The sequence below is a fragment of the Myodes glareolus genome, chromosome 5 (assembly GCF_982192425.1).
Source record: "Myodes glareolus chromosome 5, mMyoGla1.1, whole genome shotgun sequence".
NCBI lineage: Eukaryota > Metazoa > Chordata > Mammalia > Rodentia > Cricetidae > Myodes > Myodes glareolus.
This window is the reverse complement of record NC_142030.1, coordinates 75,204,570-75,348,748: the sequence shown is the minus strand read 5'-3', so window position 1 is coordinate 75,348,748 and position 144,179 is coordinate 75,204,570. Positions and strand designations below refer to the sequence as shown.

The window sequence follows — 144,179 nt, the reverse complement described above, 5'->3', positions numbered from 1 at the left end:
ATCCTAGATAAATGCCTCAGGCTTATCTCCAAGGGAAAGTATCCATTTTGAAAATACCCAGAGAATTTCTTATATCATACACCTAATATTCATTGAAAATGAGTATACTAAGGCCCATCTGACTTACTGAAGGTCAGTTGAAAACTTCATAAACTCTAGCTTTTGAATTTTACCTAGAAATGAATATTACTGTGTCTTCAGATGGTCAAGCACAAGAACAGAAATAATACAGAGATTTGAAAATATTTAATTGGAACTTTATAAACTAAATTGATCGATAACTGATAATGAGAAAAACAGAATATACAGGATAGCTGGGATAATTCAAATTGGTGTGGACACACATACACTTGTGGAAGAACAAAAGGAATAAAGAAGTCAAAAAATGTTAAAAGTGACAATGGCCAAGATTTTCTGAAATCAAATTCAGACATTCAATCACAAATGTAGGACTGGTAGACTAGAACATCAAACAGAATATATAACAAAATTTGTCTAAATATTTTCAATGTTAATAAGGCAGAAAACACACTAGACTGTCCTCAAAGAAGCACAGTTGAGGATAAGGAGTAAATGAGAGGATGAACATAGGTACCATGCTTATTTAGGATAAAGATTATCAATGATTTCAGGGAGAATTACATAGTAACGCAAATATTAATTCTATAAGAGAATATAATAGTCTTTAACATGGATAATACCAACAACAAATGATCAAATCAAAGAAAGCAAAAATGACAGTGTAGAAAAAATGGATATGATCTATATTACAGGAAGACTTCAGTACCTCTTGATACATCAAGCAGGAAAAAAAGAAACAACAGCAAACCAGTGTATAAAAATCACGTTACCAGTGAGCATCTAAACAAACCAGGCTCCCACAAAGTCAGTCCATGCAGTAGAATCAAAACCCATTGTCCTTGACTTCTCAGTCAGCGCTCATTGACAGCCACATTCAGAGGGTCTAGTTTGATCACATGCTCCATCACTCCCAGTCCAGCTGGCCTCGAGGCAGGGAACCCTGACTGCTCTTAGGACTAGAGAGAGAAGGGGAGGTGAGGAGGGAGAGGGAAAAGGGAGGCTGGAAGGAGGTGGAAATTTTTAATAAATAAATAAATAAACAAAAATTTAAAAAAATGCATCATGATCATGTAGGCTACATCCCAGAGATGCAGAACTGGTTTAACATATAAAATTCTATCAATGTAATTCATCATATAAATTTAACTGAAAAAATTATGATCATTTCATTTGGTTTTATTCATTTTTATGTCGAAAAAGTATTTGACAAAATTCAACACCCCTTCATGATAAAGGTCTTGGAGAGATTAGAGATACAAGGATCATATCTAAATATCATAAAAGCAATATACAGCAAGCCAACACCTAACATCAAATTAAATGGAGAGAAACTCAAAACAATTCCCCTAAATTCAGGAACAAGACAAGGCTGTCCACTCTTTACATATCTCTTGAACATAGTCCTTAAAGTTTAGCAACAGCAATAAGACAACATAAGGAGAGTAAACAGGCTGGCCTTGAAATCATAGATCTGCCTGCCTTTGCCTCCGAAATTCTGGGATACCGAACAGCACAGTGATTCTATCAAAGAGTACTATTTCTGGTTAAACTTATCTCTACTTTCTTTCATATATATTGATGTTTAGTGATTAACATTATTTTCCTTAATACCCCAGGTCATGTAATGTCTTCTATGGTCTATGTAAAAATTGTGAAAGTATTTTTATCTTAAATATCAGTCATCAACTACTGCTGCCATTGGAATGAGGTTATTTCCAAAATCAGAATATAAAACATTTATTTTCTTGTAATATGTTTAAGGAAAAACTGTTTTGAGATATTTGATTATACTGTGTGTAGATATGTCACTGTGATTGGTTTAATAAGAAACTAAATTGAAAATTTAGCTATGTAAGAGGTCTAGTCTGAATTTCCAGGCAGGGAGATGACTGGGAAGAAGAAAGTCTGAGCTGCCACAGACACAAAGGAAGTAGGACATGCAGGAGAAGAGATAAAAGTGAAGGGACCCATGTGGCAGCATGTAGATTAATAGAAACTGGCTAATTTACTTTATAAAGAGTTAGTTAGAAACAAAACTAAGCTAAGGCTGGGTTTTCATAATTAGTACAACTCTCTGACATTATTAGAGAGCTGGCTGGAAGGACAAAAAAAGAATCTTTACAACAGAGGATACCAAGAAAATTCTTTTGTTTAGAGTCAATGATTCCTTTCATACTTACACACATAAGGAGGCACATTATGAGTGGGGAATCACAGAAATTTAAAATTTAAAGAGAAAGGTATTATACAGCACTGTTTCTTTGGTCTCTAAGCTTGGAAGAGTTATATACTGATCTCAGTTGTACTTCTGCAATCTTCTACAGCTTCCACTGTATGTTCTGGTACTGAAACCAACCTATAACTGCAATAGATAAATACCACAATGACATCCATTGGGCAACTGCAATTATATTCTTTCCTGTTACGGTAAAAAGAAATTCTAAAACATAAAATAAATAAATCAGAGACCCTAAGTGAATTCCTTAGTGGAAGTTAGTGATATAGTCATTCTTATTTTATTAAGTTTAATTTTGGATATAAAAAAATGAACATCTCTGCTTAGTTTCGGAAGAACATGACGCTGACAGAAAACTTGCCCTGTGTTCTCAGCAGGAATTTCTGCATGACTGTTCTCCTGTCTTGTATTTCCCTGACACCCTTTCGGAAAAGTAAGATAACTTTCACCTCTTTATTTCTCTTGTCAACTATTCTGGGTAAACATGGGTTTTGTACATTTAGGTATTGAATTTTAGAAAGTAACATTGCAAATAAAGAATAATACTTATACTTTAGGAATGTATTTAGAAAATATAAAACATATAAAGCACTGGAGCTTTAGAATATACATACATGTATACATATGCATATATTTCACAGAACTAGTCTTTCTCTTTATTTACATTTTCCTACTGTCAATTACTTACAGCTTGTGCTGCAAAAAATAAATTGCTATTTTTAGTAGTTTCAGTTTATATGAACCAAACTGAAAGTAAAATCTGTTATGATTATGCAGCACCACAAACATATTTCAAATAAAATAGGCAGTCCGCTTCGGGGCTTTCTTACACTGCTAAATCCAGTACAACCAAATTACACATCTTGATTTTCTTATGTTGTAATTGCAATATTTCTTATGAGGATAGATAAAAAGGGTCACATCTCATATTGACTGCACTGAGTCTGTAGCTACAGAGCTACAAAAGACAGTTACCAGAAAAAAATCTTAATTTTATGATCCATACCCAGTTTTCTAATATGCATGCGAAATTGTCTACAACCTTGCAGTTTCTTCTCTTGTTTATCAATGGAAGGGTAACAATGCAGGTTTTCCCAAGGACAAATACTGCCTTGGGAAGCTTTTTGCTATCATGAGCTTCAGAGTTAGTTTATGAACTATCTGTAGAATTTCCATTTCCAAAGGTACATTACACAAATCTCCAAGGTTCTGTGCTCTCCAAGGCACATTAGTAAATATCTGCAAGGTTTCCATTTTCTTGACAGAAACAATTACAAATGCCATGCAAGAATAATTTCACACGGAGAATCAAGGCAGCCATCAGAATTCTCTTAGGTAGCAGTTGCAAATGTTTATGCTAATATTATTTGGCTTTTCACGTTTCACTTTAGAAACCCGGTTACTCATTTCAGTCTGTTTCTTTTGTTGTCAGTGTAGCTCTGAAGTGGGGATAGCATTTTACCAAAGTTGGAGCAAGCTTGTTCTTGCTATAAAACTATATGTTTTAAAACAGAATACCTCAGCCTCCTCTCTCCAGGGAACTCACGCATTTACTATTTCCTCTTAGTAATGAAGAGAACAGTTGCCATCTGGCCACTCTAAATGTGTGGCTTTTCTACTTCTAGATAGAAATGACAGCATATGGAAAGGGAGGTTTGTCTATTGAATGGATATTCTGAGAAATGCTCAGAGAATTGAATCCTCTGCCTGATTCAATATGTTCCTTGTAACCCCCAAATATATGAGTAAATGTAGAAAGTTCTCTTTTGTCTTTTGAAAAATATTCCTTAGTAGGACAAGGGTATACACATTTGTTTATTTGACACTTTCTTTAAAAAAGCAATCCACCGACTGTATTTGGTGGTATCTTCCTGTAATCCCTGAATTTGTGAGACCAAGGTTGAGGATTAAGTTTTAGATTAGTCTGGGCTATTTAAACTTAGATCTTGTCTAAAATATTGCAAAAGCCCATTTATCATTTTACCTTCTCTTACCTTAAGTTTAGTGCTCCTGAATTGGAAAGTAAATGTGTTAAAACAGAAGCTAGAAATAAAATTGTGGACAGACTTCAGCAGAGTATCCAACACAAAATTATAAAAAGAGAAGGGGAAAGTGATTTAAAAACAAAGGGAGTTATAATTATAATCCACATTGAAAACAAGACAGGAAGAGAAAATCCCACCCTCATTATAAGTCTTAATACTTCCATCATCCCTAAAAAGAATGAGCAGAATACACCATGGCAATGTTTTTAAGGACAAGAGACAATGAACTTTTAAATTCCCAAGTTGATGCTTGCGTGTAGATTTGATAGTGTAGGCTGGTTTTCTAGAAACCAAGACCTGAGAGAAAGAATTGGAAGTCTGTATGGTCACATGTCAGGTTCCATCATATATGTATAGGATCTCTATTCTGTCTGTTTGGTCATGGAAGCTACCTCATTTGAAAAAAAAAGCACTTAACCAGTTGATGGTGGCACATGCTTTTAATCCCAACACTTAGCAGGCAGATGCAAGCAGACCTCTGTGCGATCAAGACAAACCAGGTCTACAAGAGCTAGATCCAGGGCAGGCTTCAAAGCTACAGAAAAACTCTGTCTCAAAATACAAAAACAAAACGTTCTTAATAGATTACCTGGAAAAAACAAACAAACAAAAAAACAAAAGCCCTCTCCAACCCCAACTAAAGAACAAATATCCAACAAGAGATTTTGAGAGGCTTTTAACATTCAAACCACAACCAAATCTATTAAAATGAAATTGCATTTGTAGAATACTTCCAGTCTCACAGAGTGAATATAAAAGAGGGATACAGACTGTCTGGTTATATGCTTTTTCAAGAAAACATATTTCATTAGACTTAGTTTGTCTTGGTGTAGTAGTGCTCATGGGTTAGCCGATGTGTGGAGATCAGCGGGTAACTTGGAAAAGTGAGTTCTTCATTCAGAGTTTGACTCACAGGGACAAAACCTAGGTCATCACTAGTGGCAGCCAGCACCCTTAGGAGCTGAGCTATCTCTTTGTCTTAAGATTGGTTACACTTTAAATATCAAAATAATACAATTACCAAGCTAAAGACACTTGAATTTGATTGAAAAGAAATAAAAAATGTTAACAAAAATTTTAATAAAGCCTTCAAGAAGAAAGGCAATATTAACTTCCTGGTGTCATTTGTTAACTATCACAGATCAGTGTTTATTTTAAGAAATAATCTATTTTTTAAATGAAACACTAAGAAACACACTACAAATGTCAACCAAATGGCTGTTGTATGTCTTGATTATCTGCCCACAAACGTTACTTACCTCTAAGATTGCAGCATCTGTCTCAGTTACCGGATTCGTTGTCATCAAACTGAAGTGTGTTTGTTAGAATAACTTATATTTTTCTTAACAACAACACAAAATATCCCCAAAGGCAAGGATTAGTAATATAATTGGGGAAGAAGAAGCCCTTAAGTGATCCTTCATGTGAAAAGATGCAAGTTCTTGACTTGATAAAATGTAATATACTGTGGGTATGGAAATATAGAACAAGAACAAATCTGTCTATGAAGTTGTGAAGGAAATGAAATTTGTCCTAGGTTTACTGATGCACTTCAAACAGAAAAAGTTAAACCTGAACTGTATAGTCAGGACTATGTAAAGATGCAAAAACATTAAATTTTGTGTGTGTTTATTTATAGGAAGCAAGCATCACATTGAGTTTGATTAAAAAATATCTCAGGTTTGAAGTATTTCTTAGAGATCTTGTAATACACTAACCACTGACAATGGAACACTACTGTAGCATGTGATTGCTCCCCATTCAAATTATAAGTGGAAGAATAAGAATTAAGCCTTATGTTGGTGAGCACATTACATGTGTATGCTTAGCTATTAGACAGCTATGTATTTTATAATATAAATGAACAAATTACAAAATGGCCCTTGGTATATTTTTTCTTCATCCTCTTAGATTTTTTGAAATAGTGAAGTATAATTAAAATAAGTTAAAATATTTACAGAGGATCTATAATTTATGGAAGCAATGAAGTCAATATGGTAAAATAGACTTGCTTCAATGGTTGTTTCTAGGCCAGATATTGTTGTCAGGTAAAGAATAATTGAGGAGCAAGTATATACATGACATATTCAATATAAAATAGAGATAAAAATTCAATCACCTATTGTTTACTATTCTATAGGTAGTGGGACCTGGGAGAATGGAGGTGATAAATGAGGCAAACTAGAGTCTCATGCAATAACCAACATTGTTCAGAGCATCATGCAATGTATAATCTGAGGATTAAGCAGTGGGGTGTCACATGAGTACAGCCTACAATCAAAAAGGAAAGACATATGTGGCTGACAAGCTGTGTGTGCTAGACAAGCTGCTCTTGGCAAAAACATGTATCCCATAGAGTCAAATAACTAATAGCAATTGTAAGTTGTAGTGAATAATCGTAAGTAAACTCACTCTTATCAACTACAGCTAGGAGGAATACAAAAACATATTCCAGAACAATTTCATGATTTTGTAGAAACTGAAGTCACAAAACTCTTATCTTAACTTCTTGGAGTTTTCTCACAAGCATTCGGAAATATCTATGCATGAATTCATTTTTGGACTGTGTTCTGACATCATAGCATATTGATGTTACTATTTATTATTTTTTACCTCTTGTGTGATAGAGGTCCTGTACATGGCAGGACTTGCATATACCGGTCAGAAGAGAACTTTCCAGAACAAGTTTGTCAATCTCAGGTCACCAGGCTCAAACAAGGAGCATCTTTAACCACTGATCCTTTAAAGATATGCAGGTATATGTTTTCAGGACTGAAAACTTTGTATCTGATAACTAGTTGGTGGGCTCTTCCCTGGGGAAGACAATTTTTCCTGCACTCAACTTTCCTTAGTGACCTGTAGTTGTTTGTCTAAGGTTGAGGTTTCTGAGTTTTATGAGTGGGAGAGTATATGAGAGCATTTGGAGGGGGGAAATAAATGGGAAAAATAGTATCATCATATTGCAACCTTGAAAGTATAATTATATAAAAATGTATGAACAAATACTATTGGCAAACCCTGAGTTATTACTAAAGAAATCACACTGGTGTTGGGAAGCAATTCACATAAGTGATAGCTGATCTAAATATATGAAGAGGAATAGAAAACATTCATGTTATAAATAATAGATATGATCAGTAAGAAATCTATGGAGAAATAAGAGAGGAAAATAGATTGGCATATTCCAGTGCAGTATATACTGCATACTTGCATGAAAGTTTAAAAATTTAATAAAAATTTACAAAAGGATTTTGTATTTTATTATAGATAGATGAAGTATAATGCTTAAGTATGATATCATATGCTATAATGAGTAATATTTGGCTTCATATGTCTGGAAAATTACATTCAAAGAAAGTACTTATTGTAAATTATATCAAATTATTTCCAGTTAACATAGTTTTGCTTATTTTACTGAGAAGTCTGAATTTTATCCTCTAATTAAAATGAAATTGGAATTAATAAAGTATTTAAAACTGAGACATGACTTAGTTTGAATTATTATCAGCTCTCAAATCACGGTGTGTGTACACACTCTCAATGTGATGCAGAAGGAACACCCAGACTAGTAGGGAGACAATGGCCAAATTGCAAGCAGAAAGAGAACTGCTGTGCTCACTGGGATGAAGCATTTGGGGACCCACCTAGGGGAACTTTAATGGGAAGTGGTGTTTGGTTAAGAAGGATTTAAATATCACAACAATATGGTAAGTCATTGGAAGGTGAGGTCGCTATTTCAAAAAGAAAGAGACAACAGTTGAGTTTTTTACACTTAAATAAAAGGTGATAGAAATAATTTATAGAAATTTCCATTTGATAATTAAATATTATTCATTTATATATGTAGTTGCAATATTAAGCATTTTAATGGCTAGTTAAAATGAGATTATTTATGATTCCAGTAAGTTGACTTCGAACTAGAACATAACTTTTAGGATAGAGTATGGTAAATAAAATATGAGGGATATGTAGTATGAAAATCCAGTGATTTCTTAGGAAGATATTGAGTCCAAACCTTGGAACAATGTCTAGTTCAAAAAGAGAGATAAGCTTGGGCACAAACTTATTAGTTGAGTCTGGCTAGGACACTTCTTTTAATATTTTGGCATACTATTGACAGGACAAGGCACAGATTCCCAGAAGTCAATAAAGTGTTTATTCAGTTTGTGACCTCTTAAGCTATTTTTATCTAAAAATATAAGGAAAATGAGAGTTAGTAAACATTTATACTTCTAATATTTCCTAATAATAATAAGATTAATGTTATAAACTTTCCAAATCTCCAGATCTATTCAGCATATGCATAATTTACAAACTGTGAATAATGTATCTCACACAGAAATACACATTTAAAAACTAAGTATGTATGCACACACATCCATGAGAAGAAATTTCTATATGTAATAACTACATTTTACATTTCTATAACCTTTAATACTTACCATTTATATATTTATTTAATTACAAGCCATGGAAGCATAGCATTTTAATAATAATTATATTTCTGAAATATATAGCAATTTTCCCATTCTTATTAACTCCTTTTTATATTATTCTTATTTATTTAATATATTTCAAAAGCAAATTATGGAAACGGTATTTTTCAACAACTGTTTCTTATAATCAGCTCATGTGAATATGGATAATATGAGAGATTTAATTAGAAAAATAAATAAAGACAAAGATTGAGGTAGTAACTATGTATGGATTAAAAATATTGTTTATTAAAAGTCATCTGCTTATGTCTCAAAAGTTTTTCAAAAGTATACTTAGCAACTCAAGTTAAATTTCCATTCCTGTTTTGCCTGAGGAATGTAAGTGCAACTACTTTCATTTTAGTGTTGGTCTTCTGTCCTGTGTTAATTCTCAAAAGTAAATAAGTGAATACAGGTTCACCTCAATAGCTTAACTTGAGGTCATCAGGAGATACATAAACTAGGTAAGAATAATGTTTTGGTCTCTTGGGGTACATTTTTTTCTCTTGGATTTCCAAGTTTTCAACATCCCATATATTTTGAAAAAAAAAATCTACCTAAAAAGGTTTTCAAAGAAGAGTGGTGTTAGATGTCTTTACTGAAAGTTTAAATGAGTTTAATGTTGTTAGACCTTATATTGAACCACACATCTTCTCATTTTTTGGTTTTCTGATACCCAGTGCTGTGACCTTGAGTCAACTTTTCAAGGTATCTGCTCTAAATTCTCAATATAGCAAAAAATAGCTACAACCTGAATAGCTGTCTCTACCATGATGAAAGTTTATATTGTTATCTCAAGAGGTAAAATTAAAAATAATAAAATTTCAATGTTTTTTAGAAAGGAAAATAGATTTATTCTCCCGTGGTGTCCTGCAGAACATGTTTAAATCAATGCATTTGTAATACGGAGTAAAGCTTCATCTGTGTTCTGCATAACTGCATCTCGGTTTTAGATGAATGCACTCTGGGACGTGAGAAGGAATTCTGAAATGAGCAGTCTGTCTCCCGCAGATAAGTTTATGTGCCCTTTTATCAGGAAGAAAAGAAGTTAAAATAATAGCACTCTTATAAACAGAATACAAATTTCAATCCCACTTTTGCTTCCAGTGTCTTTCCTTCATGGTTCAGGATTGAAACACTGCTGTGTTTAATTTGATGTCATAATAACTTTAGATAAATCTCTTGAAAATGTTTTATTAGTGTCATCAGTATCAGTGTCTTTCCAAATATTTTTGTAACCTATAGATGTACATGTTGACATTTAATGGTGCCAATATAGACAAAGTTCTGTAGAGCTCTCAAAACAATGAAGTTCAAAATATTAGTCATGTAACTGAGTACAAAGTATTTTCATGTCATAGAGTTCTTCCAATTGAGTTATGCTACTTGGTTACATTTAACAAATGTGAAAATGTAGAAGGTGTGTGTGTGTGTGTGTGTGTGTGTGTGTGGTGTTTACTTGGAAACCATAACAGAAAACAATCAGACTTCACCCTAGTTCTGCCTCCACTGTATTCAGCTTGTTCACCCAACCGCCTTTTTCTATACTCAGTTCTAAGTAGGAATATCAAGCCCTTACTAAAAGAGTAAATAAGAAGGTACTGGGGTGGAGAATTCTATCAACAGGGCAGCCTTCTAAGTAGGTACCACATAGTAGGTTCTCATTGAGATTCCTTCTTGCCAGGCATTCTGCCATATGCTGCCCTCAGAAAGTCTTTGACTTTTGAAATTCCTGACTTCCCGAGCTCTGGCTTCACTGGAGATAGAGTGCAACCCTTAATTTCCAGATGAGAAAATATGAAATTAGAATTACTTCTGTTTTACTTCTATAATACTTGTTTATCTTCATTTTTATTTCCAGGTTGATGTCTCCTTTATCATGAGACTGTGGGTATTCTAAAAATATATTTTGGTAGTAATTGTTCTATGTAGTAAGCCATATATTTTACATAAAACATTCTGAAACAATATTCAAAGCCTGGGCCATATTTTCAGAAGTGATTCATCCCTTTTTAGAGCAAATTTTTTATTATTAAATCATCTAATATTGTATAATATAGATTGATAAGAAATGTGGTTAAACACATCTTAGGAGTTATTATACAGTCATGCTAATTTGTAATTTGGAATGCACATGGAACATAACCATAGCTAGAATGTTTTAATTTTTAACATTCTGAGAACCTCAACAAACATTGCATTGTAGAGGAATCGAGGAGCAGAATATGGAAAAGCATTTCCTGGAATAAAGCCTATTTGTTAAGAACTATTGGTCAGAGGTCATAATATTTGGCAAAATATGAAATTCTGACCTTCTCAAACAAAACCTTCTGATACTTTCTATGGGCCAAGATAGAGTTTTATAAATCATCCTTGGTGAATAGAATTTTAAAAGCATACTTTTTCTTCAGTTGGTGAATATACATATATATATATACATATATATATGTATATATATATGTATACACACATACTTATAATCAGCATTTCACAGCTAAATCTATCAACATCAGACATTGATATTTACCCTTGCTTGTGACATGTGAAATACGAGTAGGGTGTCTAATCCAGTTATCAAATACAAACATCAGTGATATAGAACTAAAAGTAGTGGGTATAGGAAAACCCACAGGATAGTGGCCAGGCCAGGAAGAAAAATTGAACATGTCAGTCCCACCATACTTTATAACTGTCTTTGGTATCTAAGTTAAACAACCCAAAGGAGTAGGGTTGAGGATCTAATTCAGAATATATGTCATTTATCTAGCTTAGTCTTGTGCCAATTTATCTGTTTATACTGGCATTTCTTTGGTATATCTCATAATAGCTTTCCATTTCACCTTGAATAAAAGAGAAGATTTTTAACATAACCTAAAGAATTTATATTAACTATCTCTTTTACTTCACTGTGTACTAATCATCCCACACTGATTCTACCCTAACCCTCCTATCTATATTTTTATTAAATGACAAACTTTCAATAAAACCAATTCTGGAATTTCTCTTTAAAATCCCAAGATCCCTTAAGAGTTCTGTACCAGTTAGGTTTCTGAAGTAAAGCTGAACTAATAGGAAGAATAAACGGAGACATGCAAAGAAGCTTCTTCAGAGACTTGGGTACAAAAATTGTGAAGGTTGAGAGGTCCACATAGTCTAATAAGGTAGTTCAACCAAAGTTCTCCACAAGTTTGAATAGTGGGAGGCAAGGAAACATTGTCACTATTCTTTATCTCAGACCGAAAGTCTAAGAGTCAAGGGCATCCATTTAAACCCACAGTCAAAAATCCTTAAATAACTAAATCTTTAGTGTCTGTCAGCAAGATATTTACAAACCAAAGTGTTTTATATGGGGAAAAGTCAGGCAAAGAGTCTGAAGAAGTGGCATGTAGTTTCTTTAGTTCACATACAATGACATATCCTATTAATTATCTTCACCATTCCTCTAGCCTCAAAATAAAAGCTTTGTAAAATAAGAAAAAAATATGCACTTTATTCCTCAATATTGTGACAATGAGAAATATGTATTTCAGAATTGAAGCTCTATAAATATTTGCCATCATTGACAACACCGTTTTGCTAGCTATATTGTTTACTGTTCTTTCATCAACATAGTTACTGCTGCAAGAGAAAATTGACACTATCAGGTTGTAAACATGTATAACCAATTTTATCTTTTTAAAAAATAGAAGTTGGTGACTTAGACATAGTCATCAGAGAAATGAGCAAAGAAAAACAGATGCAAAAATACTGGACCAAGCCTTGGAAAACTGATTTAGCAGTTCTGTGCACTACAATAGCAGTGGATTTTGCTTATATCATTGAGCCATGTAAACTGGCTCACATAAAAATAAATAACATAAGTTGTCCAAGAAAAATAAGGAAAAGACAAATAATGAGAAATAATGAACATTTAAGGTAGCAAAAAATTAAGATTATATACATCAAAGATAATTCTTCTAAACACAAAAACCACATGAAAAGGAAAAAATCCAATTGATGATCATACATTGTTCTTCAGTATCTATATATTTAGAGAAAATAGGTCCATGCATAAAATCTGTTAAGAAGAGAGAATAAAGGTTTAGTACCACCTAAAGAAGTCCAGGAGAGATTCTAGGAGACATGTTATATTAGCATGAAACAATTTAAGCACTCTTAGTTCTCTCTCTCTCTCTCTCTCTCTCTCTCTCTCTCTCTGACTGAATCACTCTCAATAAACCTTATCAGTTTAAATCAAAACATATTTACTAGGGCTTTCTTCAGTGCTAAAAAGTATGATTTACATTTGGGCTCTGAGAATTTCTCTTTCCTGAATGCTAAAATGTTTTATATTGGAAACCACATAAAATGTTCTGGTTATTTAGAAGCAGCCCTGGGATGTGCAGTGTCTTAAAGAAATAACAGTTGACACTTACCAAATAATTAATGATTATCACAAATAGCTCTGTAGCCATTTAGTAAATTCTTCCTTGATAGTGATATATTAAAATAAGTTAGAATCTAGTTCATATAGAGGAACTATCACCTTTTGGGGAAATCCATTAAAATTGTGCACGTTCATGTCATCCTGAATTGCTGTCAGGACAGCCAGGACTTGCAGAGCCTCATCTGAGGACGTGGTATTTTAAAACCCCCATGGCTAAAGGGTCAAAGAAGAGACAGTATATATCTATCATGAGGCACTTTATCTGCTTGGAAACAGATCACTTGATAATTCACAGCAGCATTTAAAAGGATAGTTTTAAAAATTAATTATCTGGAGATCCTTGTTGTTGAGATAGTATAATAGGTTTTGATTAAACTTTACAAGAGCAGTAAAAGGAATTCTCCAAAGTGCTTGTTTCTCTAGAATGACTTGAAGCAGAGACTGGCTACCTATTTATCAAAGTCATTTTCTTTTTCTCTTTCTGGAAAGGGAATACACAGCTAGACTATATTCCCATTACTCTCTTGCAGATAAGTGTGGTAATGTGATTGGGTTATAGCTGGCAGAATGAACAGGATGAAGTGGCCCTAAACCTATGGAACTATTCTACACGATGCACTTCCCCCATCTCCTGTTTCTGAAAAGATACAAAAGAACCAAAATATAACATTGGTCTGTAGTCCCTGAAAGAACTACAACTTGGAATGACACGGGAGACCCAATCTTTGCATGGCAGTTCACAGACCAAAACAGAGTGCTGTATAACTCAAAATAAGTTTATGTTTTAATAGACCTGAAAACTTTTCTCAGTTGGCGTAAAAATTAAGTGAACATTTAAGAAGATATCCTATTCCTATAGCTCAACTCATCTCCCAAACTTAAATTATGCAAAGTTAAATAGTTTATTTTAGATGAACATGTACTCTGATAGATTTAAAAAGAACTGATATACATGAATAAAACGGCAAAGATGAAATAGAAAAAACCTAGAATTATTTTAAATTGTTGTAAAGAAGGATTAAGTGAATTCTATCAAGTGATTGAAAGGGTCTGAAACTTTTTTTGTACAGTAGCTTGGAAAGAGAGTCCCCCATTCTTGTTGAAACACTAGTTGTAAGAAGTATGTGCTAATAGGGGACAAAACAATCCAAAAGGGTGTTTAGAAATATACTGATTGATGCAGTAACTTTTAACACAGACAAGGTAAGACATCTTGAATTGCTGGTCAAAAAGTAAAATTATCTCCATTATAAAATTATTTGTTGCCATGGGGTGGGGGCAACTGTGGCCATGGAATTTGATGATTCACCTTGCAAAAAATTTAACAGGGAGTGCTTCACTCACTAGATGATGTAGGGGACAGGACCACTTGCGATGGACTTTAATTTGAAGTATTGCCTCTGTATGACTGAGAGCTCTAAATATACGGTCAAATTTGTGACGTGGGATGTCCTTCTGTATATGTGTTTTTTCTATTGGTTGATGAATAAAGTTGTTTCAGCCAATGGCTTAGTAGAGTAAAACCAAGTGGGAAATCTGAACAGAGAGAAATACAGAGAGAATAGGCAGAGTCAAGCAGATATCAGTCAGGCACCAAGGAACCAAGGCATGTAGAAAATGAGATAATGCTATGGCCACATGGCAATACATAGACAAATAGAAAGTGTAAGTTGTAAGGCATAAAAATATGTCTGAACCATCAGTCAAACATTGTTGTAATTAGCATAGTTTCTGTGTAATTATTTAGGTCTGAATAGCTACAAAACCAAAGTACAGTTTCTGTTTTCAAGTTTGTGACCCCATATCACAAATGTCTCAAAAGACTATGCACAATTTTCCAAGAGAGAACAGAAATATTATCTACAGGAAAATCTACAGGCTTGTATTTGAGTTTAGCCAAGACTACCCTGATATAATGGCCTCTTGCCTTGTTTGTCCACCCAGCCTTCAGCTACCTTTTTACAGTTGTCATGTCACTCTGAGTATCTTCCTTCCATTTCCACAGAGGACAACATACAGATATCACATCTCTCCTCTATGTCTTCCTAGGGGTAGACTGACATGAGCAGAACTTTAGACATTTTACTCCTAACACAAAAGCTTTAAATGACTAAACGACTAGATTTCTAGTATCTCTAGCAATATATATGTAATGGGAGTTCTAGTCTGTCCATCCATTTTCAGGTAACTCTTGCATCTATCCATTTCTGAGCCCATTTGTTCAGTCTTTTGTCCATGCTATAAAAACTTAAGAGCTTTGGGATTGTTTTTTTCTTATCAGTCGCTTTATTTTAAAGGTAGTTTCTGCTGTTTATATGTTAGACCTTGACTGAAAAAATTAGTCAGAACAGCAGTGAGTCAAAGTAATTGCCTCCTCCTCACTTAAGCTATTTCTGTCAGGTTATTTTAGTCATTGGTATAATAGCTGACTAACACACTATTCTAGATTGTGGCTTTTTCGTGTTTTCTCAGAAATCCCTTTGGTATATTAAACTATAATTTCTATAGAAGACTTGTCCAAAGTGTTTAGTTTATCATTGCTTCTTTGAAAATATATGAGAGCTGCTGTGGAACAATGGTCTTTTATCCTGTTACTTGTATTATTTTTAATAAAATGCTGATTGGTCAGTAGCCAGGCAGGATGTATAGGTGGGACTACCAGACAGGAAGGAGAGGCAGGGCAGCAAAAATGCTGGGAAGAGGAAGCATAGTCTGTAGTCATGACCCAGCGTCAGAGGAAGCAAGATGTGACTGCCTCTCCAAAAATGGTACCAAGCCATGTAGCTAACACAGACAAGAATTATGGACTAATATAAGTTATAAGAGTTAATAAAATACCTGAGATACTAGCCCAATCAGTTTGTAATTAATGTAGACCTCTGTTTGTTCCTTTGGGACTGAAGGATAGAAGAACCAGGTGAGACAGAAACCTCAGTCAACATGTGAGCCATTTTTATTTTGCTTGTTTATTGAAGGCAATGTTAGATTTACACAAAACTGAGCAAGAACTATAATTCCTCTATTTATACTTTCTTCAAGCAGTTAAACTTTTTGTACCTCCCTCTGTTAGGACATACTGTTAAAGTAGTTGAACACTAACTTTTGAAATATTGAATAATGCATGTAGTTATTTTGCATTTTATTTGTATTGTAGAGGTCTATAGATTGTGAGAATGTATCATGGAGTCAATAGTACATCGTTGTATAGGATAATATACCTGGTCCCCTGAACAACACATAGTTAGTCCTGCCTAACCAATACTTGGAAAACTCTAACCAAAGTTTTTCTATAAGCACTGTTTGTACTTTCAAGAATGCTGTGGAAGTGGAATAATGTGGTATCTTGAATTTGTTTTCTATTATTATTATTATTATAAAGCATCATGATTAAGATCAGCTAGGGGAGGAAAGGCTTTATGTCATATTATACTTCTAAGTAACAGTCCAAAACTAAGAGAAATCAAGGCTGGAACTTAAGTCAGGAACCTGGAGGCAGGAGTGCTGAAGATGCCATGGAATAGTTCTGCTTACTGGATTACTACTAATGGCTTCCATAGTTTATTTGTTTCATAACCCAGTGACAAGTACAGGGCTGGCACCTCTCACAGTGAGCGGCCCCTGCATTTCAAAATTAATCAAGCAATGCCCAAAGCCAATTCGATGGGGGCATTTTCTCAAAAGATGTTTCCTCTTCTCAAATAAATCTAGCTTGTACTAATAAATTAATCAAAGCATAAGGTACTAATGCCATTTAGAAAGGACTTTTTGGGTTTTGTTTTGGTTTTGGTTGTATTGCAGCAGGCCTTCACTAAGAATACAAGTCTTACCTGGAACTCGCCAGCCAAATCTGGCCTTAAAATTCAAACTTTTCTTGCTTCAACTTCGGGACTGGAATTATGGGTATAAGCAAATATTAGATGTATAGTAGGCTTTCTTTAGAAGTAAGATTTAAGCTACTTACAGTAAATGTGTAGGATTCCAACCACTACAGTGAGATGTTTAGCATTGTAAGATGCTATTTTTCTATTTTCTTATGAAAAATGAATGATAGTTTCTGTTGCTCAAAGTTCTATGTGTGCTTGGAATCACTATAGCTTAATAGGTTTATGGAGTGGACCATTTTACTCTGATTTATAAATTCCCAAAGATAAAAGCATATTTTCGTATAATTGTGTACTTTTTGTATGTTCTTTGAGTAGGTGTATATTTAGGCTTTCTACCCATTTGACTGTATTTGCTTGTTTTTTATGTTGAGTTTTAAAGATGTCCATGTATTTTATATTTTACCAAACAACATTTAGCAAAATATACATTTTGCAAACATTTATTCAGTCGCTGAATTTATTTTTTATTCTATTGCAATGACTTCCATATAGCAGTAGTTTTGAATTGTAATGTTAAGCTTATAAGTTCTTTAGTCTTATACAGAGTATGTATTTTATATTATTTCTAAGTCAGGAGTAAAGTCTACATCACCTAGATTACCTCTTTTATTATCTTCTAGATCTTCTGGAGTTTTCTGTTGAATAATTCTAACCTATAGCACTTCATGAGTTAATTTTGTAAAATGTGTAAAGTGTACATGTAAATTCAAATTTATCCACTTGCATTTGTAGTTGAAAATACTGTTCTCCAATAAATCCTGCTTGTTTATTTTGTGAATTATATTATTACATGTATGTGGATATAATGTGTCTCTCTGTTGTTTCTTATTCTGTTTTCTGTGATGCCTAGTTTTATATAAACTTGATACAAGCTAAGTATCTTTGGGAAGACAGACTCTCAACTAAGAAAATATCGCTACTTATCTGTGTGCAAACCCATAGTGTACATTTCTTAATTAGTTCTTACTTGGAAGGACACAATCCACAAAAACTGTGGGGTTTTGCCAATGGTAGGATGTGGTCCTGGCTAGTATATTAAAGCAGGCTGAGTACCAAGGAAAGCAATTCAGTAAGTAGTACTTCTCCACTGCTTCTTCAGTTCCTGCACTGACTTTCTTTGATAATGTATCTTGACGTTGAATTATAAGCTGAAATAGACTCATTTATATCTAAGTTGATTTTAGTTATGGTATTCTATTACACAAATAGAAATCTAATGAAGACAATGTCTCTTTAACCTTTAATTTGATATGATAATCATTTGTTAGCAGTAGTTTTGTGTTTTCCATGAAACTGTATTGATGTCAATCATCAGGCATTTTCTTTTTAACGCTGTTCATGTTATTGTGTCAATTTTACTATTCACAAAAATTGAATTATTTTCAATACAAAACTGACCTGTTTCTGTACTCATACTCATACAGGATTAAGGATGAAGAATACTGCTCCCAGTGTGTTATTTGGGTGTCCCGGACACAAACTTAGTTCCTCAGACCTACAAAAAAAAATTATTTTACCAACTGAACAACTCCAAACCCTAGTCAAAAATATTTTAGCATTTTTCTTATATAGAAATACATACATACAGATACATATATACATTCACACACACATACATACATACATACATACATACACACACACACACACATATATATATATATATATATATATATATATATATATATATATATATATATATATTGGTTCATGTATTTATATCTTTTGGTTTAAAGTCCTACTTGAATGATTTATGAATTCATTTGATTTGTTTTTAGTCCCTTTCTCAGGTACTCTGTAGTTGCATTTCTTATCTCAGAACTTTATTTATCACCAAAGATTATCATTCTATCTTTGGCTTCTCATAGCATCAGGAAGTTTCATCTTTAGCTTTGTGTGACTGACTGACATTTAAGTCTGTGACTATGATGTATGAAGAATAATAGGATTCTAATCCTCTAAGCACATTTGAGTTTATACACGCTCTGCCTTGGGTTCTGTCAGAGTCAGTGCAATACAGTATAACTAGATACTTCAGCAAGCATTTCTGTCACCAAGCTCTGTGGTATCCTTGCATTTGCACTTGAGTTCATGATAGTAAAGATACAAAGGCATTTGCCAAAAAAGCTAATGTTTTCTAAGGTAATAGAGAAAGTTATACAATAAGCAACATTCAAATACTTTATAAGAAGAAAATATTTTTCCTGATGTAAAATAGCATAACTATTAAATAAATATCAATACATAAATGTATTTTTCACAATTTTTTATTTTAATTTATTTATTTATTAAAAATTTCCACCTCCTCTGCTCCACCCATTTCCCTCCTCTTCCCCCTACTTCCCCTCCGGCTCCCACTCTAGTCCTAAGAGAAGTCAGGGTGCCCTACTCTGTGGGAAGTCCAAGGACCTTCCCCCTCTATCCAGGTCTAGGAAGGTGTGCATCCAAACAGACTAGGCTCCCAAAAAACCAGTACATGCAGTAGAATCAAAACCCAGTGCCAATATCGTTGACTTCTCAGTCAGCCATCATTGTCAGCCACATTCAGAGAGTCCAGTCTGATCACATACTCGTTCAGTCCCAGTCCTGTTGGCCTTGGTGAGGTCCCATTAGATCAATCACACCATCTCAGTGGATGAACGCGCCCCTCGCAGTCCTGACTTCCTTGCTTATGTTCTCCCTCCTTCTACTCTTCACCTCCACCTTGGGAGCTCAGTCCAGTGCTCCAGTGTGGGTCTCTGTCCCTATGTCCATCCATCACCAGATGAAGGTTCTGTGGTGATATACTAAATATTCATCAGTGTGGCTAACGGATAAAGCTAGTTCAGGCACCCTCTCCTCTGCTGCCCAAGGACCTAGCTGGGGACATCTCCTTGGACACCTGGAGCTCCTCTAGAGCCAAGCCTCTTGTCAACCCTAAAATGGCTCCTTTAATTAAGATATCTTCTTCCCTGCTCCCATATTCACCCTTCCTTCATCTCAACCATCCCATTCCCCCAAGCTCTCCCCAATCCTCCCCTTCTCCCTTCTCTCTCCCTATCTCCACTTCCCCCCCTCCTTACCCCCACCCCCGTGCTTCCAACTTTTGCCCAGTGATCTTTTAAAACCTAAAATTTAGCATATGAATTTATATTATGGTATATTTAAAAATAAAAATGCATGCCTTTTATTCTGATAAGTGATTACTTCTTCCTATATAATTTCTAGCATAGCATAATGGTTGTTTTTAATCAAAGGAAGATTCAATTTACTTTACTAGTATAGTATTATACAATGTCATGGCACGTCATCATTATAATAGTTTCAAAGGACAATTTTAATTCTGTGAATCAACATTTAGATCCAAATCATCTTAAAAAATATATGTAATTTTATTACTATTGTAGATTCTGCATCTTTATATGCTCATTTTTTCTCCTATATTGAAATACACTACACTGTAGGTTCTTTGTTAAGCCTGTAATTAAGGTCACTAAATTACAGTTATCTGAACAATGGCCTTATCTACAATCCTCTTTTGTCATACATACTATTTTGGCATATTATAATAATATTTACTTTAGTCATACTTTTTCATGGTAGTCACCCATAAATATTCCAACCCATAAATACTGACAAGAAGGTATTATTAATTACAAAAGCTTGGCTTTAGTTCAGGTTCTTTTATGCTTGTTCTTATGACTTAAGTAAACCTGTCTCATTTAAACTACGTTTTTCCACATTGCTTGGTTTCCTCTGTTCTGTTTAACTTTTTTAGTGTCACCCTGATGTCTCCATAGTGCCCATCCTGTTTCCTGTGAATCTGGCATGTACCTCTGATTTCTTTTTCTGAGCATTCTCCCCCTAACCAGAAGTTCTGACTATCTCTCCTGCTTAGCTTTTGAATGGTCAACTTTTTATTACAGCAAGCTCTGCAATATATCTACACACAATGTACTAATATCCCACAACGATTTACCTTATACAATATTTAGTAGTGTAGTGTGTGCTACTACTATTTATCCCAAAATATTTGAAAAAAACTCATAAAAGAAGTTCTATACTATAATATTTCTGACTATTTTTAATCTAAACATTAACTCAGAAGGTTCAGTTAGTCTTTAGAGATATTTAATAAGGTGGTAATTAAGGAACTCCTATACATAAAGACAGAGAAAAGGATATTTTATTTAATTTCTGTAGTCTCACATTTGATTATTCTTCGTCCTTTGGGCTTAGAACTACCATGATTCTGAATAATTAAAATACTAGCTTCCTAAATCATATGCAGGTGTGAAGATTGTTTCCCACTGTTTAAACAGAAATCTCACAAATTAAACCTATAAATAATAAAATAAAATGATCACATAGTAAGATGTCTATTTTTAAGTCTTTGGTGTAGACTTTTATTTCTTGAATTTTACATTAACAGCAGAGAACACAACAACAGTTGTTTGTAATTTAAGATGGCTATGGTCAAAGAGGAGATGAAGACAACCTACAATAAAATGACACGGTAACAAATTCATACAGTGTTTCAGATATTTTTCTTTAACTCCTCAGATTCTGCACTGGTGCTGTAGCACTGTGGCTGATTTTGAGAATATTAAAAGACACCATATACGTCAGGTATTTTCCCAGGAATGTGATGTGTGCTTCAGAGTACATGTTTTGGGTTAAATGCCAGTGTATGCTCTGTTTGGGTTTCTGCATTTAATTTCATAATCTTTGAGCTGTGCTGCACACTATTTGTAGTGAACACAATCAAAGATGGAACAAAAATGACTAAATCTAATTCATATTATAGCAAGTTATCGTTTATTGAAATCTTCAAGTTTTACTTTATAAAAATTAGTCTTTAATATTTGGCAGTATTGTTCATTTTTGCATATTTACTTCTGCAACTATAACCTGACTGTGAAAATGACATATTTGGGTCAATTTTTGTAACACCTAGATAAATCCTACTTGGTTGAATTAAGTCATGTTTCCTTAATATTTTAATATTAAAACCTTCGGTGTTTTCTTGATATTTGAGTTTAAAAGCCAGTATTTATTGTATTTGTGTATTTGTACTCCTTTACTGATCTGAATGCAGCATAAGCATTTACTATGATTTTTTTGTGGTAGGTTCCATAGATTTTCCTCTTAAATGGCTACAGATATCAGGGATCATCCTCTATATTAGGCCTTGTTTCCTGGAAGCAGACTTTAGTAAGAGAAGGAATTCTGTAGGAGTTCATTTTTTGTTTAGTAGAAGAATATCTGAAAGCCAGCTTTACAGTTTTCAGAAGATAGAATGTAGATTTTTGTTGACCTGTTTATGTGAGTTAACTATTACCTCTTATTATCACAAGTCTGCTATAAAAGCTTCCATAATTTAGAGATGTAGACCTTAATAAAATTACTGAAGCTACTGAAAACTTTGTATATATGTCTTTATTGTCAATCTTAGGGCAGTAAATTTTAGCTTGGTTTTTGTTTGCTTTCCTGGAAGAAATATATCAATTTAATAATGTACTTTGGTGTTTGATTTACATGTTATGATACTTATAATTATCTTGCTATAGAAGTGACAGAGTATATGTGTGAAATACCTGCCACAATATCACAGAAGTACAGAGTACTAAAAATTGTCACTTGGTAAGGTTTTTTTTTTAATATGTTGCTAGAATTGAATAAGAGCAGCAGTTGTTCCTCCTACTCCTATTATACACATAAGTTTAATAAAATAGAGCAAAATAAAGACCTACATTCATGTGTACACCTCCACATGTACATATAATTAAAAAGAAAAAAGAATAACCAAATTTAAATGACTGTTTTGTCATTATAAATGTGTATCTCATTTATACTTCTCAAAACTACTTTAACCAAGTGTAAGAAATATTTTTGTTTTATGATTATCATATTTGTTGACAGAAAGATTTATTTTAACTGTGCAAAAATTACATTTCTACAGCTCATGTGTTCTAAATGCAGCTGCACTCTGTTGGGTGCAAAACTCAAATTTAATCCCAGATAGATTTTAAAGAGATTTCTTTTCACTTAGTAATTACGAAGTAATAAAATTGTCACATGTAATCTGTCGAGTGTTGAATATTTCCAAATATTGTATGTCATCTAAATTAACATTTATGCAGTGCTCTTTAGGAGACATAAAAAAATACCTTTAAAAAGCTAGCTCAAATTTAAGAAAAAATTCAGCAAACATTCTGGCCCTACACAGATGAAGATTCTACTCAGACCTACGTACTCCAGGCCTAGCCTGATGGTTTATATACACATTTTAATATTGGAAGACATAAGCAATGGTAGTATAACTGTCAATGCTATATAACCATATATTTATACAGAAAAGGCAAAACAGATTTACAGTACAAAATGTTCTGAAATAGAAATGAGAGAACATTAGCATGAATATGTGATTCAACTCCATAGTCTCAAGCCACACAAAATTTATGAAAAAACACTTGAATAACACACTATACTTATTGTATAAATTTTTATTTTATGAAGATTTTAATTTCTTAGTGATGTCCTTGATTTCTCTGGCTCATACAGTCCTTCCTCCCTGCCTTCATCTGTGACTCTCTGCACCTGATCCCGTTGCCTACTGAATGAAACCTCACTGATGACGACTGGGGCAGTAATCAAATAGTACAGCAGAATATTGTTAGGTATAATTATGTTGACTTTTTTTTCCAATCATGTTTAGTTCTATTTTAGTTCTTGGGGCCATCCAGCCTCTGAGTTCTGACAATCCTGGCAGTATCAGGAGTGGGCTCACTCTTTTGGCATGGTTCTCAACTAACTTGGGCTCATAGAAGCTCTCAGAGCCTGAGCCAACCATGTGACAGCAAATATGTTGCTTGATCTGCTTGTTTTACTCCTAACAGTGAGAACAGAGACTGTCTCTAAAGCAGCCTTCCCTTCAACAATACAAAAACCAAAAGAGAGAGAGAGAGAAAGGAGAAGAAGGAGGAAGAGGGTGAGAGAAGGAGGAGAAGGAGGAGGAGGAGAAGGATGAGAAGGAGAAAAGAAGAAGAAGAAGGAGGAGGAGAAGGTGGAGGAGGAGAAAAGAAGAAGTAGAAGAAGGAGGAGGAAGAGAAGGAGAAGAAGAATCTGGTCACCTTGTAGAAGCTGTAATGTAGCCTGTTGAGTCACATAGTTTATCATTTAGTCCATTAATATGTATTTGCAAGTGTTCATTGCCAGGAGTAATCGGTGTGACTCAAAGTCTTAGACTTTTGCTACACCACCAATAATGGACTCTGTTGTTGTCCTATGTCATGGAGATCCATCTGTTTTGGATTTGTAGGATTGTCCTCTTCACACATCCCAGTAGTTAATATATTCTAGGGATGTTTGAGTGGGCCAACTCATAGCTCTGGTTCAGGACCTGGGTGGTAGCTGAGTCGGTCAGCCAACCAGCTTTCCCTCATCATCACCACCCATCACTACTCTTCAGCGCTACCTTGGCTAGTTAACCCAAGGCAGCCTAAAGGAAGGAGTGGGACCAGTTCTCTTGCTCTCTTGTCCTCAGATCAAGGTCACCCATACTCACACCACCAATGCCAGCTCTACTGTTTTGATCAGGGGAAATGCAGAGCCCTGTCTTCAGATTGCTGAAGGGGACATATGAAGGGGCATAACAAGGTCAGTTCTTCTGTTCTCATTCCCTAAGGGCTGGCTTACCTGTGTGCATCCCCCCACACACACACAGTAGGATCATCTCTGTGTGCTGCCAAGAGATTGTACAGAGTCTGCTCTCCTGTGTAATGCAGTTGGTGAGGGGAAGGGCTAGTTTTCTAGCTCTCATTATCCGGGGCCCACTCTTGTTTGCTACAGGTAGCAACAGGCGAAGATGGGAGGGTATTTTTCCATCTCTCATACTACCACATGCAGCTTTCATACCCTAAGGGATGCTTATCTTTGTCTTAACTTCAGTGATCTCTAACTACCGGAAGAGAACACTTCTCTGATCATGACAGAGAGCAATCTGATCTAGAAGTATAGCAGAATGTTGTTAGGAGTCATTTATGTTTATGTTCTTTTAGCAAAGCTGTAGTATTTGGTTTTCACCTAGGTCCCTGTCCTATCTGGTTTCAGATTCTAGGTCACTCAAGCAGTGTTGAGAGGATTGGTTCCATCTCATGGAGTAGGCCTCAGTGTGTGTGTGTGTGTGTGTGTGTATCTCTAACTACAGCAAATATGCTGGAATCTACGAAGTGAAAGACCTTCTTTCACTAGCTTTTAGACTAGTGAAGAACACAGAAGAGACAAATGTCAGATAAATGTTTGACAGAGTCATTTTTGTGTTACTGTTTTTCTCCTTAATTTCCAGGGTCTTCCAATAGCTATACTTAGTTTTACATTATGGCTTGTTCAGGAATGCCTATGCTGGAGAGACTTTACAGTTTATTAAAGTGAACCTGATGATGTTCTAGCCAAGAGATGTCTCTTAAATATACTGGCATTGTGGCAAGTAAAGCACCCAGGTCAATATAAAAGCATCATCAGACTCAACACTTCGAAATTCTTCTCAAAAATCCTGTCCAGAGTGTTGATGTTCAAGAATTTTCAATCTTCCGGGCAGTTTATCTCAAAGAAGACATTTGCCTTCAAAGATTGAACCACCATTGTAATTCAGTTTTCAGGTCACAAGGCTCTACTATTTCACCCTGGACAATATTTTGATCTACTGAGTGCAAGACTATTGCCCATCATAATTGTCACTGTCAGAGTTTCCTCCTGTCATGTAAACTTGATATATCTGTCTGTTCTTCCTCTCTCAGTGACTGAAAGTTTCCATCAATATGGGTTTGGCTTTTATAAAGTAAGCAAGTTCATAATTTTGTACACCAGAAAGATGAGGAATATGAGTGATGATTTGATTTACCTGTTAAGTATATTTATATACTGCGTGTGCTGAAATCAAATTAAAATTTTTGTATTACTTTTAGTTATTGAACTAACACTAAAAAGTTCATCATATGAAAATAAGTAGCCAGAAAACAAAAGCAGAACTGAAGTTTTCATAATAAACAAAATAAAAATATTAATAAGATTTTTATAATTAAAAATAACATATATGGCACTGGGTTTTGATTCTACTGCATGTACTGGCTTTGTGGGAGCCTAGTCTGTTTGAATGCTCACCTTCCTAGACCTGGATGGTGGGGGAAGGACCTTGGACTTCCCACAGGGCAGGGAACCCTGACTGCTCTTAGGACTGGAGAGGGAGAGGGAGTGGGAGTGGGGAGAGGGGGAAGGAAATGGGAAGAGGGGGAGGAGGTGGAAATTTTTAATAAAAAAAGATATTAAAAAAGACATATATAAAGATTGAACATCATTTTGTTCAGGGTTTGTTAGTATTTTTCTTTTTTATTAAGCATTTTAATGCAGTCTTTCCTTATTTTACATAGTTATCCTTGTTCCCACTCCTTCCCATCCTCCCACTTCACACTTCCCTCCACCCCCACATCCACTCCTCAGAAAGGCTTCCCATGTGGAGTCAACAAAATCTGACACTTCACTTTGAAGCAATACTAAGACCTTTTCCTCTATATCTTGACTGAGCAAGGTGTCCCTCCGAAGAGAATGTGTTCTCAGATGCCAGTTCAAACACTAGGGATAAATCCTGGTCCCACTGCCAGTGACATTATAGATTGCTCAAGCCTCACAACTGTGCCCCATATTCAGTGGGCCTAGTATGGTCCCATACAGGTTCTCCCGCTATCAGTCCAGAGTCAGTGAGCTCTATTTTCAGAGAAAATATCTATAGTTCATTTCTTAGTATTTTATTTCACGTAGATTGCAATATAAATGAGTTATACACTAAGAATCTTAAACTTGGTCCACAGATGTTTAAGAGATTTAAAGGCTTTATTGATGATTAATGTTCTACTTCAATCATTTCTTATGTTTGATCTATCAGTTCTATTCATTTTTACTCTGTCACAGTACTCTTTCCAAACAAATGTTTGGTGCTGATTAATAAAAGGGCATTGGAGTTGATGGCAACCTGAGAAGTTAATTTCTAAGCAGACACCTATATTGAAACATTGAATTTTGAAAATAAAACCAACATTTTACAAAGTACATAGAATATTCTGAATTGCAAGCTGTGTTAACAATTATTCTAAATTATCTAATTTTTATCACATACATAATGTTCTTGTTTGAGTGCAAAATAAAAGTTTATACTCTGTTATCTAGGTTTTCATCACTTTTATGGCACATTTAATATTGCTACTCAGTCTATTTCAAACAGAAATCCTTTCATGTCAAATAAAGAGAACTGAATTGTTTTTGAAAGAAACTATGAATGTAAAGATCTTTCATAACTGCATGGAAAGTGCATAAAGGAAGTAAAGATATCATCTTTTGTCACCAATTGAAGTCTCCAATACCAGCGCTGAGCTGCATATATTTGAATTCCTGGTCAAAGATGTCCCATGACAATTCTCAAACAACCTAGGCTGTTAGTAAGACTGTAGGTTGTTTTAGGCAAACTAACAGAAAGACCCCATTGCTGAAGACAACACCCATGCAACTCATTGAACATGGAAATGTCAAACGGGTTCCCACATAGAACCTTCATCCCTATTTTCCAGCATTCAAGTTATAGAGAAGTACTGAGCCTGAGGGTGGTGTATGCCTTTAATCCCAGCACTCGGGAGGCAGAGGCAGGTGGATGTTTGCGAGTTCAAGGCCAGCTTCTTCTGCAGGAGCTAGTTCCATTACAGTCTCCAAAGCTACAGAGAAATCTTATCTTGAAGAAACAAAATGAACAACAACAAAAAAAACCAGACAAACAAACAAACAAACAAAAAAGTCATGAGAAAGGTACACACAAACTTTTTATCTACAGTATTGTCCTGCCTACATGATGTGCTAGGGAAACGGTGACACAAATGTTGTGAGAGGTACCAACCAGTAACTGATTTGGTTTAAGGCCTGCCCCTCAATGAGATGGGAGCCATACTCAACACTGTGTGGGTGAGCAAGAACCTGAAACTAAATAGCCCAGGATAGTACAAAATGATACTGGTCTACAAAAAACTTCAGTGATAAAATGACTCTTAATGATAGTCTGTTCTACTCAATCTTATTCAGTCACCATAAGGGAGACTTTTTTCTGCCACAGATGGAAACAGAAACACACAGTCCGACATTATGCTGAGAGTAAGAGACCTTGGAATGCTCAATCGTAATTGGGATTTCGCCATCAAATCCCTCCGCTCAGAGCTTAAGGAAATCTATGAAAGGGAGGTAAAGAATGTAAGAGGAAAAGAAAATGGAGGGCAATAAAGGAACAATGGCCTTTGAATCAACACGTGTAAAACTCATATGAACTCACAGAGACTGAAGCATCATGCACATGGCTGCTTTGGTCTGCAGCACGCCCTCAGGATTGGGAACCCTGGAGACAAACTCTAATTTATATTAAGTGTCATGCTCCTATCAACTGGATGAGTGCAAGCATAACCTATCTAAATGGCCAAAGCAATGACATAATTATCATGTGGGCATCAGGGAAAGAGCATTTTCAGGGAACTATGCCAAGGGTCATCCTTGAGATAAGCCAGACACCCATGACTAGAGGCATCATCCAAATAAGGTCAGAGAGAAAGCAGGAAACATCACTGGGGAGGGAGTCGATGAAGTTGCTGAGCTTGGAAAAAGCTGCCAGGAAGTGATAAACTGCAACCTCTTTTGAGCAGAATCTCCCAAAGAGTTTGTCTTTTATTATTATATTTTACTTAGTTAAATTTTAATAAATGAAAGGATGAATTAATGAATGAATTAAAACTTGGCAACAAGGGTAAAGGTTAACAATTGATTTGTCTTTTATACCTTCTTGGAGAGGGAAATTTGATTTTTTTTTTTCTACAGCAAGATACTGGGTACATCTTCCACCCCAGGACAGGCTTCATGTTCAACATTGGGTGACCAACATATAATTGAACTCCACAGTGTTTCGGTGTGCTTTTATTAAATTGTTTTTGTATGTTTGTTTGTTTTTGAAGGTGGTTTTGATTTCTTTGTTTTGTTTTATAGGGATTTTATTTATTTAAGAATAGTGTTTCTTAACTAAGGGAGAGGATCTGGAAGTATAAAATAAATAATAACAAAAGAAGTCAAAAAATAAAAATAAAGATTCGTTTTAAAACAGTCATAAGAAGTAGACTATCATTACTTATATTTATGTATGTAAGCAAATAGGTAAAGTATAGACAATATAAATTCTATTGAACACCATAAGCCAGATAAGAAAGTATAATAGTATTTCCAAGATACATTCTATTTACTATTTTAAACAAACTTTTATTAAGTTTCTGTGCATGGGTGTTTTACTTGAATATATGGCTGTTACTAGTGCCAAGGGGACTACAGAAGAGTGTCAGGTCACCTAGAATTGTAGCTCCTGAGCCACCTTGTGGATTTTCAGAATTGAACTCAGGTCCCCTGGAAACACAGAAAATGCTCTTAACCATGTAGTGACCCTTTCAAGCCATTTTCTTTCTTTGTTTTAAACAATTATTGTGTTGTGTGTACATGTATGTGTGTGCCTATGTGTGTGTGTGCATGTGTGTTTTGTGCAGGCATCCACAATCATGGTGCTCACTTGAAAGTCATAGGATAGTGTTTATAAGTAAGTTCTCCCCTATCCCCATGCGGCTTCTTCCTGTAGGCAAACTCAGGTCAATGGTATTGACAGCAAACGCCTTTACATTTTAAACCATTTCACTGATTCTCAGAAGAGCTTCTCTTCTGTGTAAATCAGAACTGAAGGAGCAGTCTATACAACCTTGTTAATAGTAAAATCAGTGTTACTACCTGATTAAATAGCTGTGTTTACCTTTAAACCTTTAATCATTAAATTCTGACTTGTTGGAAGTATTGTTAGTTCACTTTTCTGCATTTAGAAAAAAGTATGCAATAGAAATATGGAGGTTTAAAGAGAAATATCCTAACTCTCACATTTCTTCTTGCTGCTGTTCCTTAGAGCTCATTACCATCCCTTAATTATATGACTCTTTCCAGAGATTTATGTTCTTTACCTTTTATATTTTGAGAAGCTCTTTAGTAAAATTATGCAGCATCTTTAAAGTTTAATGTACTAAAATAAATAACTTTGAAGAAGCAACTCTCAGCACATGATGCAGAAATTATGTGTATTTGTGAATCCATTTGCAAACCCTTTCAACCATGACTATCATTAGACATTATATCACATATTTAAACTATTAAATAACAAAGATTTGGCAAATATACTTAGAAACCATGATGTTAAATGTTCCACAACAGTATAGTAGAAGCCCAAAAGATACTTTATTATAAAATATACTTTATCCAATAAACACTTCAACAAATATATTTAACAATGCATTTATTAAAGATAAAATATAAATCTTATATTTAAAAATGTCCTAATTTTTAGTTGGCATCTTCAAATGCAAATTGATTTCCAAATCACAATGTACTTAGATAGGCTATACGCATATAGAACATAAATAATCCATAAACACACCTTTATATACAAGCAGCACAAAATAAACTAAAATACATCAAGAAATTAGTCTAAATTCTAAATAAATAACAATAGCACAAGGATTAAAATGTACATTACATGGCCGGAAAGATGGATCAGTGCTAAACATACTTGCCACAAAGTCTGACATCCTGTATGAAGTTTCAAGATTCACATCATGGGATGAGAAATTCAGTTCCTTTGGTATCCACATTCACATCATGGCATGTGTATTTACACAGATATATGTGATCATACATAGATAAAATAATAAAATACTAAAATACATAAGATAATCAAAATTTAGGAACATGATATCTTGTAATTTGTTTAATCTGATACTAAATACTTTATTAATATTTCATTATTAGAAAGTTTAAAAAGAATGATCATTTTTAATAAAAATACATTAGACAGAAATTTGAGTAAAGAATAATATATAGAAATGTATTACATTTGCTGAGACACTAAGTGCTTTAGGAATAAATAGAATTAAAATTGCAAACAAACAAATTTATGCATATTATATTGTAATAAAGAATAAATTTGATATGTATTATTTTGAAAGAATATTCATTAGCAAACAAACATGTGAATTTCTTAAATTACTATGGTATTCATAGGATGTCTCAACTATTGAATCTTAAGTATTAATGTAAGTTGCTATACTTACATAAAATAATAATTATCAAATATATTTTTGTAGTATGACATAAAAACTTCACAGGTGCTCAATTCCCACTGAAAACTAGTTAAATTGACTTGCCATATTGCAAAAATCTGCACTGTTATCTAAATTTTAAAAATCAAGACAAGTAAATTGCTGCATTAAACTTTTGTAATCACAATTTAATTATTCTCCACATGCCAATTCACATTATGCAACATTTTCTCCTGAATTATTAAATTATTTTATTTAATTCCTCAAATGGTGTTCTAAATTCTAATTTTATAAGCAATTTAATATAACTTTATTTTTAATAAAACATTTAGGATGCTAGTATATGAGAGAATATATATATAGAGAGAGAGAGAGAGAGACAGAGACATACAGAGACAAAGACAAAGAGGGGGAAGGGAGAACCAAAACACTTAACAGAGTTGATAATAAATACATTATAATGTTTTATAATTTGGTTATAATGTATATAAACTTACTGATTTTCAGACAGCATTTTCTCAATTTGTTCTCTACAGTTGAATATTTTGCTACTGTCAACTATTTTATTAACTTCTTTGTAAATATTCTTATATTTCATCCTTTACAAGATTTTTAATTTCTTTAGCAGTACTGTTTTTGTTTGTTTTCTTCCTTATGCATGTACACTTGATTTATTCTAATCAATTGTTTCAATCCAACATTTCATTCAACAGATACTTCATGTCCTTAATTAACCATTTGTTCACTGAAACAATCTTCACTGCTAAGGTTAAATATAGTTTTACTGTGCATGCTTGTGGGTGGCCATGTCCGAGGAGCAGCAGAAGGCAATTGACTTCAGGGTCAATTGGCTACTAGGAGGCAAATCCCTGATGGATGAATCTTCCATTGGCGAGACTCTGAGAACACAGACTCCAGAGTGTCTTTTGATTCTGCTGTGCCTTTTCATGTTTGCTACTGCTACTTTTCTCTGGTATCTAGCATAGTGTGAATGACTGTACAACCCCCACTGCCTGTAATTTAGTGTGTTTATCTCATGGAAACATCTTGTTCTTCTTTGCATTTTTATTTATGAATGTCTATGAAGATAACTTCTCCTTAAGCTGCATTGTCTAATTGATAATAACAATGTTACCTTAAATAGGGTTTTCATAATTAAAAGTTTAAACAGGGAAGTGTCACACAGCTAAAACATATGAGTTTCTATTAAGGAGTCATATAGACTGTGGCTTAGGTTAATGATTAAAAAAATGAGTCCCATTAGCCCAGCTAGCCTAACTTTCTTTAATCTTAAAACTGGGAGTTGTGTTCACAGGTTTTGGAGGCATCAAAGATGAATCAAAGCTTTGAAAATATTAAAACTAAGATTTTTTTTAAAAGTAGCTTTGAGGTTAAACAAAACAAACAAGACAATCTAAAATTTTAGGAAGACACAGAGTTGAGTGGGAAACTCTTTATGGTCAGGGTACAAAACTTAAGCAGCCCACTTATCACTAGTTGTTGTGCCTTTTGTTCTAGGATTGGTTGATGACCAAAGGTGATGATTATTTCCTCTTTTCTTTAAAGATTTATTTATTTATTAAGCATACAGTGATCTGCCTGCATGTGTCCCTGCAGGCCAGAAGAGGGCACTATATTTTATTACAGATGTTTGTGAGCCACCAAATTAAACTTAGGTTGCTGGGAATTAAACTTAGGACCTTTGGAAGTGCAGCCAGTGCTCTTAACCTCTGAACCATATAATCATTTCTGCCTTTAATCCCCTAATATAAACAAGTGTTTATGAGTGGAAATGTACCCTAAAGATTTAAAGTAGACCTAACTGCTTGTTTTTTACCATTGTTATTACCATCAGTAATGTGGTAGAAAAAAAGATCAACTCAAAAAAAAAAAAAAGTCAGTGCTCCTCCTATATACAAACTGAAAATTGGCTGACAAAGAAATCAGGTAAACATCATCCTTTCCCACAGCTCAAAACAAAATAAAGTATCTTGGGATATAACACTAAATGGAGAAGTGAAAGACCTGTATAACAAGAACTTTAAGTCTTTGAAGTAGAAATCGAAAAAGATATCAAAAAATGGAAAGATCTCACATGCTCTTGGACAGGTAGGATCAATAATAAAAATGGCAGCCTACCCAAAGGAATCAACAGGTTCAATGGAATACACACCAAAATCCCTAAACAACACTTCACAGACTTTGAAAGAACAATTTTCAATTTGATATAGAAGATTAAAAAAAACAGGATAGCTAAAAAACATACTGTATAATAAAAGAACTTCCGAAGGCATCACCTACTCTGATATCAAGATCTATAGTTGCAGCAATGAAAACATATTGGAATTAGAATAAAAGCAGACATGAAGACCAATGGAGTCAAATCAAAGATCCAGATTATTAATTAACACACCTATGAACACCTAATTTTTGACAAAGGAGTTAAAATTATATAATGGAAAAACAAAAGCATCCTCAACAAATGGTGCTGACATAACTGGATGTCAACATGTAGAAGAATGCAAATAAATCCATAGCTGTATCTATGGAGAAAACTCAAGTCTAAATGGATCTAAAACCTCAAGATAAATCCAACTACACTGAACCTCATAGAAGAGAAAATGGGATGTAGCCTTCAATCCATGTGCACAAGAGACCGCCTCCTAGCATAGACACTGATAGCAGCAATAAATAAATGGGACTTGCTGAAACTAAGAAACTTCTGTAAGGCAAAGGACACAGTCAAAAAAGTAGAAAAGCAGGCAACTGAATGGGAAAAGATCTTCACCAACCTCACATCAGACAGAGGACTGATCTCCAAAATATATAAAGAACTCAGGAAACCAGACATCAAAATACCAAATAATCCAATTGAAAAAAATGGGACACAGATCTACAGAGAATTCTGAAATGAAGAACCTCAAGTGGTCAAAAGACACTTAAGGAATTGCTCAACATTCTTAGCCATCAAGGAAATACAACTCAAAATGACTAGAGATACCAGATTACACCAGTCAGAATGGGTAAGTTCAAAAACATAAGCTATAGCTTATGCTGGAGAGTTTGTGGAGTAAGTGGAAAACTCTTCCATTGCTGGTGGAAGTCCAAAAATTTACAACTACTTTGGAAATCAGTATGACAGCTTCTCAAAAAATTGGGAATCAATCTACTCAAAACCTGTCAATACCACTCTTGGGCATATACCTAGAGGATCCACACTCATATCACAATGACACTTGCCCAACTGTATTCATAGCAACATTATTTGCAATAGCCAGAACCTGTAAACAACCTAGATGCGCCTCAACTGAACAATGGATAAAAAATATGTGGTACATTTATACAATAATGTAATAGTAATAAAAAACAAAGACATCTTGAAAATTGCATATAAATAGATGGAACTAGAAAAAACACAACAACAATAACAACAACAACAACAAAGCATCCTGAGTGAGGTAAACCAGATCCAAAAAGACAAACATGGTGTGTTCTCGCTCATAAGTGGATATTAGACATAAAGCAAAGGATAACCACCCTATAGTTCTAGACCCCAGAGAAGCTAAGTAACAAAGAGAACCCTAAAAGAGACAAACATGAATCCCCCTGGGAAGAGGAAATAGGCAAGAACTCCTGAGAAAATTGGGAGTGTTGCCAGGGATGGAGTGAGGGAGGCTGAAAGGCCAGGGAAAGAGGTAATGGGAAGAGGAAAGAGAACATGAGACAATATTATGGATGGTCAAGTCAGTGGAAGAACAGAGAGGGAGAGATAAGAAAGTGATATCTTTATTGAGGGAGCCATTATTGAACTATCAAGAAACCTGACACTAGGGAAATACCCAGGAATCCAAAGGAATAATCCTAGCTAAGACTCTAAGCTTAGTGATAGTAATAGTGAAGAGGGTGCCTGAACTGGCCTTCCCCAATAATGAGATTGATGACCACCTAAATTGTCCTCATAAAACCTTCATCCAGCAACTGATGGAAGCATGTGCAGAGATCCACAGGTAAAGCACTGGACCAAGCTTTCAGAGTCCACTTGAAGAGAGGCAGAAGCAATAATATCAGCGAAGGAGTCAAGATCACCATGGGGATAACCACAGAGACAGCTGACCCAAGCTAATGGGAGTTCACTGACTTTGGACTGACAGTGGAGGAACCTGCACAGGACAAAACTAGGCTTTCTGAATGTGGGTGACAGTTGTGTGGCTGGGCAGTCTGTGGGACCACTGGCAGTGTGACCAGGATTTATCCCTAATGCTTGAACTGGCATTTGGAGCCCATTGTCTTTGGAGGGATATTTTGTTCAGCCTAGTCACAGGGGGAGGACTTCCATCTTGCCTCAAAGTGATGTGCCAGACTTTGCTGACTCCCCATGGTAAATGTTACCCTCTCGGTGGAGTGAATGGGGTACAGGCTTCATGGAAGTTGGGGGAGCACGAGATGTGGGTAGGAACTGTTACTTAGAATTGGTATGTAAAATGAGAAAATAATGCTTTAAAAATAAATAAAAACAGAAAAATTGTTTATCTGTTCTTGATTTAACTTGAGTGTATATATCAGAAAAATTCTCCCATTTCTTTTACATTTTCTGCAATTTTTTGGAGTATAGGCTTTTAAAGTATGTTATTTTGATTCTCTGGATCCCTTTTGTGTCTGTTGCTATGTTTACGCCTGTGCTTTTAAATTTCTTAATTTGGATCTTTTCTCTTTGTCTTTTAATTTATTTGGCTAAGGGTTTGCCAATCGTATTGATTTCCCCCAGATTTTTGTTTTTGAAACAATTTTTCATACCTTTCCACTACTGTGTATTCATAGATTTTAGTAATTGATTTATTCATATCTTCTTTAAGGTCTTTGAACATTTTCATGGTAGCTATTTTGAAGCCCTTGCATGCTGCTGCAGCGTCACTGCATTTCTGAGACCTACTTTAGTGGTTTGCGGGGTTCTAGTTGGACGTAATTGTCAAGCTTATAGTAATTGTATCTTTATGATGGTGTCTAGGCATCTGAGTTTGGGATAATTATAATTCTAAGTGCTATCTTCTCGTGTTTGCTGAATGTTCTTTACTGTTTTTATGTGCTGTTCCTTGGTTTCTGTTGTTCTCTCTGGTATTTAGGAAAGTCCAGTGACTTTCGGCTGCCTGATAGGAAATGCTCCTGGGATATTGCCAGATATGGTCTAAAGTGGAATGTGTTTCTAGGTATTGGAAACTGACAACAAGAAATGGAGGTGGGCTAGTAAGAAGGGACTGAAAGTGTCTATATATGGGGATAACACTATAAATTGCATAGATCCCTGTAAATTTGGGGTCAGAAAAGGAGGCAAAACCACAGTAGAATGTCTTCTATAAAGCTGGGTGTAAGGCTGGGGGATTGGAATTAGTAGAGTGGAGAGAACATGACGATTCCCTATGACTGGCCACTGTGACTTGCTAGCTATTCATTTCTGGACTAGAGTATGAGATTGTCTTCTATTAGGTGGACAGAAGAGATATTTCTACATTTTCTACCATGGTCTGTGCCCTCGCCAGTATTGAGTATTATCTGTATCATAATGTCAGAAATGTCAAGATGAAGAAAATGAGGGTCACAGAATATATCCAACTCAAGCTTTTACATAGAAAGAACACATTCAAAGAGGTGTGAAAATGCTAAAAAATGTGGCACCTTGGAAGGGTGTGCTCATGTGAAATAAACATCCCACCCCATCAAGCTGTGGTTATTTACAACAAGCATAGGTATTGTCTTCTCAACCTTCACACACCAAGTCATTTCAATAAGCTCATATCATTTTTGAGAGAAGTAATTACAACAAGAAATGATAGCAAAACCATATTCTCAAAGGACATTACTGTATGTAACCTAATGATGCAGATAGAATATCATTTAGCACATTTTAAAAAGAATTATGAAGAACATTGTCAATGACATTATGTTCTGTCCTTTAACATACAACACAATATTTTTAAAACAAAAGAACTACAATGTCTTTAAAGGGTTGAAAAAGGAAACCTAACTTTTCAAAATTTATATAACTCAGAAAAATAGTCTTCTTATGTGAGCCATAATTAATATAAACCCATTTCCACAAGACATTTATGTATTTTTATCAGCAAGAAGTGATATTTTGAAAATAGCATATAATCTTTTACCCATAACCACAAGCCAAAAATTGCATATTTAGTGTGGATTTTTAAAGTAAATTTTAAAGTAATTTTATATTAAAAAATTTTCTTAGTAAATATGTAAAAAATATAGACTCTTTCACTTATTTAATAAACATTTATTGATTTGAATATTAAATAAGCACTTCACTAAATGTTGAAGACAGTAAATTAAAAAAAGTAAAGCCCTTGCAACAATGACGAAACCTTTTAAGGTCTATACTATATAGATCGCATATTGTTGTACTGTTCAGTTGAAACAAAAGGTGCTGCCAACATGAGTTCCATCTGCACCAAAATTGTATTATGTACCTTCTCAATCCATTGTTTATTTCAAATTATAATTAAGAAAAACAAAATTTTAAGTATATATATAAATATAATATTTCAAATATGATTTAGTTTTACTTTATTATGTTTATTTAAAATAATTTAACCAGCAGTTCTTTAAAATAATAAAATCCCATCAATATGATCTATAAAAAATATTGTCCCAAGCATATATTTAGCAATTCCTGTGCATTAAATAGCTTAAATAAAGACAAAGAACTTACTACCTTAAGTTGGTTTTTGGTTTCTAGCCCACATCTGAACTAAGAGTAGGTCAGTTCCATCTGTTTACAGTTTGCTGGTCAAGCCTCATGGAATTGGTTTCCTAGTCAAGTTCACTTCTAACTAATTCAGGTTATATTAAAAGTTATTTTTTTTAAGTTAGAACTAATTGCAGTCATGGTGGTCTGAGAGGGTTGAACAATGGTTGTATCATGTTGGAAAACCAGTAGATCAGAATACATGCTAATTTTAAAGTTGGATTCTAAAGTAAAATCACAGAATTAACATTTGATAATTGCAATAGCATTTTGAAAAATCAAAATTTTCTTCTAAAAATATGCATCAGAGAGATTTTCTAATGTGTAAGAAGGTCCTCCCGCATATGTGTTGTTTTTATTGGTTAATGAATAAAAAAAAAACTGCCTTGACCTGTTGATAGGGCAGAGTAGAACTAGTCAGGAAAAACTATACTGAATGCTGGAAGAAAGAAGGCAGAGTCAAGAGACCCATGTAGCTGCCAGAGGGAATATATGCAAGCTGCAAGTACAACCTTGTTGGTAGTCCACAAACCTCATGGAAAAATATAAAATAAAAGAAATGGGTAAAATCTAGATGTAAGAGATAGCAAGCAATACACTGAAGTGATTGGCCAAATAGTATGGAAAATAATATAGTTTCTGAGTGATTATTTTGGGTCTGGGCAGCCGGAAATGAACAGGCGGTCTGCTACAACATAACTTAGATGCATAAGACAAGATAAAATTGTGATACCTATTCTGGTGTGTGAAGTTATTATATAAAAGAGACAATAAGGTAAATTTCTAGTCTCCTTTAATTATTATATTCATGACACAACTGGGAATATATTCTCCTCCAGTCATGGTTTACTTTTAAATGTTTTTCACAAATTTGGAACTATCTAATGTAGTAAAATATCCCCTGACTTCTCAGAAAATCATTATAGAATGTATATGTGTGTGTGTATGCATATAATTAAACAAATTATACATAGACATTGAACTTAGAAGTGATCATTAGACATTGTCTTCAAGTTAACCAAATTGTGTATGTAAATCTCAATGTGAGATTGTGAGTTTGTGTGTGTGTGTGTGTGTGTGTGTGTGTGTGTGCTGTGAGTGACATTACTGCATGTATTTTCCCCAAGCAAAGCATAGTCTATCGTTGAATTCAAGGAGTGGGGCTATTAAGCATAATATACTCTACATGGTGATATTGGTCACTACATGAGTTTAAATGATGCAGTCATTCATTCTTCATCTCCTTTCTCTGGACCGAACAACATGTGTTCCTGTCAGAAAGGCTTTAGTTGACAACTGTTTTGGAAAGAGTCAACCACTTGTTGTTTACACATACTTTAATATCACTGGGCTCATGTAACAACTCGAAACAACACCGAAAGACCTTTCCTCTTAAGAGCCACTCATAGTACTGGGTGAGCCTTAATGAAGCCTGCATCAATTTCATTTCTTGTTCTGGTTCACTTTTTCTCCATTTACTCTCCATGTTCCCTCCTCCTGTGGGGGAATGCAGAAGCACTCTTTAATAACCCCCCTCAGAATATTCTTTACCTGAGTCTGCTTCTCTAGAGTAATGTAGGGTTGTTTTTGGCTTAGGCTGCCAAGAACATCTGCTATATTTTGCTCCTTTAAGCCTGCCCTGCACAAGGCATGCTCATCATCTTTTGATGAACCTTTTTAAAGTCTTATACATTTGTTTATTTTAGAGAGTTGTTTTAAATAGACAGTTGATGACAAATATTATTCAACTTGCAATCCTAACATCACAGAATCAAAAAAAAATGTGTAAATCAAATGCCCATCTTTAAAACACTTCAGTAAAACCAGTCACATGGAGTGATTAAAAACAAATCAACTAGAGATTCATAGGACTCCTTTGAGATAATGGTACATTGTCCCGCGCTCGGCCTCGCCAGCAAGAACGATGCCGGGCACTTAGGATTCTTCTGCAGTAAAGCTTTAATGCGTCTTGAGAGGGAGAGCATCAGCTTACATTGCCGAGACCCAGAGTGAGGGGAACCCAGCCCTTATAAAGGAAACAGTCCTCGCTTCTGACGTGTCACTCTTGGATTGGTCCGCTGCCCATTATCCCAGATGATGCCTCGGAAGTAGGCAGGGACGCAGCAGTAGAGAGTTACCAAGCACACGCACTGGGATTAAAGGCCTGTGCTACATCACCTTGAACTCACAGAGATCTGCCTGTCTCTGCCTCCCAGGCATTGGGACCAAAGGCTTGTACTACCACGCCTTGAGGTCACAGAGGTCAATCTGCCTCTGCCTCCCAGGCATTGGGACCAAAGGCTTGTACTACCACGCCTTGAGGTCACAGAGGTCAATCTGCCTCTGCCTCCCAGGCATCAGGACTAAAGGCGTGTACCGCCACACCTTGAGGTCACAGAGGTCAATCTCTACCTTTGTTCCTTGAAGCAATGGAGAATGTGGTTGCGGCCCTCCACAGTACATTTCAAAATTGTAAGCACAGCAGGTCAATATCTTCAGGGCTTCAGGATTTTAAAAGAAACAGAAGACTATGTTGTTGGGATAGAATCACAACATGACTGTGCATTCCAACCCTGTAGTTAACTAAGTGACTCTACTTTCCCTGCTCATACTTTTATAGAACTGGATTGTCTACCTTAAAATGTATTTTCCAGTCTGAAACAACTTCAACAGAAACTTGAACATGGCATCATAATAGTCAACATGAAAACTCTCATTTCTCCATGACACAAATGAATGGCAAAGTTGTCATCCTGTTTTGACAGTACTCATCTATTAACTTTCTTAAGAAACAAGTTTTATCACTTGTATTTATATTGTTTATAAATTTAAATTTATATAAATATCAAATTTAATATAAATATTAAAAATTTATATTGTTTCAATTAATGTATAATTCTTTTTGTATAACACAGTCCACTCAATTGATGAAGGTCTTTTTCAGTAAAGATGGATTTGAATGATTCCAAGTTGCAAGAATGCTATGTTCTCCCAGAAGCACCATCTGGATTCTTGCCAGAATATTGGCAGCTAGAAACTCAGTCCTTAAATAAAATGGTTTCTTGAGCCTCTAATCTGGTTAATCCATTGAAATGTGTTGCATGAATAAAAGGATTCAATAGTCTGACTTTGTAGTCTTCTTTTTCTCGTGTGTTTAAGTAACTAACAAAATTTTATGATCCAATACATAGAATTCTGTCACTGATCATATATTGAAATAAAGTTGATTCCTTTAAATTTATATAGGAATATTATTGGAGTAAATATTATTAATTCATTAAACTTTATTCATTTCACAAAGCTTCAAAGACACAATAGCATATGAGGTCACTGAATTTTTCTCAACATTGTGATGCCTCCATCTAAAACACTGCCAGAACTTACAAAGCAGTCTATAAATATTCACAGATGTATGAAGTAAAAAAAAAATGAGTGAACGTGTTGACCTTGTGAATAAATTCATATAGTATCTCAGTGTTAAAATGGTTTTCTGTTTCCTATTCATTGATATATCTTACTTTATTGAATGTTTAATTTATATATTAAATTTTGGTATGCTGGATAGTGTTAGGTAAACTCGACTGAAGCTAAAGTCATGAGGGAAGATGTAACATCAGTTAAAATGTCTCCATAAGACTGCCCTGCAGGCAAGACTGTAGGGCATTTTCTTGATTTGTGACTAATGGGGGAGGGCCCAGTCCATAGTGAATGGTGTCATCCCTGGGCTCCGCATCCTGGGTTCTAAAAGAAAGTAGGCTGAATAAGCCATGGAGAGACAAGCCAATAGGCAGCACCTATCCATGACCTCTACACAAGTTTCTGCCTCCAGTTTCCTGCCGTGCTTTGGTTCCTGTCTTGACTTCCATCAATGATGACATCAATATAGAAGCCAAACAAAGCCTTTCCTCCCCAACTTGCTTTGTGGTCATCAACTTTCATCATAGAAATAGAAATCCCACCTAAGATACTTGGAAAATATAAATATTTGCTCATCAAGTGTGAACAAATGTTTTCACCTTACAAGTGACATGAATTGTTTTGGTGGAGCATATCACACATCCACACAACTTTAAGCTTGAAAGGCCTGGAAGGGACAAGTCTTTGTTTAATCACATGTAGAAAAAGTATGAGAAACCGTAACAAAGCCTTCTCTAAATTTAGCTAACAGCAGATGTAATCATCATTGGTAAAACAAAATGATAAATTAATAATAAATAAATAAATAGTAAGCTAAAGCTATTATTATGTAGGTGTTCTTCAAGAAAGGAGGTATCTCTAAGTGAGTAAATCTTCCTAGCTAGACATATCTTGGCAAACAAGTCTACACCATAAGTACACGAAAACAAGTTAAAATTCAGGAACCAAATTATGTAAAAGGAAAGGATCTACAGATCTGTGCCACGGACCATCTTCTAATTTTACACTGTCAAGACATAAACCTCATCAAGACCCAATTCACCCTTGGTCTTAGGCCCCTATGAAAATAGTCTAAAAAACCTCCGTTCTGAGGCCAGCATCAATATCAGAGTTCGAAAGCTTGTTCTCCAATTGTAGAAATTTATCATGCTTTTACAGATTTATTTTGAACAACTCAAAACAGGACTTACTAAGTATGTAAATCATAATAGCAGTCAATTATATTTCACTTATGTACATGCTAAGAATGCTAATTATATATATCAGACATATAGCATCCAAAGAAGAGCCAAAATAACAACTATTAAAGTGCTACTTTAGGAAGTACTGGTTTGTACCTTTGCTGGGAAAATAAATAGACCTTCTCGAGGCAGGGTGGATTTTTCAAGTGGACATTACTTTGGTCACTTGCCATTTGGCAAGGCATGGCTGCAAAAGTACTGCATCCTGACAATTTTACTGTTCCTTGTAAGAGTTTCTCCCGTTAGCATAGTCCTAGTTTTCAAATGTGTTGAGATAATTAATTGAAATTCATGGCTTGATAAGAATTATTATTGATTGTTATGAAAATCAAACACATTCAGGTACAAATTCTTTTGTTATAACTTATTTTGTTGCCTTTGTTTTAAATTCTAATCTTAGTTAATATTTTGAGATATTTTGAAGTGCTTCTCAATATATTCTTGACCTCATAAGGCCTCTACAGACTTACTATAACATATGTATTCTCGTACAGCAAAAATAGTGTGTATTTCACTTGTTTGACAAAATATATAATCACATTTCTGTAGATTTGTTCATATTTAAAGCATGGCTTTTGTAAATTTTGAACTTCCTCCAAAATTCCAGTAATACCATTAACTTCCTAGCAGCAGATAGATATCATTGGAATATTCTAGGAGTACAGTTTATTCCCTCATGGTGTCTGTCAATCAAAAGGTACATATAATTACTTCAATAGTTCTTCATTAAAATTTATATCACTTTAGTTATGTTTGCTTGTGTATATATGCATAGGCTAGACGTGTTAAATTCCCTTGGAGATGGTTTTATAGGTCACTGTGGGCCACCTGAAGAAGATGCTGTGAGTTGAACCAGGGCTTCCAAAAGAACAAAACATGGTCTTCTCCACTGAACTCTCTCCAGCCCAGTCCTTTAATTCATAGATCTGTGATTTTCTTCACCTCAGTATAATTTTAAACAATCCACATAAAATGTAAGTATATAAATAGCAAATAGTATATGATTCTGTGTATGTTGTATACCTGTGAATGAACATGTGTGTGCAGGAATATATGCTGAGGCATCTGACTGTGGAGGCCAGAGGCTGATATCAAATGCCCAGTGCGTGCCTCTATTATTCTCTACCTTAGCTTTTGAAACAGCAGCTCTCCCTGAACCTGAGGAGCACCTATTGTTCAGACTCTCTAGCCAGGAAGCACCTAGAATTTTCATATTTCTGAATTCCAGCTCAAAGATTACAGACTTCTGCCACTATACTTGGCTGTTTGTTTATTTTGTTTACTGTTTTTAGATGTTAATGGTATAAACTCAGGTCTCTGTTATTGTGCATCAGACACAATTCACTACACCCGTTTATTCATCTTCTCAGCCCCATATTTAACCATTCTAAATGGAAAATACAATGAATAAGAAAAGTCATTGTAATGAACTGTGACACATGACATTTGGGGACAATTGTAGTGTGTACAGCCCTAGGACTGCAGATAGAATAATCGCTGCAGTGGTGCTCTTCCTTTGGATGAATTTTCAGAGTGCATATACCCTTTGTCATCAAGTATTCTAGATTGTTTTATGTACTTTAACTTCTAGCATTTAAAGAAAACAATGGATACAAGTTTTGAATGAAAGATGAGATTAAATAAAACATAACTTTGAAAGTGAGGTTTATAGGTGTCAAGGTCTCTTCCCAGGTACGCAAATGCAAAGAAATCAATTCTACCCTTTCTTACAGAGGAAAACTAAATTGAATTTCTCCACTCTAAAAAGAACATGCAGCCTGTCCAAGAGACCTCTCAGTAACAGGCGACCAAATAAAACACCATAGGTGCAATTAAGATTGTTGAAATTTCAGCGGAACTGTGCAGATCTGTAAATAAACAAATAAATCAATGGTATTTATTTGGTGAGTCTGAAATGGTTCTAACTGAGCTGAAGTGATCTCAGATATCAGTAGAGCTTAACAGTGGGGTTCAAGTCATTGTATTTCTCTATTTCAAACTGAGCTACAGATCTACATAAAATCTTTTCATTATTTTTATAACAGACAACACAGTATGTGTCATACTTACTATTGAACTTCAAAAATATCATCAAGATTCTATTAAACCTCAGTGTAGAAGAGAAGGCCCCCAAGTACAGAAGCAGCACTGGCTGTGAAGATAATAAAACCCCAAGTGTGCTTACATTTTAAGACAACAACTAAATCATTAGCATTTATGCCATTGATAGTCCATAAATGGCTAACACTCTGAAAGCACTGGTATCAAGCAATCATCTCACACTCTGTTCAATAACATTTCACACTGGGCCTTTGATAGCTTGATGAACACTAATCTGCACATTTCTGGACTTTTCTGATATTACTTTCCTATTTTGCATTCTTAGAATTTCTATTCAGCCATGTTTTGTGCTAGACAAATTTATCAAAGGAAATATCTATTCAACTGTTTAAACACTCTTTTTAAATAATAAACTTTTGAAAAAATTTCATTTGAAGATATAAGTCTACTTAATATCATTATAAAATAGATTTATCTGTAGATGTGGAAGACTTAACCTCTTGTAATTCAAGATAACAGTCACTTTTTCACTTGATATTGATTTTCTGCAGAGCAAAAGAAAATGGAAGCTTGTAAAAAAAAAAGCCATTTAGGTAAGTTCCAGTAATACTGAAATTGAAGCAAGTTCAAATATATCTATTGGTGTGGAAAACTTTGTAAAGGATCTGGATGGAATCCTTGAAAGGTTAGACTGTTAACAACCATATGAAATGCAGACTAAAAGCATAAGGTGTTGGGAATTGAAAATTGTGATTAAATGCATTTAAATGTATAATGAAGCTAAGTTGCGGTAATGGCTTTATTTACACACATTGCATAACAGTCCTCTTCTACCTTTATATTAGTGTTCTGTATGCTTATGCCTTATTAAATTAATACTCTAAAAAATTGAAATTTTGTTTAATAAAAGACATCAACAAAGCACTCATATTCATTTCATAGGATATGGATTGGGAATTTCATGATAGTCTGTCAACTTATCTCACTGTTTTTCCCACAATAAGCACATTTCAGATATAATATTTCTTCTATATATATTTCGGTATAAAAACAAAAAGATATTATTCTCCATAGTCACAATTTTCCTAACCAACAAACTTAAAAATAATCTTTTCTTAGCTAGTTTGTTCTCTTTTCATATACATTTAAAGGCAACAAATTTAATTTATTCCACTTTTTCGCCTATTATTTTAAATTTATAGTCTGTCCCTCTTTTCCTCCACTTTTATATCTTACTGAAAGGATAAGCAAGACTTATAGTAGAGTAAACCACTTGGTGAACTTGATATACTGTTTGCTTTTGTTGCCAATTAGTAACGTTTTCTTTATACAGAATTGAATCAAGTAAAATTTATCAGATTATGGGTGTGACTGTAGCTGTAGATAGAGTTCTTCCTATTATGTTCCATGACTTTGGATCAAACCTAGCACCAGAACATTTTTTAAGGAAAGAGTTTGTATTGAAAATGTAACAGATAGAATACTTTATAGGTAATGGAAAAAACCAGAGGTACTATAAAAGCAGAGTTAATAAGTTAGGGCACGTCTAAGGACACATCTGGACAAGGTCAGGTAAAGGAAAAATTCTGTGCGTAGGTGATAGTCTTCTAACATGGATGGTGGTTTCAGATTCTATTTAACATTATGAACATTAAACAAGGTGTAAATTTTAAATATATACCTGTCTGTGTATGCGTGTGTGTTTGTGTGTGTGTGTATGAGAGAAAGAGAGAGAGTTAAACGGTAGAGAAGTTAAAATGGAATTACCAAGTAACAATTTGATAGTTCCTCTACTAGATACTACATGCCAATGTAACATAAGGGCTGACTTGTCCCGCCTGGTACCCCACAACCGGCAAGTCCCAAAGAAAATCACACAGAGGATTCCATAAGATTATAAACTGCCCATTAGCTAGCTCTTATAACTTATGTTAGCCCATTATTTTTATCTATGTTAGACATACAGCTCAGTACCTTTCTCAGTGGGGCAGCTTACATCTTGCCTCTCTGGTGGTCTGGGCAGGACTGCGGAGGGAGCTTCCTGCTTCTCAGAATACTCCCGTTCTCTTTGCTCCACCTCTATTGCCTGTCTGGTTTTCCCACTTATACTTCCTGCCTGGCCAATCAACGTTTATTTAAAATATGGTCAACAGATTACAGACAGTTCTGTCACACCAGGCCAACACATAAACAGCCCTGAGTTACAAACGGGCTATTAATGGCTATGGAGTTGTTGACAAGAAAAGTTCCAGAAACTTAATAAACCTTAAAGGTTGTGCCAATGATCAGACTCGGATCACATTTAAATGAGCATTTTTATGAAATCTTCCCTATTATAATTTACTACTCCTTTGAAACTTAACACTTATGTTTTACTATTTATTCCACTCAGTTCTCTTGTTTATTCCTCTCTAAGATACCTATTAGCCTTTTATTCTCTCTCACTACTTTTCTGGGTCATTTTTTGGGAAATGAAAAAAATTTTTCCTAATTCTAAGTTATTTTTTAAATGGTCTTAAAAATCCTCCCATGCTTATCTATTTTATATACACCATAACTGAATTATTATTTAGCGCATTTGGCAATCTCTTTAAAATAACAAGTTTTCACTGTTAGGGTGAACTGCTTGTTTCTGCTCTCTTCAGGTCTCACTTGACAACTGCACAAAATGTGACCAATTAACTTTCTGTTACCGGGAGTGCCGTCCCTTGTCCTAGGGGTTGATAAACAACCAATAATTGTTAGGAGAGACAGACTTTTTCTTCAGTGTTGTAGTCACATGCTAGTGTCCATGCTCCTGCAAATAACCCTTAACCTGAGCCCTCCAATTTCCATAATAAAACTTAAGCAATATAGACATGGGAGGAATCCCTCATTTCATTCATTGGTTCTTTGTCTAGAATGAGTAGGTGTTTGCTCAAGGCTCCTCAGACGAAGTTTGCACAACAAGCATTTATTCATTAGGCCATTCAAAGTGTTTATTTAGTATTTAGGAATAGGCCTGCATCCTATGCTCAAGTTGCACTGACACATAAACAAGACTGCGATATTCCTTCTGATGTCTCTTCTGAGGCCCCTCTGAGGACATGGGGCTCAATTGTAATGGGGGTGAGCAACATTACAGTTCTGAAAATCATCTAATTTGAAAACACAACAAGACATTGTTAGGGCTAAAAATACTCACAAGACATTATGCAATAGCGTGTATTGTGTGCTAACTGATAAACCTCAACTGTGTCTTATGTGCACAATTGCTAAGATGCTTATCAAAGATGTAATTACCATTTGAATAAGAAAACAAAAATAATGACTCCAAGATGTAGGGTAGAATAAAACATGACTGACAAAAAATTAAGACAACAAAAGGATTCTTTTGTTTTTTCAAGACAGTGTTTCTCTGAACTTTTGGGAGCCTGTCCTGAATCTCGATCTTGTAGACTAGTCTGGTCTCAAACTCACAGAGATCTGCCTACCTCTGCCTCTTGAGTACTGGGATTAAAGGCATGCCACTGCCCAGCAAGGATTTCTAATGATATTGTGCTATACTCACCGATCATGATCAGAGAGGTTTCCTCTAGCAGCAAATGGTAGCAAATACAGAGACTCATAAGCAAACATTAGGTAGAGCTCTGGGAACTGATAACTTTTAGAATATTAGAACCCTTTCACCTATAACATTAAGGAGGAAATAAAAATGGAAAGTTTGAAATAGTTTTTCCGCCTCCTGTGAAGAGAAAACACATAAAATCAAAGACTACTTCTAACTTTTTGAAAGTCCTGGTCTCCCATATGTGCAAGGAAACAGTGCCATCCATACACAACAGAGCAGGTATGCATATGAATTCACAGAGGCTGTGACAAGATGTCAAATATCTTTACAATTCAAACCAGACAATATCTCAGCACAAAGGACAGGCAGTGGACAGGAATTACCACCCCGACCCAAAAGCTATTTGCCATTGACACTTGCTTGGGTAAAGAAAATCAGTTTCCTCCAATCATGGATCATTAGGTCTATCCCATCACACCCCAAGAAATGCTTCATGAACAGAGTGATTGACCAACACAAAATGAACTCCATTGGAGGGGAATTGCATTTTTTATTTTATTTTAACAATTATTTGTCTTTTGGGGTTTTTTATTTGTTTTGACTTACATATTTATTTTTTGAAGTGGGGGAAAGAAAATTCATGTTGCGTGGGAACTGAGGTGGGGAGGATCTTTGGAGCAATAAAATGAGGAGAGAATATGATCAAAATAAAGTGTATGTAAAGTTTTAAAATCATATATAATTTATTAATTTATGAATTATATAATTATATACAAATAATATATATAATTCACACACAAACACACACACACACACACACACACACACATATATATATATATGTATATGTATACGAATTTCCTCACTTTCTAAGTGCAAACTTACCTTTAAGAAGCAGTAGCATTGAGTAGTGCAGACTGTGCATATCTGCTTGATTCAGTTTGCTATGACTTTACCAGGCCTGAATTCTAATCACATCATTTCATAGCTGAAGAAAATTGAGTGTATTTGCTGCACTTTTACGTTTTCAAAACAATGTTTTAAAATTGAATTGTTTTTACTTTTTTTAAACTCAGTTTAAAAACAACTAAAATGTTCTTTCAAAAAAAGCATCTAAACATGTTCCTAATTTTGTGTATGGACTTAGGTTCTGTAACTAATAAAAAGAGCTGCTATTAAATATGAAATAAAAAAATTCTCTTCACTTATGAATTCATGATGTTTGGGGTGAATCTTGGGTCCCTGCTTTGATTTCAATTCTTGTTTAATATTTGTTTATTTCATATCTTGACAACTGTTTCCTTCTATTCTCTCCTCTCAGTCATTCCTCCCCACCTCCCATGGATATTGACAAAACAAGACATATCAACTTAGAGTACCTCTCCCTATATAGCAACTCACTATGAGGAATAGGATCCCAAAAGCCAGCAAAAGAGTCAGAGACATTCTCTGCTCCCACTGTTAGGGATCCTACAAGAAGACCAAGCTACATAACTATAACATATGACGACCCATGCAGGCTTCTTGGTTGGAAGTTCAGTCTCTGTGAGGTTCTAAGCCCCCAAGTTAGTTGATTCTGTAAATTTTCTTGTGGTGTCTTTAATCCCTCTGGCTCCTACAATCTATCTACCCCCCATTCAAAGGAGTCACTCAACCCCCACTGTTAGGAGTACCACAAAAAGAATATTCTATCTGTCTATCTATCTGTCTGTCTGTCTGTATATTTATCCATATATCTATCTCTCTCTCTATCTATCCATGCATATATACATATAGAGGTATATATACTACATATTACACATGCACACACAAAAATCACACATATATATTTGTTTGCACTATAAATACATGGATCTTGCTAGGTACTCTGTATATATTTATACACACAGGTACATATACAATGACACAAACATGTGTAGTTTTTATATTTATTTTCTTTATTTCATGCAGATATGATTCTTGACTCATTTCCAAACAACTATTCCTTAATTATTTTTATGATTAATTTATTTACTCATTTATTTATTTGCAGAATGTCAGTCTGAACTTCAAGCTGATATGGAGCCACAATCCTCCTCCCTCAGACTCCAGAGTACTGAAATTATGTACAGACGCATCATCCCTGACTTATATGCTTTTAATTAGAATGGAGGGGGATGGGGATGGAGGGAGAGAGGGAGGAAGGAAGGAAGGAAGGAAGGAAGGAAGGAAGGGAGGGAGGGAGGGAGGGAGGGAGGGAGGGAGGGAGGGAGGGAGGGAGGGAGGGAGGGAGGAAGGAAAAAAGGAAGGAAGGAAGGAAGCCTCCTGAAAGGAATCTCTGTGCCAATTTTTCTTCAGGGATGTGATGTCCAAGAAGATGCCCATGTTCCAGTGGATGCTCTTACCTATGAAATCAAGGACAGCACTAAGTTGATTCAGTAGATTTATGAAAAAGAATCTATGACTTTTGGAGTGAAAAGTAATGGGAAGAATATAGGTGGAGATGAAGGAATAGGAGGAGGGGGTGGATTTGAGCAAACACATTAGACTCTCTCTATCTCTATCTATATATAGAGAGAGATGCAAAGGAAGAAATATGATTTAAAATAAATGTGTTACTTGGGCTTTCCTTAACTTAATAGATTAAAAATGTAGTATTATTTTTTAGATAAATACTCAGACAAATTATCCCTAAGTATTCTTACTAAACTCCAGATGGTTTTGGAGTTGCAGAATATTTGATAAAAATGATCTACGGATTAACTCCCTTAACAGATACGCCACTGCAGCATGTGGTCTGATTTCTGCCCCACTGACCCTGCTTCCACTTGCATTAGTTGATCCTTCTCTCCTGGTCACCTCATGGCCTCCATTTAATTGAGTTTTCAACCCTGACTGCAGACATCTCGTTCTCAGCCTTTCATAATCTCAGGGCTGTGTGCCTTTAACTGATAATGTCGGAAGCTCTTCAAGTGCAACATTCATATGAACCAACAGAAAGACTGTTATTAAATCAGGAACAGAGGGATCTTATTTAGCAGATAATAGAACTGTCAGTGTTCTCCATAACTAATGTAAATTCTTTTCATGTAAAAATCCTAAATCAAAATATACAATACTGAAAACAAAACTAAACAAAAATGTGTATTTATGGATTCCAAATTTCCATGGAATTACTTTGCTAAATTCTTAGTTCCTCCGTGTTTGGAAAACATTTGTCACCTAGACCTGTGGATCTTAATGAGTGATCTAGTCTAATAACTTTGAATAAAATCAAAGGAAAATGCTTGTTTAATCCTGAAACATCAGCAACTCAGGAAGAAACTAGTAGATGAATAGATGATAAGGGCAGATGGACAGACAACAAGGAAGTGATGTCAAGCTGTCAGACCATTTGAAGGAATTTGATTTTTAAATAAACTACTGTTTCAACCAAGAGTTTCCTTAAAAGGCCCACAGTTAGAGGCTTGGTTCTATTCCTGAGACCATCCAAAGGTGATGGAAGCCTTAAACAAACAAGAAACAAGGTATTGAGATTCTCTCTCTCTCTCTCTCTCTCTCTCTCTCTCTCTCTCTCTCCACTCTCTTTCTACCCAACCCCTCTCACATTTTCCCTCTTCCTTTCCACTCTCATCTACCCCATCTCTGTCTCTCTGGCCTATCTGCTGGCAAGAGTTTAGCATCTTGCACCATCTTTTCTCCCTACCATGAGATTCTGACCTTCCAGTTACTTATTAATGGCATCAACTTATCCATTACTAGAACAATGAGCCCTAACTGTCCTTTTCTCTTTTAAGTTGTTACCTAGATACTTTGTTACAGTAATGGAATCATGGCTGGCAATCCTCTAGAGATGGGAAACACTGGCTACAATTGTAAGAGATTCCTGTTTTAAAGAACCACTGTTCTTACCAGTGATGGAGCTGCTACTATTGCCCCTATGTATTTCAATAGAACATTTGTTAAGTGGGGATACCTGTCACTTCATCTTAAACAGTCAGATATCAGTCTATTATTTCCAGTTAATGGTACCTTCATAATTTCTATTTCTCACTAGGAGTTCTTTGCATTTTCCTTTGTGGGCTATTTTATTTATAGTACCATCTGCACTTGGGCTGCTAATGGTTTATGTCAAGAACCATCTGGTCCTTGCCTTGGTTCTATTTATATCTAGAATTCCCAATCAGCAAACGACATTATTTTAATTCCTAAAATTATTTTTACATATCCATAAACATGTTTTTGTTACCAAACTAAAAGAAAAAAAAGGTAACTTTGTTACCTGGTCTCTCTCTCTCTCTCTCTCTCTCTCTCTCTCTCTCTCTCTCTCTCTCTCTCTGGGGGTGGAATCCAGGGCTTCATGTAGGCTACACAAGCACCCTACCATGCTCATTTCTAACATGTGGTTCCATTTCCTCAACTTCTTACATTGCCAGGGTCACAAGCCTGCTCCAAAAAGTTCTGGCTCTGACTCCAAAACTTGAAAGAGTTTACTCTGACAATGTCTTGATTTTTATCCTACAATTTGCTCCTATGCACCATATATATTTCACTGCCTATTATATGACTCTCATATTCTCTCAATGCTTAGCATATTTGAATTATGATTTCTGAATATTTCTCTAAATAACTAATCACCATTTCTCAGCTCAGCTCAAGAAATGCTATCATTATCTACACAACCTCAGTCCTGCAGGAGTCATTCCTAACTTCTTGTTACCAATGTGTTCCACATACAAATTGTTGTTTGAAACACCATCTAAATTGTTTTTAAAATTCTTAAAAAGCCTCATAGCAAAGATTAGTCTGAGTCCATTAAGCACCAGAAGTAGAACAGCCTTCTGATTGTTTTCCATTCTTTTTCAATTGAAAAATTACATGAAAGTTTTCATAAATAGTTAACTTGATGGTAGAAATTACATATTTTACCTAAGATTCACAGAAGTTAAATAGTATTCTTGCTTTTTAAAATTTATGTAGTGCCCAATTGGTGATGTGGTTAGTATCGCAATTGCAAAAATTTCATTACCTCTCCCCACTAGAACCTACGTTAAATGTCTTTTACTTTATCTTGTACTTTAATATTTATCAATTTCTATTTTTAAAAAAATGTACACTAACATACAATTAAACATATTTAGAGCAGCTTACTTATTTTTCACTTGTGATAGTTTCTCATAAGAAGTCAAAGAGGTGCCTTCAAAGCATAAATACATTTTGTTTCTTGTCTGCTCCAGCCATCCTAGTAACCCGATCTCTCTGCATACGTTCCAATGTTTCACTGATATCTCTAAGCCCTAATAGCTCACGTCCTTCTCTATGCCTAGCATCCTGCTTTATAGCTACACCTGTTCTTGCTAAAGACCCCAAAACTAAACTAAAAAATTCTTCTGGAAATCCTTTCTTCTTGTCTTTTCCTGACAGGAATTCTTCTCAGAATATCTACATGGATTACTTCCTCATTCCACAGAAGTGATTTTCAAATGCTGACTTCCTTGACAAACTGGCATTCTAGCGTTCCATGTTTCTGGGTCACACCACTGTTTTCTTACACTCTGTCATCTTGCCTCCCACAATATGAACATTTACAAGGTCCTAGTACATTTTTTTTTGTTTTCAATCTCTCCTAAACTAGAAGGTTGGTTTTAAAAACATACGGATCTTCCTCATTGAATAAATTCCCAGAACCTATAATAATTAGATCTTGACTAAACTATGGAACACAGTGAATATTTGTCAAAGGAAAAAATTAAGAAAAAAACAATACTTTATAAAATTACTGGTTTTGAATGTGAGTCATTTGATGTCTAAGGATAGTTTCAATTCTTTCAACTTCTTTGCTTATACTTATGTGATTTTTCTAAGTATGACTCACAGTAACTTTATTGCATGTTTTTATCACTTGAAAAATAACAACAGGCTATAGTAATTTATACAATTAGAAATTATTGCTATTCTTCTCCCTTCCGGTGGGTCTCTGGTAGTTTCCACAAAAGATGGCAGATGATGTTTCATGACCACAAATCAATAACTATTTTTACTACATACTAGCAACCAAATGAAGTAATATTCACTCATGAAAAATAAAAGGTATTTTGACATGAAAATTGAATTTTCTTACAAAGAATAACTATGACAATTTTATCTTAACATCACCCCTGTAGCAAAAATCTCTTTTATACTAGATACTTATATTGTTAGATATAATCATCACAGCAACATAAATTTAATTTCTGGGAAGACAAATGGAAATAATAGATACAGATACATGTACAGATTGATGATAGGTACACTGATTGATGGGTAGATAAATAATAGAACGATGATAGATAGAAACTGATATATACATTGATAGGTAGATAGATAGGAGACAGATGATAGAGAGAAATAAGGACAGGTGATAGATTAATTGATTGATAAAGGAACAAAAGATTTTGATCTAATTTATAGAAAGGTAACCATTGCAATAAAATGTTTCAGAGATGACAGTGTAAATGCACAGAATATTCACAGCCATGTTACAAAGTAAATATTTTTGTAGAAAATAGCAGAAACGGTCAGCAAACAAAGCAAGGCCTTACACATTCTTTTGTATTTTCAAAGTTGGATACTCTGGGAGGCAAGTAGGAAAATCTATCTGCCAGGTTCCAATTTCCAGATGTCAGCCACACTCTTCTGGTGAACTGACAGATCACTGGAGAGAGAAAGGCTCTGAAAGAATGTAGAACTGTGGAGTGGTTACAGTCACACACAAGAGCTGGTTAGTGCCATCTGTCTTCCGGGAGACAGATAAATGACTAAACCGTTAACCTGAATGCAAAAAGAATAAACTTTCAGACAGAAGTTGACAAGAAAACATTGTTTTCCATGCCACATCTTTATACATAATTCTTCATTTCTATCATGTGATTTTTTTATTATCAGATACTTTTATCTAACTAGATTCTGAGAGTTCTTGTTCAGAAAGAATCTAAACTGCAAGACAAGGATAGTATCCCACGGGGTAATTCGCAACTGATCAAAAAGATTCATGAAACTTTTCAAAGGTTAAGGTATTACTGTTATCAGGAGCATGTATACTCGAAAGCAGAATGAATCAGTTTGTCAGATTAGGTACTCCAACTGAAACGCATCGTTATCTGACATGAACTTGCATTCATTAGCACAATGATAAGAACAAACTTACTTTAAAATGCAACATAAATCAGGCAGTAGTAGTCAGATCCAAATCAAGACAAATAAGATTTCTAACACACTATAGTTCATGGTCACAGAAGAATTGAATCAAGATCTATTACCTTCCTTAAGGACTTCTTGGTTTGACACAGAAATGGAGTTACAAGATAGCGTCCCTAACTTCACGAATAGAGAATGACATCATTATTTAGACATTATCCTAACACTTTAAAAATTAAAGAACATTTTAAAAACAAGACATTCCTGAAAATTTGAAACACCAATTTCCACAGTGACTAGACTGTTTGCATATCCACCAGCAGGCAATAGAAGTTTCCCTTTCCTCACATCCTTGCCAGATTTTACTGACAGTAGTTTTCTTGTTCTCAACCATCCTGGTTGGGGTTCCTTTTTTCTTGGTTATTTCTTTTCTTTAAAAGGAAAACAAACTATCTTTTTTCATTTTACATATCAATCTCACTTCCCACTCCCTCCTCTCCTCCCATTCCCTCCATTTTCCCCCTCATCTCACTCCCTATCCACTCCTCAGAGAAGATAAGGCACATTGCTTTGAGGAAGGTCCAAGGCCCTCCCTTCTACATCTAGGCTGACCAACGTATCCATCCAAAGAGAATGGGTTCCCCAAAAGCCAGTACCAGCAGGAGGGATAAATCCTAGTACCACTGCCAGTAGCCCTGCAGTCTGCCCTAGCCATACAGCTGTCACCCACATTCAGAGTGCCTAGTTTGTCCTATGCTGGTTGCTTCTCTGTACTGCTGGAGTTGGTGAGCTCCCATTACCTCAGGTAAATTGCCCGATCATGGTATTGACCTTTTTGTTCATATTTTCACTCCTTCGACTCTGCAACTAGACTTTGGGAGTTCAGCCCAGTGCTCCGCTGCAGGTCTCTGACTCTGTTTCCATCAGTTACTGGATGAAGGTTCTATGCTGACATTTAAGATATTCATCAATCTAACTACAGGGCAAGGCCAGTTCAGGCACCCTCTCCATTTTTGCTTCGGGTATTAGCTGAGGTCATCCTTGTGGATTACTGGAAATTTCTCTACTGCCAGGTTTCTTGCCAACCCCATAATGGATCCCTCGATAAAAATATCTCTTTCCTTGCTCTCCATCTCTCTCCCTCCTCCATCTCTACTATCCTGCTCCCTCAAGTTCTTCTCCCCTTCTTCCCTAGTCTTCCACTTTCACCCTCCCTAATTCTTCCACCCACATGTTCCCAATTTTGTCAGGAGATCTTGTCTATTTCCTCTTCCCGGGGGGAGGGGTCTATATGTTTTTCTTAGGGTTCATCTTGTTGCTTAGCTGCTCTAGGGTCTTGGAATATAGGCTCATTATTCTTTGCTTTACAACTAGTATCCACTTATGAGTGAGTACATACCATATTCATCTTTCTGGGTCTGTGTTACTTCACTAAAGATTTCTTTTTCTAGATCCATCCATTTGCAAGCAAATTTCAAAATGTCATTGTTTTTTACCGCTGAGTAGTACTCCATTGTGTAAATGTACCCACATTTTCTATATTCATTCTTCAGTTGAGGGGTATCTAGGTTGTTTCCAGGTTCTGAGCAGTACAAATAATGCTGCTATGAACATAGTTGAACAAATATCCCTGTAGTATGACTGAGCATCATTTGGGTATATGCCCAAGAGTGGTCTTGCTAGGCCCTGAGGTAGGTTGATTCCCAATTTTCTGAGACACCACCATACTGATTTCCAGAGTAACTGTACAAGTTTGCATTCCCACCAGCATTGGAGGAGTGTTCTACTTACTCTGAATCCTCTCCAGCATAAGCTATCATTGGTATTTTTGATCTTAGCCATTCAGGCAAGTGCAAGATGGTATCTCAGTGTCATTTCCTTTTGAATATTGCTTAAGTGTCTTTCAGCCATTTGAGATAATCTTTTTAGATCTGTACTTAATTTTTTAAATTAGATTATTTTGTATTTTGATGTTTAATTTTTGGAGTTCTTTATATATTTTTGAGGTCAATTCTCTGTACGATGTGAGGTTGGTAAAGATCTTTACCCATTCAGTAAGCTGCCTTTTGGTCTTATTGACTGTGTCTTTTGCTTTACAGAAGCTTCTCAGTTTCAGCTGGTCCCATTTATTTATTGTTGCTCTCTGTCTGTGATTATTTTCTTTACTACAAAGACCCTTTAGCTTTATGAGGTCTCATTTTCCAATTGTGGACCATAATTCCTGAGAAAAATTGAGTTCTATTTAGAAAGAAATTTCCTATATCTCAGTCCTGTAAGGTATTGCCCACGAATTCTCAAACAGCTTCACTGTTTTAGATTTCACATTGAGAGCTTCGATCTCTTTGGAGTTGATTTTTGTTCAGGGTGATTAATTGTGGTCTAAATTCATTCTTCTGCCTATGGAAATCTTATTCTGCCCGTATCATTTGTTATGCATGCTGTGCTTTCAACTGTGTGTATTTTTGACATCATTGTAGTTATGTGGCTGTAGTTATGTTCATTGATGCTTAGTTCTTTTATTTTTTTCCATTGGGCTATATGACTGTTTTTTGTTATGGCTGAGATGTTCTAATTACTATGGCTTTATAACTTACCTTGAAATCCAGTATGATAAACCCCCATGATTATTTTTTCATAATTCATTTAGATTTGAGGTCTTCTGTTATTTATGAATTCTAGACTCTTTTTCCTCTTTCTGTTCAGAATATCTTAAGATTTTGATTGAGATTACATTGAAACTATAAAATGGATTAAGTAGGATGATTGTTTACAAACTATTAATTTTGTCGGTTAAAACTATGATTAATTAATACCATGAATAAGTCGGGGTCTTTCCAATTTCAAGTTATCTTTATCAATTCTCTGACTCAAAGATTGAAAGTTATCTTCTTCATCCATGGTTATATTTTGTTCTAGATTTTTTTTCAGGCTATTTTTTAGTGGCAGTCTTTACATGGTATTTATCAACAAGTTTGTATGTAGAAAGTTTGCAGATTTTTGAAAGTTAATTTTGTATCTTGTCAGTTCCCTGAAATTGTGGAGATTTCAAAAAAAAAATCTAAAAGTGGCTATACTATGTGACCCAGCTGGACAACTGCTTGGCATCTGTCCAATGGACTTGACATCCTACTCCACAGAGTCTTACTCAGTCATGTCCATTACTGCTCTACACACAATAACTAAGAAACTAAAGCTACCTAAATGTTCTTGGACTGAGAAATAGATGGTAAAATATGGTATATAACACAGTGAATTGATATTCAGCTACATAGAAAATGAAATCATGAAATTTGCTGATAAATATATGAAACTAGAAAATATTAACTGAATGAGGTAACCTAGAACTAGACAGGCTCTCTCTTGTTGTGTGAATCAGAGCTCTGAATCTTTACATATGAGTATATTATTCAGAAGTCATCTCAGAAACTTAGAAAGTAAAAAGTGAGCATGGTGGTTAGGGTGAGGGAGAAGTTCTAGACACCACATAAATATGAAAGTCTTTCCATTATTTCTTCATTATTTATAAAATCATCACTGCTTCTTTGAAACACCTTTTCTTATTCTCATTGTAATTCTTCTCCCTGTATTATTCTTGCTGTTGATTAGGCTCTAAGGTTTCAGGTATAGCATTCTGGCCTCACTCTAGCTACATAGCCAAGAATGCCACTAGGCCTGCCTGATTTATGAGCTGTCATGGATGTAACTCAGATTCACAATGTTATTGAATACTTTTTCAATGGAGCTACATCAATCCCATATCTTTTCATTGAAATTTAGATTTTTATTTTTGCTTCTGAAAGGTAACCAACTGGTGAAAATAAATAAAGCAAACTGATGTGTGAAAATTCAAATATCCTTAGGGCAATTCCCATAAGGGGAATGAAGAAGTGACTACCGCCAGAAAGCATGAACTGCTCTTCCATTGAGTACATAAGGGAGAGCTATTTGGAAAGTAAAGAATGAGTGTTTTTCATAGAAGGGATAACACAGTGAAAAAGAAAGAAAGAAAAAGATCTTGGGGAAGGAACAAACTACTTATAAAATAATCTGGTAAAATAACTCAAGACATTTTCCAAAGAAGTTAATACTACCAGCATGACTAGCAATCAGAAAGTAAGGAAGGGAATAATATGTAGAAGATACAGACAAGGTCAATTTTGAAGAAGTTTGTAAGGCATACACAAGCGCTTCTGATCCAGAGGGACATCTTGTGTATGCAAGATAAACAGAGTCTGTGGAATGAAGTAGAGAATATCAGAGAAGAAACAAAGAAAGATTTGGCTGTGGCTAAACTCCAAAGAAAAGATGATATACTGGTTAAAAAAAAGAAATGCATGCAAAATAAATGTGTAATATTTAGTTCTGTATTTAATAAGTAATTATATGTAATGCAGAATAATTACTTATGCCATTCAATAGGAATATAAGTTTAGTTATGGACATTTTAATTGGTGATATTTTTAAGAAATACATATATAAAGTTGATACATTGTTCTGGATTACAGAGAAAAATTATGGGCATTAATCCAATTCAGGAGAAACAGACAATCTAAACATGAGGAAAGCACCAGCAGTCAGATATGAACACTCCAAATGTGTCTGGAAGCCCATTGTGAGATACAAGAAAAGAGTGGGCTGAAATGGTCTGGGTTGCATGACCCACCACAGGCTGAGTGATTCAACCTCAGACAATATCTCAGAAGTCCAAAGTTTAAAGTCTGAGATAAGGACTCTGTACAATGGTGTGAAGATTTGTAAACTTGCCACTGTGCCCTCAAGAGATGAACAATAGTTCCTGAGATGATCTGTCCTTCTACATCCTCTTATGAAGCCACCGATCCTATCAGGAGTACCCTGAACTCATGACATTATCTAATATGACTGACTTCCTGAAGCACCTTCTCCAAATTACCATCTGAGGTTAAGGCCTAAATATTTAACTTTTGATGGCATATCATTCAGTATTTAGCAAATGCTTCAATAACTGAGTTTTTATATATGCTAAATGCTGGAAAGAAGTTATGTAAACTAAGATCTAGCTATATGGAACAAAGTGGTGCCCTTGGGAGGAACAGTCATGCGAAGGTGAGTAGAAGTATTGACTAGACAAGAAAAAGAAGATGGAAATACAAAACACTGATATCCTTCCAAAGTCTCTGGCTGAGAGACTTACGAGTGGGGATCATTTGTATAGAAAAAATCAAGTGAGTTGACAGTTGCTGGGTGCTTTAAGACTTTTAAAATATGATTCAACCTGAAAAACACAGGCTGTGAGTTCCAGCCAGGGAGGAAACTGCTTCCTGTGTACTACTGAATTTCATCAGCCACACATTCTGACAAACAATCTCTTTTGTCTTGACTTTGTCACACTGGAATCCACATGGCACATGTAAGGAACATTTAAGTGGGAACTTAAGGTGTTAAGTGCCCTGCTCAAAGTCATATCCAGGAAGTATCATTCCAGAACTCAAGCCTTTGTTTTCTGTCTGGCTTCTAGTCTGTGCCATGCAGTTCCTATTTAGCCTCCTCTCCTGTAATTATCTTTTATTACACTGTCTGAAAATCTAAACTTCTTTTTATTCCCTGAGTGCTTCATGTATGATTCCTCTGGAGCTCTGTACTTGCTTGTCTTCTGCTTGGAATGTCTATATGGTACATTCAGTCCCTACATTTAGGCTTTTAATCCAAGTTTATCTAGTCTACCAAGAATGCTTTTATTTGAGTTAATTGTCACTTATATTCAACATCTTCCCTGTTTCCTGCATGTATCATCCTGTTATAAATTATGATATTTATTATTGTTGTATAATTTACATAACTAGAACTAACAAGGTTTTACTGGGAAAGAACTACCAACATCACATATTACTATGCCATTATGTATTTAAACTTTACCTAGCACAAAAAAGGAAACCATAGATACATTCTAAATTAACTTATTGATTGGGAAAGGGCATCAAACATATGTATCAGTGTTATGCATTAGGTTTTTATTCATAATCTCTATTATTTTAATTCATGTTTATTTTAAAAACCAGAAACAGATTTCGCTCAGCATTTAGGAGCATATACTACTCTTACAGTTGACCCACATGAGTTTGTATCCCAGCACATGCATGTACTACTTTTACAGTTTTCCCACATGAGTCTGTGTTGGAATACAAAAGAGTTACATAATAGCCCAGAATGGAGTATAATAAAGGTTTATTTATCTGGGCATAAACTACAGAAAGAGTATCAATCTGCAGTCCTATGCGAGTGCTGAAAATTGGAACCAATTCTAGCAGCCCAAAGGCCTGTGCACATTTTTCATCTGCGTTTATTGTACATGATACCATGCCCAAAGTGACTGAAGAATTTCCCCCTCTTTTCTAAATAAGAGAGCTCTAAATCTAATACAAATCTATATACAATAAGAACAAATATCAAGTATTGTACATGGAAAAGGAAAGCCAAAATCATAGATAAAACTTAGTACAATCAACATGAATAATTTCAAACAAGAAACAATTGCTAAATGTTTCAATAGCTATCCTATCCTAAGGAGTCTAAGTCTTATTCTAAAACTTGCATGAATAAGTCATGAGAAGAAAGTAACTATGACAAGCTAGTCTTCAACCACATTGAAGACAAGGGAAATAATATTACTTGAGTAAACAGGAAGTAAAATCAAACAATTTCCAAACAAAATGTGAAAGAAATGACAGAGACATCTGACTACCAGGGCAATCACCCAAAATCTCATTTACAACATTGGGCAAGCATCTTTGGCTAAGGCCTAGAATAACTAACAGACCATTTTCAGAGGCAGGAAAATCTGGAAAAAAAAAAGAAAGTAACTGACAAACTGAAAATATATGGTAAACAGGCTTTCAAATTTCCTGCTTCATGAAAAAGTCTGCCAGATACTATGAGCCTGTAGGCTGAAGTTGGATGCCCCAATGATACAGAAGAACTTCGGGTGAGGCAGTGAGATGTTTCTGTCAATGATAAAGTTTTAGAGGTTGCCTAAAATATACTTCCTTTTTACTTAGGTAATATTATATCCTTCTAGGGTCTTTGAAGAGTTGAAGACAGATAGTTTTAGTTTTCCTTAGATAAGATAAAGGGTAAATTAGATAGAAAACTTTAGAGTCACATAGATAGGATAGATGCTTTTTCCTTAATTTGCCAAATGTAAATGGACTAAAGATTGTAACTATGATTCTTGCTTGATAATTGTTTTGTATTTGTAATTTTACTATGATAAAGTTAAGCCTTCATTTTTATTTAGATGGAAAAGGGGAGATGATGTGGGATGTTTTCCAGTTTATGTGATGCTTTTTTGGTTAATGAATAAAGCTGTTTTGGCCAATGCCTTAACAGAGTAAAGTCAGGTGGGACATCTAAACAGCAATACAGAGAGAGATTAGACAGAGTCAAAGAGGTGTCATGAAGCTTCTGAAGTAGAAGCACACACTGGAACCTTAGGAAGATTACTTCTAGGCCACAGCCCCATGACGATACACAGATTGACAGAAATGGGTTAATTTAAGATGTAAGACCTAGTTAGGATTACACTAGAGTCATTGGCCTAACAGTGTTGTAAATAATAGAGTTTGTGTATGATTGTTCAGGTATGGGTGGCCTGGAAATAAAGGAGAAGTCTTCAGCTACAACTTTGTATCCCAGCACACACATCAAGTAATTCACAATGGCCTCCAACTCCAGCTTTAAGTTGGTGTAAAATCCATTTAGGTTATGGCCACCTAGATACACATAAATTATCTATAGACACACATAAAGAACATAAGTACAGATCTTTAAAAATAAATTCAAAATTATCCAAAGCAGATAAAATTTCATCAGAAGAGAATATAAACAACACAGCTTAAATATCTATCTTCATTGTTGGCTAACTTGATTCTGGGAGTAAAATTAAAATGAAAATTCTTAATTGTTATGTGATTCATGAGCACCTGAAGACAGACTTCAAAAGCCACTATCCTATTTCAAAACGTGTATATCAATCATATTTTAACATATTTAATCAGATGATTCTGCAAAATTATGGGCATAAGTATGGTTCTACATGTATTTCATTATGTCAGAAAAGAGTCCCTACTCTAACAATTGTACATAGTTCCCTGCGAATGGAAATGCTGACTCCAAAATTTCTTCTTTCATAATAATACTATGTATTTATTCATGACACTAATGAATACATCTAAAAATTGCAGTTAGGTAGTATTCATAAACTACTTCTACCTTTACTTTTTGTATTTAGAGTTCAAATTCAATATAAATATTTATATTTATCTGGTTGTTATACTATATCTTAATTTCCATAAATTCCTTTATGAACTAGAATTCCTCCTTTTATTGTAAGTACAAAATTTAAATTATTCTGTGTTTCAGATTTGGGAGATATTTGCTGTTAAACTGCAAGTAAAAAGTAAAACCCAATTATCTTTATTTAATAATAGACTTGTAGGATATTTTAAATAGTTTTAATTTAAAGATTCATTTATTTCCCGTTGGTATTTCTAAATTCTCAGTTATTGCCACTACAGTAAAGATTAATGAAGGGAGCTCCAGATTCAAGACTAGGATAGAGGATTAATTAAAACATTTTCACAGAAGTAGGATTCATAACTGTGATTGTACACATTTTGAGAACTATGTCCTGTTTGCCTGCATATGAAAACACAATATACCTTGAATTATTTCTTAATCATTTAACTTTCATGCTTACTGAACTGTTAATGGTCATGTAGTGTGTTTGTACTTATAGGGTATACTTGTTTATGGGAGTGTGTGTGGTATATGTGCATGTGTGAAAGAGGTGCATGTTCCCATGCATGTGCACAGGGACCAGAGGAGGACAACAAGTGACATGTTTTATCACTCTTGTACCCTTTAGATAAGGTGTTTCACTGACATCAGTTCTGTGTTTGTAGCCATAAAACTCCAGTGATACTTCTATTTTAAGTCCTCAAGGTGCTTGAGTTATAGGGTCATGCCTGGCACTTTATGAAGGAGGTGTGGCCATGAACTTACAACCTCGTTCCTGTGAAATAACCACCTCCACCCACATAGCCATATCTTCAGCCTTATCTGGTATTTAAACAAATAGAACAATTGATGTTTTTAATATTGTACCATAAACTCAAAGACTGATAAAGCAGTTGATCATCTCTGTTGGACTTTGGAGGATGATAATTGAGGTCTCACCAAACACTGTTCGGCCTGATGATGCAGCACCATAAGCAGAGGAGGGACATAGGGCCACCAAATGACATGAGAGCATCAAAAATGCCCAAAGCTACTGAGAAACAAAAAGAGGCACATCCTAGAGGAAGCATATGGAAAGCCTGCACTGAGGTCAGGAAGCACGTGTGAAACATAATTTCCAGGGACATCTGTGTCGTTATGCTTAAAAAGATATGTGTGTAGAAAGATTCACAAAAATCAGATGTTACAGCTTAAAGACATAAAATTTTACAAATATGATGTGCTTCTATCTTGCAAATCATGATACTCATTCTTTGTTGGGTTACTGGTTACAAATTAGTTCCTTTCGTGAGTGAGAAAAATTCATATAAAAGCAGAAAATCACTTACTGAAATAAATTATTTAAAACCAGGAGACAGTTGAGTATACAGAAATGTAATGCTATGAACTATTAATAATGCCCTATTATTAATAAAGTGTGTGGTTATACGATACAAGTCGTTCCAATAGTACAAAGTAATGATAGTGTTAAAAGACTGTCAAACAAGTGCATTAAAAGCAAGGGAGATGGTGGCAATGTCCACAAAATCCTAACATCAACAACCATTTGATGTTAATGGAAGGAAGTCATTTCTTAATCTTGGTTTCAAAAAATCCAGAATAAGAATTGTGGGAAAATTCTCATATTTTTTCTTTTTAAATTTGACAGTAGCTTTATCCCATTTTGTTTTCAAAAATCATTCACTTTAGAGGCATGTAGCTTCTTCATAATTGGTCTTAAACAAAATTTGCCTTTATATTAGACCAGAGGAATACAGATTTGATAAATGTGCTTCCTGCAGTCATAGTGTTATTCTAAAAGATAATAACCTTATGTAACACTGTAGATCACTCTAACTAAGATGGCAGAGTGCTTGCATTGCTCTCAATTTATTTGCCTGGTTTAGAAGTATAACAACATTAAATATGTTTTCAATTTTTTTAACAAGCATAGTTAGACTTTATAAAATAAAGTGAAAATTGAGTATCATTTACCTGATTCTATACTCCATGAACTCTTCCCTGTCTTGGGTGGAAACTTGGAAATGGGTGTTAAGGAAGCAATTAATCAGTAATATCTGATGAGTCAGATGTTTAAAACAAGTTTATACATATCCAGGAGCTTTCTTTCTGGAGTAAAAATGCCTACACCATCTAGGAATCAATTCACTTCTCTCCAAATTTAATGCATATGAAACACACACACATACATGTAGAGTTAGTTTCTTCAAATATAAATACAAACTTATGCAATTTCAAGAGACAAACATAATACAGTTAAATTATGTAAAAACATCTTGGTATAAAATATTTTAACAAACACACTACTGCTTATTTTTAAACTCATAAATTTTATGTAAAACATACATATTTTGAAAACTGTCAATGAAAAACTCAAACTACAAAAAATAAACCAAAAAGTAATCAAATGTGGTACTTGCTAACAGTTAGTTTATTAATTTAAACTGTAATTATAAAATTAAAATTAAAGGCTAGGGAAATATTTCAGTCTGTAAAATGCTCACCTTGCAAACAAAGACTTAAGTTCAGTGTCCAGAGCCTATATGAAGGAACTGGGTATGATCGTTTGTGATTGGAATTCCAGGACAAGGAGGATACTTGATTCTCCCTGAGTAGACAGCATTGCTGAATCTGCTAGGTTCATCCAAGTGATGGACCCAGTACCACAAACAAAGAAACAGGAATGTGTGAAACTACCATCAAACTGCTGACTTTTACACACACACACATACACACATGGACAGATACACATACACATTTGTAACATTCCACATGGCTATGCACATACAAACTTTCAAAACTAATTAAAATATAAAATTAATATTAATCTTTCATTTAAATTAACATAGGGGAAAAAGCAAATGTAATAGAGGTAATTCCTAGTGCATACCTTTAAGCTTTATGTTACTTACAGTGCTTATGGCAATGAATCACATAAAAATCCAGGTCAGTGTTCACAGTATTTCTCAGCTGTATTAGACCACTTGAGATAGCACAAGGAAGCCTGAGGTGGAAAAGACACAAAATTAAGTCATTCATCTTCTTACTAATTTGGTCATAGAACAGATGGACTCATAAAGGGCTCCTTTCAAATAAAAAACGCCAAGTGCCTTTCTGATGTCCAAAGTTATTCAAATACAAATATTTCTGGTTTATAATTGAACAATCAAAATATTGACATTGAACTTTACAGAGTCCCTACTGAGACAGAATATGTTAAATAATTATTTTCAATATTAATTTCCAAATACCCATTATATAGCATATATTATATTATATTATATTATATGTGCATGAAATTTGTGTGTATGTATGGAGTATGATGTATTGTTCCAATGTACTTATGTGTCATGTAATAATGAGAGTCAATTCAGAGAGTGAATATGTAGCTCTTGAAACATTTTTAATTTCTTTGTAATGACAACATTTAAAGTCAACGTCAAAATAAATCTGCATAACGTTAACTATGTTTACTCCTCAGCATCAGAGATTGTCTACTATAAAATAGAATCTGAAACCACACACACATACACACACACACATACACTCTCACACATACACTTTGCAATTGTAACTCAAGACATATATGTGTACATACACAAAATTAAAATTGGGATGGAATACCAAATATTGGAAATTGGGTTCTATTCTAATCTTTTTTGATAGTGACTCAGTACATCAAAAACCAATAATAAGGAGAAAAGAACTACTATGCAATACAGATTTAACATTCTTAAAATATCTGTTATAACAAGTAAATAAATTAGCAAATATAGTCCAACTATCTAACCTGAACCCTTGTTCAATGTTAGAAAAAACATAATACAACACAGTGCATCTACATTAGAAAACAGTTACCAACTAAAAAATACAAGACATACAATTTATCATTTTAGTCGTCATTAGGAGTAGAGTTTAGTGGCAATAACAACTTTCAGTTTATTGTGCAATCATCACTGTTGCATTTTCAGATCTTGAAAATATATATTTCCCTGAAAGTAGGCTTAGAACAGATGTTTTGACAGCAATGTTTAATGTAGTATTATTATAACAGGTCAGTGGAACAAGCAGCTTGGGTGACTGCTGATAGTTGAATGGACAAAAAACACAGGCTAAAGAACTCTGAAGAATAAGATTTAGCCTGGAAACAGACATTCTGAAACATAGTGACTACATCGGTGAGTCATTAAAAACCTGTGCTAAGTGCAATAAGCTAACCACAGAAGGTCAAATATTACATGCTAACTCTTAGAAGTTCCCTCTGAAAGTCAATTCTAAAAAGAAAGTATAATATTCAGTAGAGAGTGAGTATGGGAGGAGAGGGAAGTTTGTATATATTAGCACAGATCAGAAAAGCAAGGCAGCCTAACCACTAGAGATGTTTTACCCCTACCAAGGCTGGGCAAGGCCAAACTATTAGACTAAGCCTCTCTCTCCTCCCCTCTTATAGTCCCTTAAGTGTTGGTGTTAGATGTGTGATTTCCTAGGACTGGGATTAAATCCACCACCCGAATTTGTTTTTGCATTCATTAATCTTGTGCATCCCAGGGTAGCCTTGAACTCACAGAGATCCATCTGACTCTGTCTTCCAAATCTTGAACTTAAAGATGCGTGTCGCCATTGCCTGACCTCTAGTAGCTTTAGCTTTGCTCTGTTCTTCAGGCAAGATTTATTTATCAAAATACAAATAATACACCAATACACATATCCTTCTGTGAAAGGATTAGGGAGAAGGATGGGCAAGAAAGGACAAATTTATTACCACATCTTTTAGATTCCTTTGTTAAATATCAGACAAAAATTAGTTCCCTCATTGTAGTTGGGACAATAATTTATTTTTCCTTGTTTTGATTATATTGTGTTCTTTTAGGTAACAAACACTATCACTTAAGAGAACTTGACAAAATTAATCTACTTCTTGCCTCAGGTGTGTGAATATCTTCTTGGAAGTAGTTGCTCAAGTAACCAGACAGCTTGTAATTAAAACACCTTGATCCTTCCAGGAAATTTGTCCAAAACTAGCCTGGTGGTGCTGCCTTGCAATCTCAGTTACTCAGAAGATTGAGGCAGAGGAATCACAAGTTCAAGACAAGCCTGCACTATAAACAAATTCAACACTAGCAGGACAAGTTAGTAGGATGCCATCAAAGCAATGATGATGATAATGATAATAATATTGATAATAATAATAAGGAAAGAAGGCTTTCCTTAGAGATCAGTGTCACAGCGCTTTCTGAGCATGCAAGGCCAAGGGTTCAGTCTTCGATACTGAACGCAGAAGGGAAAACATTTCTGTGGTTTCTGTCTACTGCAAGATTAACCTCCAAATGTAGGCATCTTGCTTTCTTCTTACATTTTATGTTTTGTGTTTTCCAAGTAGGTAAATTTATCTAGGAGTCTTCTTAAAATATATTGAATATCTCTTTAATTTATTGTTTGAAGAATTGAAAAGGAAAACATTAAATGATTACATAAACAGAAAGCCTTTCACTAAGCCTGTAAGATAAAAAATAAGGAAAAAATAAATTCCTATTTTCTCCCTCAAAGTATATTTTATTTTCCTACAAATCATGAATAACTAAATCTAGGTTTAAAAAATGTGATGAATAATTGACTTTAGCCTTTGCCCACCAGATATAAATTATGCTTTCATTTTTCTTATTTCTTATTCATCTTCTAATGTAAATGTTCAATAGGTGTTTAAATCTTTTTCCCAAGCTTCTCTTTTATCTTGTTCCAAATTAGCAAGCCTAATTATTCCAAACCTGTGAACTTATCAAAAATTGTTTTCTTTAATTATGATTCTTTCATGAAAAAAATGCCATTTAATGAAAGTTAAATCTGAAAACTGAATTTTCTGTCTTAAAGTGGCAAAATGAAACAAGATAAACTTATTGAAATAGATAACCTTAAAGTATGGTTTTGATAGACCATTTATATAAAAATCAGTGGCAAACGTGACTAAGGGTTCATAATGATGTCACTAATTGTATGAGATATTTTGTACAAGGCACATGCCTTACAGGATGAAGACTAGAACTTGATAATTTTGGATTTTCAACCCAGACACATTCAGATGTTGTCAGAGAAATAAGCAAAAATAGTTGAACATTTCAGACGCACATTTTATTCCCATATATACATGTGAAACTCTAACTTGAGCGATCAGCAGCTGAGAGCCATGGTTGATCACCCTCTTGGAGACACATTCCTGTCCAGCTGATACAAATTTACACAATAAAAGTAATGCTAAACACCCCCCACCAAAATTGATAATGTAAATAAAATTATTTTGCATGTTTTAATTTTTAATGATTTTAATGAATATAAATATATTTAAACTTATTTTATCAATAATGCATAAAACCTGTAGATAAAACTACACAATGGAAGCTAATTTGTGAGAACTATGATGTCACAGACTGGAAGTTTTATTTTATTTATCAAGCAGCCAATATATACGAAGGGTCAAAGATACAGGTAAAAAAGTGTTTTTAACCTTGAATATTCAGAGGGAACTATTTTGTAAACAGAGGCTTAAAGGTGTTCAAAACATCCACTGTCAGGGAATCAGGTAGTAGACAGCTAGAACATGGAAAGAATGTATAGGGCTAGAGAGAAGAGCACTCAAAATGGCCTAAATGATTTACAAGAAGCCTTGAGCTGATGATTAACACCAAGTGCAAAGCTGAAGTCTCTCTCACAGGATACAGCAAAATGAACCTTCTCTAATGTGAACAACTTTAATAAAGAACTCTGAGTGCCTGTTGAACCTGAACGCAAAGCAAAAGTGAACATTGTTTTCACCAGGATAGAATCATATCCAGAAGGCTTTGGCAATAGATAGGTGGCCTTATTCTAGCACCTTCCCGTTTATTTATGCTGTGTCTTGGTGCATATATATACACACATGGGGTTGTAAACAGGATCAACAGATAGAGACATATCATTTCTCTGTCAGGTGTTTGTTCAAGAAATACTTACCAAACACTTGCAGGCTAGACTGATACAGTCAGTACTCAAACAAAGAATAACTTCAAGAACAAGAAGATCCATCATAAATTCAAAAGAATGAATGATCGGGCAATAGGTTAGAATAAAGTACAATTTCATGTATTTAGCACCATCAGTAAATCCATATATACTTTATATTAACACATTACTATAAAACATCAAAACTTCTTTCAAGGAGAATGAAAAGTTGGCAGTTGATAAATTTATGGTAGATAACCAGCCTCACATCTAAATCACATTTTAGTCTCTCCTTTGCACAATCTTATTTACACAAATTATTGTATGGTAGAGTAGTGATATAATTTTAGATATTGCAAATTGGTGAACATTAAACACAATCCTTCCATTCCTATACCTCAGTGGGGATTAACAAGTTTCTTCGCAGTTCAGTGACTTTCTCAATCTACACAGTGCTCTAAACTGTAGCGGATCGTGGAAATTAAAATAGAATGTATTACATTGTTCTTGACACTTTAAGTAAAGCATTACGTTTAAACCCACGGAAATCTTGAGAAAGCAACACTGTGGATTATTCCCTTTAGAAAATACATTAAAATGTAGTAGAGAAAGTTTATATGATGATGATAAAGTAACAGAAAAATTGGCCACTGGGTAACATGTGCTCCCAAAACATATAAAGCCAACAAACCAGACAACCAACAAAACAAACAACAAAAAATCCATTTTACCTAAAATATCAACTAAAGGAAAAGTAATTATCGTAACAGGTTAATTTGAGCTGCTTCAGTTGACTAAGGAGAACTAAGTGTGCAGAACAGAAGTCTGGGCTACCTCTCTTTATCCTATGGCTCCATATTCTTTCCTTGCCACATTTATCCCCTTCCAATACTCCCATTCTGAGAACAGATTTAAAACTGAACAGAAGTAATGGTTTGTAGTTCAAATTACACCATGCTGAGTCTATAATGTTTGAAAGTATGCATGTTAACCTTTGTTTAAAAGCATAATTATCTTTCATATATAACGAGAGGGCAAAATTAATAAATTCTCCTTAACAGAGAAAAGATAAATTTGCAGATTCTCCTTGTCAGAATGAAAGATGAGTGTTATTGTGTAGCTGTGCTTGCTACATTGTAATTACTTTCTCAGCAGTATATTAATTAGTCACCTCCAGTAGTCTAGAACTCTTTGATGCTAGGTAATGAGATTAATAAAAGATCTCTATCAGCCCTCCGGAAGCTCCCTCAGGCATCAAGTATTCTAACTGTATTGCCTGTATCTAGACATGAAAAGCCCTTCAGGTGTCAGGAGCTAAACCAAAACTCTGGTCAGCATATCACAGTGCCTAGTGCTTACATGAGGAGCATCTAGGAGAGAAACGAGCCTAAAATCCAGGTCATCACTGGTGCAGGTGAGGTACTTTCTCTCCAGGGATAATCTAATACCAGCTAATGCCTGAAGGGTTGCAACCTCCAGGGGGACAGTTTAGAATTTAAACTACACTAAGCAGAAAGGATAGAACATTTAGAGAGGCATGTACTGAAAAGAGGCAAATATCAGAAAGTTCTCTTATGCAGGCAGTTATACGCTGCTTAAAAGAAAACTATTTTACTTAGGGTGATAATAATGATTCATAGAATTAATAATTGAAAAAAATGGGCTATATACTGGAATTTCCTAATAAGTGTATATGTGGGAAAACTCTGATCCCTTTGCTTGTATCCATTTAGGTCTGTTTTCTGCAATTCAGGCATGTTTGCTTTCTTTATAAATGTCCCTTAGGAATTTTGAGTAGCTTGTGGAAGCTGATCATTGCATGTTTCCTGGGAGGATAAAAAAGTTAATTAGAATGCCCAAAGCCCAGTGAAGTTGCCTCCTCACACACGCTCTCAGTGGAAAGAAGGCCACTGGAAACCAAGGCATGACACAATGTTTCAGTGATCAATAGATTATCCTTAGCAAGCATTTGTACAAGCCTAGAAACTAATTCTAATAATTTTATATGCATTTTATCTCTCAAAAGTAAAATTGATTTCAGTAGGCAGAGGGTCAAATTTCTATTTCCAGGTTTTATTCTCCACAAAATTAATGTAGTGCCAAGCAATTTCTTTTAAGCTAACAAGAAGAAAATGTAACAACTGTGAGTATCTTCTATTATTTTCATTATCATGCCACAACAAATTTTCTTGATAATATTAACTTTTGCACCAAAATGAGCAGTTCATATTTACTGAGCTGTACATAGAAATGTCCCCGAGCATACACTATGCTACCACTGATGATACACAGAGGGAAACCTGCAGAATGGATTGCCTCATAAAGCTAACCCAGTCATGACTGGAACTTTGTCTATGTCTCAGGAGAGGCTACACAAAGATTTAAGATGGCCGCAATCAGAGAGAAGTATCATTACTTAGAATGCACTAGAAATTCTGCTAAGAAGAGTTTCTTGAAGCCGGTGTAATTTTATCTGAATGGCATGTAAAATCTATATTTGAATATAACATATCAATAAATATTAGGTACTTATATCCCTTAATGTTCTAAAGCACTAGCATTACTTTTTTTTATTACACATAAAAACAGAGCTGGGGGTTGGAGAGATGACTCAGTGGGTAAGAGCACTGGCTGTTCTTCTAGAGTTCCTGAGTTCAATTCCCAGCAACCACATGGTGGCTCACAACCATCTGTAACGAGATCTAGCGCCCTCTCCTGGCGTGCAGGCATACATGGGGGCAGAATGTTGTATACATAATAAATAAATAAATAAATCTTAAAAAAAAAACAGAGCTGGGCCAAGGAAGAGATTAACATTTACTTATATTCAGTGGTCCAAAATATAAAATTGTCTGAGATGCCTTGACTCAAACTGTTGGCTGTGAGTGTAAGAAGCACGTATGACCTGATGGATTGCAGTACTGTGTCTTAGGGAATAAGAAACCAGTTCACTTCACATGACTGTGTCCCTAGTATGTTACTGTGAGTGCATATGAACACCAATAGAATTTTTGTGAGATGTTATTTTTAAAATGATCTAGCCATGTTCTCTTCTCTTTCTTCTGTAATCTCATTTTGGCAAAATAACCATGTCACTAGCATATGTTAACTGCAGTTTCCTAATAAGTGTATCTGTGGGAAATCTCTGACCCCTCTACTTGTATCCATTTGGGTCTGTTTTCTGCAATTCAGGCATGTTTGTTTTCTTCATAAATGTCCCTTAGGAATTGTGAATAGCTTGTGGAAGCTGATACATTACATTGCATGTAAATTAATACAAAACTGAGGTTGCTACTTTGTGCACTTGACTTCTTCAGTTATTTTATGCATACTATGCTATTAATTATTGAAATTTGAATAAATACTCTAAATTGACACTATTAAGTCACTATAGTGTCATAAACATCTTCTGTGTTGCCAAATGAAGAAATTGAAGAAATGTTCTCAACCCCGAGGTTTAAAGGGTAGGCCCAGGTGGACAGTGCTCCTTTCGTGTTACTCTCCTAAAGTAAAGTGGTTAAGATTCTCTCAGACTGCAGTGTCTCCAAGTCTGACATATCTCTTTCAAAGTGACTTTGTTAATTCTCAGTATGAATTATGAACTCTAATGCCACATACTCTTTATCCTGCTGCCTTTGGTATGCACCAAGAGATTTTGTCCAAGAAGCAGCATCTGCACTAGTCTTTAGCACTTTGCCTAGAATTGTTTAGCATGATAAAAGGTTCAAGTATCATTTCAGAGTTAAGAAGATGTCTTATATTCAGTAACACTCTCTCATTGATGCTATTGTTCAATTAGATTTTAAAACTTGCCTTAAGAAAAACTTTGTGTTAGAAAATCTCTCAAAGAAGTATGTTCAGTTGTTTGCATTCATTTGAGTGTATATTTCCTTGTAATAGGAAATACACATTTATGTCTTCTACAGTTCAGAAAATCAAAATACTGACAAACCCATGCTGTTACAATAAACTCATTAGTAAGAAGAGCCTAGTGGGGAAAATTACAGTTTCAAGGCTGCATCTATATGAAGATACTGCACTGAGAACTTCTGGTCATTCTTTGATTCCTACCTGCGATGAGGAGCTCAGACATCTCTTCTTCAAGATTCTTTCATTGTGTTCTGTCACCATTGACACAGTGTGATGGATCCATTTGGCCATCAACTGAAACCTCTGAGACTATGAGAGAAGAAAAGCTGTTCCTCCATAAATTTGATTGTTTTATGAATTATTTTGTCATAGTGCTGAAAAAATGATTACTCAATATCTCTAAGAATATTAGTTATCTAAAAGGAGTTTGAGAAATTATGATATACAACTTTATTCTCTATTTAAATTCAAATTTGATAATGTGTTACTTTATTTTGCTTGGTATAACTGACTTACTCAGTAATTGTCTAAAATGTTTGAAATGAGAAAACTAAAAAGAATGAGAGCAAGCCCTTAGCCTAGTAGATGGTTTTGTCTGGGCACAGTCTAGGGAAAATAGCTAAACTGAGATAGAAGTGTTCTAAATTACTGGAACTGTGGATATCTAGAAGTATATTTGAGCAGATAATGAATTTACAGAAGTCAAGGAATCCAATGGTGTTCTCTATGTTTTAGTTATTTGGTTCCCTTTCCTAGGCACTAGTGATGTCATACATTAACTACTTATGTAGTAAATAAATAATAAACATTAAATTCAAGGACTAGAAAATCATTATATTTAATCATGACTTGCCACTATTGTTTCCATGGGTAACGTTGCCACATCATAATTTTTCTACTGGATTTCCTACTCTCATTGATGATATTTGATTGATATCTACTGAATATTTGCTCTCCAACAAAGACTAATATTTTGAATACAACCCTACCCATACTTCAAAATATTGACCACATTTGGAGGCAAATCATTCAAAGAATCAGTATGTAGAACCTTCGTCCAACAACAGGTGGGAACAGAGACAGCGATCCACATAATCACACTGGACTGAACTCCCAAGATCCAGTTGAAGAGTGGAGGGAGTGAGAATATGAGCAAGGAATTCAAGACCACGAGGGAGTCATCCACTGAGACAGTTTGCTTGAGCTAATGGGAGCTCACCAATTCCAACTGGACTGGGAGTAAATGAGCATGGGAACAACTAGGCCCCACTGAAGGGGATTGACAGCTGGGGCAGACTGAGGGGCCACTGATAGTGACACTGGGATGTGTCTCTACTTGCATATACCGGCTTCATGGGATCCTATTCTCTTTGAACGTAAACCTTGCTCAACCTAGATGTAGTAGGGAGGGCCTTGAACTTTCCACAGGGCAGGGTATATGGCACTCCCTTAGAGTTGGAAGGGTCGGGGGAGGGTCTGTGTAGGGAGCTGGAGGGGACTGGGATGAGGGGAGGGAGTGGGAATTTGGATTGGTATTTTTTTTAAGTAATTAAAAAAAGGAAAAAAAACCATCAGTCATAACCCACTATATCTTCTTACTAGAGAAGTTTGAAATATGAACAGAGAGATAAGTATATGAAGATGCACTGAAAAAAGACTATTTGTCTGTGCTACTTTGCTACAGCAGTTCCAACATGTACTTTTATCCAATGCCTAGCAGGCTGTTTATCATTTGGCACTGCAGATATGATCTCTCTTTGTTAATGTACTTCTGAGGCCCAATGGAACACTGCTATTAACCCATGGTTTCTACTCTAGGTTTAAGCTGAGGCCACTAAAAGTGAGAATTCAACAAAAGATATGGATGCAGAGAATAGTTGCTAACTCAGGGTCTCTAAAGTCACATGTCCATTTGCCCTTATGGTCTATGCTGTTGAGATTCCCCCAACGGTGCTGTTGCAGACCTTGATTTCATTTGGGCACAGTCTCTCCTCTTCCTGTCTCCATCAACTCCATTTGAGCTTCTCAGCTGCTCCTGCGATGGTTTGAAGGCAGCAGACTACTGAACGTGAAGCCTTAGAAAGACAAGATTAGAAAGTCAGCATTATCTGATTGGATTATGCACTGTGTCATAGTGCATTGTCTTTCTCCTATTTCTTTATGCTAAATCTGAAAGTGCTTTAAATATATTGTATAATCAATGAGTAATTAGAGAGCAGCTATCTTACAATACTTTTAAAGATGTTCATCTGCTAGAGTTGATGCTTTTAATCTCCTAAAAGTAATTATAGGTTTCTGAAAAGAAGCAGAGAAGCAGAATTAATGTTAGCATTTCTCAATTCACAGGATCTCAAAATGTTTTCTCACTCAACTTCACCCTACTTGCCTCTCTTTTTCATAGAGAGTTTAAAAGTGCTTACAAATAGAGAAATTGAGAGAAGTGAAATTTGGGGATTACTTTACATAATGAATATTAAATTTAATATGTTATTGTTTATATTGAGGTAGTTTAAGGAAAACTTTAGAATTTTTCAGAAATAGTATAAAATAATTACTTAAATATTCAACACAAAAAATCACTCATCAAAGTAAACTTTATAAAATTTTATTATCAGATTTCTAAAGTTATGCATTTTTCATTAAGAACTTGTCAATAGTTCCCTAATAAAGTTTAAAATTGTACCTCTGCTGCCATCTAGACTCAGAGGGTAAGAATTACATAGTATCTTCTGAGTAATAGTGTTGATGTTTGAAAAAAAAGCACAAAAGAGAATTGTCTGACAAAGTCTGATTTAATTAATTTTCAAGCTTTTCCAAAAATGTTTGTGGAAATCTTTAAACCCATATATTAACCAGGCAGTATAAAATCCAAAATTATTAATTAACCTTTACTTGAAAAGACAAAGGAAAAGAAATATATACGTGCAATAAAGCATCATATTATTTCAGGACATTTTAAACAGCACAGGAAACACTAAATTAGTATAATCAATTAAGGTTTATAGCATATGTATTTATTATTTTAACATTGATCTCTCCAATTAAAGTTAATCTTCAGCATTAATTTCTCTTTTATAATATATCCACTCGCACATATTACATATTCATAAATTCCCTTGGGAAGAAGCAGTGAATCTGTTATGTGTCAAGTTCTTCAGAGATTCAGTATTAGGTTCAAATCCTAGTTCTGACACATACAGGCTGTATGAACTTGGGCAAGCTGTTCAGCTTCTCAATATGCCATGTTTCTCACTGGTAACAAGGAGATAGTAACACGGGCCAATTCGTTTTGTTTTGAAGGTTAAATTTAATGACATAATACCTGTGTTAGATACAATGTTCAGGATAGTCCACTTAGCTAGACTCTTGTCTTTCTCATCTCCAAAGACAGGAATCTCAGGGAAGGTCCTCAAAGCTTCCATCCCATCAACAGACAGCTAAAGAGATGTTTAGTATTCAACATGTAATATTTTTGTTGTTTTATTTAACTGACTAGAAAGTTAATCCACATATAAAAGCCAAATTCAAACACTGAATATATGCAGAGAGACATTATCTGTTCCTCATATTTCCTTTCTTCTGCTTCCTAAAACAAAATATACTGTCCAAATTACTGTGCATACTGTTCTCATTTTTTCTTTACCTGCACATCCACTTGCATAGATTTTATCATTTCTAACACTAATAAGATTATCCAGTGCATTTTGTTGCAAGCTGACACTTAACTAAAACTCCCCTAGCTGAATTCCACTCAGCTTGACTCATATTTCAGCAGGTTTCCACATCTGAATTCAATTTTGCTTGAGAAATATTGAAAAATAATACAAAACATTGCTAGAGTTTTCTTAGAAAAATGTAGATCACTCCAAAGAACAGTCTCTTTCTTCAGTCACTGCCTTTCTTTCGTCCTTCAGTCTCCCCTTCAGCCCTGTATGCCCCAGCCTTTTGCTGCCCCATGCCCTGCAAGCAACTGTTCCCATTGTCCATGAATGTTTCCATTACTAGAAGCAATTTATCTTTTGATTGATCTCATAAGCAAGACATTTCCTCTGAATTCTCTAAAATGAGAGAGAAGAGTTAATCTAGGAAAAATCTAGGAGAAAAAAATTAAGTTATTAGACTCTTTTTGCTTTTATCATTACTTTTCAATACTTGTCTCATTAAAAAAATTCTTCCTTGATAATAAAGGATAAACCGAAACACCTACACAGTCACAATCTCTTTGAAATACAATGGTGTGTTCCCTGCAAGATGTGCCTGTGCGATGACAGCACAAAGCTTATAGGAATAGCCAACCAATATCTGATTTGACTTAGGGCCCACTCCACAAGACAGAACCCATACCTAACACTGCTTAGGTGACCAAGAACCTGAAACTAGTTAGCCCAGGAAAGTAGGATAAAATCAAAACTGCTGTTCTTCCAGGAACCTAATACTGGATCGACCTGAGACCTAATATAGAAGCAAATAAACTGGCAATGAAAAAAAGTGAATAAAATGGTTACTAATGATATTCTCTATACTCGTTGATCATATCTTCTCAGTTGTCGTCAGACTTCCTCAGGCAGCAAATAGAAGCAGGCATAGACACCCAGTCAGATATTATGTGAGGAGAAATTCTCCATCGGGTCTTTCCCCTAAGAAAGAGGGGAACCCTGCAGAAGTGGGTAAGGAAAGGTTGTAGGAGTCAGACGGTATGAGGACAGCAGGAGAATGGCCAACTAAACCAACTCAACAGGCTTCATATGAACTCCAGAACTGCATGTGTCTATACTGGGCCCTCTGCACATATGTGTGGCTGTTAGCTGGGTATATCTGGAGGCCTACTAACAGTGGAAGAAGGTGTGTCTCTGACTCTTTAGACTGTTGTTGGGATTCTTTTCCTCCAATTGTATTGCTTTGTTCAGACTTGATATGAGGGCTTTTGTATTGTCTTATTGTATCTTGTTTTGTCCTATCTGGCTACTTGTTCTTTTCTGAATATAGGGGAGTGGATCTGAAGGTAGGATAGTGGGGCTGGGGCGGGGAGTGGAAGGTGGGCAAAATATGTCAGGATACATTGTATAAGAGAAGAATCTATTTTTAAGTAAAATAAAAATAGTGAAATGACTCCTAATGACATTCTGTTATACTCATAGATCAGTGCCTTGCTCAGATAGCATCAGAGAAGATTCCTTCTGCAGTAGATGGGAACAAACACAGAGACTCTCAGTCAGAATTTATCCAGAGAGTAAGAGACCTTGAAACACTCAATTCTAAATGGGATGTCTCCATAGCATTCTCCTTTCAGGGTTCATGAATCCCCTCAGAAGAGGAGGCAGAAAGTGTGTAAAAGCCAGAGGCAATGGTGAACACCAAGAAAAGAAAAGCCTTCTAAATCATTAGACTCTATGCAGATATGAGCTCACAGAGAATGAGGTAGCATATGCAGTGCCTCATGTGTCTATACCAGATGGAGTCCTAGAACTAAAAGAAGAAACAGACACATGCCACACTCTTTAACCCAGAAGCTATCTCTAATGCATAATAACTTGCAAATTATAATTTAGTTTCCTCCAAGTGAGTACTACAGGGAACCAAACTACTGATAAAGGTAGGTAGACTGCATGCCCAGAAGTAGATGGCCAACAGAAAATAAACTCAATGACATTTCAGAGGTTCCTTATCACATAATGTCATGCCAGGGCTCTTCTGTGTGTGTGTGTGTGTGTGTGTGTGTGTGTGTGTGTGTGTGTGTGTGTGTGTGTTTGTGTGTGTGTGCGCACGCGCATGCGCACACATTACTTATTTTTATTTTTATTTTATTTATATTTTCTCTCTTTTTACTCTATAGGTCCTTTGCATGTATCTTATGACATTCAGTTTAGCATATTTATAGGGTTTCTTAGTGAGTAAACAAGTGTGTCTCTGATCCTTATGCCTTATTTGGGACCTTTTTCTGATTGTTTGGTCAATTTCTGATAGTTTTTGTTTTATCTTATTTTTACTTTATTTTATTATTATCCAATAGAAGCCTGCTTGTTTTCTAATAAGAGACTGAGGGAGTGGAACAGGATAGGGGCAGTGGCGGGGGATCAGAGACTCCTCTGTAATCAGGATACATCATGTGAAAAAAATCTATTACCAATAAAAGGAAAAGAAAGAAAATATTCACTTGGTGTTATATTAATCAAGTCTCGGGAGAAAAATGGGTCCCATGTGATTCTAATCTCTGCTGAGTGTTGCCAAGAAACTGTATTCAGCTACACTCCTTCTATTTCATGAATTGACTTCCACAGAATCTCTATTGAAGGCTTAACAGACCTAGATTAGAAGTATTGATCACTTATATCCATAGAAAAGCACATAGTCACTGTTTTTCTTTCTGTGTGTCTTAATCTAAAACATATGCCTTGATTTCAGTATAAATGGATTTTATTTGACAGTGCAAAAGGAATATTGCAATATAGTAATTTGCGATCAAATTAATATATTAAAAAGAAAAATTGTGCTTAGTTGTACTTATCTGGGTGGTAGAGTGATAAGCAACATATCATTTAAAAATTACTAATTAATTAATTAATCTTATATCCCAACCACATTTTCACTCCCTCTTTTCCTTCCAGTCCTTCTTCCCACCCTCTAGACCTTCTCTTCCATCCCTTCCCTGTTTCTATTCAGAAAAGAGTAGGCCTCCTGTGGATATCAATAAAGCATTCTATATCTTAATAATTAGTATGGCCAACATAGACATTTAGTATTTGTGTTCAGAAGTCTCTAAAAATTTGATTAACTATTTTGAAATATACAATTATTTTTACTATGGATTATTGTTACCCTACTTTTTCATATTGATCATTTTATTCAAACTTCAACCCCCTACCCATTAGCCATCTTCCCTGTGTTGATGTGGAAGATCCTTCTGACTATGTATTGCTTTTATTGGTTAATGAATAAAGAACTGTTTTGAGCCTATGGCAAGGGCAGAGCAGAACTAGGTGGGAAAACTAGGCTATATGCTAGAAGAAAGAGGGCAGAGTCAGAGAGAAGCCATGGAGCTGCAGGAGACAGACATGCTGAAACTTTAGGAGGTAAACCACAGCCATACAGTGATATACAGATTAATAGAAATGGGTTAAATTAATATGTAAGAGTTAGTCAATAAGAAACTAGAACTATTGAGCTGAGCCGTGTTTTAAATAATATAGTTTCTGCGTGATTATTTCAGGATTGACCTGATAAGCAACCAACAAGTGGCCTCCTCCAAAAAATTGGCACCCAGCATGGGGCAAGTGAGATGGGTAGAGAAGTTCAAGTCCCCGGTACTTTATCCAGTGAATCTCTACTTCCTAAACCTTCTACGTTCTTCCAAAGCAACACCAACAGCTGGAAACCAAGCATTAAACCGTATGAGCCTGTGGGGTTATGCCATGTTCAAACCACTTCTATGGTGTGTTAAATTTCACTTTCACCCTCTGATCACCTTCAGGTATTCTTTTGTCTGATTTTGGTTTTATTTTCTTTTTATTTTTGTGGTTTTTGAGTTGTTGTTATTGTTTTAGACAAAGTCTTACTGTGTAGCTCTGGCTGTTCTGGAGCTCATTAGGTATACCATCTGCCTCTGCCTCTGCCTCTGCCTCTACTTCCAGGTACTGAGATTAAAGGAGTATGCCATTACACCTGGCTTTTTTGTCTTTATTGTTTTAATACCAGCTATTGTAATAGGAGTGGAGTAGTAGCTTGTGGTTCTTATTAGTGTTTACCTAATGATTAGTAGTGTTGCTTACTTTCACATTTCCCCGAAAATTTAATTTACTGAAGTTTACACTCATGTGGGTGGATATTGTACTAGGACCCTACACAGTGTTGCTGTTAATGCTCCTACCTGCATCCTAATTTCCTGGAAAACAGGTCAAAACACTTTAGGACCTCTGTGGCATGCTAGGGATTGAACTTGTGGTAACCCTTAGTTACCTCTTAGCATACAGATTCAAGGTTTTGAAGGATAACACTTTTAAATAATGTGAGAGGGAAATTAACTTCATTTTTAAAATGCAGGGGTTTTTTGTATAAGTATTTTGTTTGCATGAAGTCTGTGTATCACATGTGTGCTTGGTCCCAATTTAAAAAAAAAGAGTGCATCAAATACCTTGGTTATAAATGGTTGTTAGCTGCTATGTGGACACTGGGAATCAGACTCTAGTCTCTTGGAAGAGAAAAAGTGCTCTTAACCACTGAGCAGTCCCCCAAATAAAACTCTTTAAAGTACAACTATTAAAAGAATTAGATAAGAAAATAAAGGTGAGAGGTCAGATAAAAACCAAGGGGCAAAAGAAACCTACATACAGAGAAAAGATAAATAAAAACGAAGTTGTAGTCCAAGACTAGATCGAATTATAAAAGTTGAATTTAAAATAAATTTACAAGAGGAATATAGATTGATGAGTGATTTATAAATATTTTTAACAATAGGTTCTCAATTGGCTTTAACATCTTGTGACATGAGATACTTAACACATATTCATGCATTTAGTTACTACTAGGTATTTACTCAGTTATATTTAATAATGCACCAAAACACTCAAATTTTTGGAAATCTTACTGAATATCAAACAGTAGAAAAATCAAGTATATCTTGCAATAACAAACCATAGTGTTATTTTGACTAAATCTCTGTCCATGAATTACATAGTGCTCACGAACAATTAGCCTTAGCTGATTATGTACAATCAAGCTCGGTGAATCTACTCTCCTGCTTACAGTTAAAAGAAGTAACAGATGAGAATTTTAAGAATTAAAACTTATCATCTAACACCTGTTTCAAAAGATGATTTAATCACAGACACACCTTGACCTGACAACTCTGATTTCTGAAGCTAAATAGAGTTGGTATTTGCTACCATTTGATGGGGATAAAAGAGGTGATTGATCTCTACTACAGAAACTCAATATGGCATTCTCCGTAAGTGGTAAGAATAGATAAGACGTTGCAGGGGTTCCCAAGATCTTGATGCCATGGTCTCACACAGTCACTCTCTCATAATCAATATTATTGAAATTTAAAACTGCCATCCTCATTAAGTCAGTGTTGGAACACAGGCAAAAGAATGATGCATGGTAAACAATGCCTTGGGGAACTGTGAGAGACGATTCAGGAGAAAAATGGCAGAGTGCTTTTACCACACCTCATTTTGTTCCTTGGACTGTTCTTGGATGTAATTTCATGCTTCTTGCATTAAATATTTGCATTCGATTTATAAGGAATGTTTTTGCTTCTGTTGTGAAGTCAGAACATTGCTATAGAACACTGTCTGGTGAAAGGATACGATGCTAAATGTCCACTTTGTGCCCTGAATCTGGAAATGGTTTTCTGCCTTGTTTTTTTTTCTGCTTTCCCAGATATAATCTATAGCATATGCCAGATAAATGTATCTATCCTGAGAAAATCCTGGACAAGGACTGCTCTGTTAATCTTTGGTATGTGCTTACTGATGTTTATTTATGTTTTTCTGGTCATGTTTTCCTGAGCATGTTTTTCAGAACTCAAATAATCTCCCTTGGATCATTGTTTTCTTTATTTAATTCATATGTTAAAGCACACTGAAATTGAAGTAATGTTGTCTAGAGCATTTGACTATAGTCTGTCCCACAGCAGACAAGCTCTGCATGTGTTGGAGAAATTAGGCAGTCAGGGACTGGCTAGTATCTTTTTATATTATGGAACTGGGTAATAAATTATTTTGTTTTTCAGAAATTTTTAGACATTATTTGCCTTCCCCTGTGAAAAAGTATGATTTATATTCACCCAGATAACCTCGTAAAATCTAAAGGACTTAAAATCCCCTTTTTCGAAGGAGGCAAATAGCTTGAGTACAACTTTCCCTACAAACACTGTGCGAATGTAACTGTCTCGTGGACAGTTATTTGGCATGTAAATGTAAAATTGGCCATTTTCTTATAAACAACCAAGGCTTTGGCCACTTTAGTGAAATGTGTGAAAGGTATTTGGTCAACAGGTCAAAAGATGATTTTTCAATCCAAGATACTATCAAGAAATATCCATTGACTTTCTTCACTCCCAAACATTTAAACACAACACACACACACACACACACACACACCACACCACACCACACCTTTCAGTCCTTTCAACATCTATAAGCAACCTACACCTCATTTTAATAAATGTACAGTGTCAGTCTGTTCTGTTCTGTGGAATTCAGCTCACAGAGACTAGGATCCCAACACACCAAAAGAAGTCTATAGATCTGTCTGACCTCTGATCTCTAGATTTACTGTAAATGTAGAAAAGTAACTCCTGAAAGATGCCTTCATTTTTACTATGTTAGCTATTCTATGATGCCTCCTGAGAACCCTGGACCACCTACTGTGACCTGATTTCTGAAACTACTGTTCTTTCCACTACACTAAGTACCACCTGACAGGAACTTATGAGAAAATGCCGAACATCTCTGTACAGACTGATTATCTTGGGTCTATTCTCACCTATCCATTGTATATTGGATTGTGGAAATAGTCCTTCTGCACAAACAGCATAGACAATGAAGCTACCATGCTAATCCTAGAGCCAAACCTGGGGCAGCGACATAACGCCCTTATAATAGACTCAGGTCATATCAGATGCTGTACTGTTAGATTCATCTGTGATTCTCCTTCACCCTTCAACAGGCTAGGAATCTCTTGGAAAAACTAGGTGGGTGGCAAGGGCAGTTTACTGATAGTTCTTGCTGCTGTTCTCACTCAATAGCTGCCACTTCTTATTATGATAAAGGGCAGAAGCAAGAGTCAGCACAACTGACCAAGTGTCAGGCAATCATCCCAGCACCGTTGCCAGTAGAAACAATTAGTCGTGTTACTAGCTCTTGGGCTGTTGCCAAGGATCTTGCTTTCTGTTACGACTAATGGAGGTAATAACAGCTCTTTTTTTTTCCCAGAGATGTTCACTCTGGTGCTCATTACATTACCTAAGTGGTACACAATTGTCTATATACATTAGAATCATAGTCAAGATCTGTCATGTACCTTTCTATTCCTTTTGACAGTCCACACAATATTGGGAGTGACTAATGTCTTCATTCACTTTCCAGAATATGCAATGTTGGGTCTTTTGATAATTAATCTTGACTGTCAACATCAGGGTGAGTGAGAGTCTTTTCCAAAAGGATAAACTGGAGGAAGACCTTACCTCCATGAGCGCACCTTCTGATGGTTGTCCAGAAATAAAGGGGTCTAAGGAAAGAGAGGGCTGCTTTTGCCTCCCTCCCTGTGCTTCCTGCTGGCGAGTGCATGCGCTCTGTTATTGCCACTACTTGTCTAATCCTTCACTAACATCATAAACTAATGTGAACTGAAGATCAGTAATTCTCTAAGCATTCTTCAGGCCTTCAGTGGCTGAAAGGGATTGCTGTTTAAGATACATAGCTTCGTGGGACTGAGCAATTATCAAGTCCCTAACCTGTCTGTATGTAGACAGTCATCAATAAACTACCTAGTTATGTTGTGGAAACCAATCTAATAAATTTCCTTTATGATATATATCCATCCTGTTAGTTTGATTCCTCTGGAGTACCATGAAGAAAGGAGCTCTTAACCAAGACATTCACATAATTTTAACCTTCTTCAGCTGTATTTGAGTATAGGCATTTTGAACATACATTTAAGATAAATTCAAACTAATCAAAATTTTTTATTCACCAAATGAAAATCAGAAATGAAAGTTAATATAAACTCCGAGTTCTTCTTTTGATGGTTAATAGTCAAATTTTTAAAGTCTTACTCCAATTCATATCTATTGAAATGCAGGCAAGAATATAAGAAATTTGTTATATTCCCTTCTTTACTGACTGGGGAGTTTAAATTGTGATTCCTACTTATCAAAATGGCTAGCATTGGGAGCACAAAAATAATAAATGCTGGAGAAGCGTGGGAGAAAAGAGCACATTTTCGGTGGAAATGTCAATTATACAAATATTATGGACAGCAGGAAGGACAATGGTTCTGTAAAAATTAAAGAACAGTCAAAAAAAAACAGGTATATGGCCAGATATTCCGCTCCTGAGTTTGTATTTGAAGAAATCAAAATTGTTATGTAATAGAGACATCGGTATACCAATGTTTACTGTGGCAGTAATGGAATCAACATAGATTTCAACTGATGAATGGATAAAGAAAATGTGTGTGTGTGTGTGTGTGTGTGTGTGTGTGTGTGTGTGTATGAACAGAAGTATTATACAGCCTTAAATAACGTCTTGTATGGAGTCGGGTAAATTAATTCACTTAGGAAAGTGATTTGTGTGCAATCATGGTCCTGAGTTCAAATCCACAGCTTCAAAAAAGCTAGGTGTGATCATACATGCCTATAATCCCAAAAGCCCAGCACTGAAGAGGCAAACACTAAAGGATCCTTAGGCTTGCTGATCTCACCAAAACAGTGATCTCAAAAGTCTGTGAGAGACTCTGTCTCTAAAAACAAGATATATGTGATGTAGGAATAAGTCATTAGAAGTCATTTTATTGCTATGCTCATATAGCAGAATAATTAGATTTTTCTCTAGACCCTTTCTATCTATCTCCCTAAGAAGCAGCTTCTGCCTCTCTCCTTTCTGCCCGTTTTTCCCCTCCCCACTCTCTCTCTTCTTCACTCTTTTTCTCTCTCTCTCTCTTCTCCCCTTCCTCCATTTCCCTTTCTCATCCATAACCCAATAAGTAAATACCCACTTTCTCTGCTTGGCTTGCCTAATAGGTCTCAGCTGCTGTGCAGCCCCCTGCCTGTCTGGGAACGGACACCTTCCTGGTATGCCATGGTCTCATGCCTGCTGCCCGCTGCACTCTGCTGCCATTCAGGGAACCACAGCATTTTATTTTTACCATAACATTGGTAAAATTCTCAGGTTCTTGATCATTTTATCAGTGTCAGATTTGGTTTTCATCTCATGGAGTGGACCTTAAATCCAGCTGAAAATTCCTCAGTTATCCTTATAATTGCTCTCACTATGGTACCAGTATATCTTGAAGACAGATAGATGTTGTAGGTCACAGAGCTGTGGTGTTTTAATCATTGTTTTGTTGTTGCTTTATGGGTTAGAGAGAGAAAGAGAGAGAGAGAGAGAGAGAGAGAGAGAGAGAGAGAGAGAGCGCCCAGGAGCCAGCGAGCCAGATACAGAGGAAACAGGAAAGTAGGGCCTGAATATTAGGAAAAATACTTGAGTACTAAGCATTCATATAGTTGTAAATCAGTGTTCTTGATTTTGTGTGTGTGTGAGTGTGTATGTGCATGTGTGTGTGTTGTGTTGTGATATGATTAGTTATTTTAAATACAGAACTTATTTTCTTGTTCATGAATATATAATCAATTTAATGACTAGCCTCTAATATGAAGAATGTAACAAAAATGCTTCTATTAGTTATAAAGTTAGTTTGAGCAAGCATAATGGTCCTTATTCTTGAGCTTCCTTGCTTTTGCACAGATCTGTTCCTGTGAGGAAGCCAGTCCCAACTCATATTAGACATCTAAAAAAAAAAAACTCTGTGTGAGCAACATAAATTCAGAAATAGCCAGAAAGAACTGAGACTTGAAAGATACATAGTTTTTTCTGTGAATCCACAGCTTTCACAAGAGTCTCAATGCTCTATGTGTCTAGCCATAAAGCCCCTGATTCTAGTCCTAAAGAGCAGGTGAAATAGCAGCTTTGTTGTCTTCATCTGCTGAGATAGTCAGAGGGTTTGTTACATGAAAGAAAACAGCAACACAGAGAGCTAAATTAGCTACGGTAATGGCAATAAAAATAGAAAAAAGTTAAGGACATAGACAATGGACAACAATGCCTTTTAATAAAGTTCAGAGATAATCAACATGTATCATATCTATGACCAGAAATACTTATAGGCAAACATTATTTTTAGTGTCTAAGTAAATGAAAATCAGAACACGAAGTGTGGCATTTTAAACATCAAAAAAGTCAATTAGACATATTACTGACTCAGCATGCTATAACATTTTTATTGGTGCACAATTCCCATCTTCGTAAATGAGCAGCCCCAGTGGCATAGAATGGAGTTTTAATAATGTGGTAGGAATAATATAGCAGATATCAAATTACAACCATTTTGAATAAATGTATATTTTACAATAAAGTATTGTTATGGCCTTAGTCACAGGACATATTCAAAGACACAGTAACATATTACTTTTTGTACTTTTAGATGAAACTCCTGAATATTAAATAACAAAGCTGTTTCCATGTATAAAAGTTATAGAAAATCTAGTGTTTAATGGTTACGATCCAAACGTTTAGTTTCTATCTGAACATATATGGTAACTTGACAATAAAACTATAAAATGATTCATAAAACTTTAAACACGGAAGCTTCTAATGAGGAATGGAATAATCAGTTCATAAATTTTATGGTTCTGCAATTAAGTTTTGGTTGATAAAACACCTAAGTTTAAATCTAGGGGCTCATGACATCTGATAAATGAGAAATTGCAACTAGCATTGATAAAAGGATCCTTTTTAACATATACAAACAAAATTCTCATGTCCAAAGATATTTTGCAATATCTTGATATTGAATAGTCCATATTTTAATATACTTAATATTCATTCCTAGTTCTATAATATTATAAAATTTTATGTATATTTACCCTTTCAACCTGTAAGTGGAAATTCTTGGAGCCCACAGCTAAGAGAGTCTCTAGAATTTACAGCTACGATGTCTTATAGATTTTGACAAACTAACTCTTCATTTTGTGAGAAACAGTAAATTAAATACACCAACAAAAATGCCTTCTTATCCATGCTCCTCATGAAACTTATTAATCTTTATTGAGATAATTTAAAGTTGCATATAGTTAAAGTGTGCAGCTCGATAATTTCTAGCTACAGATAAATTAGGAACAATCACCACAATCTAGTTCACACAAAAGAGCTACTCTCAGCAAGCTCTCAAGAGCTATACTCAGCAAGCATAAGTACCGCAGCCTCTACTAGAACCACAGGCTTTTCATCAGACCTTGGAAGCAGTTATCTTGTGTAAATGAAGCTTTGGTGTGGGAGGTCTTTTTGTCTATGTGTTGCTTTCATTGGTTAATGACTAAAGACTGGCTTAGCCTATAGCATGGGAAGAGAAAGGCAGAGTCAGAGAGACACCATGGAGCTAGTGCCAGAGTCAGACATGCTAAAACTTTGCCAGTAAGCCACTGCCATGTGGCGATACACAGATTAATAGAAATGAATTAAATTAATGTAAGAGCTAGCCCATAAAAAGTCAGAGCTAATAGGCCAAGCAGTGATTTAATTAATACAGGTTTCTGTGTGATTATTTCAGGTCTAAGCTTGCTGGGTGGCTGGGAAAAACAAGCAGCCTTCTCCCACTACTTAACCTACCTCTTCCCATTTTTTCCTTAGAGCCACCATATTACTCTGTGCTTCAAAGTTTAGCTGGTTTGTGATGACATGCAAATGAAGTGATACAGTATTATGTCTCTTTTGATTTCATTTATTTTATTTAGCATAACAATCCAAGACCACTTTATCTCTGTATCTCAGAGGTCCTATCATCTTTTCATTTTCTTGTATACTGGAAATGAGAGTTTCTGGTCTATAAGACAACTGTGTTATTAATGCTTTGAGAAATCTCAGAAATTTTCTATATGATGGCTAGAAAATTTACATCTATAGTAAACAATTTTTCTTCCATTTATGCAAACTCCTTTTCTCTCTTTTCATAGTCATTTTAACGCATGCAAAACATCACCACATTTTGTGTTTATTTTATCCTTCCTGATGATTAGATTTCTTACTTATTTGTATGTTTACTTTTGAGAAATATCTATATGAGTCATAACCTGAATTATTCTTTTCTTTGTCTGTCTCTGGTATCTGGTATATACTTTATGTTTTCTCCATATCACATATGAGATTTGCAAGGCACTACCTCATTTCATACACTTATGTCACATTGTTATTTGCCTTACTGAGAATAGACCAAGATGTGTGTTGTAGTAATTATTCACCATGATTGTGTAGAATTATAGTCATAGAATGTATGCACACTTTTCTACTTCTGGGAAAATGCCATTGACCTTTTAATTGGTGTAACACATAATTTGATGGAAAGGAGGAAGAGTAAAGATCTGAAGCTCACCCTATCTACTTTACTGGCCTCCTTCTCTGGAAGGTGTGGCTATAAGGTTCACAGGGATTGCCTGTTTAAACTGGGTACTGACAGAAATAAATGAATAGGGAGGAAGGCTGTGTGATCTGTGGCAGGTGGGGGCAGGAAGAGAGCTGAAGGCAAACAGATAGTTTGATAGAGAACTGGAAGTAATACTGAGGATTGAAATTTAGAGGAGAGAAAGTTAAAATCTGCTGTTAATCTACCTATCTCCCTTGTCTTTGTGGTAGCTGGTTTCCCAGGCAATGCCTGCTGGAACTAGAAGCAAGAATAAGGGTTTGATGGATGCAGAGACGGGAAGAGAAGATCCATGAGATGTGCTGGAGATGGGAACTTTTAACATTTATAAACAAGTTGCAGTGTTGAAAACTTAAACAACATTATTGTCTTCCTATAACTTGGTAGCAGCTGAAATTTAGTGTGATTTTAACTTGATATAAAATCTTGATATAAAACTAATGCTCATTTGTATATATTATCACATTACTTTCCTTATGGAGACAGTATAAAAACCTATCAATTTGTCAGTGTCACACAGCGGTCCATGTTGAGATTGTCAGAATGTTTGTATGACAATAATATAATTGTCTTATAACAAAATGGATTTCAGACCAACCTGGAGTGACCAGTAAGTTAATGCAGTAGTAATAACTGAGGGGATGTGTATGTAAGTTATATATATAAAGACAGGATGAATGACAAGAAAGATAAGCCCATCATTGCCCTGACAACATAAGCAGCATTGTGAAGGCTTTAAAAATCCAGAAGATATTTATAATCATCTTTTTCACCATCTGTCTCACAAGTGTCAGGATTGCTTAAGTATCTGCCATTCTCAGCTGGTGATAGGCTGCTGTGATCCATCTGTATATATGCCACATGCCAGTTGCTTGACTGATACTAATTTGAGAGCCTGACATCTAAATATATCCATGCATGAGTTTCTAGGTATTTCTCACTGGTATATGCACATATGTGTTTAAAGATCTTTTGTCCAAATGTTGCAAATCAAATGTTCCAAATGCTGCTGATCCTCAAAACAGGCCCTTGCTTAAATTAGTCACACCTTTGGAACATTTTGTTGTACCTTCAGATAAAGTGGATTTGCTATTGAGAGGACAGAACTATTAAATGAATTTCACTTAGGCTTGAGGGTTGGGTTAAAAGGAGAATTTTGTTTAAGTAGATAATGAGTAAAAAAAAATCTGCATGCCTAGAGGCATCTCAAAAATCAGAAATGATGAAAGACTGAAATATCAGACCTTAATAGAATAGAGATAAAGCGATGATGCACATAGAAAAATCAAAATAGTGCTTTCTGGAGAAGAGGTGGATTCGGGTCATCTTTTACCTTAGGATTTACAACTCACTTATAAAGATTAAGTTCAATTTTATTTGCAAAATGCTTTCATTTGAATTTTCACATGTCTGCCTTTTCTCAGAGTACAGCAAACATACAATATCACATGAGGTTACTCTAGCCATTGCCTCATCCATTAACAACAAAGATGGAATTACAGATGAAGTTTTGTTTCTTTCACTGCAAATGTATAAATACATATTCTGTAATAATCATAAACTTTAAAATTAGCTTGTAACTGAATATAATGCTAAACCTAGAGACAATTCAGTCAATATTGGCCTGTCACAAGAATGCTGTTTCCTAAAATTACTTCAAGAAAATCAAAGATAATGAATTCTTAATGTTCAAGTTATTATTGTTAAATCAGTAAAACTCTGTAGCCTTCTTGGAATGAGTAGCCAGAAGGCAACAACAGGCTTAGCCAGGAATATACACCCTCATTTTTCTCTTGTGAGGCTCAATTCATCTGCAGTATCAATGAAGAGTGAACACCTATTTTCTTACAGAGATAAATTAAAGGAAGTCGTTGACCGGTTTTTCCTTTCCTGTTTCTGAATGCTAGCATAATGAATTGCTTGACTCTTATATGCTGCACTGCAATTATGCAGAGTGAAAAATTGTTTCTTGAGGTTGGCTTCAGGTGCTGCACCTGACACATAATAAGAAACTCAGAGAGGAGAACAGTTTTCACTTTTTGTAAGGGTGACATGAACCAAATGATTAGAATATCTTAAATCCAGGTCTCTCACGTATCCTCTTACTCTCCGATGAAGGTGCATTCTTTGTGACATGACTTTATTTCTCTAGGAAGGAAACATATATTAAGACAAAACAAGAGAAAGCTAATTTAAAGATACATTTATAAAAAGACCAGATGGTTGAAACTTTTTCAATAAAGAACATTTATTGCACTAATGGATTTAAAACAGGCAACTCTGAAGTGTTTTAGTAAATGAAAGCAAAAAACAACTAGATGTAGCTTAAAGAAACAACCATAACAGCAACACCAGAGCAAATACTTTTCCTTTTTTTAGGGAGATATTTACATAAATATGTACATCATCCCACACTACAAATATGCTCATACATATAGGGGTGATATTCCTTTTATGTGTATATTTATACATATGTTCACATACTAAATACATATGTCTGTGTGCTTGTCTGTGTTTTTTATACATGCTAAAAAAATTGATGAAATCTAGAAGTTTATAAAATACACTAACTCTTCAATGCTACTAATTGCTAATAAAGTGAAGATTCATTTTAGTAATGTTTAAGAAATGTATTAACACAGAACTACTAATTATATAATATATTATTTTTATGCTACTAAGTAAAGAAAGGGGAAAAGAGGGAACTTTTTCTTGTCTACTTAGTAGACTTCAGTGGAGGGTCTTAAAACATTCTCCAATTTGGTCTTGCTTATGACAGAAAAACACACATAATAGGTGTGTTACCACTTAACCACTTCATGTGTGAATGCTACATTTGAATTGTGTAGAATAAAAAGAGTATTAATTCTGGTTGGAGGCAGATGTGAAACTTTTTTTATAGGCACCCATAATACTTGTTTTCTGAATGAAGAACTTCCAGTCATAGGACATTCAATGAATTCTGAGCATTTCTTTCTTTCCTGTTTTTTTCTATTTCTTCTGCTTTTAAAATATATTCTTTGGTAGATGAATAAATTGATTACCTTGTGCTCATTCAAAAGTCATAAAAAATAATTGTGTACATACGTCTCAAACATTACTATCTAAAATCAGTTGCATCTGCTAACAAGTGTGTTTTTTTGAGAGTACCTTTGCATTTTTTATCAAAGGTTGTGTTATTTTAGTTAAATAATTGAAAAAAGATTAAAGATGATAAAATAATTGTCCCATTTTTTTATTTACGCTTAAGAAATTCTTCCAAATCCTCATTTATTTATGAAACATTTGAAATGAAACTGGTAAAACACATTCCTTATTTCTAAGATGTGATGACCTATATTAAAGACTATAACACATATTTAAAAGAATGGATGTTTGAAACGCAGAAATTAAGATTGCTGAACTGTACTGCTTTGTTCAAAGACATCTGGGCAGGTGCACTATGATAGAAAAATGTGAACAGAGATCTGAGGGAACTCTCTCTCCATTTGAACAAAGACGATTGTGGGAATGGGCAGAACAAATATCAAGCTATGGGTCTGGAGGATTCTCTATGTGTTCAGATACAGTGAGAGGCCATTGTGGAGCTCAAAGAACAATGATGAAACTGCAGGACAGGAAATCAAAGACACAGCTGTTGAAGAAAAGTTTCCAATGTTGTTTAGTGTGTGGCTGTAGCAAGTACTTTGACTTTACACAATTGATATGGGGAATCATCAAGGTTTTGGACAGAGCATGCAGGATGAGGCTGTATAAAATACATCAGTCAGAGTGAAAATCTGAAAATACTATATTCATTGAGAAAACACAGTTTTAGACATAATATTTACAAGTATGAGGTAGATACTATCTTGATATTTAAAGGATGGCATCCAAAGAATCAAATAGATATTCTAAGATTAACAATATAATAAATACTGAAAGTATGTAGAAATTTGTTCTTTTTAAGAGATGATGATGCATAGATACCATGGCTTATTTGTTCCTCTTACACAAAATTGAAAATACACAGTGATCTATCAACAAAGTTTCTCAAAAATGTAAATAATTGATAGGATAGAAGAGACTTACTTCAGATCAACTTCACCCATTCTGAAGCACCAGGAGGAGGAGAATAAAATTTGGCTGGGGGTTATGGTATCTAACAGATAATGACTGCTTTTTCTTTGAAATGAGAGGTCACTCATACCTTTCACTCCATTCATATTTATTCAGTATTTTATATCAACTTTCAGACAGTATATGGCAAAAATTAAAAAAAAGATTCGAAAAGCAAAATGTTCTCATTTTTAAACATTAAAAATTGTTCATGAAGAAAGCAATAGTATGAAAATTCTAGTCACATTAATAAATATATTTGTATATCTTAAGGTAAAAGAACAATATAAAGACTCTTTGAAAGTAAAATGGAATATAAACAAAATAATTGTAATATAAATTAATAACTTAAAATATAAAATGCTTAGTAGCTAATCTAAAGAAATGTAGTACAGTATTTTTACAGTAAAAATTCAAAGCTATTAAAAAAGTAAAAAAGATTTAAAATTACAGGAATATATGTAATATAATGAATATAAAAGTCAAATTAAACCTCAAGAATCAGAATATGCCAAAAATTGTTAAGTTGTCATTTTCTAAGATTTATATATAAATTAGACAACTATATCAGATTAAGTAGAGTTACATTTCTTTGAAGAATTTTACAGGTGAAGTCTAAAGTATTTCCTGAAAAATAAAGAGAAGTAATCTTCAGAAAAAATATAATTAATAAATTTGGTAATTCATTTCAAATTTTATTCTATAGTTACACTAATAGTAGAAGCTAAACAAATAGATCAGCAGAATGTAGAGACCAAAGTATCTGAACAGGAGTGAACTTAATCAAGGGGAAAACAAGTTTTTAATTGTATACAGATACACATAAAATAAAATTGATTATTTTAGCCATATTCAATTCAAGGCCACATGATGGTTCTCTGTGGATAATAAGAACCTAAGGTCTGGTTGGAGGAATTTAGATTATTTAGTACATACCCTCAAAGGGATTGTGAATTGGGGGATCCAGCTTGTATTCATACCCAACCCTTTTTTCTTGTTCCCTTCTTCTTTATTTCTCCCTCTTTTCTGACTCACTTACACAAAAACACAACTGAACAATAATATGTCATCTTCATATGATGCTCTACCATGTGTAATCTCTTGATTTTGGTCCAGAGTGTCCAGAACATTGATCACAAATAAAAATCCCTCTGTAATCGATAGCTAATAAATTTTAGGTGTATATAAAATGTTATGCACATTAAAACATTGAGTAATTTTTAAAGAAATTCTATTTGTTCCTACAGAAATTCATCATTTGTTTCCCCACTGGCAATAACAAAAGTTTCAATTTCTCTGTCCCCAATAATATCTGTGACTTACTGTGGTTTTGTTGTTACTTCTTGTTACTTTTTACAATTATCTTTTTTCTTCAATTATTTCCTTATTTTTTTTTGAGACCAGATTTTATGTAACTCCACTCATCTGAAACTTGCTAAGTAGCTGAGGATAAATTTGAATTCTTAATACTATTGGTTGTGCTTGGATTACAGACGTGTTCCACCATGCCTGGCTTATGTGCCGCTGAATGTAAGTTGACGCAGTGCCTCATATGTGCTAAGTACATGGCCTATCAACTGCAGTATAATGGGATCTTCCGGTTTTGCTTTCAGTCACACTTGTCTTACTTGTTCTGGCTACCTTGTCCTTAGCACACATGTGCACGTGCTTATATACCCTGCTTATTGTTAGCAATTAGGTAAATGATCTCGCGTTCTACAGCATACTTGGACTTTGTTTCTTTTCTGTTACTTTATGGGGTACTCTGACAAAAAATAGTTGAGGAGAGAAAAGACTTGTTTGGCATATAGTTCCTGGGGCGATTGGATCCATCAAGATAGGAAGGGAATGGCAGCAAGAGTGTAGGACAGCCAGGCAGTCAAGAAGCACACTGATCACATTTCATCCTTGCATAGTGTTATGGTCTTGAAGTCGTGATCAGTTTTGTTTTATCTGCCATTTAAAGAATTATCAGGAAGGATAATTCTCAGGCAGAATGTGAGGCAGTTAGAAACCAGAAAAAATAGCAAGCAGGCGCAGACACAATCAGCAGTTGAAAAAGGTGCTTTAGGGGTTTGGAAGCACATACATACAGTTGGCACACATGGGAAAGACTGTACAAAGCAAAGATGGATTCAGGAAAGAGAAGTACAGTTTCTTCTTGAGGACTGGGAGTCTTAAAATCTTTGAAGGAAATCTTTTCTATTTCCCCTTCCCAGGGAGATCTGGATGTACTCCTACGAAACCTTCCTGAAACCTAACCTCTCTGAGGCTGTGAATTGTAACCTAGCTATTCTTTACTTTACTGCTAATAACAACTAATAAGCGAGCACTTACTATGACTACTTTTCTGAATCTGGGTTACCTCGCTCGGGATGACTTTTTTCTAGTTCTACCCATTTGCCTTCAAATTTCCTGGTGCCCTTGTTTTTAACAGCTGAGTAATACACCATTGTGTAAATGTATCACATTTTCTTTATCCATTCCACCGTTGAGGGACATTAAAGTTGTTTCCAGGTTCTTGCTATTACAAATAAAGCTGCTATGAAAACAGCTGAGCAAGTGTCCTTATGGTATGATTTAGCATTTTTTGCATATTTTCTCAAAAGTATCATTACTTGGTCTTGTTAAATGTTGGTTCCCATTTTCACAGACCTGCCAAACCTTAGAATGAGTTCAGGGAATCCTGAAGAGAAGGAGAAAGGATTGTAGGAGTCAGAGTGGTCAAGGACCTCACAACAAAACTCACAGAAACAACTAACCTGTACTCACAGAGGCTCAAAAAGACTGAATTCACAATCAGGGAGTCTACATGAGACTTACCTACCATTCTGTATATGTTACAGCTGTATAGCTTGGTCCTCTTTTGGTATTCCTAACAGTGGGAACAGGGTCTGTCTCAAACTCTTTTATAAGCCTTTGGGACCCTACTCTTCACACTGGTACCCCTGCACACCTTAATATATGGGAGGTGCTTAGTGATACAACAATTTGATATGTCGTGTTTTGTTAATATTCATGGGACTCTTGCCATTTTTTAAAAACAAAAAACAAAAATAGAGGAGTGGATTAAGAAGTGGGAACAAAGGGGGATGTGGGACATGCTCGGAGTAGAGGTGGGAGTAGAAACTGTGGCTGGATTATAAAGTAAATAAATAAATAAATAAATCTATTTATTTTCTTTAAAAAAAAATCTTTGAAGGGTTTTCTTTCCCTAATTTAGTCTGAAGATGGGATGCCTGATGGGCCCACAGCAACTGTTTGAACACGTTATGATCTGGTCTTGAACATTTTGAGCCAATCCATAATTCAGGACCATTTTAATTAGAGAAAAAGTCATAAGGACGTTTTGTTTAAGCAGCCTAGCTTTATATTATGTCAGGGGGCTAGCAAAAGTCCCATTATCTTAGAAGTTCGCCATCTTTATCATGTTTCCTTGCTTTATCTGTCTACCTGTCAGGAAATCTGTCTGATACCTAAGCCCTCAATTGACACAGAAAGGCAAACAAGAAACAGGACCTGGCTACAAAGCCTGCCCTCAGAGGCATACTTCCTACAGCAAAGCCCCATCAATAAGAGTTCTATGGCCTTAAATAGCAGCACTACTAACTAGGCACTAAGTGGTCAAGCACACTAATCTTTGTTTTGTGACAGTCTCATTGCTTCTTACCACTGTTTACATCAGTTCTACTTGACACTTGAGCTTCCAGAGATCTACTGTCTCTGCTCCAGCTTCTGTACTGGAAAAGATGAGATCACAGACATGCTTGCCACAATGCACAGTTTTACAAGAGGTATAGGAATTCAAACTCAAGTTCCACACTTACTTGCACTATAAGAATTTACCCATCGAGACATCTCTCCAATCTTATTCTTTTGATTAGAGCTACTCAGCTTTTCCAGTACCATTACTGAAAAGTTTTCTTATTATTTTTGAGTGATGAGTGATCAGAAAAAAATATGCCTAAATCCTTTATTTTTCTGTATTGTTTTTTTAGATTTTAAGTTCATTATAACATTCTTTCCTACCATTTACTGTTTCCAAACCCTCCCATATACCTGTTGTGACTCATCTTCAAATTCAAGACCTCTTAGAGAGAGAAAGAGAAAGAGAGAGAAAGAGAGAGAAAGAGAGAGAGAGAGAGAGAGAGAGAGAGAGAGAGAAAGAGGAAGAAAGGAAGGAAAACAAAACGATAATTGTATGCATATTTATTTTACTTTTTAAAATTGATTTCTATTGAGCAATACATTTTTCTCTGCTCCCCTCCCTGCGTTTACACTCCCCTTCAACCTTCTCCCAAGGTCCCCATGCTTCCAATTTACTCAGGAGAGCTTGTCTTTTTCAACTACCCACGTAGATTATCTATTTATGTCTCTCTTAGGGTCCTCATTGTTGTCTAAGTTCTCTGGGATTGTGATTTTTGGGCTGGTTTTCTTTGCTTTTTTGTTTTTAAATATAAAGCATATATTCTTTGATCACAAATATCAGAGTAAATTTTTAGTTATCTATTCTATCCCATTGTTCCATGTGAAATGTATTGTATAAAAAGTACCTATCTATCTATCTATCTATCTATCTATCTATTTATCTATTTATTTATTTATTTATTAAAAATTTCCACCTCCTCCCCACCTCCCTTTTCCCTGCCCCTTCCCCCCTCCCCCTCCCTCTCTAGTCCTAAGAGCAGTCAGGGTTCCCTGCCCCATGGGATGTCCAAGGTCCTCCCCCCTCCATCCAGGTCTATAAAGGTGAGCATCTAAACAAACCAGGCTCCCACAAAGTCAGTCCATGCAGTAGAATCAAAACCCAGTGCCATTGTCCTACTTTTATGCCACTAACCATGTTCTCTTGATTACTTGAATAAGGATGAACATTAAATCCTCCTTTTCTCTCAGACAAGAACATTTACATGAAGTCACCCATTCTGTTTAACATCATACTCTTAACACAGTCAGAAATGCAATCTCCAGAAAGTAAGAATGTATAAAGTAAAAATGTCCTGGAATAGATGGAAGCAAATACAGAGACCCACATCTAGAATAACTGTAGAAGGTTGGAGACACTTAAACACACAGTCCCAAACGGGGCATCTCCCTCTAATTCCTACCATTACTATCTCCAACTGATAATCATTCAGGAAGAGAAAAATAGCTTTTGTCAATGGAGTCTCTCTAGGTATACAAACCACTATTAAGGGTAGGACCCACGCCCAGTAGTAGATGGCCAACACAAAACATAATCAATGCTACTTTTAGATGGTATTTTTTGTTTATTTGCTGCTCATGCTGCCTTGTCAGGGCATCTTTAGATTACACATAATAGTTTCTGATTTTTTTCTCTTTGTGTTTTCTGTGTTTGCAAATGTGTGTCTCTCAGTATCTGTATGTGTTACTACTTGTTTGTTGGTTATGCCCTATTCTGCTTTGTTTTGTTTTGCTTGTATTTTAATTTATGTTATTATAATATTTTAGATGTACGTTTGTTTCCCAATGAAAGAGAAAATGAAATTGTAAAGATTTGAGTGGATGAAGATGTGGGGAAGCTATGGGAGGAGTTGCAGCAGCAGAAATTGTAATTAAATGTATTTATTGTATAATAAGTACCCATTTTCAACAATTTTTCTCTATATACAGATGAGATATTTTCCAAGTGAAAACTTGAAGAGTTTATCAAAATAAAAATAAGCAACTAGTTTTAAATCATAATTCAATCTTACTCTAAAACAATGAATTATGTATATAAAAATCAAATAATTACCAAAGATAATGCAGTTTAATTTATCATTGGATTCAAAGCATAAAATGTGAATAATTTAAATTATCTTTTAATAATTTTAATTAAGTTAATATTTAAGTAATAACTTATTTTTTGTGAAATTCGCTTAATAAATAGTATAGACAGTGTTGGCTATAGTCTATGTTCACTACTGACATTGATCTAAGATATCAATTCTTTGAAATTTGATTTCTCCAAAGCTTGCCTATAAATCAAAGTTCACATTTTATTTGTACACATTTAAAATGCAAAGTCTCTTAGAAAAACAAAGAGATTTAAAGAAAATAAGTAGAACTGAAAACATGACTACTTGATTGCAAGACTTATTTTAAGCCTATAAAAATCAAATTAGCATGAGATACTTAAATTATATATATATGTGTTGTTTTGTGGAATAGAAATAACAATTTAACATTCAATCTATACATATATTGACAGTTTATTTCAAAATAGGCACTAAGTTATATATTTTGACATTTCTACATCAGTATGTGTCTTTGTGAGTGTGTTTGTGTGTGTCTAAACCCCCAATTTACTTTTTTTTTCCTGAAAGAAACTTCATTAAAAGCCATTATCTTTGCAATTATGGAGACATCAAGCAGCTTTTGCAGCTAAACCACCTTATCCTTGAAAGCCACAGCTGTAAAACATGCCAAAGAAAGTCCTGTTTCTAAAAGATGTTTTGCAGTCTTGGAGCTAGAGGCCTTGAAAGGCTGCAGCAAAACAGGGCTTCCTGGATACAGCAGTGCAGTAGAACATATGAACTAACAATAGCTTTAACAATGTTCATGAAACCTGCCCAAGCTCAACCCAGACGTAATTGGAGCACAGCGGAGGAGCTCTCAATGACTGGTGGCTGCTGGGAGAAGAAGCTTTAAGGATGTGGTTCCTAGTCACTCAACCCAAAGTCTAGCAGATGGCCACTCGATACTCAAGACTATTTGAGGAGCACAAATTGAATTCCATTGGGAATAAAACCCATTCTGTTTACAGTACTATATACAGGATGTATATGCCAAAAGGTGAGAGTGTTCATAGATTTTCACATCAATACTCTGTGCATTCCAGTTGAAAATTCTGAGCATATTTGGAAAACAAGCAGTCAGGAAAAAATAAATACATCCTTCAAACAAGAATGATCGGCTTATATCCAGGACTGTGAAAATTTTAAAAGCTTCTCTGAAAATATTTACTTACATTGTTGAAACGTGAAGTCAGCATATTCCTTATTGGTGCATATGTGTTTAGATCCCAAGGGATAGCTACATTATCTGTGTCTGGAAAAGAGAAGAGCCTCATATATAAAGATCAGTGCTTTCAGAAATTGATGTTTATCTCATAATGTATTACACCGAGTCTATAGAAAACAGGCAACCGTCATCACACTACATTACGGGGGTATCTAAACCATGAAGTGGTCTTGCTGCTGTCATTGCTATAAATAGCAAACTGACTTCTCAATCAGGTTTCTCCTATCTTCTGACAACATAGAAAACAGTTACTTAGTCTTAGACAGGAAATAATCTTAAACTATTTGTTTTCCAAAAGATAGAGGAAACCCAAACCTTAACATTAAGCTTGAAGATTCTTCAGAACAGTTTCATTTATAAAGAAATAAATAACTAAACTAAACCAAAGGGTAAAACAATACTCAGTGAGGTAGATGCTCCACCAGAAGACATTGGCACACTAAAAAAATCAGGCTAAATGTATTTCACTTTGTAAATTATTGTTGATGAATGAGAAAATAACGCTGAAGACCTGAGTACCACATTTAACATGATGGAGGTTATTAGTAGTTTTGTCAAGAGTGTTTCAGGGTGGTACTAGAAATAAAGCAGAATAGAGTTTAGGCCATAGGGTCAGGACAAGTAGAGAGATTTCCCCAGACAGTTTTATATAGGTGAGTAGTGATGTTGAGATCTCCTGACTCTGTTGCCTCACAAGCTTAGTGCTTTCCTCCATACGACCTACCAGTGTTACTACTGTCAAGGTCTTAATTTTCTTGACAGATGACAATCTAGAAGTGATTTGTGAATTAATAACAATATTGTGGATTATGATTTAAATGGACTTTGCATTGGCTAGCTGTAGTTTTATGCTAATGAAGATCTATTAGTTTTAAAATGATGGCTAGGTGATTTACATTTCTATTGACTCTGAGAATTTCGGGTTTATTGTCTGGAAAAAGCCCTAATACTCATATATTATGATTGACTGTTTTCTCTATATGAGGATATAATTTGATTTTAGCCAGGTCTTACAACGGAGTTTAGCCTTTTTTTCTTTAATATTTTAATGTGGTGTTTATTTTGGTCTTTGCATAAATTATGTGCCAGAATGGCTTTCCCAAACCACGCAGCTGCTCTCCAATTTCAGTGAATTTTGGTTAATGCACCATTGGCCTGGTCCATCTTGTGCCTGCCCATGTATTAATACCCAGCTGTGCACAGCTCAAAATCTCTCAAGCATGTAATAAATAAGTTCCAGTGGCTTAGAACCTTCTGCTTCAGTTGAGACAAGAGGATTTTCTTGTTTTGTTTTTCACTTTTGGCTAAGGTTTTTCTTGTTCGCTCACAATATTTCAAATAATCAAAATGCAAGACAAATTTTAAATAAGTTAGATGTCAATTTCATAAAATATTTTTAGCATTATGTTTTAAGGAAAAAAATTGTTTAAAATACTTGCATTTCTAATCAGTGCAGTATTTGTATGTCCACTCACTGAATGTGTTTTCTATTTCACAGTTAGTGGGACATAGTTTATTGAATTTATTCTAGAAACGGGGATTATTATATTTGGTTAAATATGTATTTTTCTCAGTGCACACTTTAAAGCAATTAGATATATTACACTGTATGCTGTTCTGTTAATGAAAGTTTTATACAGAGACACATACAGAAACAAAAGTTAATTATGAGTGTCAATGGCTTTAATATTTTTACATATATAAGAAAATAAATATTACCCTATGCTAAGTGGTGGTGAAACAAGTCTTCAATCCCAGAAGTCAGGAGACAGAGGCAGGCAGATATCTGTGAGTTCGAGCCCAGCCTGATCTACAAGAGCTAGTTCCAGGCCAGGCTCCAAACCTACAAAGAAACCCTGTCTCAAAAAAAAAAAAAAAAAAAAAAAAAAAAAAAAACCAGAAAAAAACACCTTGTAAGAATAATTTATCAATGTGCTAGTTACTACTTGGTCCTTATTTTAATTGAGAAACAATATTTTAATTGAGAAAAAATTTTAATTGAGAAAGTATATTATATTTTGATCAGACTTTCACATACCCCAATTTTTACTAGTTCCTCCCCACCTCCTCACTCACTCTTCTACAAAACTGCTCTTTCTTTAGAAAACAAATGGGCAAAAATTAAACAACTCTTTATGCATGTGAAATTTGTGATGAGGCTTGTTGCTTTAGAATGAGAAATGGGCAATCTATAAACCTGGCTTGTATGTTTTTATTTTCTCTGTAACTTCATGGTTCTATATTAGACTCCAGAGGTGGCTGTTTAAGACTTTCAGGGGCAGATAAATTCTTTGTCTAAAGGAGAAGCTGTTCATGGTACTTTGAACAATGGTCAACCCCTTTCAATTTGATAAGTCTGTGGCAATAATATCTAAAACAATTAAAGGAACTGATCTCTAGGTATGGAGGTTACCAACTCTAAGGAAAGATTATTAGCAGAAAGCAAGGTACAAAATCCATCTCAGGCAATCAGCATATGAACACAAGAGCTCTTCCCATAACCTTGGAGTGTATAAAGAAGTACCAACCATAACAGACTTAATTTTAATTTCAGTACCCAGTAAAGATAATTACCAAGTCTAATGCAATCAGACCAACAAACAAATTTTATCATTTTTATATAAAATATATCTAATTTTAAAGCAAAATGCTGATAACTTACTAAACTGAAAAATCAAATTTTACACATAAAACCTTTTATAGAATAAATCAAATATTATACTCATATCATATATCCTTCGCAATAATCATGTAACCTAGAGAACATCATTCCTCATTTTAAAAGCCTTAGAAGTTTATGTGAGAGCTAAATTATTTGCCTAAAAAGCTGAAGAGTAAGATTCAAATTCTGGTTGATTCCAACGTCTCCTCTCTGTGAAATTCAGTTCAAGAATGGCTGTTTTAGGAGAAAGGGGTTTAGCCAATGTGTTGACTCTCTTCACAGGGACTTGATTGAAATGGTAGTACTGGATTTTCTGATCATTCCCCCTTCTCATTACCTTAGAAGGAGCTAGAGACTTTATTTTTTTAATTTTTTTGCTCTTATAATGTTTTTTATTGATTTTTTTGAGCTCTACATTTTTCTCTGCTTCCCTCTCTTCCTATCCTCTCTCCTTCATTCCTCTCTCATGGTCCCCATGCTCCCAATGTACTCAGGAGATCTTGTCTCTTACTACTTTCCATGTAGATTAGATCCATGTATGCCTCCCTTAGGGTCCTCATTGTTTTCTAGGTTCTCTGGGATTGTGATTTGTGGGCCGGTTTTCTTTTCTTTATATTTAAAAACCACTTATGAGTAAGTATATGTAATAATTGTCTGTCTGGGTTTGGGTTACCTCACTCAAAATGATGTTTTCTAGCTCCATCCATTTGCCTGAAAATTTTAAGATACCATTTTTTTCTGCTGTCGGAATTTTCCAGTATCTCATTTATGATTATATTTTGTTATTGATGCCTCTATTACTGTAACTGTATACGACACCTCCCTCACACCTGGTAGGAAGTATGCCTACCAAACTCAACATATTAGAAACTATGCAGCCCTGCCTATTCTGAAACTCTCTATGTACAACAGAATGTCTTTCAACTCAGAGAGATTTGTCTGAATCTGCCACCCTAGTGATGGTATTAATGATATGCACCTCTGTGCATGGCTTTATACTTTTTATTTATTCTTTGAAATTTTTATGATTATGCAATATTTGATCATGTCCTTCTAGAACTACCTCCCTTTAATTATTCCTAATGCCCTGAACCCATCTCCCTCCCGACTTAATGTTCTCTAATATTAAACTATTATTAATAAAACCCTGAGGCCCATTAGAGTTGTCCATATGCATGTAGGTGTGAATCAATACACCTGGGCATAGACAACTTACCATTCAACAAGTTCTTAGAAGAGGGAGGATTCAGCACACAGAACACTCTGAGTTTTGGGAGAAAGGGGACAGGATAGAAGTAAATAGGTGGCTCTGGTTTTATCAAGAATCCACAAATATAATAAACATAAATACCTTTTCTTTCCTTAGCATATATCCCTGTTAGATAAGAGATGGAATTTTTGTTAAAGTAAGGATTAATCTTTCCTATATCAATTATATAGGAAGAGCAAAACACTATAAAACAAGAACTATGTCTACAATAAGCTTTTATTCCCTTTTCATTTGCATATAAACATGATGAGTGTTATAGAAGATTGAATATAAAAATTAGTTATGTTGTAGAAAATAATACCTAATAATATAAATTTACTTCAATAAGTATGAATCTGAGTCCATTTAAATATCAATTAATTAAATAATAAGTATGAATATAATTATAAAAAATAAAATTGGCTAGTCATCACCCTTAGTGTAAGAATACACACTATCTTATTATTTTGACCAAGTTGAAATTACCAACAATAATAATGTGCTATAGTATTAAATTGAATTTTCTTCCTTGACTAGTATAAATTTATGTATTGTATGCTTAATGGTAGTATTATTTTATTTATGTTTTATAAATAAAGCTTGCCTGAATACTAAAAGGTAAAACTAAGTCACTAGAGGCCGGGCAGTGGTGTCACACACCTTTAATCCCAGGAATATAAACTGGGATGAGACAGGAACGTGTTCCCTTTTTCAGTCTGAGGATTTTATAGAGGTAAGAGCTCCCTGGTGGCTTAGTTGCTTAGCTTTTCTAATCTTCAGGTTGAACCCCAATATCTGTCTCTTGGTTTTTATTATTCGTGCTACATGTAACAGATGGTTGTACTGTTTACCGAGGAAATTCTGATTCTTTTATTTACTCAGTCTTTTTCTTGGGGAGTTATTGATTAATGAGAACTAATTTATAGTAGTAAACTACATTCCTAAAAATGGAAATTTTACATAAATTATTGACTGGTAACATATATTAGGTATACAATTTGAGAGTAATCATCAAGTTCATGTTCATTTGAATTGGGAGTAAGATATATTCAAAAATTTTCTGTAAACATTGTATTTTGAGTTTTGTTTTGATTTTTTAGTTTTCAAGATATGGTTTCTCTGTGTAATAGCTCTGACTTAGCTGGAACTACTTTGATACAGCAGGCTGGGCCTCAAACTCACAGAGATCCAGTTGCTTCTGCCTTCCAAGAATTGGGATTAAATGCATGTACCAACACTGCCCAACTGAGAACATGACATTTTTATAGAACAATTATATTGTACTTCAAAGATAAAGATAGAAATAGTTCCACTGTATTTTGGAAAAGTATATATTTTTTCTATTGATTTTATATATGATCAAGTCACAGAAAACTAAAAGAACAAGCATATATACCATCCAATGTTGTTTATGTCTTTAAATAGTTTATAATTTAAAATATGCATAAGACATTTTCTCATTATTATAATTAAATTAATAGCCACTAGTCAGTAAATGAGTATATTACAAAACTTACTGGAAAAGTTGTGGCCTAAATTTATTTTTTTCTTTCTCTGGGCAGAAATAAGTTTTTTCATTAGATTTGTTAAATTTATGAATTCATCCAAGGTCTTTATATTATCATAAGTATGTTTTATAAATGTGTGTGTGTTTGCAATTTTTATAAAAATGAAGTTTTAATATAAAAATCAAAAAAGTCCAAGAAAGGCAGCAGTATTGTAAGAAAGCACCTCAAAAGTGAACATTCAGGAGCAAAATTATGCATATATAATAATGTTCTAATTGTAAACAACTGGCCATAAGTACTTGGGCAAATGAAGTTTTTATGGATTTGAGATATTGAAGGATTCACTGAAGATTGTAGATTTTGAATGGCCTTCAGAGGGTGTGAAAACTTCATGGCATAAAAAGGAATGTGCCACACACTGGAAAACACACAAATACAGATAACTGTCTGAGACTTAGAGTACCACTCTCTACAAAAAAAATATAATGACAGTCAAAATGCAAGCCATATAAATGACTTTATATTGTGTTACCACTTTAAGGAAAATAAAGCAAAGAATAAAAATAAAAATTAAAAATCTATTGTATATAACTAAGCACATTTAAAATACTGTGACTTGAAGATAGAAATACTATAAAGTTGCTGGCATCACGGGTTGGATTTCACACTGTTCTAATGCTGGCTATATTCTATACAAAATGGCACTTTCAGTGTAAAATAAGAGCAGTCTCAGTGTTTCATAGCCACGTAGGTTTGAATGAGTCTGTATGTCAGTTTCAATTCCTCTTCTCAGCCCATCTGGCTGGGTACTTTCACTGAAAGCAGGGAATCCTATTGGATTTTGTAGTGTGTTCACTGGATAAGCAGAAAAACAGAAAAAAAAATCTGATAATTCAGAGTAAAATATAAATAACACAAAATCTTCCATGAGTGATACTTTGGGGGCCATCTCGTGAAACCATCTCCTGTTTTCAGTTTTGATTTCCATTTCCCTCTCACACCTGCACTGAATGTTCCATCTCACTGTCAAAATGAATGCTTGGTTCCTGGACCCTCTTCCTGTGATTTCCAGGGTTTGTGTTCTAAAAAGCACTTCTTTTTTTCACTTCCACCGTTTTCTCATTTTACAAAGTTACTCTCCCAGAGATAGCTCCTTCTCTCATGCATATGCAAAAGTCACCTAAATCTTATTAATACATCATACTATCTTTTGTTGATTTTCACAAGCCCATCATTTCTCAGTACTCATTGCCATCTTGTATGATGTCACCGCTCTTCCCTTCAAGTAGAACAATGATTTTAAGCCTTGATGTAGACAAGTGTATTATTCACCAGCAAATCATATCTGATACCAACAATTTCACAAGTTCTCACAGGTCTTCCCCTCTTGTACTAAGATCAGCTCAATTAACTTGCCTCTTTCCTTGTCATCCAAATGAGTCAAGAGCTTCATTAATTGTAATAAAACATATTCACAGCACACAGAAGGAAATCCCCCATCAATTTAATGTTTCCAAAAATACTCTGTCCTTATAAAATATTAATGAATATGATTATATTCTGATTCCTACTGAATGAAAATAAATTCAACAATAAAAATCAATAAAAAGAAAATAAATTCAATATTATAATAATAAAAATAATCAAGAAATTTTTAAACATATAAAAAATTAACTATGAATTTGAATTCTATAACAAAATGTGAGGATAACATTTACTAAAACAAAATTTTTAGTGTTTAATAAACAATGAAAATATCACACAATGAATTATACAGCCATGGGACACCGATCATGATACTTTATCTGTTGCTTCAAAGTAATACATGAACTTCAGAATATTATAACCTATACATTATCCCTGATGCGTGAAAATCATGGAAATAAAAAGAAAATATATGATTTAAAAGAAAATAGCTATTATTACCTTATAAATAAAATAAATTGTCCTTGTCTTGGTCCCCGGGAGCTATGAGAACAATACAGCTATTTGAATGTCTTACAAACAAAAGTTTCTTAATGGGTCTTGAGAAGTTCCAATAGATTACATGTCTGGTGATGGCCTGCTTTTTATTTATACATGTTGATGTACGGTTATTTGATTATAAGGACAGTAACCTGAACCACAAAGAAAGAGTTCTCATGAAATATTGACATTGTCACTACCTTGAAGTTAGGGATTTTATAATAGGGATCTTAGGATGACACAATGTTCAAAAGTCAGGATAGTTCTAAATACATAGAGAGAATGAATTATGCAAGGGATTTCTATTCTGGTGACTTTTGGCATCTCTAGTCATGTTTGCTCACTTGCTTTAGGTTTTCCATTTGTTGTTATTTTTGTTTATTTGTTTGCTCAAATATAAATAGTATTTCTGCATCCACAGAAGTTCATAGTCAATTAGAACAATAAACTCTAGTTCCAAGTCCCCTTAATTTAGAGTACTGAGGAGAAAATGATCTCCAGTTATGTAAGAATTAAATTTTGGAAAAGTGTATGAGCAAAAGAAGAATCGCTTTCCTCACCATTCTTCATCTCTGTGCCAGGAACACAGGTCTGACAAGATAAGGGCTGGTCTGTAGAGAACTCTATGGACTTGTACACCATATCATCCATTTGGAACAAGACTGGATTGGAAGCAGCAGACTCCACAGGTGATATAGAAACATGGAGAAGAAACATTGGGCATCCTTCAGATGGCTCTAAAGAAACCCCTAGCTGTACCAAGTAGGCACTGAGGTGAATGTGACATGGCAAAAATGAAGGCTAAAAAACTCCAAAGCACCTTCCATGAAGAACCCATGTTCTTTGACTGTCATTCAGTGGAAAATAAGGAGACTTGTGGTGATTGGAATAAGAAACTCATTCTCCAACCTACCAAAAAGAATCAAAGTGAACAGACCAAAGAACAACGGATAACTAAAAATCTGAGAGACAGAAGCACCCAAGTTCCAAGTCTAGCCCACTTTCTTTCCATCTAGAGATTCAAAGACCCAAAGGGAAAAAAAAGATCTTTCCCATAAATTCTAGTTGATTTCTGAGGTCCATAGTGGAGTAGAGAACAACAGGTAGAATAAAGCTTGTTTCTGAGATGAGGATGCAAGAAGTGATGTAAGTGCTCTTTGAACATTAAGGCCCAGCAGGGCTACTGGATGATGAGTAAGTGAAGATACATGAATAGTGTCAGGCATATTTTGTTTTCACCTCCTCCTGTCACCTTACCTCCACCTAGTCTCATAATTCTATGAGATGCCTTTTCAATGCCTGCTGTCCAGGCTCCATAGCTAACTCCCAATCAATGCCCTGCTGATGGTCACTGTCAAGGTATGGGGCAACTAGAATGATCCTGTAGTTGGCGATGTGGATTTCTGCTGTCACCTAGGCTAGACTACAGGGGAGGGTGTCATCCAGGCTTCATCTTCTTTGGAATCTCCCCACAGCCTTACATCTCCTAGCCACAGGCAGGATCAGCAAGTCTAAAGCAGGACACTGCCAAAGCTTCAGCCTGTAGACTTCAGGGACATGAGTCAGCAGCCCATAGGCAGGACTTACACTCCTGGCATCTGATTGTTCTTTCCTGCCACGAGATATTTTAATTTTAATTTGCTTTCAAACTAATCATTATAAAACTATTTGCCACCACATTGTATTTTGATATTTACTGCTGCTTCTATATAAATTTTTTAAAGGTCACTTTATGTGGAATCACATATTTTCAAATGAGTGAGAAACTAAGAGTTCAATTATTCTCTTATAGCCAAAGGTGACACAGAAAATGCATGGAAGAGCTGAAAAACATTTTGAAAAGCATATGTTTTCTGTAATAATTTAATTCCTAAAGCTGACCTGAAACTCTGGTATCTATAATCTATCTAATGTTTAAGTGCATTAACATTAAGCCATTAAACTAAGAGAAAAATCACAGAGAATGATAACTCCCAAATCAGAGTATGACCTACTACACGTCAGTGAATTTGGTAGCCTGCTCTTTCCTCATTTTGGTATAACCTCCGAATCCCTGCTTCATTTAATTCGTTAAAGCTTAATTAAAAGCAGCAGGAAAAGCCAAAATAATGAAGATTAAAATTCCTTTTATTGTCTATAATGTAGTGAATACCCGCATGAGAGAATCTGGAAAATTTTGGCTCAAATGTGATTATGACTCATGAAAATTTCCTTACTCTCAGCTGTCATTTAGCAAAGGGGAGCCATTCTAATCTATTGTTTCACTGTGCTAGAAATATCACGAACAAACATCGGGAAAGTTGTGTATCATACCAACAATGTTCTTTTATCTGCCTCGCTCCCCTCCAGAGCAGAGTTTAAGCTTGATGAATTGACTATGTTATGCTGTCAGATACATAATTGTGCAATGTAACTTTCAGAGAATGGTTCGAGCATTTCAGTCATGTAGCCAAGACAACAGAACTTGACTTTCAGTGAGTTGAAGGGCAGATTAACCTTGAAGAAAGTTATGCTACAGAAATGGGGAACTGAGTATATAGATCAAGGATAGAACTCACTCTCAGCATGTATGAGGTCCTGTATTCCATCTCCCATACTACTAAAAACAAATAAACAGAATGCTTTACTTGTAAAGTAAATGTAACTTGAGTTGAGAGCCAGAGATTTATAAAAACTGATGCATGGAAGTTACTGTAGTACTCTATGTATAACATGCATTCAATAAATATATTTCCTAAATTATAGAAGGATGTTTGAGTGAGTGGGGAAAATATTGCAATATTAGGAAGATAAACTGAAAGAATATGAATAGAATCTAACACTTCCATCATTTTTATTGATAAATATAGTATGGTTTAATCCCCTATTAATTTGGGATAGACATATAAAATATAGAATCATACATATTTGATTAAATTAACCGATTTTTATGAAACCAAATGCAAACTATTGTTGTTTGACTCATAGTACTAATTTGGGGGTATGTATTTGTGTTTGAGGTAGAGTCTCACTAACTACCCCTGACTGCCATGTTTATACTAGGCTGGCTGAGAATTCTGAGAGATCCATCTGCATCTGAATGTTGGGATTAAATGAACAATAAGCACACACAGCTCACATTATTTGGGAATTATGTGGTTCCTGGAAGCTTGTAAATTGAAGACAGGAGGACTTTGAGACTCAAATTATACAACATACGGTTAAACGGATTCATCCAGAGCAAGCCCTGTACTTTTCTCACATGTGAAGAAAACACCTCCCTCCTGTTCTAGTTTCTGACAATCTGCGTCATCCGTGCTGTATTAGTCAACCCACTCATCACAGAAGATGGGGCTCATTTTGCTCACATATAAGGTTTGCTGCTCTAGTTTATCTTCAAATACAAATTCTGTTTTAATTTTTAAACATAGCAAAAATAGGGTTTTTTGGTTTTAAAAGATAAATATTTCTTATGATAGTACTCATCTCCCTCAAAGTGACATTGGTAGCCTTGTCAGAGTGGAGTCCAAATATATATGTCTATCCTGCAGGCCATACTTCCTGACACAGAAACACAGGACTCTCTATGTACTGTCAGTCCCCATGTGTAGATCTCAACTCTCTTCTGTCTACATTTGTTAATGTCCTCTATCCCCTTTCCCTTCCTGTTGCATTTCTTCTCTCTCTCTCATGGTCTACTTTCTACTTTCAAGTCTTACAAGACACATGTGTGCACATGCACACACACAAATACACATTCATACATACAAACTTTTCAGTTGAGTTTATGAAGTGTATGAGACTAAACAATACATCCTCATGAATGGATTCTACAACAGCAAGACTCACTAGACTTTCAGCAAATTCCATTTTTACCTCTATTTGTGGAATGAAGTCCCAGATGAGTTAAGATTCCTTGTAGAGTCTCATTGCATGTGATTGATGGGATTATGAAATTAAGCACCTAGTGAAGTCATAATGCTTGAACACCTTATCTCTTACAGTCTTGCATTTCTATATGTCAGGCAAGTCATGTCCCACCTGGGTTCTGTCATAAATCCTGTAGAATTTGCTATTTACATGTATTTTCTGACATTTATATCAGAATATTCCATGGAGAGTTCCTGCAAGAGGAAAAAAGTATCTTGAGGCAACAGAAAAATAGATAGGTAGGTAGGTAGATAGATAGATAGATAGATAGATAGATAGATAGATAGATAGATAGATAGATGATAGATAAATAGATAGTTTTGAAGGTCACCATCTTGCTAAGTATCTTAAAAGTTTACGTAGTATTTACTAGCAATAAAACATGGTTTCTATGGTGAAATATTAGTCACTTGTGTTTGGGAAACAACTAAAGGTAGTATGACACAGGAACACATACGGTTAGGATACTATGAGATAATTTAATGAAGCATGATGCATGGTCTGGGTTAGAGGGGAAAAGTAGACCTTCTTTAAGAACAAAGCAGCTAGATTCAGTCAAGGGAAATATCAAGCTCCCTTGTTAAAATTGTTTAATGCAGAGTGATATTCCCAGACAGAAAGAAATAAAAGATTATTCTTTATTTGGGAAACCAGGACTTGTGAAAGATGTCTTCTGTGAAAAGTGTGAGATGTAAAGAATCAAAATGACTTAACAGTTCCAACCATCTGTTTGGTTATAAGAATTCAGAACTACCACAGCTTTAGAGTTGGATTCCTGTACCTTAAACTACAAGACTCAACCAGAAAGATTTCATACAATGGATGTTGTGCATTTTAAATATCTTGAGCTTTATCAAGACACTTTACCCTGAAGTGGCAATGTGATAATATGTCTTCTGTTCAGTAACAAATTATCATAAGCACAGTGGGGAAATATAAAGATTCAGAGCCAGATATCCAGACAGAAGGAGATTGCATGAGGGCACAATTCAAAGATGTTACAAAACATATTTAATTATCCAAAAGTTTTGGCAGAAAAACAAGCCATAAAATTTGTTTGGATTGTAATCTTTAAATCATGTATATGCTAATCTCCTACAACTGAGGTCAAGATATATAGATTCCCTATATGCCTCCCTTCTCCCTGACAACCATAGCCTTTCTTTTATAAGCATCCTTGTCCACGGAACGTTCTTCAGAACTGATGAAAGACTGTCATTTCTACCAAATAAAAACAACCCCTTTAGAACTCTGTCTTGGTATTATACATGGTATGGATTTTGAAATATATAGAGTAATATGTGCTTACTTTTGTAATATTACACAGAATCTATTTTCTGTCCCGTAGCCAATTTCTATTCTTCTTAATCTTGTCCTTTCTGCCATAAATATCTAACACTGATTAACCTGTTTATTATCTTTAAAGTTCTTCCTTTTTCTGAATGTCAACCATATAGTATGTTCTACTTTTCAGATTGAAGTCTTTCATGCAATAGTATGCACTTAAATTGCCTCTGTATATTTTCCCTTATCGTCAGCTCTGTCCTTTGTACTAAATAACAGTCCATTGTCTAGATGTCTAGATGGACCACATGTTACTTAACCACTCACAAGTATAGATTTTTTCTTTTTCTTCTTCCAAGTTCTGACAATAATACATAAATCACTGTAACCATCTCTATGCAAATTTGTTGTATAGACATAAGTTTTAAAATCTTTTGTTTCAATTCCAATGTTTGTGGTTGAAATCAAGGTTTTAAGAATGTGTAAAAGTATTTTATAAAGCAGCTGTACCATTGTATGGACACCGTTGACAAATTGAGATCTAATTTCTAGGTATTTTCTTCAGAACATTCTAAATTATGTTGCACAAATGGGTGTGTACTGAAATTTTATTGTTATAATGTAACTTTCCTGATGGCATATGATGTGAAATGGGTTTTCCCATTTTCATTCTTATACAAAATAGTGAGGCCTAAAGTAAACCCCATAGAAACACAATCACAATGTCTCTCATCTCTCTCTTTGTCTCTCTCTCTCTCTGTCTCTCTGTCTCTGTCTCTCTCTCTCTCTCTCTCTCTCTCACACACACACAAGCACACACACAATTCTAAATACAATAAAAAGAAAAGTGAATATATTATCTAAAATGTTCTTTCTAGCATATTATACTGAACAAACTAAACACCCACCAACTTGAATGCAAAAGAAAAATAATGAATTCAGTCACACAAACCTTGTTCTTTATGAATATGAACTCACAATGGACTGAAGACTTAGATGTATTCAAAAATACAAAACTCCTAGAAGATAACACAAGAGCAATCTAAACAATCTAGAGTTGAATCATGACATTTTAAATATATCATCACTGACAAGAACAAAGAAAAATAATTGAAATAATGACTTCTATTAAAATTAATTTTATGTTAAAAAGGCACTTCTTAAGATAACTAACATAAAAGCAACAAAACAGGAGAAATATTTGCTAAACATAATTATCAAGAAAAACTTATAAAACATATATAGAAACAATTGTTGAAATTCAAGAAGGAAAAGTACCTGGTTTCCCTCCTTTTATTCTTTTCTTTTCTTTCTTTGTTATTTTTATTTATTTATTTGTTGTTGTTGAAATGTGATTAAGCTATGTGGACTTAATGCTGTGTAGACTGAGTCTTACCAGGATGACTTTGAACTCTGCTTTCTGAGTACTGGAATTACATATACATGTCAGTGTGCATAACGAAAAATATGATTTTAAAGAGTCAAAAGATGTTTCTAATAATTAAGTTAGGTATAGAGTCAGGCACAAATAGGAGCTCTGCTGCCATCCTCTTGTACCACCATAGCTGCTCCCAGGTACACCAGCTATAGGCCTATGCTTTCAACAAGAATGCTGTGGTCCTGTCCCTGTCACTTACTCAGCATGACCATCATGGAGCAGAGTTGTCTGTGGGGGAAGTTTGCTCTCCAGCCACTGAGAACATGCTGTAGATACTTCATTTCAAGCAGTTCTGGGTTGGCTGCTGGCAAAATTGCTGGAAACATCCTTTTGTTCTTTGTAAGAAAGATTGGAGCTATATCCTGTAACCCTTAGTGGAAGTCCTCCTTGGGAAAGTTCAGAGAAAATCATACCTTACTTAGGCAAGCAATTTGAGGTGGTTCCTTTTTCTGAACCTTATAATGTCTGTCATCAAAAAAGCTGGTTCAGTCTAGTCCACTAAAAACCTCCAGTGTATCAGAGGTGATGAAGGACTCCTAACTGTCTGTTTACAAACTCTGGAACAGAAGAGAAACACTTCAGATTCAGCAGGTAGTACTCTTCCAATCCCAGCCCTTATGCTTCATCATGACAATGCTACAAAACAAAGCAAAACAACAACAATAACAAAAACAGTTGCCTTGACACTGATGAAGGAAAACCCCTTCTGTAACCTCAGTTCTAGTCAAGATCCTAGAAGATGCTTTTATTATGTCCTTCTCTCTGCAGGCTACTGCAGCCAAGAATGCTGCAGTTCAGACCATCAGTGTATACTCCAGTATACTGAAAATAGCCATGGACAATCTTCATATTACTGGTAAGTAGTTGGCACAGTAGCATACAGTGGAGAGTGTATTGATGGAACAGAGAAGAAAGGCAGTCAATGAAGTTTGATGATGCCATTTTAAAACTAAAAGAAAGATAGAGAAGGTGAAAAGTGTGAAGCTCATATAATTGCCCCAGAGGGGATACTTTACAACATTATAGTTGATCTGGATAATGCAGTCAGAAAGATTCAGGTTTCTCAATAGGATGCTCTCAAAATCATGAACTTTTGGTTCAAGCAAGGGATTGATTTAGAAAAGACCTGTACAATATTACTTCAGATGTTTCTCCTAGATGGAAATGGATAAGTATTTGTGACCTAGTCAGCCAGCTCTCTACCAATGACCTTATTGCTCATACCCATTGCAGTATCAACCAGCTCCACAGCGTGCTAGTGCAGCAGAAATCCCAACAGCACATTGAGCTTCCCTTGGAAAGGCAGAAGAGAAAAGAAAAGCAGGCCTTTGATTCTTCAGAGGCAAATGGATTCGAGCAGCACAGACATGAAACACAGACTGAGCAGGACAGAGAGCAGAGGAAGTCAGAGATGCTGTGGAGAATGAAATGTAGACCCAGCTTCACTGACAAGCAGATACCCATACTGATCATTTATGAGATGTTCTCACAGTACAATAATAGGAACTGAAGTGTGAATTTGAGCATGGCCTGTCTGAGAAAATCTCTGAGCAAGAATTAGAGTTTCATTGTCACAGACAGGAATGAGTTGACAGCTTTAATCTGGACATGAACACTGCCTTTGTCAGGTTGTGTAGAGTCTGTTCTGAGTTATGCAGTCACTGAAGAAACATCCAGAAAGCCTACCATCTCTGAAATTGATTGGAGGCATTAACGTACAGTATGAAAACCTTATCTGCAGAAACACCTCATACCCCATTGGGGAATACACTTGAGTCTACTTTCTGATAATTAATTTTCCAGGCTTTAACTTCAGCCATTGCCCCAGAGAACTTGACACTGTTTACAACAAGCAGAACCTCAAAGTCTGTTTCTATGCTATTCCAAAACTAGCCTGAAGAATAGCAACGATTGAGGAAACCAGAAATAGCATGTATCAAGACTTCCTCTTCTACTTGCAGCCCCTACTTCAGCTACCACCTAAACAATTAAAGCCACTGCAGGGCTCTACCCTGAAGATATAAACACATCTAACTTTCTCTCATATGCCTCTTATTGCATTGAACACGCTGGCATGGAACTGATCGTTAAGTTTGTCAATCATCTAAAAGAGGAGTCCAGAAAAGTGGCAAAGGACTGGCTGAAGGAGGCCTGAAGGACCTTAGGAACTAAACAGCTAGTGAAGATCCTGGTTGAATAGGCCAGCACTGCGGAAATAGGAATCACTTAAGTGCAGCAAGAGTAAGGCCTTGGAGGAGTTGTGTACTGTCATATTTCATATCAAAGGAAATAAGCATTGGTATCTGGGGAGTTTGCAATAAGGATTCCATAATTGTCTAGAACTGATCAGGTTTCAAGTTCTCTGGAAGAAGTTAACACCTGTTACATTTGATTCCTTACATTGCTCTCATGCCAATGAACTAATTCCAGGAGGCTTTATGTGCAACTTGGATAACAATGCCTATTTTTCCACTTCTACTGATCAGGATTGTGGTTCACTCAAAATAATGTTTGATGCTTACTGTTGATTGTGCCCTAAAAGCAACACAATGAGAATAAATTTGTTCCAAGGTTTGCACTTGTATATATTTCCAGTGGGGCATTGCTTGTTCTTCCCAGCCGCATGGCTAGCTTAGACCTGAAATAATCACACAGAAACTATATTATTTAAAACACTGCTTGGCCCATTACCTCTAACTCCTTACTGGCTGACTCTTACATCTTAATTTAACCCATTTCTATTAATCTGTGTATTACCATGTGGCTGTGGCTTACTGACTAAAGTTTCCAGCGTCTAACTCTGGCGACTCCATGGCTTCTCTCTGACTCTACCTTCTTTCTCCCAGAATTCCATTTAGTTTTCCCCAGCTATTTCTGTTCTGCTATAGCTCTGATATAGGCTCAAAGAAGTTCCTTTATTAATTAACCAATAAAAGCAACACATAGACAGAAGGACCTCCCACACCAGAGTATATTGCCCTACCTCTTTCCACTATTCTCTCTCTCTCACCATTCTTGTCTTTAGTCTTCTGCCTCCCTTAGTAGCTTTTCTTCTGCTTCCATGGTTTCTGAATTTTACGTGACATTATGTTTCTATAAATCTCAGAAGAACAAAATATGTTTCACTGAGACGGGCCTGATCCCCTTAATACCATCCAAAGGGCCTGGTTTTAGGGTCCATGATAAGAAAAGACGGAGGTGCCTTGACATGCACACAGACAAGGTGATTTGAACCTGGACTACAAAGAGGTTAGAAGGTACTGGAATAAAACAGCGCATTATTTATTATAGCCACAAGTAAAGATGTTGGAGAGACCAGGAAAGATTCTCCTAGAGACCTTCCACAGCAAGCCTAGTCTTGCTGACACATTCATTTTCTTACAGTGGTACCATTCTTCTTGGGGATTTCAGAAGTGTGTTTAAATAAAATCACTTCTGAAATTTATTTATTTATATACTTATTTAGTTATTTGTTTACTTATTTAATGTGTGTGGGGGGCTCACACATGTGCTACAGCAAGCATATGTGTCTATATATCAGAAGACGAATTCATAACTTGGTTCTCTCTCCTTCCACCTTGTTTTGAGGTAAAATCTCTCTCAATCCTCTTTTATAAAGACACTTTAACTGTTTCTTTGGGAATTTCATATCACACACCCCATCCCACTCATTTCCCAGTCCTTCTATATCTGCTATCCATACCGTAGCCTCCCCCACCAAAAGAAAAGAAAAAAGTAAGGGAAAGAAACCTACTTCACTCCTGTGACTTGCCTGCCACTCCTTCACATATTCATTAATCTTAGTGGCCTTGGGATCTTTGGTGTGTCATGCAGTATACCCTTTTGCCCAAAATGCTTCTATTGCAAATGTTCATTACAATGAGTTATTGGTCTGGTTCAAGGCCTCTGGCTTCTGTTACACCATACATACAGGAACTCACCAAAACTCCTTGGATAACCTGCTGTTGGCCATTGAGATCCTGAGGCTGTGTTTTTTTCAGAAATATTCTCTTTACACATTCCAGTGGATCATAGCTGGGGTAGGTATTGGGGTGGGTCAACTCAAAAATCTAGATATGGGCCAGAGTTGCAGTTGGTGCCCTGCTAGGATACCGCCTCCACCAGGAGAGAGTCAGGGCCAGCTCTCCTGGGCCCATGTTACCCCTAGAGTACGTTGCTGCAGCCTGCAAGGGCCAGGGACAACCTTATCAAGGTGTGTGACCAGCTCTCCCAGGACCAGAAAAGGGTGCAGGGGGTTGAGAATGCATTCTCACTGCAGCAAACAGACATCAGAATGGCTTTAGACTGCTGACCACTCGCATCCATATGACCTTTGGGGATAATACAGACACAGGCTGTGGTAGGGACACTGACCCAGATGTGACCCTCAGAAGCAGCCTAGGCCCAGTCATCCTATGGTTTTAGGTGGAAGTGTCGGCCTCCTGGGAGGCCTGCTCTTTTTTATGGGAAACAGCAGAAAGGGAGGAGTTTATCTGTAGGAGAGGGAAGATAGGTGTTGGCAGAGAGAACTAGAAAGAGAAGAAGGAGGGGAAATTGCCGTTAGAATGTAATGTATGAGAAAAGAATAAAAATTAAAAACATAATTGAATCCTAAAAAAGCATATATACTTATCTTTGAGAATTTTACATATATAAATAAAGAATTTTGATTTTATCTACCAGACACACTCTTCTAAATTTTCCCAGACATACTGTACCATGTTTCTCTTCTAACCAGGCCTGCCATTCTTTTTTAACCTACTTGGTCTAATCAGTGCTTCCAATATGTGCATGGCTGTGGAGTCATCTCCTGGATCATGAACAGCCTAGCAGAGACCGTGCACCTGAGGAGAATTGATTCTTCGGCTTCCACATATTATCATCTAGCAAAGCTCCTTATCTAGGGTGGAGACTTTGGTAAGCTGATCCTCTGTGTTGAAATTTGCATTTACTTGATTTAGTGCAAGCAACAATAGTCACTTTGAGTTCATGTGTGCAGCAGCATGGCTGTGTCCAGAAAGCACTGATTTTTATCAATCCTCCTAACCTGTGGCTCTTGCCATCTTTCTGCTGCATCTCTTTTGCAAACATTGAGCCTTTGTGGTAGGTGAATATGATACAGGTGTCCCGTTTAGAGGTGAAAGTTCTACAATCACATCTCTGTAACTTGTCCAGGTATGGGTCTTTGTATCAACCACTGCCTTCTCCAAAAATAAGTTTTTCTAATGAAAGGTCAAAAGTTATGCATCCGTTGGTATAAAGATACATAATTAGACAAGAGTTTGATACTATGTCCATTTAACAAAATAATGGAATTTGTTTAACTTTCAAGACCCGTTTCCTCTCCAACCCCAGGTTCTTGGCAGTTGATATGAATTTTATTCTGTAGATTGGGTCAAAATCTTACAATCTACAATAATGACTGACCTGCCAAGATTGCCATTGGTTACCTTGGTAACATCTATTGCATTGGGCAATCTTGACTGGTCAGTCATTATTGTAGATTGTAAGAATCACACCTGGGAAATACATTTCTCCTACAATAGCCTGCATAGCAACTTTAAGAGCTATAGATACTAGTTTGTATTGAGGAAATTCTTATGTCTATACCAGCTTCATTTAACCATGTCTGTTATTCAAGTATGTGATATCACTATCAAATAGTAGCACGTAATCAATAGCAGTAACAATGTCCTGTATTGTTTTGGTAATCTATGGGACCCTAGTCTCCAGACCAAGAACTATAAGGGAAGTATCCCACATAGGACACTAGGCTTTTTATTTGGAAACCCATGGTATCAATATAAGGTAATCTCTCTCCATACCTCTCTCTATCTGGGTGTCCCCGTGTCTCTGTGTCTATATCTCTGTCTTTTCCTGTTTCTATGTTCCTCTGTGTGTCTGCATGTGTCTGTGTGTTTTTTTCTTCAGCTGCCTTATTACTGTAAAAGTTCTGGGACATACTTGCCTCATTTTCGGCTTTTAATTTGAGTTCCAGGGATCAAGCTCAAGTCAATGTCTCATCGACTTGCATACTGTCAAGTATTACAATTCACCATTCATAGCAAATCTTGTATTTATTTAAACTATAGGGACAAAGTGGCTACTTTCTTTTATTTTACTTTTTAATTTTCTTATTTTTTTTCTTTATTTTCCACTCCAACCACAGTTCTCCCTCCCACTCCTCCTCCTGACCCCACCTCTCATTACCTCCATCCCATTCCTCATCCACTCCTCCTAATGCGTAAGGGCTACTAAAGGAAGTCAACTAAGTCTGGCAGGACCCAGCCCCCCTCTTTTGCATTAAGACTGAACTTGTCATTCCATCACAGGGAATAGGCTCCAATGAGCTAGTTCACACACCAGGAATGAATCTTGTTCCTACTGCCAGGTGTCTCACAGATAGTCCAAGCTTCACCACTGTCTCCCACATATGGGGACCTAGTTAGTCTCATGGAGACTCTAGAGCTCTCAGTTCATGAGTTTCTACAAACTTGGTTCAGTTGTCTCTGTAGATTTCTCCATCATGATCTTGACCTCTCCTCCCTTCCTTGATTGGATTTCTGGAGCTCAGCCTTGTGCTTGGTTCTCTGCATCTGCTTCCGTCAATTCCTGGATGAAGGCTCTATGATGATAGTTAGGTATTCACCAATATGATTACAGGGGAAGATCAGTTCAAGTACCCTCTCCACTGTTGCTAGGAGTATTAGCTGGGATCATCCTTGTAAATTCTTGGATATTTCCCTAGCACCAGGTTTCTCCCTAAAACCATGACACAGACAGTAGATAATCCCACACTAGTATGTATTTTTAACAAACAAAAGCAGAGGCAGGAGAACTAAGAGTTCACTGCTTTCTCAACTACTTAATAAATTCAAAACAGACAAGGTGTATAGATACTGTCTCATAAAACAACACCAAAGAACATTTAAAAATTAAGATTACATACTCATATACTATATATGTATTATTTTTATTTTCTCTGTAAATTTAGAATTGTTTTCTTTTTAATATTTTTATTAGTTCTTCAAAATTGTATACAATCTGAACTTGATAATTTTTATTCTCACTGCACCTCAAGTCCTGACTTATCCTTGGCCTTGCTTTAATTTGTATGTAAATACGTTAGTTGGCCAAAGACAGAAATTTATTCTTTGTTTAGCTATTTTCACGGAATTTTTTTCTAGTGAAACTGGAATTGCTTTATATACCTCCTTCTTCTAAGCCTTCCCATGATGCAGTTTCCCCTATTCCAGTTCATGTGATCTTTATCTTTGCTTCCCCTTTCCATTTTGTTTACCTCCTTCCACTTTAACAGCTTATTGGTGTTGTCCTTGCTGAGATTGTGTTTAGGCAGCTATATGGTTCGGTTACTATAGATGGAAAGTCACTGACACTTTTAGGAGACACAGTCAGAGATGCCACCCTCACTGATTCTTACAATCTTTCTGCGTCCATTTCTGTGATGTTCCCTAAGTCCTAGTTGTAGGAATTATGTTGTAGATGTACCCATTAGAATTGAGCGACCTCAGGTAAGTTGCTCTCTTCATTTTTAAGAGTTATAACTTTCTATTGTGTTTATTAATCTATCGCAGAGAGAAGCTTCTGTGATAGCGGAAACTTACCTGTCAGTGTAAAAATCAGTCTTTAGGAGCCAGCTAAGATTACACAGGTTTAGTAAAGTGATGTTAGTAGGTTTTCCTCTAAGATTCACTTCACTAGCCTCAAGCAGTCCATGTTAGAATGCAAGATTTCCCTCCTGAAGAGCAAGCCCAAGTCCAAATAGATATGAGGGCCATTATTACAAAATTAATTATTTCTTGCCCTGCAGGTCTTTGTTGTAGTTCATACGTGTCATACCTGGGTAGAACCACTATTAATTTATCTCTTGGCAGTTTGCATAACACCTTGTAGTATGATATATACTAGTCCTCAGAGAGAAGAATTTCATGTTGTATTTTGCTTTGATCCTCCAAGTCTTATGTCCTAAGTATATGGTGTCTTCAACAATGAGTGTTTACCTTTAACTTCTAGTAGACCATCAATGGCAATAGCAATAGACTAGATTTTTTTTTTTGAGAGTCCTCAGACTCTTGGTGGGGGTAGAGGATTGTCAGCCCAAGTGATGTAACTTCATTTAAAAGATATGTACATACTCAAGTGTTTAAATATATCATGTGCACCTGTATGCAAATAAAAAAGTTAAATGGTTCCTTACAGCCTCTTCAAACTTCTCTGGTGTTTTATTTTCCTCATTTCCATCCCTATAAATTGCTCTTGCTCTTAATCACTGTCCCATTGCTGTGAAAAGACCATAACCAAGGCCACTTTTATAAAGAAACGTTGGAGTCTTGCTTACAGTGTCAGAATCGTAGTCCACTTTCTTTATTGTTGGAACATTGGAGAACTAGGTTACAATTTGTTTTGATCTGCTGGCCAAGGAACAGAGAACGCCCATCCACAGGGACACATTTCCTCCAACATGGCCACACCTCCTAATCCTTACACTCCTTTCAAACAGTTCCACTCCCTGGTGACCAAGAACTCAATTATCTGTACCCATAAGGGCCAATCATCTTTCAAACCTTTCATATTCTACTCTTCTTTCCCCTACACTATCTCAGCTTAGTTAATCTTCCTGTCTGTACTTCATTCATATTTCTGGAACCTTAGGTGTAAAGGCTGGCTTTTAAATATATTAATTGAGGGTAGATACCCTATGGGTGACTATTCTCTTTCTTTTGAGCAGTTGTAACCTTTGCAGTTATCTCAGCCACAAAAATCAAAGCTTATTTGATAAAGTGAAAAAGGTACTCTTGTCTATGGATTTAAGAATGGGTGTTTAGGATGTACTTAACAGGTTATACTTGTTTTGGAAACTGGCACTTAGAAATTCTCCACTAGGTTTTGTAGAATTTTTAAACATCCTTAGTATTATTTATTCTTACTTCTTCTCTCTCTCCCTTTGTGTTGCCATTAATCTTCCATATAGAAGGCTTTATTTGGACCATGAATTTGCTTCCTAATCACAACACACACAAAAAAACCTTATTGTTAATTATGAATGCTCAGCTATAGTTAAGGTTTGTCCCAATAGCTCTTCTAAGTTTACTTAAACCATTTCTCTTCATCTGTATTTTACCTCAGGGCTTTTAACCTTTCTTTCATTCTTTATGCCCTACTCTGTGTCTAGTCAGCTAGATACTGCCTGGCTGGCTGGCACCAGGTGTCTCCCTTTCTTTCTCCCTTGTTCTCTCTTTTCACTTGAGCCTAGATTCATTTTTATACTAAAACTTTCTGCCCACCAGACCTAGCAATACCTCTACTCCACAGCTATTGGCCATTCAGCTTTTTATTAGACCAATTAGGTGCCATAGGAAGTAGACAGGCAAAACAATACATCTTTACATTGTTAATTAAATGGAGCACAAACAAGCATACTACATCATTGCATAGTTAAAGTAATATTCCACAACACTTCCATCTCCAGGCAAGCCTACCACAATTTTTACTCATATCCTATATTAGAGCAACTGCGTTCCCCTTCTCTATAGCCTTGTCCCACCATGATCCATTTTTATTTTCCAGGTAACTGCAGTTGCACCAGATTATATACTTGCATCTAACAATTTGAATCTAGGATCCACAAATAAGAGAAATTATGTTTCATTTGTATTTTAGGATCATTGTTACCCCACTAGATATAATACTTTCTTATTTCATGTATTTACTTATTCTAAAAAAAAATATTTTCTCTAGATTCTTGTAACAGAGTAACATGATTTAATAAAGATATCATGATCATAGTCAATAGACTATATATTATGAAATAACTTTGTCACAATGTATTAAAATTAAATAATATAACTAAACTCTTTGATAAGGTACTTGGTTAAATCAGTTGGTAAGAATAAGATCACTTTGCCATATACTAAAACTGAATTTTCTATAGAGAATGATAAACAATTGCTTGGCATGTCTTCTGAGAAATAAATAATCTGTAATTTCTTATTTCAAGAATTCCTTACATGAGATTTTCTCATAAGAATTCTCAACCAGATGTGAAAACCAATAGAATTCTCCAGAGAGGCTTATCACAATCACAGCTCTTGGAAATTGCCATTATTCAAGTCTTTAATGATAAAAATAGAATGCACATCATTTATACAGAAAATAAGCTGTAATCCCTTAGAAACTTGGTCTATGGGGATGTTACATAAAAAGAAATTGATGATCCATGCACATGCAACAATGCTTAAAATTATATATACAGGAAGATGTTAATATAATCGTAAACGGACTACTTAGATGATAATAAGACTATGGGGAAAGGTCAACTGTGCAGAGAAGCAAGTTAAAACATTATTTTAGAATCAAGAGAAATTTTTATACTGTCTTATATAAAAACCAAATCTAAAAGTTATTCCCTTACAGCTTGATGGGAATATTGATCAGTGAGCTTTTTGGTGAAATGTTTGCACCAATTTCCTATCTAGTTTATCATGTAAAGTATAAGTAACAATATTTCAAAGATGGCATCTATTTATTTTAATGACCCTTAATTTATTCAAGGACAAAACTGAGATATTAAAACAGATGTTAAAAGATAAAATAGCTTATGCAAATGAAACAAATTGAGGTGAGAACAAGATATCCCCTTGATTCCCTTCATTTTATATTTAAAAGTAACAAATCTAAAGTAATTTAGTAAAATACATTTCTAGCTTAATAAAATTCATACATAATTTTCACTTCCACATGACAATTCTTACATTCAGTCAGTTTAATTATCTACAACCCTTGGGTGACATTTTAAATCCTCTGTGGACCACTGAAAAACTATAAAATAAAACTAAGTGTTATATCCATTAAAATGTCAGGAATATTTTTCAAGTTCAAACAGAAAGAATATTTTTAATTCATAATAATAATGATTTTAATAATAATAACAATAACATAACTATCAGGAGGGAATAGTTAGCAACCATTTAAATATACAATTGTCTTACATTATTCAAGTTCTTTGTGCATAGCATCTTAAGAAGTAAAACTATTTTTGAAGTTAACTTGTAGGAAGCAAAAATATAATATGATAGAAATGCAAGAAGCTTGTTTCATGCTTTACACATACATAGCTACAATTGTTTTGACAGGACACTTCAAATGTCATTAACCTTGACAGAATGTTATTTCATAAAAATTGAAAGTGCAGTGACTGTCTTCTGCTTGGATCTTCACAGTAGTTACTGGGAAGATAAGTGGAGAGCTTTATTTTGCAGCCAAATTCTGCTTTATCTATCTTTACTTTTAGTCAAGTCCTTGAGTATCAGTCTCATATTTCATCACCACCAGACTCTGCTCCAGTGTGCACACAGGCGCTCTAAGGCTTATTTTCAACATTAGTGTATGAGCCAAGTAGAAATACTGATCTCCTCATGAGCTATGCCCATAGGTTTGTTAGGAAAAAGATAGTATTAGTCTAAACACTGGTAAGCTTAGCAAAGCCAGAAATTTCTGCTTCTGCCTGAAACATGGCAGATTGGCATTATTTATATTCTATCTGCCAAAGGACTAGACTGATTTAGCAGATCCTTTTCCCTCTAGACCCTTTTCCAACTAATTGAGTTAAATTTCGAAATGATTACAGTAATTGGGTCAGCAAGGTAGTCCATAAATGGGAAAATACTACAAAAATGACTACAAAAACACTGGAAATATTAAAGTGGAAAATTGAATTACATGTTGTTCATGTGAAATACTTTTAAGACTTTTAAGTTTAATACATTTAATATATAAGTGTAAAGCCAAAGAGAAAATCAAGTCAATATTACTAAAATAATTTCAAAAGGAAGAAAATCTCTGCTATAAAGTAAGAAAGCTGCTAATCAGGGGGTGTCCTGGCTAGTTTTATGCTAACTTCACACAAGCTGGAGTCATCTTCACATAAATGGAAAAACCTTAAAATTCATATAGAACTAAAAAAAACTTCAGATAGTCAAAACAATCTTGATAAAAACAGTACTACTAGACATTCCAAATTTCAAGATATATTATAAAGCTATAGTAATAAAAACAATATGAAATGCAAAATATGGTAACAAAAGAAACATAGACCAATGGAATAAAACAGGAGACAAAATTATGAGTAGTTATAAGTATGGTCATTAGATATTTGACAAAGAGGCTGTCTTAGTTAGGTTTTCTAACTGTGAGAACAATTCATGACCATAGAAACTCTTATAAAGGAAAGTATTTAATTGGGGTTGACTTACATTCAGAGGTTTATTTCATTATTGCCATGTAGGGAAGCAATGAAGCATGCAGGCAGACATAGTGCTAGAGAGGTAACTGAGAGTTCATACATCTTGACTCACAGGTAACAGGAAGTTGTCTGCCTTAATGGGTATGGTTTGAGTATATATGGGACCTCAAAGCCTCTCTCCGCTGTGGCATACTTCCTCCAATAAAACCACACCTACTCCAACAATACAACATCTCCAATTAATACCACTATTTTGGGGAGCTATTTTCTTTCAAATCAACATATAGAAAAACATATAGAAAATCTTCAAAAATTATACAGAGGATCCTCGACATGTAGAAGAATAAAATTAGAAACACATTTATTGTACTGCATAAAACTTAGCTCTAAGAAGTTCAAATACCTCAATCTAAAACTGCTAGGAAAATAAAAAAAACATATGATAAGATATGATGTAATAAAAATTTTATCAAAAGAATTTTATTTGTCCTGAAATTAAGGTCAACAATTGGCAAGTGGGTCTTCATAAAGCCATAAAATCTGTTGTACACCTAAGGAAATAATCAATCAATGAAGAACAAGTCCAGAGAATGGGAGAGAATTTTTACCAGCTCCACATCTGACAGAGAGATAAAGTCCAGAATATATAAAGTGATATGCAGAGTCCCCTCTGTATGCTGTGATTACCGTTAATGAATAAAGAACTGCTTTGTGCCTATAGTAGAGCAGGGCAGAGCAGAGCTAGGCAAGGAGAACTGGACTGAATGCTGGGAAAAAGAAGAACAGAGACAGAGAAAAGCCATGGAGCCACTACCAGAGACAGATGTGCTGAAACTTTAGCCTGTAAGCCACAGCCACGTGGTCATACACAGATTAATAGAAATGGTTTAAATTAATATGTAAGAGTTTGCCAATAAGAAGCTAGAGCTAATGGGTCAAGCAGTGATTTAATTAATACAGTTTCTGTGTGATTATTTCAGGGCTAAGCAAAATGAAATCAGTAAGCAGCTCTCTCCTCCTACCATAAAGAGCTCAAAAATCAAAGAGTCAGAAAAACAAATGGCCCAATTAAAATATGGAGTGGGTATCGAAACTGAGTTCTCAATGGAAGAACCAGAAATGACTAAGAAATATCTCAAAAAGTATTCATCATCCTTGGCAATTAAGGAAATGTGCATAAAAAAAAGCTCGGGTTTCATCCTACCCCAGTCAGAATGACTTAAATCAACAAAACAACAACAAATACTGGATGCGAAAGGGTAATACTCATTCACCCATGTCAATTGAGGTGGCTACTCTGGAAATCAGCATGGGAATTCCTATAAAAACTAAATATAAATAACCATATATCCCAGATATACCACTACTTCTCATATGTCCAAAGGGCTCAACATCTACTACATTGTGTGATATTTTATTCTTTTGACTTTTTGAGGGGCCTACCACCCAACTCCCAAATAAATCACACACAGAGTCTTACTCTTAGTTATGAGTGCCCAGCCTTAGCTTTTCTTATTTCTTACCAGCTTTTCTTAAATTATCCAGACTGTCTTTTGGCTATGGGTTTTTATCTTTCTCTATTTCTATAAATTTGACAAAATTCAACACCCATTTATGATAAAGGTGTTGGAGAGACTGGGGATACAAGGATCATACCTAAATATAATAAAAGCAATATACAGCAAGCCGACAGATAACATCAAATTGAATGGAGAGAAACTCAAAGCCTTTCCACTAAAATCAGGAACACGGCAAGGCTGTCCACTCTCTCCATACCTCTTCAATATAGTGCTTGAAGTTCTAGCAATAGCAATAAGACAACATAAGGGGATCAAGGGGATTCGAATTGGAAAGGATGAAGTTAAACCCTCCTTCTTGTCAGCATTCTTTCTGTCCCTAAAATTCTGCTTAGCTATTGGTCAAACAGTTTTTTGTTAACAATAAAAGCAAAAACTATTTCTGGTGTATAAAGATTGTTCCACAGGAGTCTTTAATATGTGGAAGCCAATTCTCAAGCTGTAAACACTTCTGAATTCAGAGAATGACCATGTCCACTGAAATATCCATAAGCTAAGGCTAAAAGGTAGAATTTATTGTTCTAGTAAAGCCTTTTATTTCTATAAATGCCTACAGAATAGCTGATATTCATCAAGAAATAATTTCACTTGAAAAGGAATTTATGCATTCTGCTTTGAAATAAAGCATTAAATCATAAAAGATTGTTGCATAAATAATGAATGAACAGAAAAAAATGAGGTCATTTAATTTTCTTCAAAGGAATGGAATCTGGATTAATTTTAGGATGCTATTTGGGGAGAAAAATTCATTATTTTCTCAAAAGTTGCTTTTCTATTTATGATTTTTCAAGGCAGTTATAGCGACACTTTAAAAGCTACATGTATGTAAATATACACTCATATTTAAAGGCAATAAAATAATGTTAACATCGTAAACAATATATATTTTAAGAAGAAATTCTAAGGGCATACATTTTTCAAATACATATATTAGAATGCCATCACATTATATAATAATCAACTCTAAACATTTTATTTCAATTCTAATTAAGTATTTATAATTTGATATTAATATGATTACTAAAAATGCTTGAATTCAACACATTCATTCACAAAATATTCAGGTAACATAATTAATATTGAAATTGGAAGAACTTAAATAAAGATCTGTTAATAAATAATAATTTTCTTTTAAGAAAAGACAATATATTCACTAAAATGGTCACATAGATCTATATGGGAAAGTCAACTTCTTTGGCATAAAATATGTAGATTAAATTTATTTTGTTTGGTGATATATAGATATAATAAAGAAATGTCTTATTATAAATTTGTATCCACAACCTGAATAATTTAATATATCTTTTGTCATTCTACACTAGGGAAGAAAAATTAATACATTCAAGTGTGTGTGTGTGTGTGTGTGTGTGTGTGTGTGCATATGTTTGTGTATTTGTTGTCTGGTGATATTGTGTAGGACAAGGAAGAGCATGGAAAATAGAATTTCAAAGTAATAGCTTTCATGATGAGGGGAGCTGTTTCTATCGATGAAAACTTTATAGGGAATAATACCTGGGAAAAAACTCACAGCAGACTGAAATTCCAATGAATGTTATAGCTTTTCTGACAGCAAGCAGAATTTCTTTTATTTCCTCAAGCAAAATCAATTCAATTTTTAATATCTTCCGATTGAACAAATGATACTGATAAATATTTAAGCTTTACTCCATAATTAAACCCTTCTAGTTAAGGATTTTGATGAGATTTTCAAAATTTTGTCACCACAGGGTCTAAACTAATTACACATTGAGTAAGTGAGGACTTGAAACAAGCCAAAGAGGTGAGTAAACACATCACAGCTTTGAAGCTCAATCTCTCAAAGCAACCCGCCAGCTGGCTTCTTCATTTGTTGTTCTTATTTATTCTGTTCCTAACAAGATAGATAGAGTGAGCCAAGGCAGCTTAACACAACTCTACTCAATACCAGCCATGGCTTCCATTCCACTTGGAGAAAAAGTGAGCATTTTCACCATTGCACATACAAACACATTTTTAAAAGGAAGTAAGGGGTAAAGAAAGAAACAGAAGAAGAAACAAGGTGATGGGAAGTTGAGCAGATGAAGCAGTATTTTCATTTGAAACTGTGTAAACCTTTGGTACTTTGGTAGTGACATCCATATGTTCATAATAATATTTTTGCACTGAGTGTTAAGATAACAAAGTAAACATTAAGGAAAACCAGATAAGTATCTAAAAGAAATTATTTTTCATGTTATTAAATTTGTTCATTATTTTATATCCTGACCACAGCATCCTCTCTCTGCTCTCTTGCCATTCCCTCCATCTATCTCCTCCACCCTCCCCCAATCCACTTCTCCTTTCAGAAAGTGGAAGGCCTACTATGGGCATCAATATATCATGGCATATCAAGTTGAGGTAAGACCAAGCTATTTACCATACTAAGGTGGAGTAAGGCAACCCAGTAGAGAAATAGGTTCCTGGAAGCCAGCTAAAGCATAAGGAACAGGCACTGTTTCCAGCACTAGGAGTCCTGCAAGTAGATCAAGCTACACAACTTGCACGCATAGATAGAGAGCCTAAGTCAGTCAACACAGGTTTCCTAGTTGCCAGTCCAGCATCTAAGAGCTCCTATGAGCCTAGGTTAGTTGTTTCTGTGGGTTCCCTTGTGATACTCCCTTGTAGGTCCCTTGGCTCATATAGATGCTACTTACTCTCTTCAACAGAATTCCCTGGGCTCAGCTCATTGCTTGACTGAATCTCTGCATCTCTTTCCAACAGTCACTGACTAAAGCTTCTTTTATAACAATTGTGGCAGTTACCAATCTGATTACAGAGCAGGGCTAGTTCAGGCTACTTATACATTATTGATAGGAGTATGAGCTGGGGTGATCCTTGTAGTTTTATGGGAGTTTCCTTTCTACCAGGTTTCTACCTGACCCCAAAATGCCCCCATCAAGATGTCACTTCCATTGCTCTGCTCCTCTACCCCCAAACCTGATCCCCCATGTTCACAGAACCACCCTCCAACCAGGAGATCTCTTCTTTTCCCTCTTATCAGAGACATCCATATGTCCCTGGCCTTCTTTGGGCCTCCCTTATTACCTAGCTTCTCAAAGGATGTGGATTATAGCGTGGTTATCATTAACTTTACAGGTAATATCACTGATGAGTGAGTACATACCATGTTTGTACTTCTTAGTGTAAGTAACCTCACTCATGATGATTTTTTTCTAGTTCCATCTATTTGGGTGCAAATTTCATGATGTCATTGTTTCGAAAAGTTCATTAATACTGTATAATGCAAATTACCATATTTCCTTTATCCATTTTTCTGTTGATGGGCATCTAGGTTGTTTCCAGATTCTGGCTACTATGAATAATGATACTATAGACATGATTTAGCAGGTGTACTTGCGGACTGATTTAGCATCCTTTGAGTATTTACCAAAGGGTGGTATAGCTAAGTCTTGAGGTATATTCATTCCCAACTTTCTATGAAACTTGCATGTTGATTCCAAAGTGGCTATACAATTAGCACTCCCACCAGCCGTGGAGGGGGTATTTTCTTTGTTCCTCATCCTCTCCAGCATAAGCTGCCCTTAGTGTTTGATTTTTTTAACTTTATCCATTCTAACAGGTGTAAGATGGTATCTCAGAGTTGTTTTGATTTTAACGTCACTGATAACTAAGGATGTTGAACAATTCTTTAAGTGCATTTCGGCCACTTGAGATTCTTCTGTTGAGAATTCTGTTTCCAATCTTTTATATCTGTTGAGATTTGTTTTGTATCTGACAATGTGGTCACTCTTATAGAAGGTTCCATGGGGTGCTTAGAAGAAGGTATATTTTTTGAGTGTGTTTGGGTAAATTGTTTTACATACACATACACACACACATATATAAATATATGTGTACATATATATATATGCATATATATACACACATATATGTCTGTTAAGTCTATTTGAGTTATAAGCTTTGTTAGTTCCCTTGTTTCTCTGTTAAATTTCTGTCTTCAACTTTAAATAGGTGGGGATTGATGTATGATTTAAGTTTAGTAATGTTTCCTTCAAAAATGTGGGTACTTTTATTTTGGGGGCAGAGATGTTCAAAATTAAGACTTCATCTTGATGGATTTTTCCTTCAATGAATATGCAATATCCTTCTCCACGTCTTTTGATTATTATAGTTTGGAGTCTATTTTGTTAGATATTAGGAAAGCTACACCAGCGTGCTTCTTAGGTCCATTTGATTGAAAAAAATTTTTCTCAACACTTTAGACTGTTGAAATGCCTGCCTTTGATGTTGAGGTGTATTTCTTGAATGCTGATAATGGGTGGATCCTGCTTTCATATCCATTCTGATAGCCTGAATCTTTTTATTGGCAAATTGACTCCATTGATATTAAGAGATATTAATGACCAATGATTGCTAATTCCTGTGATTTTCCGTTGGTGGTGTTAGTAGTGTGTGTGTGTTTCCCTTCTTTGTTTTTTTTTCTGATGTGAGATTATTGTCTGAAATGCAGGTTAATAGTTAGTCATCTATAGCACTCAAACTTATAGCCATATTAGGTATGTATTCAGTCATACAGAGATATATTTTAGATGTATAGGTCTTTTTCAAACAATTCAAAGACCTACAGAATATGGCATTTAAAATGTTTTAGTAACATACAGTTTTTCATGAAAGTGAGATATTTTTGCTCCTGTCAACATCAATCTATTTCAAAAAGGATGATGGGCATCTTATAACCTCTCTATGGAGCTTTATTTACTTGTGGCAATAGCTAACTATTAGGATAAGAAACTGTCATTACCTCTACTGCTGACAGTATGCTGTCCAAACCAGACCAACATCACACACACACACACACACACACACACACACACACAAGCAACTTCCTAACTTTGTCAAGACAAGATGTATAAGTCTTTCAGCATTCCTGCATCACAGAAAACTCTATCAGATATTCAAGGCCTGTAGGCCAATGATGGAAGTCCAAACATAGCAAGGTAACATTGGATGACTCTCCAAGCAGCCAGTTGCTTCTGTCATTTCTATAGTTTTGAAAGTTGGTTGCACTGTGCTTCATGCTTACTCAGGTAATATTATTCTTTCTCAGGCCTCTAATGGAGATCGAAGATGAGAGAGTTATAGTTACATTTTCCTTGATACCAAATGCAAAAAGAAACTCACAAAGAAGTGTAAAGTGTATAAGGTTGAAAGACATAAGAGTTTAAACTGATTATATATAAAAAAACAAAAACATGTTTTAAGGTACCAAAAATAATTTTGAGTTGGTAATACAAGGTAGAATAGAAAGTAAATTAAGTACAAAACTTTGTACTCACCAAGATAAGAAATAAATGTAATATTTTCTTTGAATTTTCTCAAATTCAAATGGACTTGACATTAAATATAATCCTTATCTGGTAATTGTTTTTATTATATATAGTTTTACTGTGGTAAAACTAAAACCTTTATTTTATTTAGACAAAGGGGGGGATGTAGCAAATATTTGATTATAGTTTGTAAATATATGTCACTGTGATTGGTTTAATAAAACATTAAATGGCCAAAAGCTAGATAGAAGGTAGAACAGGAACTTCTGCACAGGGAGAACTTTAGGAAGAAGAAAGGTGGAGTTGCCAGTCAGGCGCAGAGGAAGAAAAATGGTCTGTACCGATTAAAGGTAACTGAGCCAAATAAAGAATCATAGATTAAAAGATATTGGCTAATTTAAGCTATAAAACTAGTTAAGGCAAATTTTAAACTAAAGCCAAGATTTCATAATTAGTAAGTCTCCATGTTGTTTTTTTTGTGATCTTGTGATCCAAAGAAAAATCAATCTCCTGAAGAAGAAGAAAAGAAGGAAGAACAAAAGGAAGAAAGAAAGACATAAGAAAGGAAAAAAAGAGAGAAAAAATGAGAGAGACCGGACAAAAAGGATATACTAGTAAAAGATAGAAATTATCATCACAACAGATTCCACATTCATGACAGTTCCACAGTCATGAAATCCACAGTAAGAAAACAAGGAAAAGTTTGTCTCCATGAACTTGATAAATTAAATAAATCAGTAAATATTTTGAATGTCTTTGTGGAAACCTACAAAACATGACATTGATATTTGAGACACATGTTTATTTTCATAAAAGCAGAATTTGTAAGAAATGTCTTTTCAACTAAGGAAACCTTAGTGTTCAGTTAATTAATCAAGTTTATTATGTATGCAGTGATACACACTAAATTTAAATGAATTCTTGCTGAAACTAGCAAAGAATAGTTCTCAACTTATTTTATAAAAGTCAAAATCTATTTTGACTTTTTTAAAATAAAATTTTATAAATTAGTTCTCAATTCATTTTATAAAAGTCAAAATCAGTTTATTATAAAAAACTATTAATCAGTATATCTAGCATAAAAATGAACATAGGAATTCTCAACAAATAATTTCACGACAAATTATCAATAATGATAACATATCTGATAAAGCCAAATTGTATGCATGATAAAAATTTGTTTCACTATTAGTATATCATGAAAAGATTCATTATCAGTATTAGTTCAGAGAAAAAAGTACCTCAAACTCATTATCTATCTTGGTTACCTTTTATTGCTGTGATAAAGCATGATGGCCAAGGTTACTTGTAAAACATTTATTTGAGCCTAATGATTTCAGAGGGTTACCATCTGCTGACTGAGGTTTCTGTCCCACCAGGTCCCACAGCTGTTTAGTCCCAAATAAGCATACAGAGGTTCACATTAATCATAAACTGCTTGGCCTAGTAGCTCAGGGTTCTTTTTAAATCTTATAACTTATATTAGCCTATAATTCTTGTTTGTGTTAGCCACGTGGCTTGAGACCTTTTTTGACAAGGCAGTCACATCTTTCTCACTCTGTGACTGGCTTTCTCTGTATCTGGGTGATGACTGTAGTCTGAAACTTGTTCTTTACATAATTCTCATTGCCATGACTCTACTTCCTGTCTGGTTGCCATTGTCCCACCTATACTTCCTGCTTGGCTACTGACCAACCAGCATTCTATTAAAAATAATATAAGTGACAAAATAGAAGACCATTGTCCCACAGCAACTGTTCATGACTAGCATGGCAAAGGATGGGCAGTTATAGCTTGAAGCACTAAGTTAGAACTCATATATTGAAACACAATTAAGAGGCAGAGTGCTAATTTGGGTTTTCACAGGCTTTCGAAAACTCAGAGTCAGTTTCCAGTGGCATAGTTCTTTCAACAAGGACACACCTTCTAACCCTTTTCAAGCAGTTCCACCAAATGGGAAATAATTATTCAGATGCTTGATCATGTGGGAACCATTTTCATATAAAATATTTACCCAAAATAATTACAATGTACTTCTGTGATTCTTGTGATCTTACCATACAAGATAGATGGGCACTTAAAATAACACCAAGATTCAGAAAATGCTAGTAAGTCAATATATAATAAAATAAGTTGTTCGGGCTAGGGAAATATGATTCAGCAATGAAATAAATCTAATGATACTAATTAAAGCATTTCGGTTTTCATGGAGTAGAATAGTCAATACTATAAATATATTCATTCTCCCTAACTGCTGTGGAGATTCAGTGTTTTCACTGATATTCAAAGTATTAACTGTTGACATAAGGGTGAGAGGGGAAGGCTACTTATCCCCAATGTAAATGGCCAAGTTTCAAATTAAAAATCCAAGATATAGATTGAGAGTCAACTCCCACCAGGAAGTTCTCTGACCACTACACACATACTCCTTATATGTGAGGAAACACACATACATATACACACAAAAATCAAACAGTCATGCTGTGTCTAATGTGTTGTATGTGTATTATTCAGAGCTGGCCTTCCGCATTGGATTGACTATGTGGGAACTGGAACTATGTGGGAAAACTTCCTCTCCCATTCTCAGGATATTAGAGAGAAATGAATTGAAAATTTGACTTAGAAGTAATAATTATCAGTTATTGTTAAATGTACATTTTGCTACTTCAGTGATAAATTCCATTTTAGAGTCTGGCTATATACATTAAAACCACTGTTTTCCAATCTAATTAGCCAAATTCTATGCCATAGAAAAATAAAACTTTCTTGAAAAGTCCTAACACTAGTTTTTAGAGTTATTTAAAATGAGCAATGCTACAACAAAAAAATTATTTATCTAGTATATTATTTTTCAGTGAAAGTCAACAATTAAATCAAGTTCATATGAATTTACTTAAGCTTGAAATTCATGCCAATAGCTGCAAATGTAAAGATAAATTTAGTTGATTTAACTTTTAAGAATTTTGTTAATTACATGAAAGTTGAAAAGCATATACAGAAGGAACAAAATTTAGCTATTGAATTGTATAGACTTATAAATAAAACTTTGTGTAAAAGAAAAAGTTAAAGGATTCACATTAAATCATATCATAATGCTAAATAATAAAAAAACATACAGATAAAATTAGAGATTCATGAGTCAATAAGCAGTTTTAAGCCCAATTAATTCAATAAGCATAATATCAAATGATATTCTCCAATATTAGTAGAGCAAGGTACTGATTAGAACATTATTTTTCAATAAATGGAAATCATTGGAATTCAACAACCAAACATCTTGAATGTGACATGGCAATCTATAGATCTCGAGAGAAGTCATGGAGATGAAATGAACATGTCAAAATATCAACATAACAGGAGAATACGTGGGGAAGATTATTGTCCCCTAAGAAATAGAAACACATATTATATGTGAATTCTTATCTAAGACAAAAATAGTAAGTTGGATTTCACAGAATTTATGTCTATCTTTAAAAGTTTCAAAACCAAAGTAAAGTTATAAAATGGGGAAATTGAAATGTGTATAAACATTTCAACATTTCAATTTACTAAGTTTGATCTAACAAAATATGTCCAGAAAAGTATTCTCTTCTGAATTTCAGAGAAGTAAAAAGAAATCGCAGTCTCAATAATAACATTTTTTCACTCTCCTTTTTTACATCTAGAAACACACATAGTTGTCTTTTTATATAAATACCTAAGCTCAGGGTGAGTAGTTCAGTTACCAAAAAGTGAGAAAAAATGTTTTTATACCAACATTTTAAAATAAAAATATAAATATTCCTGGCATTTATTCACTTAAAACTAAACTTAAAAATGGATTTACTGTTTAATAAATAGAGTTGTCATCTGGAAAGAGAAAAAAAGATGAAATTAAATAACAAGAGATGTCAAATTCAATGTGTGTGGCTCTGTGCTTGTATCTCTCTTGAATCCTTCCTAAAGCCATTTATTATGATTAATCTATTAAGTCAACTTGATAGGTACAGTGGGACTGAAAACATTTAATTAAATATTGTTATAAATTTGGGTGTTTTTCATTTTAAATGAGATAATGATTTAAATTAGTAAGCTTATAACTTGGGCTGCACTCATCCAGACATCTGAAGATCTACACAGACTCTTCTAAGGACCAGAAAAATACTTCTACATTAGGACTTTCAAATGAAGCAGTAGGTTTCCATGACATCATATTATGACCTTTAGTAAAGGAGCTCAGCAAATTTTCGATTTGTCACACTTCATGGCTACATGGCCCTTACTCGATTCCTTATAGTAAACACACACACACACACACACACACACACACACACACACACACACACACACACAATTCTCTTTCTTTAAAAAATGAGAATGATGAACCATTTCCTTGACTTTTGCTGAAGCACCATAGTTTCTATGTTTCCAAGTTAAGTATGTTAGACTTACTATGTCACAAGGATATTCAATTCTCAGAAGAAAGTTTATTATATAAGGGAAATTCAAGACTGATTAGGACTTTATTAAAGCACCAGCTTTAGAATGATGATTGCATTGGCTCCCGGAGATGTCAAGTTTTAGTTAAGAAATGGAATGAATAATTGAAGTAAAATGCATGTCATGCTTGGTAATACTGTAGTCAATCAACTTCTACTCTTGCAGCCTCTGTTCCTATTTTCATCATTGTAATCTTGCAAATTGTTTTTTTTTCTTTTGCCTCTTTAATGAATGCTGACATAGAGATTTCCATTTTTATGCAAGTTTAATAAGAAATCGACTTTATTTTCTGGTCAGCATGATAGTTAAAATGTTGACACTTGAAACTATGATGATTCTGAGTTATGTAAAACAGCTAAAAGAATATGTGCATGGAATCCCTCCTTGCTTACATCCTGTGGATGACTGCATGGTCCTATTAACTTACTTCAGTGTGTTTAGACTCATTCTGCTCTAGTTTGTTTTTCACAATACTAGAGGGGAGAATTTTGCCAAAGACTACAGTGGTGTTGTGAAATTCTCATTGGGGATTGTCTATATACATAGACTGACCTTAATCCATAATTTGTTTACTTAATGCTTCCCTGAAGATAGGGTTACTGGCTTAATGTTCTGTACATGCACTGAAAATCTACTTATAGTTCTGATTGTTATTTTTTAAATATTTTATTAATTGTTTCGAGATTTTTGTTCTGACATATAGTCTTACAAGATTGCTGGAGCTAGCTTTGGATTTCTGGCCCTCTTAACTCAGTCCCTTAAGGACTTGGATTGCAGACCTACACTGGCAGACACAAGTGTATTTAAATATTTTTATTGAAATATGAATAAATCCATACATTTTAATGTAGTATGAGGGCCAGCTTGTTGGGGTTTCCGTCCCGCCCGGTACCCCAACAGCCGGCAAATCCCAAAGAGAAATTACACACAGGACTCCATAAGGTTATAAACTGATTGGCTCATTAGGTCAGGCTTCTTGTTAACTCTTATAACTTATATTAACCCATTATTCTCATCTATGTTAGCCATAATGGCTCCGTACCTTTCTCAGCTGGGCAAGTTACATGCTGCCTCTTCAGTGATCTGCGCAGGAGTGGCTGAGGAACCTCCTTGCTTTTCAGAATTCTCCTGTTCTCATTGCATCACCTCTACTTCCTGTCTGGTTTTCCCACCTATACTGCCTGCCTGGCCAATCAGCGTTTTATTAAAATATGATTGACAGAATATAGACAATTCTCCCGCATCATTTCCCTCTTTTTTTTTTTTAACAAAGGAAAATACCCACAGTCCATTTGTTGGGAATGTGGGCGTAGTATTTCAGGCTACTTCCTGCTGGTTGGGGGCGCTGATAATCTTATGGGGACCTAAAGAAAATTTAGAATTATCATCAAGTCCTGACTGGAGTATCCTGTGAGTCTTGATCATCTCAGGCAACAGTCTTGAATCTGTTCTGGATGTAGAACTCAGACATCTGGGCCATCTGTTCCTGTCGGAGATTGCTCAGGTGGCCTCCCTTGGTCAAAGATGATTTTTCTTAACTCTGAATAAATCCAGAGCCTCTCGTTTTCTGTGGAAACAAAAGCAGAATCTCTTCTCCAAAGTAACATACCTTTTGACTTCAATTTTGAAGCCAAGGTATTTTCAAAATACCTATTTTGGGTTAGTTCAGTAACATTTATAAACAACAGTCCTTTAGCAGCTGTTGTTCCTTTCTCAGCATTCAAACAATTCAAAGAGAGCATAATGGCATACAGTATCAAGATTCTCTTTGTATTTTCCATCTTTGTGTGGCTTTACTTTAACCTCTATTTCTTTTATTTTTACTTTTACTTTTTGAGACAGGTTCTCTGTATATCTTTGTCCTGGAATAACACTGTAGACCAGGCTGTCCTTGAATTTACAGAGATCCTTCAGTCTCTGCCTCCCCAGTACTAGGCTCAAAGGTGTTTGCTACCACACCTTGAACTCACAGAGATCTGTCTCTGCCTCCCAGGCATTGGGATTAAAGGCGTGTACTACCACACCTTGAGGTCACAGAGGTCAATCTACCTCTACCCCTTGAAGTCACAGAGGTCAATATGCCTCTGCCTCCCAGGCATTGGGATTAAAGGTGTGTACCACCACACCCAACTACTCTCTTTCTTTCCTTTTAACTTTAAGAACTTTAACTTTTAGCCTGCATATACACACTGTAAACCATTTAGAGGTTTTCTTCCTCTTTGAATCTCTCTTTACTGTTTATCTCTCTTTTTCTGACCACATGAGCCTTTAATTTACAAAGCAATATGGAAAGCTGTGGCTTTGACAGCTAGATCCAGCTCATTCCTTAGCTTTCCAGACTCATAGCTGAGATACCAGCCAGAGCTATGTTCATTGCCACAACTCTATGGCGTTTCAAGGTCCTTGCCAGCAAGCAAGCTGCAGCATTCTGCTCACAGACCACACTCAGACTGCCTGCCTGAAAGAGTCAGAGATTACCCTGTCAGGACAGCCCAGAAAGCCGGCATTGTAAAACAGCGCAGCTTTTTTCCTGCTACGACTGAAAACCGAAAAGCATGTGTTCCGCTTTTCATCAACACGGTTTAAGTGCTTCACGGCAGGACCTCTTTAAAGAGCTGCAAGGTTTTGCAGCTAAAGCTGAGTCAGGAAGCCTTTCTCAGATGAGAGTGCTTGCTTGCCTCTAGCAAGCAAAGAAGACCCAAGAAATTGCTGCTACCAACAAAACATACTTTACTCTATTCTTTTCCAAGCTTTCTCAGGCTTTCTGTGGATTCATTTATCCACGTCTGGGCGCCATATGTAGTATGAGGGCCAGCTTGTTGGGGTTTCCGTCCCGCCCGGTACCCCAACAGCCGGCAAATCCCAAAGAGAAATTACACACAGGACTCCATAAGGTTATAAACTGATTGGCTCATTAGGTCAGGCTTCTTGTTAACTCTTATAACTTATATTAACCCATTATTCTCATCTATGTTAGCCATAATGGCTCCGTACCTTTCTCAGCTGGGCAAGTTACATGCTGCCTCTTCAGTGATCTGCGCAGGAGTGGCTGAGGAACCTCCTTGCTTTTCAGAATTCTCCTGTTCTCATTGCATCACCTCTACTTCCTGTCTGGTTTTCCCACCTATACTGCCTGCCTGGCCAATCAGCGTTTTATTAAAATATGATTGACAGAATATAGACAATTCTCCCGCATCATTTTAAGAGTATAAAATATTTATACCCAAATAACAATAATATATATTGATTAAAGAAAAAAATTAATATACATACTTTTTAGAGCTTGAAATCAACTTATTGTATAAATAATAATAATAGATTTTGACATTTCATTTTAAAAGTTATAAATAAATCCTGTAAAATATGGTAGTATAAGTGCTCATTGCAGATGACTTGTTTCCATAGGACTTGGTCTCTCTCTGTCAACAAACTTGTGCAAGTAAACGTTAAGGAAGCTTAAACATTTTAATAGTCAGACACTGTCCACTGTAATGCAACTATTACTGGATAAATAGGGCTCAAAGTACAACTGTAGCTCTAATCCTTATGGACCTTCTATGAGTCTCAACAGGCAGAGTCACAGATTTCAGAAGAAAACCTGATAGTACATATATGTATACAGAAAATCTTTATAATATCATGTCTTAGGCAGATAGGAATCAAAAATGCATGCAGAAAGGGACAATACAGAGAACACTTACTGGCTGAATTGTAACCACTTTTCCTCACCAGTCTTTATACTAAAGTGGTAATCCCTGCAACCTTAGAATGTTAACTGTGTTTGGATACAAGACATTTACATTTGTGACTGAGCTGAGGTAGCTGAGGTAGACCTAATTCCATATGATTCTTCTCCCTTTAAATATTGGAGATTTGAGTATGCAGAAAGACACCAAGGGTCTGAACACAGAGGAAAGAGCAATCTTCTAGAACACCAGATGTTGGAAGAGAGAGTTGCATGGTTGTTTTCAGCTGTTCAGCCCCCAAATAATCACAGAGAAACTGTATTAATGAAATCACTGCTTAGCCCAATAGCTCCAGCTTCTTATTGACTAACTCTTACATATTAATTTAACCCATTTCTGTTAATCTGTATATCACCACGAGGTTGTGGCCTACCAGGAAAGTTTCAGAATATCTATCTCCAGTGGATCCATGGCATCTCTCTCTCCACCTTCCTTCTCCCAGCATTCAGTCCAGTTTTCCCCGCCTACTTAAGTTCTACCCTATCAACAGGCCAAAGCAGGTTTTTAATTCTTTTTTTATTAATTTATTTATTTGTTTATAAAAATTTCCACTTCCTCCTCTCCTCCCCATACCCTCCCATTCCCCCCACTCCCTCTCCTCCTCCCCTCTACTCCCTCCCCTACTTCCTCTCCAGCCCTAAGAGCAGTCAGGGTTTCCTGCCCTGTGGGAAGTTCAACTTCCTCCCCTCTCCCTACAGGTCTAGGAAGGTGAGCATCCAAACAGACTAGGATCCCAGAAAGCAAGTACATGAAGACAAAACAAGACCCAGTGCCACTGACAACGGCTTCTCAGTCAGCCCCCATGTCAGTCACATTTAGAGACTCTGGTTTGACAACATGCTCATTCAGTCC

General features: G+C 35.2%; 1 pseudogene; it reads left to right on the top strand.

The window, feature by feature from the left end:
- The first annotated feature begins 116,722 nt into the window (after window positions 1–116,722).
- LOC125398375 (MICOS complex subunit Mic60 pseudogene) lies at window positions 116,723–118,157 on the top strand (annotated as a pseudogene).
- The last annotated feature ends 26,022 nt before the right edge of the window (window positions 118,158–144,179 follow it).